Source organism: Triticum urartu, chromosome 5A (genome assembly GCF_056163025.1).
Source record: "Triticum urartu cultivar PI428250 chromosome 5A, HENAU_Tu73, whole genome shotgun sequence".
NCBI lineage: Eukaryota > Viridiplantae > Streptophyta > Magnoliopsida > Poales > Poaceae > Triticum > Triticum urartu.
This window is the reverse complement of record NC_141877.1, coordinates 45,510,119-45,654,297: the sequence shown is the minus strand read 5'-3', so window position 1 is coordinate 45,654,297 and position 144,179 is coordinate 45,510,119. Positions and strand designations below refer to the sequence as shown.

Genomic DNA, 144,179 nt, shown 5'->3' with positions numbered 1-144,179 from the left:
GAACCAGATACAAAACTAACATGGATGAACAATTGGAACGGCGTCGGGGTGGAAGATCACAGTGAAGATGAGACCAGGTTCTGCTATTTCCATCAACATTCGTGCGCCAACTTCCAGTCAGTAACACTTGAGAAAGTTTATCCAAGTTCGGCCATAAAAAAAGCAGCGATCTTCTTGGTTCATGAACCCAACTCGGAACTTATATCCATGGCTTTTATTCACTGTGACCATTAAACTAGTGTATTCTGTTATGGCAAGGCCGAGCATCTTGAGTACATGTGTTCTGGCAGAGCAAATAATACACTGCAGGAAAAATAATATGAGAACACAACATGTTCAAAAAAACCCCACCCTCCCGGATAGAAAAGAGGATTCTAGGAACATACTGTGCACGTTTCAAAATGTTGTGTTAGGATAAGAAGGAACAAGTGTGGCGTCTCGCCGAGGGCGCAGAAACCTGTAGGGTACTCGCACTTTGGGCACTGCAAATGAAGCACACTAGATTCAGTTGGAAGAAAAATGCATCAACGGCGGCGGCTGCCATCCTAGGATTACCTGCGACCAAGGGACTTGGGTTTATCGGGGATGGATGAAGAATTCGTACCTGGTTCTCCATGAGAAAACCCTATGCAATCGCCCAGAGGGGGTTTTCTCTGAAGAAGCAAACGAGGGAGAAGGGGATTCAGGCCCAGTGAAATATTGCAGCTTCGTCCGTCCAGCTTACTGCTAAAGCTGGAAAGGGGGGGTTGTGATTTGACGGCTCATTGCGCATTACTGCGGCGCTACGACCGGGGTGTGTCTACCGTGAAGTTGTGCACTCTAATTTGTGCATATGGCACGTGGACCCCGTTGCCGGTTGCCGCACATATCAGCGAAAGGAAGTAGAAAGACAGGAGTAACTAGTTACACATAAATATATTTTTTGACAGAGAGATACTCCCTCTGTAAAGAAATATACAAATCTTTTATATCACAGGCTCACCTTGTCGAGAAATATACTCACTCTACAACACACGGGCATTATGGGGGTTCAGCTAAGAATATAATACTCAGATAGGCTCACGGTTCTGGACTTTGGGCCGCAGGCTGACCCTGCATGTTTTGGGGCCCATGTGTTCTACCTCAGCGCTTTTCATATTGCAAGCGATCGGTACGGCGCTGGTTTTAGATGCTGTCGCAAGGCGAATACACAAAATTGAATAAAGCACGACAGTTGTTGGAATGAAATCGAACGATAGTTCCTAACTAGCAATCAGAGTTGCAATTCTATCAACGATATACCATGTGATAAATAATACTGCCGTACTACTTATACACATAGGACACTTGTTTCACCATGCCAGATTATTACATCAAAATCTCTCGGAGGATAGATCAGTTCGGCGGTTGCGTGCTGCTAATTTCAAAGTTGATTTGGACCAGCTCTCCTTGCCGAGAAAGTTTGATTTTGACATCATCCCCTACCGCAAGATATGATTTAGATTTGAACCTTGACCATCCTTTAGCATCAATCATCATGCGACCATCCTTTGTACTTACGGTATATTGAGCAAGTTCATTCACACCAAGGCTGCCGCATGGTAAGAGAAACTTGGCCGCGGTCGCCCAGATTGTTGAACGACTCCCTCGTTGCTCTAGGAATTCTCTGTTTGCAAACAAGAAGACATACCCAAACAGTTAGATCAACACAGTGAATAATGTGAAACAACATGGAAAGAAAAAAGAATGAAGCACTTGGGCGGCCAATGCTTACCAAGAAGGTTGACATGTCGGTTTTTGTAAGGACTTTGGTATATGAAGTGCAAACTGCAGCCCAGTCTGTTGCCGGTGCAACTGCACGGGCCGGAGCAGATGCAAGTGCAAGTGTTGGTGCAGGTGCCGAAGCCGCTACTGCTGACGGAGATGGTGCTACTTGTAGAGCTGGTGCCGGTGTTGGAGCAGGTGCCGGTGTTGATGCTCGATCCTCCAGTAGATCAGACTGATCCGCTGACGCGGTCGATGCGCAATCCTCAGCTGGATCAGACTGAGCTGCTGCCGCTGTCAGTGCTAGAGCAACTGCCGGTGCTCGATCTGTGCGAGACAACGACGATCGTGTCTGGTCTGCTATGATCAGCTTTCTAACTTGACTAGGATCCGTGACCGTGATCCAGTTTTTTTCTTCATTTCTTTTAAACGCGAGAAGGACTAATTGTGGCGTTTTTGTTAAACCAAACTGTAGTTCATCATAGGGATTCAACTTATACTCAGACAACAGACTGATCCAATTTTTTCTAGTAATATAAGTGATGGACAGTGCCTTCGTTACTGACACGACATAAGAAGTGAAACCTGCAAAAATAGCCATCGTAGAGCAAACCAAACGGTTTATTCTATGATGAATGTCACATGGCAAAACCTGCATCGTAAAATTGCAGGAAAAAAGAAAACATGACATTAAATCAATAAGATTTAGACAGTAAATCAATAAGATTTACTTGATGTGACACGAGTGAATCCTTACCAGGAAATCACTATGTTGAAGTACTAAACAGAAGATTGATCGTCCAACTATGCGTGGCATGCTGGGGCCCTGCCTACTCTCACAAGCAGGACAGTCCAAAGGTCGTGACAAATCGTATGGACCGAACATCCATGGGACTGGAAATCCTGGTGGGTGCGATAAACCCTGCAATGCATACAGATATTGGAGTGTAACCATAATTGATAAACCGTCCTCACAAAAAATATGATCTGGATACTTCAAAATATACAGACTAAATTGAGTGGACAGACATTAACATAGACCGTTCTTAGGACTGACCACACACCAAAAGCGGCAGTACTAATAAACAATACAGGGTTCACAAACACAAATCAAGTACTGAACAATAGTACTTACTACAAACAAGCAAAGTTGCACTAACTAAACTCTGCAGACTATTTCTTGCCACCGACCTACGGGATGAACCCCACATAACTGACTAGGCCATGGACTTCATGTGAGATGTCTACACGCACCATCACCATCTTGTCAACCTTGGAGAACCTAACAGAGTGGTCTTTCCACTCATAAACATGATGATGAAGACAGGCCGCATCAGATTTGTTGGGAAGCTTTACAAGAACCACACCCTTTGTAATCGAAGGCACAACCAGGAAATTGTTGTGGTCAAGTACAGCCTCAAGAACACGCCTGACAACAATGCTACAGGAAAACACTAGTTCAAGACCCGTGGCGACAAGGACACAGCAGCTGGATAGTTCAGCAGTAGAACTCATCATCAGGTCTTCCAGTTCACACGGCATGACTTTGAGAACTTCATCTCCACCGCCGACCTGGTTCTAATTCAAATAGAAACCATATTTTATTACTACCTCCATTCAGAAATATAAGATGATTTTCGATATTATACTCCATATATGACTACATATACGCATAGAAATGAGTGAACAAAGACACTAAAACATGTCTTCAAAGGCATGAGAGCAGAGGGATTACATGCAAAATCCATAACACAAGTTACTGAGGCAAATATACCCTCTTAAAAGGTAGCATTGATGTTCATAAAGTACTCCCTCCGTCCCAAAATTCTTGTCTTAGATTTGTCTAGATACGGATGTATCAAGTCACATTTTAGTATTAGATACATCCGTATCTAGACAAATCTAAGACAAGAAATTTGGGACAGAGGGAGTAGTTGAAAGTAATCTATAAGAAATCAGTGTCAACCTCTCACATGTTTTGGTCAAAAGAGGAATTTAGAACCGTCATTTGGCACACAAAAATCACATGCAAGATCACCCAGAAAGTTGTACTACTAGTACTAGTACTGCGTGTTAGATGAAAAAACACGATCAAGATCGAGAAAAAGATCGTCAAGAAGAGATATTACCTGGACTTGCTTAATGAGGGATCCCGGAGAGGGGGGCTTGGACAGGGCGATGGCTTTGAGCTTGTCTGCGGTAGTCTCGGCGGGGTGCTTGCGCTTCTTCGTACCATGAGCCTCGACGGTTTTGGCCGGAGCCATAGACATCACTTCGGCCGGTGCTCCAGCGTCCATCAAGAAACTGTCAAATAGAAATAAAAGAAAAGAAACCATAATCACAAACCCAAAAGAAGAAAAGAGAGGGAGTTATAGGATCAGTCTCGGGGTTGCAAGACCGGGCCTTGGCCAGAATCAACACCATTGATGCGCTCACCTTTCCTTCTTTGGGAGAGAAGAACAATGGCAGAAGCAGGTCGGGGTTTTCTTGAAGAAATGAGGAACAAGATGAGGCAGAAGCGAGGGTTGGGTAGAGAGGAAGCTGAGAGAGAAGAGTGAAATGATGGTTGCTTCGTCCGTCCAACTTACTGCTGGAAAGGAGGGGGTTTTGTGATTTGACGGCTCATTGGGCATTACTGCGGCGCTTCGATCGGGGTAGTCTACCGTCACTCTACTACGGAGTAATTTAGTGCATGGCTGGTGGACCCCGATGTTGGCTGTCCCACATGTCGGAGAAATTGATTAATTTAGTGCATGGCTGGAGGAGGATCCGCACGGTAGAGCGTGTCCATTGTTTTTCAAAACAAAAAATGACTACAGCAAGCGTTTCCACTCTTACGACGAAGGAGTGTGAAACACGGCAGCCACTTGAACATACATAGTGCTCCTACTACTAGGCATGTGCAGTGGTTCATACGTCAGTACTACACAATCTTGTTGCTAGTGTAGTAAGATATGACGATAACAAATGATGTCATGCGCATGTCAACTACTCCTATATGTAACAAATACACGAAGAGGAAACAACTATATTGAGATGAGAATGCAACCAAACACACCCACACGCTTTGTGCTACAGTGACTGATCTGCACCGTCTGAGTTTGATCCAACGGTCATGTTGCGCCGAGACCTGGACATGCCCATGCAGAGGGCGCCTAAACACCACCGAAGTCCCTCTGCTTCTCGAGGCGCACGACGTTGGTGATGCAGGGTGCAACCGCCCGCAGAGCCCGCTCCCGGTCGATGGGAGCCAGCTCGTCAAAGACGGCGTCCAATGGCACGAATGAATTCCGGTGACGGAGCCCTGAAAGGATTCGCCCGGCAACGGCAACGGCAACCCGCAACCCCTCCTTGTCCAGCTCAGCCCCCACCATCGCGCGGAGACGGCTCAGCTCCTCGGAGATATAGGTGAAGAAGGAGACCAGGTCAGGAAGCTGCAACTCGTTGAAGTCGACCGGGTGGTCGAACGGGTTTAGCCCGACGGCCGGCATCGTCGCGCTGGCACGATGGTAGGCATCGCGCAGCCGCAACACGTGCGTGGCAACTTGGTTCACCAAGTGGCTGAGGCGATCCTGGACCTCGTCACGATCGGCCCACTCGCGCTCCAGCCGGCTCCCCTGACGGCCTATCGTATCTCCCGCTTTCTGCAGCAACACCGCCGATGCCTCGAGCATCTTTGTGGTGGACGCCTGTCACTTTTGAAGCTCCGTGAACTCCCGGACATAACGGAGGAGCATGGCACTCCTCTCCTCCTTGAGCTCACGGAGCTCCACGTCCTTGGCCCTGAGCTCCGCATCCTTGGCATGGAGCTCCTGTGTCAGGAGCCTCACCTCGGACTCCGTGATCTACTGCGCCGCCATGGCACCAGGTACAAGAAATGGGGAGAGGAAGCAAAGGGGGCGAAATGGCTGAAAGGCAATGCAATCTACGGGAAGGCGGAGGGAGCGGGGAATCTTTTGGTTTTCACCACGGTAAAACACCAGTCGACGACTTCTCACATCAGGGACCGGTGGGTTTTTATAGGCGGAGTCATCGTGACTAATTGCTATCGCGCCTGCTCCCGTCAATCAAAAAAATAAAAATCATGCCGCACCCAAACACCAGAGCAACGCCGCGGTGGATATTTATATTTACCTGCCGGCAAGTAGATAAAAAAGGGGTGAAAAAACAAATGTGGCGGCGGCCTAGCTAATCGGTCGAACTAGCCCAACTAGCTAGCCACCATGCTTCACTGATGTACTCGGCGGGAAAGTTGGTCTTTCGTGATTTGACGACTCATTTACTTGCTTCGGCACTATGACCGAGGAGGACCTAGAAAACGCGCGGTAGGGCGTCCCACGTCAGGAAGAATATATGCGTGCACCACCCGGGAAGACCCCGAAACCGCGCGGTAGGGTGTGCCACGTCTCGGTACGGAGGAAAAATGTGCGTGTAAAAATATATTGTATCAGACGTAGTACCTATGGTTCGACCTCGGGACCCAGCCAGTCGGTCGAAAACACCCCACTAGCCACACAGCTTCATCATGCAAACGTGGCACAGAGGATAGATGTGGTTAGCTCCGTCTCGACCAGCCACAATGTCTCTTGTTCTAGGCGATTCTTCTATTTTCCAAGTTTTTTTAGTTGTAATAACACCACGGCAAGCTAGCGCCGCTCTTCGTGTGTGCCCGTGCAAAGGTTAGACGATGGAGAGAAGAGAGATTGAGATCGCAGACCTGAGACCCACCAGTAAGTGAGACAACGGTCATGCACATGTTGACGAGGCACTCCCTCTACTCTACTCAACAAAAGTTCTGTATAAATAAAATCAAGTTATGGGACAAAGCCAACAGCCGTTTATTTTTTCGGGCTATCGACTTACGCTTTGTAGTCTAGGTTGCCAGTTCGAATCTCGTCTTTCAGATTTGTTAGTTTTAGGTCCAAATTTGATTAATGACAAGTGGGACCCCCGTGTGTTGTTCCGATATTTCAGTGTAGGATGGTTTTTTTTGAACAAACACTTTGCGCGGTTAGACAAGTAACGGCACGAGTTACACGTATTTTGCAAGTTTACGAACAAAAATGACAGCGGCATAGAATATCACATCCACCCCACAGCTTAGATACTATGGTGATACGAGTTTTTACACCGTTGGAAGTGAGATCCAATGGCTTAAGAGTAGTCTTTGTAATTATGCGCAATTTCCAAACTCTCCAAAGGTTTTTTGCAAATACAACATTCAGGCCTCGTGTGTGCCGCTGCATCTTCGATCCAACGGCTCCCCGGTGCTCATATTAGGTGCTCCCCGTAGCTTAATTACCCGCTACGGTGATATGAGCATCTAGGTCGTATGATCAGTGATCAGATGGCACATGCGTAGTACTTGTACTTTCTGCGCATTTCCCAAACTCTATCAGCCGTATATTGCAAAAAACATTCAAACCTCCTATTGTGGGCCATTAGATCTCAGTGAACTCGTATCACCATAGAATCTACGGTGCGGGAGCACCTCATACTCTCCCGTGCGAGAAAACATAAGGTGCTATCGCAGCTTGGATGCTATGGTGATACGAGCTTGGAGGTCGTTTGATCTGAGATCCAATGGCATCTGAGCAGTCTTTGTGCTTGTAAGCAGTGGCCGAACTCTTTTGGGGCTTTTCTGCAAAAAACCATTCGAACCACCGAGGAGGTTTTGGGTCACAAATCCAACGCCTCCGAAGAGCTTGTATCACCAAAGCATCTAAGGTGTGGTAGCACATGATATTCTTACATACAGGAGAATATGATGTCCTCCTTCATCTTAGATGCTACGGTGATACGATCTTCGAGGTCGTTGGATATGGGATCAAAGGGCATCTAAGTAGTTTTTGTACAAATTGTGTGCAATTCTCAAACTCATCAAGGTTTCCTGCAGAAATATTAAGACACATCATGTGAGCTGCTATATCACAGATCTACAAGCTCCAAGCAACTCGTATCGGCATATAGCATCTAAGGTATGGGGGCACATGATATTCTCCCGGGGAGGAGGGGTGGGGGTGCACAACCAATCGGTGGCTGGGAGGGTGGGGACAAATATAATCTAAACAACCCTAAACAGAGCTCCACAATTTTATCTGAGGTCGAGGGGTTGACCCCCGACAATCATAGCTCCGCCTAAACAGAACATTTGCATGTACTGTAGTAATAGACTTAATATTCATGTTTCAGTTTCATGTTCATTTTAAATATTGAACTGAGGACCATGGATGTCTTAAATTTTACTCCCTTCGTTCCCAAATATTAGTCTTTTTAGAGGCTTCAAATGGACTGGCACATACGGATGTATATAAACATATTTTAGAGTCTAGATTCACTCATTTTGCTCCGTATGTAGTCACTTGTTGAACTCTCTAAAAGACTAATATTTAGGAATAGAAGGAGTATTTTTGAATTCGTGTCATACATGAATGGTTTGGAAAAATAGATGCACTATACTTATTGGATTGTTGTTGTGTTCGTGCGTGTCTCTCTCTCTCTGTGTGTGTGTGTGTGTGGTCATATGCTTGATACATGCAAAATTTTCTCACCTCCATGTTGTTCATCCTTTAAATTTGAATTTGCATTGGAAAACTTACTAGGGATACCATGAAATGTGAAATCCACGTTGAGATCACTCTATCACAAACTCACTCTAATTCAACAACTCGTCATAAATCAATTACCACATTGAGATTAGTATTTGCAAGGAAAATACGGGTATTGTAATACACATAGATTCGTTCGGCAATTTAAAAGGTTCCTTTCTTCTCGAATGGTAGGACCCAACGGCGTACCAACCAGACCTTGGCTCGTGTTGATCCTAAAAAAAGCGGGCTCGTATCCTTCGGTGGTGTGCGTGGTACGCACATTAGGCAACCCCATTACCCCAACCAATCGAGCCTCAGCGTTTCAAGTCGAAATATCTGGCGGCCAGAATTCCAGCCCTAGGAAATTCCCCTCATGTCCCTGGTCCATAATGACTACCGATGAACAACGGAGGGATGCTTTAGTAACTAGACAACGTTACCTACCGTGCTCGGCACGGTTCAATTCCCTCGGTCGCCGCTCATCAAGGTCACCCGTCAACTGCATTGCCTAGTACTACTACTACTACTACACCAGGATGAGCACAGAATTGAGCCCGTTTGTTCGTGCCTAGTACTTGAGTTAATATATCAGGAAATGCACTGGTACGGAGGGATTATCCTTTTACTCTGCATATATAACTTGTCTGAAGTCTAACTAAGCAAAATGTTTGACCAAATCCTTTCTTAAGAAATACAACAGGACAGATGTACGGCTTGAAAATTTATTGCATGATGCAGGTTATGATATTGTTTCGAATCCTGGATCTTAAATTTCTGAAAATCCAAAAGTGAGCATAAATTCTTGAAACTAAGCATGGTCACGTGATATGGCACAAATATTACTTCGTAAGTTTTTTCTTCAATTTGAGACAAGCTGCTTATGACAAGTTGCACAAATGAAGAGCCAAGGTATTTTGGGAGAAATACCTATCACGTTAAGGCGAACGCTTTCACTATTGAAACCGTGGGCGTTTACGTGCCGCCACGAGTCCCCGCTTCTCATCGGCAATCGGCAGGTGCCGTCCGAGCAAGCGTGTGAGTCGACGGGAGGCGTGCGAGCAGACTGCTGCGCCGGCTGTCAGGGAGGCATGCGAGAAGACCGCTGTGCAGGCTCACCGGGAGGCAAGCCCTTTGACCAGGCTCCGCCGCCCACCGTCGTCCCAACTGCTCCCACTTTTAATGTCGCCGGCGCCGCAGTTTAAAATCAACCCCGCACTATCCGGTACTCCCTCCTTTCCGGTTTATAGGGCTTATCTCAAAATATTAGTTTTTCCATTTTATAAGGCTCAATTTTGTTGTTTCCCATCACATGTTCAGATTCCAAGGTAAATTAAATCATTGCATGCAAGTATTAAGAGAAAATTGATCAATGCATGTAATTTATGCATGCATGCATTGCAATTAATGCATTGGTAAACATATTTTTTGAGAAAAACAAGAGCATTAATTGGGTGCTTTTGCAAACTACAAAAAGTATTCCACCACTCACCATCTACCTTGGTTGGTGAGATTTTTGAACTGAGCCTTATAAACCGGAAAGGAGGGAGTATCGCTACAATCCTCTCTCTTCCTCTCGATTCTCTTGTCGTCTACCTCCAACTAGCCTGACCTAAACATACACCATGCCGCATCACGATGGTCTGCCCTTAATGTTCCAATTTCCTGAGGAAGACACCCAGCCAGAGTCTCAAGAACATAAGGCGCTTTGGGACGAGCTTGAACTGGCCTTGCGGGAAGACGCCGCGCCTGTCCCCGCTCCCGTTCCGGCTCCTGTCGCCCCGACTGCGCCAACGCCCATCCCCGTGGCATTGATGGGCTGGGAGCCGCACATTGTCGCCGAGCTTGATCCCACGGGGTTCCACAAGGTTCCCGCTAATTTTCACGTGCCCGTGCACCTACCAGCGCATGCGCCTGCGCGTGCACTGAGGCGCACGCCCATGCGGGTGCCCGTGCACCTGCCAGCGCCTGTGCGTGCACTGACGTGCGCGCCCGTGCCGGTGCCTGTGCACACGAATGTCTCCGCCGCGCCGTTGACAGCGCCTGTCCCCGCGCGGGTGCCAGTGCCCCCCTCAGCGGCATGGATGGCCACCGTTGACCGCTTTCTTGCACCAACGCCAGTCGACTCCTCCCGCCAGTCGACTCGCTCCGAAGTCCAGAACATTTTGGCCTTCCTTGAAGCTAGGCCAACGTCCAGGAGTACGCCAACAACGGCGTAACACGCCGCCGTCGCCATCGGTCAGTGGCCCGACGACACACAGAGCACGGCAGAGGAGCCGCTTCCCACCGCGAGACGCCCCCGCCGCCGCCGCGTAATCTAAATTTGCCATGAAAAACGTTCGGATTGCCATGCTTAAAATCCGAACGTTTATCATTTCCGTTTATTTTATATCGAATGTCGTATAATTTAAAGTCGGAGTTAGACTGAACGAAATGTATGGTTTGATCGATTGAATGTTCTGCTAGAGCCGTATCAAATTAAATATAAAACGTCATCAAGCCACATGTATTCCTTGTCATCCAACGACCTAGACTGCTTCAATGTCGAGCGCTCAACACGTTTAGCGTGTAGTTAATTTCATGCCAAAAATAGTGCTAATCACATGACAACACGCAAATAATATCCTAGTAGTTAATATCCGCATGCACTTAATATACATCCAATGCATCGCACGTACACACTGACTAGTGCTGCTAGTACGTGAAACTGGTGCCGTGACTTGTGAACGCGTCCAGATATGGTCAACGGCAACATCGCCCGCGAGTTCTTCCTGTTTGCCCGTGCGTCTAAACGCAGAAGAGGAGGAGAGAGAGAGAGCACACATGGAACCCACCAGTAAGTGAAGACGTGTAGATATATTTTGTGCATGGGAGGAAGCAAGGTCAACCGATCACATAGAGTCGCGTGTGATCGAAAGAGTGAGACGGGTTGGAGAGAGTGACCTAGATAGACGATGTGCGTGAGAGAGTATACAATGTGAATAGGTCGAATTGGGCTCAAACATGGTGATATATCGTTTTTGTCCGAGAAAGAGCAAGGTCAATCAAGACATACGGAGAGAGAGAGAGAGAGTGAGCATGGCCCACCATGAGGTCGAAAGAGTGGTGGCAGCTTGGATGGACTGACCTAGATAGACAATCTGCGTGAGAGAGTATAGAGTGTGTCGATTGAGGCCCGAACAAGGAGATATATCATTTGTGTGTGAAAGAAAACGAGGTTAAACGAGACTCGGATAAAGAGAGCGAGATTGAGCGAGTGTGGCCCGCTGTGCGGAAGAAAGAGTGAGACAGTCTCGAGGGAGTGACCTAGATATACAACATGCGTGCGTGCGCATGCACGAGAGGTTGGGGGGCTAGATAGGCAATGCATGTATTTAGCGCGAGAGGGTGAGAGGGAGAGGGGGGGAGAGAGAGCTCGGCATGGGGTGCAATGGCGGGTCTGTGAGATAAATACATTTGGTAACAGAGTGGAAAAAGGGGTTGTGTAGTTGAGAGACTTAGAGATCGAAACATGGAGAGAAAGAATTAACGTGTGTTGGAAACCGATAGCTTCCTAAGGTGGTTAGGAGAGGAAGATTGACCGATACAGGAAGTACGTAGCATTTGTGCGGGGGGGGGGGGGGGCTAAAAACAACATTTGAATGTACATAGTACGAGACTTAATATCGATGTTTCAATTCGGTGTACATTGTAAGATTTGAACCGAGGAGCAGGCATACGGGTAATTATTTCGAATTCGTGCCATACTAAGTTTCGAAAAGTTGACATTGACTCAGTTTGTTGTGCTATTTTGTAGGTCATATGTTTGAATCCATCCAAAAGTTTTCTCACTACCATGGTGTTCATCATATACATATGCATTTGTATTAAAAAAAGTAGCGTGGATACAGTGAAATGCGAAATCCACGTTAGAATTGGAGATCGCTACGTGACACACACTCTAATTCAAATAACTAACTACGTGACACACACTCTAATTCAAATAACTAATTATGTGAGACACACTCTAATCCACGTTAGCGTGGGTACCGTTTTGATTTTTTTTTTCAAATAACTCCTCATTAATTAATTTATAGTACTCCCTCTATTCACTTTTATAAGACCTTGAAGACATTTCAGACAATGTGCAAAACAGTTCATTTTAAGTTGTTTGAAACGACTTGCAAAAGTGAACGGATGGAGTATCTCGTTTCGAATGACTAATTATTGCAAGGAAAACATGGGCATGGTAATACATACAGATTCATTTGCAAATGAAAGAAGATTCGTTTGCATTCTCAAATGTAGGTGCACCAGGCAAACCAGGGTCGTGTCATTCTGGACGCTGCTTTGGTGCCTTAAAGGCAACTGTCTTTGCGTCACTGACATGTGGGCCAGCCACCTGTTGGGCCCATATGTCATGACACAAAGGCAGGTGCCTTAAGGCACCGAAGCATAGTCCTGTCGGGGTGGTCGCGTGTGTCGGACGGACGCGTAGCACCCAGCCACCCACCCCCCTCCCCCCAAAAAAAAGGACGACGACAATATAAGTTCGCGCTTCCACATTTCGGATTGAAATATTTGGCGGCCCCAATTCCAGCCCTGCAAAATCTCTCTTCTCCACCGTCCCCTTCCGCGCACAGATTTCTCAAATCCCTAATTCGCCGCCAACCCTCGAATCACCCCTCGTCTTGTCTCTTTCCCCACCGTTCCCCACCTCTGTGCTGGACGACGACGAGGACGACGGTCGCGCTTCACCACCGCACTGGAGCTACCTCATCTACGCCCTCGTCCACCGCACCGGGTGGTCCACCGACAACGTCGGCCGCCGCAACCGACGTGCCTCACAGACACCGAGTTCCACCGCATCATGTGCGCTTCACCGACGTCGTCTCCCAGCTCACCGGGACTACTTCACTGAGCACATCGTCGCACCTCCGCCCCTCAAGGCCATTGGGGCTTCACCAACGGTCTCGTCCACCGCATCGTAGCGCTCCGCTGCCACTCAAGATCTGCATCTGTGCGCGGCCAGCCAGCGCATCACCCTCAACGGCTCTAAAGTGACCCGCACTCTAGCTAGGCGAGCATGCCCAAACGCCGGCCCGAACTAGGTATCCACACATCACTCCCTTGTGCACTGTTCCGACGATGTTTGGATATCCTTTCACTGCTCTCTTAGCTTACACACCTATGCAACTCTGACCTTAACTATTATTTCTTCTGGAGATATCATCTGAAACAAGCAAATCCATATTTTAGCGAAGCATGACGGCGCTACGGGATCTGGTACACATCTTGCACACCCGTATAACCTTGTAAGTATCTGTCCTCCGGTACAACATCAAGGTCGATTCCTCTTATTTGATCAACCATTCACCGTGCCAAAAATGCAGAGGGGGATGCAAGGAGCACAAGGCCTGCACATCCAAGCAAGTGGTAACATGGACTTGTACATGGAACATCCCAAGCGCAAGCAGAGTTGCAGTGAGCCTGTACAACGAGCTAGCGTAAGTCCCTGCATTTCATTTAATTCGTACTGGCATTCGTGTATGATTTGTGCGCAGTGGCTGATCCACGAATTCAAGTTACCAGGGGCGAACATTTAACTTAAAAAATACGAAGGCACTTGCACTCCGGAAATCAACATAACTTGAGAAATGTGAAGCTACATGCACTTTGAAAACCAGCTAATGATCCAAAGTAGTTCGGATTATAAACAATAAATGATGCAAGCACCAAAAAACACAAAATGCAACATGGTGTACAAGGACTACAAACATGGTCTGTACCTGCTTGAATTATTCGTTCTCTGGCTGAAAATATCAAAGTGTAATTGCATGTATAACCAGTGCGCAAACTGCATATCAATATATCTATCCTGCACAAGTATGCCAATAGTTTCAAACAACAGATTAGAAAAGTATTTATGCTATGTTGTCATGATACGGGGACTTTCTGGTAGATGGCCTCGACGTTTCCTCAAGCTATGAAAATGCACTATAATTTGCTTGTCATCAATGCCTGCAAATCTCTGTCTCTCTCAACATAGTAGATCATCATTAGACACTAAATCCTTCAATGAGCTTGCAAAATGCTTGCATTAGATCCCTCATTAGACACTATATGTTCATCACTAGGAGCATGTAAAATGTTTGCATCAAATCCTTCATTAGCAGTCTGTTCATTAGACACTTCAGGCTCAAGAACAACATGAGCTTGTATGTTTGCACCGGAAACTTTATTAGATACATCAGATTTAGTCAGTTCAGTATTGATTGGGGGAGTTATAAAATAAGTAGAAATTGGTTTCATTTTCTCATAGATTCCCTACATACAAGCAGTTTTACAACACCGCCAGGTTTAACTATTAGCCAGAAATTGAGTTGAATTAGATATAATCAGGGATGTGATGTACCTGCTCGTTGCGCATGCTACTCTTGCAATTAGCGACTGTCCGTTTGCGCAAGCTCGATGCCATGCCCGTGCTGCCGCCGCTGCCTCCCACGCAGGCTACACCCAGGGTTGGATCTTCATCTTCTTGTCCTTTCGTTTGCTTGAAGCCCAGTGACCGCCCTGCAACGAGGGCGCGAGGAAGTGCTGTGTCGGTCTGTCCAGCGGCGGCTAGGTTAGGAGCGAACCAGACTGGAGGCTGGAGCGAATGAATTGGGATTTTTCCTGTTGTCGATCGATATGGGAGGCGCTCATTTGGGCCGCGAGCCTGCTATAGGGCCTGTCTTGCACTTATGTTATTGGCCCATCCAAATTGAAACATTTTTCTTTATTTTTTACATTGCCTGCTCGTGCGTTGGGATGAACAAAACTAGCATGGGCCAACCTGGACGACTCAAACTAGGTGCAGACTTTCCAGCCACCTGAGGCGGCCGCCCATACCAGCCCCTATGGTGGCGTCGCCCCTTTTTGCGTGTATGATTGGATAGTGAAAAATATTCCAGTGGCGCTTTTGATTTACCCACAGAATGGTTGAATTGCTTGTTTCCATGAACCGCGTTCGCCAATAATGTGAAGGATGCCAGTCTTTTCATCCTATTGTAGATTGCTTAGATCTCGATATGCCAAAAGTAATCGCATGAAATATACAGTAAAAGCCAGTGTGATGTGTTTGGCTACAACTAGTCTGACTACACATCGTCATATAACATATCAAGGACGCACCATCTTACCAGATTAACCATTCGACTTACCCATGCAGTGTGGGAAGAAAGAAGTATTGGGACTGCGTATCCAAGCAATTGATGCCATGGACTCCTTCATACAACCATGTAAGCGAAAAAAAGTTGCAGTGTGCCTGTACAAAGAACTAGCGTAAGTTCAGTTACCTGCTTCTCGGAATTTTAGTTAGCCACTTATTGCAAAATTGTTCAATTACGTTGCTTGGCTTAATTTAGTTTGCTACTCATTACATAATGGCACAACCTGTTAATCATATTGTAGACTATGCCTATCTATGTGTTTGATACATACTGTTAAGAATTACTTGTTTGCCTTAACTTAAATATCTACTTGTTTGTTTAACTGCTTTGCTGCTGCAACAGCTGGTTACAATGATGTTAATAACTACTTTTCAGCATCCAATTGAAACTCTTTAATTCCTTGTTTGTTTAACTGGATTGCTGTTATAACTCCCAGTTGAGATGTTTAGCTAACTTCAACTTTTCTGAATACAATCGGAACTTTAATGGCAAAACAGGTTAGCCCAAGATCAAAGAGCGAGGTCCCCATGGACGTTGCATCATCCCACAGCAGTGGTGTAACACCCCGGATGTAATTTACCTAATATGTACTCCAACTCTTGCCGTTTCCGGCGTTAAGTTATTTTATTTTCTCGGGTTCGGGTTTTTGTCTCCGTGTGTTGTTGTTGTTGTTGTCATGCATCTCATATCATGTCATCATGTGCATTGCATTTGCATACGTGTTCGTCTCATGCATTCGAGCTTTTTCCCCGTTGTCCGTTTTGCAATCCGGCGCTCCGTTCTCCTCCGGTGGTCATTTCTACCTTCTTTTCGTGTGTGGGGGTTAAACATTTTCAGATTGGACCGAGACTTGCCAAGCGGCATTGGCTTACTACCGGTAGACCGCCTGTCAAGTTTCATACCATTTAGACTTCGTTTGATGCTCCAACGGTTAACCGAGGGACAGAGAAGGCCTCGTGTGTGTTGCAGCCCAACACCCCTCCAATTTGGCCCAAAACCCACCAAAACCCTCTCCATCATCTAGAGCATTCGATCACGATCGCGTGGCTGAAAACCGCACCTCATTTGGACACTCCTAGCTCCCTCTATGCCTATAAATATACCCCCCTCCGAAATTCTCTGTTCCCCTCTCCCGAAACCCTAAAAATCCCCTCTCTCCGCCGCCGGACGCGTCCGTTTCAGACCGGACATGGTCTGCCGCTCGCCCGGACCAACCGGGTCACGCCACGTGGCGCCCGAGCCCACATCGCCGCCTCCCTCCGCCGCCGGCCTGGGAAGCCCACCCCGGGCCCCCGAGGCCCGTGTCCACCACCACCTACCGCGAGGCGCGCCGCCCTCACCCCGCCGCCCGGCTTCGCTCCGCCGCCCCGTGCCTTTTCCTCCGCCACCGCGCCGGCTCGCCGCCGCGCCCCGGTCCGCCCCGCGCCGCCTCGTCGCCGGTGGCCGCCGCCCCGCCGATGCCGCCCTCCGCCGCCCCGCCGTCCTCCTCCCGGCCGGCAAGTTCCCCGACGACCTCCCCCCACTCCGGCGAGCTACATCTCCTGTTCCAGCGAACCTCGGTTTCCGTGCATGAACAGTACCCAGATCCGGATCTAGATCTGAGACGGTTGTTTTTCCTCCCGAAACCCTAATTATTTTGCTATGTTCATCGTGCCGTACCTTTGCATCCGTAGATCCGTTTTGCGCGTGCAGCATATCAGAATGTTTGTCTCAGAGAGCACATCATTTCATCTCATTACATCATTTTCATTTGGGTTCATCTTGATGCCCGAAATGCTGTTGGAAGAGTGCTATTTGAGTTAATTGTCAGATCTGATGCATCAAATAGCTTTTTGTCATTTTGCCATGATTATTGTGTGCATGATATGCCCCTTAGCTCTACATGAGTTTTGTTATATGCTTTGCCATCTTTACAGAGGTTCTATCCATGTATTTTTGTGATGTGTGTGGTGACTAGCACAAGCTTGCAAAGTGGTGCATTCGTTAATGCTGATTTCAGGGACTTAGCAATTCCACTAAGTCCTTGATCTATTTTTATCAATATGCCATATGTTCACGTTGTTTCCTAGTGATCCGTGCCTCTTTTGAGGATGATCAGTAAGGATGTTTTGTTAATCTTGTAGTGCTCTATCCAGCCATGTCTTTGTTTGCAATTATGGAGCGTCCTAGCTTGAGTCAATCGAGTTCTACTTTTCCTATTTCGTGAATCTGCGCAGATGGTCTACTTGTTAGCAATTTTGCCGAGGATGTTGTAGTTGATCCGTGCATGCTATGTTGTTGTTCTTGCCATGTCTAGCTTATATAATGTGTATTCTCGACGGGTGTATGCTTAGTTTGTCATGCCTTGCTCTGTAATGAGCGCATCGAGCTCGTAAACATGCCTACTTGATATCTGATTTGCATGCTACAGTTTTTCACTAAGTCTGTGATCTGATTATGTTTTTGCCATGTTCACATGCTTGCAATTGTATTTTCCGATCCCTTTTGGCTAAAGGTCACTAAGGGACTTTTGTTAAGATCTTTTAGTAGCTCCATGCCATGCCTTGCTTTGCCATGTTAAGTTCCTGTAGCATATAGTTTTCTTGCTCCAAAGTGTGCTACCTGATCTGAAATTCCAGACAAGTGTTAATTTCACTAAGTCTGAAACCTGTTTACCAATTGCACTTTTGCCATGCTTGTTTGAACCTGTTAATGGATGAATTGGCCGTAGCTCAGTGTTCATCTTTTGTCAAGAATTATGAGTGGATCCCTGCCATGTATTTTGTTGCCATGTTTGGGTGCTGTAGCATGTTTAACTTGTTGCATTTAGATGGCTACTGGCTGTCTATCGCAGACCGGTGCCATATTTGTTTTGCTTGCCATTTCCAAACCGTGTCTCCGATTCCGGTGTTCTTTATATCGATTTCAACCGAAATCACCTCATCTTTCTAGTGGCACTCTTGGATTTCCATGTTGAGGCCAGGTTCATTCATTCCTTGTCAAATCTTGCATATGCATCACATATCGCATCCCGCATAGCATACCATGTTTGCATTATGTTGTTTGAGCCTTGCACGTGGTTGATTGTGTTCCTTTTGCTTGTTTGTCTTGTTTGGGTAGATCTGGGAGATGAGTTCGCTAACGAGGAGCCCGTTGAGTTTGCTTTCGAGGATCCAGTCAACTCTGACAACTTTGCAGGCAAGATGATCATACCCTCGAAATCACTTCTATCTTTGCTTTGCTAGATGCTCGCTCTTTTGCTATGCCTATGCTACGATGCCTACCACTTGCTTATCATGCCTCCCAAATTGCCATGTCGAACCTCTAACCCACCATGTCCTAGCAAACCGTTGATTGGCTATGTTACCGCTTTGCTCAGCCCCTCTTATAGCGTTGCTAGTTGCAGGTGAAGATTGGAGACCGTTCCTTGTTGGAACATTATTTTCTTGTTGGGATATCACTATATTATCTTGTTATCTTAATGCATCTATATACTTGGTAAAGGGTGGAAGGCTCGGCCTTTTGCCTGGTGTTTGTTCCACTCTTGCCGCCCTAGTTTCCGTCATATCGGTGTTATGTTCCCGGATTTTGTGTTCCTTACGCGGTTGGGTAATAATGGGAACCCCTTGACAGTCCGCCTTGAATAAAACTCCTCCAGCAATGCCCAACCTTGGTTTTACCTTTTGCCACATAGCCTCTTTTTCCCTTGGGTTTCCGGAGCCCAAGGGTCATCTTATTTAAACCCCCCCGGGCCAGTGCTCCTCTGAGTGTTGGTTCGACCGAGCAGACTGCGGGGCCACCTCGAGGCAACTTGAGGTTTGGTTTTACTCGTAGGATGTCTCATCTGAGTGTGCCCTGAGAACGAGATATGTGCAGCTCCTATCGGGATTAGTCGGCACATACGGGCGGTGTTGCTGGATTTGTTTTAACTTGTCGGAGTTATCTTGTAGAACCGGGATGCCGAGTCTGATCGGAATGTCTTGGGAGAAGGTATATCCTTCGTTGACCGTGAGAGCTTGTCATGGGCTAAGTTGGGACTCCCCTGCAGGGATTTGAACTTTCGAAAGTCGTGCCCGCGGTTATGGGCAGATGGGAATTTTTTAATGTCCGGTTGTAGATAACGTGAACCTTAACTTAATTAAAATGTATCAACTGTGTGAGTTACCGTGATGGTCTCTTCTCGGCGGAGTCTGGGAAGTGAACACGGTGTTGGAGTAATGTTTGTCGTGGTTTGTTCTTTAGTTCGTCGTTCGCGCTTTGCCTTCTCTTCTCGCTCTCTTTTGCGAACAGGTTAGCCACCATATATGCTAGTCACTTGCTGCAGCTCCACATATTACCTTACCTTACCTATAAGCTAAAATAGTCTTGATCACGAGGGTGTGAGATTGCTGAGTCCCCGTGGCTCACAGATTACTTCCAAACCAGATGCAGGGCCTGATGACTCCGTTCCAGATGACGCGCTTGTGCTCAAGTGGGAGTTCGACGAAGACTCACGCCGTTACTATGTGTCTTTCCCTGATGATCAGTAGTGGTGCCTAGTTGGGGCGATCAGGACCGTGTCGCTTGTTGGGGTTGATCTTTTATTTTGGCACCGTAGTCGGGCCATGAGTGATTGGATGATGTAATGCTATTTATGTACTTTGTTTGACGTGGCGAGTGTAAGCCAACTATGTACCTTCCCCTTCTATTTATCTATTTACATGGGATGTTGTGAAGATTGCCTTACTTGCGACATTGCTTTCAATGCGGTTATGCCTCTATGTCGTGCATCGACACGTAGGAGATATAGCCGCATAGAGGGCCTTACAAGTTGGTATCAGAGCCTTCCTCGACCTTAGGAGCCCCATTGCTTGATCGAATTAGCAGCCGTTGTTGAGTCTAGAAAAATGTTTTGAGTCATTTAGGAATTATATATCGGAGAGTTCAGGGATTCTTTTTACTCCCCAGTCTCCTCATCGCTCTGGTAAGGCATCCTGACATAGAGTTTTGACTCTTCTCTTCTCAAATTTCACTAAAAAAATTTAGGATCACGCGGGTATCTTGGAATCGTTCTGATCGATTTGTGACGAGAACATTGTTCTTGGTGCCTCCTGTCATTTAGGGGTTGTGGCAGTGTCCCGGGGAGTTGAGCTCCGAGGTGTTGTCGTCACAATTATATCGTTGCAGTTCTGGAATACCTGAGTTTAGTTCGCCGACATGGAAAATCTCTTTTATGCAGTTGTTGGTGAGATAACCTCGACGCCACCCAGTACTGGGGCGGGAGTTCGGGAGTATTGCCATAACTTGTATAACGGATGCTTTTCGAAGGTTGAGGTAGATGGTTTCCGAAGTTTTTCTTGGTTATGTGTTGAAGGATGGATACAGCTGGATGTAGGATTTGCTAGATTTGGGTGAGATATTATGCTTCCCCTGTATCCCCAACACTTGATTGCATAACCGGAAAGGTTCGGGAGTTTCATAGGTGGGAATTCTTGTAGCTCTAGCTTTTGTTCCACGGATATTTGGTTTGAGATTGGGATTTCTTACCGAGTATTCGTTCTTGTTACGTACCTTGTTGATTTATTCCTCTACCTAAATTCTAAGTGGCTTCTCAATTTATGGATATGTGACCATTTCAAGTGGAATGCATTCGTTCTTATGTTCGGATGTGAAGACTATATGTTGCAATTTCAACCCGCTTGATTCAGCTTCAATTTTATCTGTCAATGTGCTAACAGATGTCACCCTCTTCAGGATGGCTCCCGCTAAGGGCAACAATCAGAATCAGAATCAGGATCCACCACCACCTCCCCCTCCTCCGGAGGCATGGCAAGCTGTGATGGCCGCAACCAATGCAAACACGCAGTTGATCATGCAAATTCTTCAAGAGCGCAACCAAGCGAACCAAGGCAACCAAGGCAACAATCAGAATCACTTTGCTACACTCAACCAGTTCCTTGCTAACCAGCCAAAGACCTTCAGCAATTGTGTTGAGGCAACTGATGCTGACGATTGGCTTGTGGACTTATGCAAGCATTTCGAGTGCAGTAACGTCAGGCCTGAGGACTTTGTCAAGTTCGCTTCCTTCCAACTCAAAGACCAAGCTGCAGAATGGTTCCAGCAGTACAAAGATTCCAGAGGAGGCCCTGTGATTACCTGGGATGAATTCCGTCAAGACTTCAAAGCTCATCATATCCCTCAGAGCGTGGTTGAAAGCAAGCGTGAGGAATTCCGCAACCTGAAGCAAGGCTCTTTGTCTGTCTATGACTATAACAAGTTGTTTCAGAAGCTCGCCCGCTTTGCTAAGCAAGACGTCCCTAACGAGAAGAGCATGATATACCAGTTCAGGGGTGGTCTCAGAGAAGAAATCCAGCTAGCTCTTGTTCTCTTTGAGCCCTTGAGGTACGATGAGTTCTACAACATGGCATTGAAGCAAGAGGTTGCTCAACTGAAGTGTGATGCTTCCAAAAAGCGAGTCAGAGATGCTACTCCTTCTTCCTCTACTCAAGTGGCTAAGCAGCAAAAGTATTGGCTTCCTCCTCCTCCGTTCTGTCAGCCGTATCAGAAGAGCAAAGGTGGCAGTGGATCTTCCCACCCACCCAACCCGGCTTTCAGAACAAGACTTTGTCTCAAGCTCCAAGATCGAGTGCTCCGTATCACCGTCCGCTTTCAGAGGTCACGTGCAACAAGTGCCAACAGAAGGGTCACTATGCCAACAAGTGCTTCAATCAGAGGCGTCTCCCTCCTCCTCCTCCTGTGAGATCGGCAAGTACAGCTGTGGTCAAGCATAACCCCAAGCACGCCAAGGTCAATTTGATGAATGCAGCTCAGGCAGAGGACTCGTCAGATGTCATCATGGGTAACCTTCCAGTTAACGATGTTCCTGCAAAAGTACTTTTTGATATTGGTGCATCGCATTCTTTCTTGTCATGCCCATTTGCATCGAAGCACAATGTTGATACTGAGGTCATGCCCAAAGTCATGCAAGTTGTTTCTCCCGGCAAGCTTTTGACTTCTAGTTTGGTTGCTCCCGATATCTCTATCACGTTGGGCGACTACAAGTTTCTTTCTTCTCCGGTGGTTCTTGGAAATTCGGATATTGATCTTATTCTCGGAATGGATTGGCTTTCTAAGCACAAGGCGCATCTTGATTGTGCTGCCAGGCAGATTCAATTGACTCATTCGTCTGAGGATGTAATTGTCTTTGCCGCTCGTGATGATACCATCCGTCTGTTTTCTCTCAATGAGAAGTGTTGGGGATATTACCGCTGGGCGTAAACCGGCCTATTTGGGCCGGGTCAACTTCATCAGTAGTTCAAGAGTGCTAAAGCCCAAGAAGACAGACAAGGGCCTAAGCCCCGTGGTCGGTTTTAGACTTGTAGCTGTAAACCGGCATTTGTATATAAACTTGTATTGTAAGTTAGGAATAAGGAGAGACCAACCCGGATACGAATATGGACCGGTGTTGGGACTCTGTGAACCGATGGGCGTCACCCGTGTATATAAGGGGACGACCCGGCGGCGGTTCAAGGGCAGACAACAACTCGAGACATAGGCGAAGCTTGTTTGCTCCCTAGTCATCGAAACCCCATCAATTCCATCACAACTAGACGTAGCTTTTACCTTCATCGAAGGGGCCGAACTAGTATAAACTCTCTTGCGTCCCTGTGTCCGCTTTAACCCCTTCAAGCTAACCCGTCGCGATGGCTCCACGACTAAGTCCTTTCTCTAGGACATCTGCCGTGACAAAACCACGACAGTTGGAGCCCACCGTGGGGCTATCGCACAATGGTTTCAGGCTCTTAGAGGGCCGCTTTGAAGGACTCGAGGGCTACGCTGTAGGCCGGATGACTAAGAGTCGTCGCGGCAAGCTCTACATCGACGACGCAGGCTGGGGCCCCAAGGCCGGCTCAGTTGAGTACGGGTACCGGGTCCCCTTTGGTGGCATTCACGTTTTCATTGGAAAGATCGGTGAACCGGGCCCTGAGCCGGACATCTGCACCGACCTCGTCGAGACGGCTCAGCGTGCGCGATCCGCCCGGGTTAAACCGGCCATGAAGCGTGTCTTCGTAGGAGTCATCCATTGAGGAAGTTATGAGGATGGATCGGAATCTCGCGGCGAGACCGTCGTTTGTTCCGATGACGAGTCATTGACCGGAGAAACTGAATCTCTTTATCAGCTACAAGATGGCCAGATTGGGGGCTGTTCCGATGGCGACAGTATTCCGGACCCCTCTGATCTGCCCAACCGAGTTGGAATATTCATGGCCGGCACACAAGCAACGCTTCATTCTTCGACCACTGCGGCAACAACCTCCGGTTCAGCAGCGGCGACGGCTGCCGGGGCAGGAGGCCCTGTGCGCCCGCTGGCTCAAGTTCTATCAGAGCTATTTGATGCATTGGCTGTGCTTATGGCGGAAGCTAATCCGGCGGATCAGGACGTCCACAATGCGGAGATTGCAAAGATAAAGGAACAGATCACCCAGGCCAAGGCGGATCTGGCAGCTGAGGACACCAGGATGGCCACAGAGCGGGCCGCTCTAGACGCACAAGCCTACAGGCTCATGTTGGACCAGAGCACGTCGCAGGAAGTCATGAGGAGGAAGTACCGATCCCGTTTGCCTCCGGTTTTCGAGGCCAGAGACCTTTTCAACACCCCGGGAGCAGGAAGTAGTAATCCGCTGGAGGGAAACCGGGCAGAAGCTCCTGGGACCGAAGCACCGGTTCAGCCTTGTCGGATGGACCCGCCTCGTCAAAACACCGTTATACCTCAGGTTGTTTTAACACCTCCGGGTCACTACTCCAACCCAATGGACAATCTCGTCGCCGCTGCTGCACGGCTGGAGGCCATTCCAATTGAAGGTGACTCGCCACAGGCAGTAGAGACGTGACAGGTCAAGGAGCTTCTGAGGACAGCTTTGGTCCAACAGGAAGCATACTCGTACAGCCGCGACCGGATCCACTCAACCCCCCGTCCAAGCCGGAGCTATAGCAGACATATGGATGAACCGGCAGTGTCGAGTAATGAACGACGTGGAGCACCCCGTGGCAACAACCCGGCAGGTGGTGCTGATAATGCTCAGGAAGTGGTGGACCGGGCCCGAGTGCGCAGGGAGGCCGAGTTAGCCGCACAGCATCAGGCTCGGCAGCTCATGTCGGTTCGTCCAATTATCTCGATCGAACCTGGTGTTACTTCTAGTTCTTTGGGGGTGCCTTGCCTTATCCCCGCTTTACGCAATGTGCGCCTGCCCAAGGATTTTAAAGGCCCGCGCAAAGTACCAAATTACATGGCGGATCAACCTCCAGAGACATGGGTGGAGAGCTATGAGATGGCCATGGAGATGCTTGATGCGGATGACGCGGCGTGTGCGAAATACTTCACCATGATGCTTGAAGGAACGGCCCGTACTTGGTTAAAAAGCTTGCCGGCTAATCCTATCAGTTCATGGGCCCAATTACGAGCCTGGTTTATCAGCAATTTCAAGGATACATGTAAACAGCCTATGTCGATAGTGGACTTAGCTGCCTGCGTCCAGGAGGAGGGAGAATCGACAACTCATTGGGTGCGCCGGGTTTCACAAGTGTTGCATTCATCAGACCGCATCAACGCTGACACCGCTGTATTAACCCTAGAAGGCAACTGCCGGTTTGGGCCCCTAAAGCTGAAGTTGGGACGGATGAAGCGTCATTGCACTGACATGGGGACCCTCATGGCTGCTTTGGTAAAGTATGCTGATTCTGATAGTACCAAGGATCCTGAATCTGATGATGACAAGGCAGGGAAGGGAAAGAGGAACAGCAACTCCAAAGGTCAGCAGCATCACTGGGCAGGCAATGGTGGTGGAGGCAAGCGTAAAGCGGATGGTAACATGGACTTTGTGGCTAATACCAACACGCAGGACAATGGCCAGCGACGCAAGGGTAAACCAAAAAATTGCAATGGGGCACCCAACCCTAACCCGGACCGCCTAAACTATCTACTGAGCCAGCCCTGTCCAAGACATGGGACGAAGGAGGCGCCAGCAAACCACCTTCGGAAGGATTGCTTCATTATGCAGGAGTTCAAGAATTATAATGCTTTCCGGTATGATCACGGCTCCGGCGGTGGCTCAGGGTCCGGGCCGGGTTACGGTGGAGGAAAATCCGGTTCAGGATTTAACGGTAATCCGGGCGGACATAATAATCAAAATAGTCAGAACAACCAGAGTGGCTACAACCAACAGCAGCAATAGTCAGGTTACCAGAGCAACCCAAAGCAGTTGAATAGTGGGCAGTACCATGTCTTCACCACTAGCTTGGACAAGCGAGACCGGAAGGTTCAGAGGCGGGCGGTCAACTCTGTTGAACCGGCCGTGCCCCGTTATCTACGCTGGTCTGAACAGTCAATCATATGGAGCAGAGAGGATCACCCTCCCCAGGTTGATAATCCGGGTCAGTTGGCTCTGGTGGTGGCGCCTCAGGTGGGAGGTTACAAGTTCACCAAAGTGCTCATGGATGGGGGGAGCAGCATTAATATCTTGTACTATGAAACCTTCCGTCGTATGGGACTAACAGATAAAAATCTCAAACCGTCTAATACGGTGTTCCACGGTGTAGTACCTGGCAAATCAGCATATCCAGTTGGTAAGATAGCTCTGGAAGTGGCCTTTGGGGATGATCATGATTCCAGGTCGGAGACATTGACGTTTGAAGTGGTGAAAATCCAAAGTCCATATCACGCCCTGTTTGGGCGACCGGCCTACGCCAAGTTTATGGCACGACCCTGTTATGTGTATTTGCAGCTCAAGATGCCGGGTCACAAGGGGACAATAACGGTTCACAGAAGCCGCAAAGTCGCTTTGGAGTGCGAGGAAGGAGATGCGGCCTATGCAGAGTCGGTTTGTGCCACCGAGGAGCTGAAGTATTATAAGGACAATGTTGATCCGGCAGACATGACTCCATTAAAGAAGCCAACTACGGAGCATGATCCGGCCCTAAAGTTCAAATCGGCAGAAGAAACTAAGCTTGTTGACTTCGTACCTGGTGATTCGTCCAAGCAGTTCAGCATCAGTGCCAACTTGGATCCAAAATAGGAAAGCGCGCTCATCGAGTTCATCCGTGAGAATCGGGACATTTTTGCATGGAAGCCCTCTGACATGCCAGGTGTACCGAGGCAACTCGCTGAGCACACCCTTAATGTGGATCCTAAATACAAACCAGTGAAACAGTTCCTCTGCCGGTTTAACGAAGAAAGATGCAAGGCGATTGGAGAAGAGGTAGCCAGGCTCTTAGCAGCTGGCTTTATTGTTGAAGTTTTTCGCCCTGAGTGGCTTGCCAATCCGGTGCTGGTCCTTAAGAAAAATGGCACCTGGCGCATGTGTGTGGATTACACAGATCTTAATAAGGCTTGTCCAGCAGATCCTTTTGCCCTCCCTCGTATTGATCAGATTATTGATGCTACGGCGGGTTGTGAGCGTTTAAGTTTTTTGGATGCATATTCTGGCTATCATCAGATCAAAATGGCAGTTAAGGACCAGGAGAAGACAGCATTCATAACTCCCTTTGGAGCCTTCTGCTATGTGTCTATGCCCTTTGGGCTCAAGAGTGCCCAGGCAACTTATCAACGGTGTGTGCAAAATTGTCTTCACAAACAGATTGGCCGTAATGTACATGCTTACGTGGATAATATCGTGGTTAAATCCAGGGAGAAGGAGACTCTGATTGATGATTTGAAGGAAACCTTTGATAACTTGAGGACATACAAGATGATGCTTAATCCAGACAAGTGTGTCTTTGGTGTACCGGCGGGCAAGTTATTGGGTTTTCTGGTGTCCAATAGGGGAATTGAGGCTAATCCGAAGAAGATCACAGCCATCACCTCTCTGGCTAAACCGAAGTGTATCAATGATGTTCAACGCCTAGCAGGCCGGATTGCTGCATTAAGCCGGTTTATCAGTCGTCTTGGTGAGAAAGCAATCCCTTTGTATCAGATGTTGAAGAAGACGGATCAGTTTGTCTGGAGTTCTGCTGCTGATGGAGCATTTGAGGACTTAAAGCGGCAATTGGCCAATCCTCCTGTGCTCGCCGCTCCCATTGACAAGGAGCCGTTACTGCTATATGTTGCTGCTAATGCTCGGGCGGTCAGCGTGGCTATTGTGGTGGAGCGAAAGGAGGCAGGTAAGGAGCATCCGGTTCAACGTCCAGTCTATTATATCAATGAGGTACTCATTGAGTCCAAGAAAAGGTATCCGCATTGGCAGAAGCTGGTGTATGGAGTTTTTTTGGCAAGCCGGAAGCTTAAACAATACTTCCAAGGGCACCCAATTACGGTGGTCAGTTCTGCTCCTTTGGGGGATATCATCCAGAACCAGGAAGCAACTGGCCGGATTGCCAAGTGGGCTATAGAGCTTGGGCCGCACGGTTTGAAGTATGTGCCTCGGACGGCGGTTAAGTCTCAAGCACTTGTTAATTTCATCAATGATTGGACGGAAATGCAAGCACCTGAAGAAAAGCCGGATCACACATATTGGACCATCCATTTTGACGGATCCAGGCAATTGGAAGGCTCGGGGGCTGGAGTCGTATTAACTTCCCCACGAGGTGGTAAGTTTTGTTACGTTCTCCGCTTAATGTTCCCTTGTACTAACAATGCAGCTGAGTATGAAGCCTTCCTCCATGGTCTCCGGATGGCTAAGGAGATGAATCTAAGTCGAGTTAAGTGTTTCGGTGACTCGGACCTCGTGGCTCAGCAAGTGTCTGACACTTGGGACTCCAAGGACCCACTCATGGCAGCATATCGTCGTGAGGTGGATATTGTTGCAGGTCATTTTAAAGGCTATCAGGTGGACCATGTGGACCGGCGGAAAAATGAAGCGGCGGACGCTTTAAGCCGGCTGGGCTCTCAGCGCAAACCGGTCCCGCCCAATGTTTTTCTGGATGTGTTGCACAACCCGTGGGTCAAGATCCCTGGTGAAGCAGATTTGGCTATTCCTGATCCGGAGGCTCAATTGGTGGCAGCTCTTCATGTTGTTCCAGATTGGACGCTTCCTTACCTGGCGTACAAGAACCGGGGCGAGTTACCAGAGGATGAGACTCTGGCCCGACAGATAATCCGGTGATCCAAGTCCATGACTATTATCAACGGCAAGTTGCATCATTGCAGTGTGTCAGGGGCGTTTCAACGCTGTGTGTCTCCTGAAGAAGGCCGTGAAATTTTGCGTGAGATCCACGAAGGAGATTGTGGTCACCACGCTGGTTCAAAATCTCTGGTGGCTAAAGCGTTTCGCCATGGCTTCTATTGGTTAACTGCTCATGCTGATGCGGAGGATCTGGTTAGACGATGTGATGGTTGCCAAAAGTTTTCAAGACATGCTCATGTACCGGCTCAAGAATTGAGATTGATTCCAATTACTTGGCCGTTTGCGACTTGGGGGCTGGATATGGTTGGGCCTTTCAAAAGGTCCGAAGATAAGAAGACCCACCTCCTGGTGGCGGTTGACAAGTTTACAAAGTGGGTGGAGGCAGAACCTGTTAGCAAGTGTGATGCGGCCACGGCGGTTCAGTTCATCAAAAAGGTGATTTTCCGGTTTGGCTATCCACACAGTATCATCACAGATAATGGTACCAATTTGTCCAAAGGTGCCATGAAGGAGTTCTGTGAACGGGAGCACATCCGGCTCGACGTTTCATCGGTGGCACATCCACAGTCCAATGGTCAAGTAGAAAGGGCTAATCAGGAGATCTTGAGAGGCATCAAGCCTCGGCTTATGGTTCCTTTGCAGAGAACACCGGGTTGTTGGGTAGAAGAGTTACCATCTGTGTTATGGAGCATCAATACTACACCCAAAAGATCAACAGGATACACACCGTTCTTCATGGTTTACGGAGCGGAGGCGGTTCTCCCCAGTGATATCCGTCATGATTCACCCCGTGTGGTGGCTTATGTTGAAGCGGACAATGAGACAGCACGGCAAGACGCTTTGGACCTGCTGGATGAAGAACGTGACATAGCAGCTGCCCGCTCGGCGATTTACCAACAGGATCTTCGTCGTTATCACAATCGCCGAGTCAGAACCAGAACCTTTCAGGAAGGAGATTTGGTGCTTCGGCTCATCCAAGATCAGATTGATATGCATAAGCTGTCCCCACCTTGGGAGGGGCCTTTCGTGGTCAGCAAGAATCCGCACAACGGGTCATACTATCTGATCGATATTCGAGAGCATAAGGACTCACGTACATCAGAGGAGGAGACCAACAGGCCATGGAACATAGCTCATCTTCGGCCTTACTATACCTGAGCCATTGGCTCTACTTATGTACATATTACGACGATGTATATATTATGATTAAATATAATAAACCGGAACCTCAGCTAAAGCGGGGTATCTGTTCTTTTACATCATGTGTGGTTACACGGAGTTGTTCTAAAGCGGCCTCCGGTTTACCCCTTGAGTTAGCTTTTTAAAAGCATCATGTTATATCACTTGGGGGTTTGGTCGTGTCCAAACCAATACAATACCTCTTGATAGGCAAGAGCCACCAGATCACTTGGGGACTTGGTCACGTCTGAACCAGTCATGCCTCTTGATCGGTCTAAGGCCACAGAATCACTTGGGCGCTTGGTCGAACCCGAACCATTGCCATGCCACTTGATCGGCATAAATGCCACGGTTTCATTTGGGGATCTGGCTGACTAGAACCATAGTTACACCTATCGGGAGCTTGGTTGTGTTCGGCCATGGTAACGCCATCTGATCAGCTCAAATAAACCTTTTTTTTTGCAAACGGTTTTGTCATTGCCTTTGCTTCACACTTTTCTTTGAAAGGTATTTCTTTCTTTTTATTGCGTTTTTTTAAAACCGACAAAGTTTTCAACCGGTTCACACTGTCAATTGACGGAACACGGTTCATTTCAATCTGGAGACTATTTGCCCGGTTTGATCTTTTTTGTTAACATCCTCTTATGGAGTAACACGGTGTTTATTATAACCCGGCATGGTTTACATGGTAAACCGGCGTCATATATATATGGGAGCTGCTATCTCCTCCAACAGTGTGGGTCTATAAAACTCCGCTTCAAGATTGGCCAAGCCAACTTCACGCTCAACGGTGGCAGGTATTATGTATCTCAAAAAGTTGGTCATATACTTAAAAAATCGGATGTTTTGATTTCATGTATACAGACATCATATTCCACCTGACGGTACAACCGCGGTGGCACTTGAAGATTTTTTATTGCAGAAAGTACTTTGGAAAGTTCATCACCCAAAGGAAGAGCAAGTGGCAGCGATTATGCACGAAGGCATATCAACATCAAAAGTATCAGCTAGCCTATTACAAGGCAACACGGTGCCCATAATAAGATCATTGTTTTTCGCAAAGGAGAAGCAGTTTTAAACTGGCTTCTGGTTCAAGCTTGGTCACCAGCCTGGCCTGATGGTTGTGGGTCATCCTGCGCCGATTCAGCTTCAGTTTCTCTACCCAGCGGCTGGAAATCAACAGTTGTCCAGTCGATTCCCATTAATGCTTGAAAAATAGCTTCATCATGGATCAGCAACGACGGGTCAATATCGGGAGCGTAAGTATGCTTACGGATTGGAGGGATAAGATTTTCCGCTTCATGAATTGGTGCAGCTATTCGCTTGTTTTGATTGTCATATTGAGCTTGATAGTGAGACAAGTCTGCTTCTTCAGCCAATTGACAAGCTAGCGGACGCACCTCTTGGTTTATTGCTCGCAGATCCGCTTCGCCAAACTCTGACCCATCTTCCTTCAAGCTGGGATAGCCCTGAGCCGCTTCAATAGGATCAAAATCCGGCACCCAAGCTTTTGCCCGTATTAAGGCATTGATCGCACCGGTTCGAGCAGCAGATTTCTTCAGCTCTTCAACCCGAGCAGGAAGCACCGACAGTTTCATCAGAGTGTCCTGAATCAAGGTGGGCGCCGGCTTGTTGTGGGATGCAGTACAGATGATCCGCTGTGCACTAGTGTACAGTTGTTCGACCAACGTATAGGCGGCTTTCAATTTCTTCCGCACATCTGACCCCAAGTGACCAATGCCTATCCCTGAAATATCATAAAGGGTTAACAAACCGGCAGCTCTGTAAGACGGCAGAATCAGTTCAGAAGTCAAACCGGCTTACCAAAGATAGTAGTGGTCATGGCATGCACGTGCCGCTTTATGCTGGTCAGTTCATCCGCCACCGGTTTTAGTGCAGCCTCGGCATCTTCTGCTCGTTTGATTAAAGCGGATTTTTCAGTGGCCCAATCCGCCCGCTTCTTCTTGAAGTTCTCCTTAAGCTGTTCCATGGCGCTTAAAGCGCTGGTTAATTCCTCTTTTTCTTTGGAGGTTTCAGCTTGTTGGGATTTCAGATTATCTTGGAGATCGGCGACTTGGCTTTCTTTCGTCTTCAGCTCAGCCTGCATGCAGACAGTTATATGATTCAGCAAAACGGTACAAGGATTGAAGTACCAACCACATAACAAGTTATGCACTTGGCACTTGGGGGCTAATGCATATTCGATCTTCATCTTTCAATTGCTTACAAAGTCCCAAGATCAATACAAGTATTCAACTTGGCACTTGGGGGCTAATGGCTATTTGCTCATATATATTCTGATGTGGCAATCTCAATTACTTAAAGTCCCGGTTTAACTATGCTAAGTTGAACCGGCCCTTGGGGGCTACATCAGCGAATTTCAAAGCATTAAGATTCATATTAGTAAGTCTCGGTTTGAAAGAAGATTACAAACTGGCCCTTGGGGGCTAGGAGAGTCGGCAAGAATTGAAGCATACAAGCAGGAAAGAGCATATGGAAGTTACCTCATATTTATCTTTCATCATGTTAACCAGACCGGCTTCATAGTCACGACTGGTATACAGCCGGTTCAGGTAGCCGAAATGGATATCTTGGGTGTTCAGAGCAGCGTAAGTCGCCAGATCAGCATTCCACTTGCCTTTGCCAAAGGCAGCAAATTCTTCCTTGGCAGAATTTTTGGACAAAGCGACGGGATTGCTTGGCTCTGTATGGACAATGCCAGTAATGACAACCTCATCATCCTTGGTATCGCCGGTTTGCACTGGGGCTGTTGGCTTGTCAGTAGGCTTTGTTGGACCGGTGGATTTCTCAATCCGGATGGAGCTTGTGGGCTGATTGACAGGATTTGAGGTATCAATAGGTCTCTCTTCAGCAATAAGATCGTCGTCTTGCTGCGGTGGTTCATTGGGTATATCCTCAGGAATAGTCGCTTCAAGATCTGGTGTTTTGCCCGGTTCAAGGACGGCATCCTCTTCGGCCGCTTTGTCCAAGCGAGCCTTCTTGCTTGGCCTAGGCTTGGCCCTGAAAGGAATAACAAAATCAAATACAGCATATGTTCCAAGGCGATGTGCTGCAAATAATATGATAAGTATAGCTTACCCAAGCACCGTTTTGAGCAGTGGCAGCTGAGTAGCCGATGACTCGCCAGAGGATGAGTGGGAAGTAACCTGGTAATCGGAGTCAGATGGATTAAGAGGTTGACGAAAGCATCCCGCTTTAGGAAAAGCACTGACAAGCAAATTAGAGACCTCTGAACGGCGTTTCCGAACCGGACTGTTCGGTAAACCGGCGGAGGTAACTACCTGGCCGCTGTGCCGGGTTGTGCGACGAGCTTCGTGCTGTTGGGTCTTCATAAGAAATTTGGGATCCAAATAAGCAAGAGGATGAGAAAATTTAACTTTCCGGTTTGCCTGACGGATTTTTAGTGAAGGCAAAGGTTCTGAATCGGAAGAGAGAATAATTACCTCTGCAGCATCAGCATGGCTGGCTTCGGCATCATCCTGACAAATAGCATCATCAATAAGACGCATGAAAAATAAGCCAAGTGAGTCAAGCCCTACCTCAAGGTCCGGATTATCCACATCATCATCAGGGGCCGGATTAGAGGATGCAGTGGTTCTTTTCCTGTGGGCAGTCTTCTTCACAGCTTTAGTCTTTTGCCGGGTTGCCCTTTCCGGTTTGTCTGGTTTTTCTGGTTTCTCCTGCGGCAGTTTCTTGCTCCAAAATGGATCATTGCCCTAGTTACACAGACACTGATATTAAAACAATGACAAGATATATCAACAACAGATTCAGCAAAAAGAAAAATCAAACTCTTACAGCTGGCGGTTTGTTGGTGGCACAGAAGGGAAGCAGGCCGGTTTTAGCATAGATGTGTTCTGGTTCATTCAGCATCTTATTCACAGCCTCTGTGATTTCTTCATCGGTGAGCTGGATGTTGGAATGTCGCAGTGGATCATCAACACTGCCAGTATACTCGCACATCAAACCGGAGCGCTGACTAAGGGGCAGTATGCTCCATGATATCCAACAGCGGGCGAGATCAACCCCTGTTAAACCGTTGGCCATAAAGGCTCTGAGCTTCGATAGTTGAGGAGCATATTTGCTTCTCTCTTGGGCAGTCAACCTTTGCGGAAAGGGGTGTGTATTGCTGAGTCACTCCGGACGAAAGCCAGGCAAGGGATTTTCACCAGCAGGGGAGGTGTCTTTGCAATAGAACCATGTTTGATTCCACTCTTTGGGGTGGCTGTGCAGTTTGGCGTGAGGGTATGTGACCTCTTTCCTTTTCTGAATCGCCACGCCACCTAACTCCGTATTGGAGCCGTCAGTAAACTCAGTACGGCGGTTTAGATGGAAATAGTCTCTGAACAATTCCACTGTGGGCTCCTCTTGAAAGAACGCCTCACAGAGCACTTGGAAGTGACACATGTTTGTAACAGAGTTGGGGCCAGTATCTTGTGGATGGAGTTGAAAATCGGCTAAAACGTCCCGGTAAAATTTAGAACCGGGCAGCTTAAAGCCCCGGGCTAAGTGATCTACGAAAACGACGACCTCTCCTTCTTGAGGTGTGGGAGGGCATTCTTTGCCAGGAGCCCTACAATGGATGGTATCTTTGCTGCCTAAAGCGCCGATCAGGACTAAATCGTCCAGTTGAGCCTCTGTGACGCGAGAAGGAACCCAGTTGCACTCATATACTTGCTTAGCCATGATGAAATCTACAAGGTAGATGATCCCGGTTCAAAAATGCATTGATTAAGGTACATTGGTATGTGCAATGTTAAACCGGAGACAGATCTATCTAAACCAGAGTTTTATGAAGCAACAACAACTGGCGGTTCAACAAGGGGACTAATGGTATATACCGGTTTGGCAATTTTTCTACAAAGTTAAACCGCCTGATCTAAGCATTGAAACAGCTGAGATTGCGGATGGATAAGTATGCAGAAACAGATTTCACAAGATTTCTCTACAGCGTTGGATCTGAAGGAAGTTCAGAAAATAAGAAAAATATTCAAAAGCTCAAAGCTGAACAGTATTGAATCAATGGGCAGAAATATATGTGAGATCTATGGTCTTGGGCATGAAACTAAAGGTGGATACTAAAAGCTACCGCTACACAGAGCAGGGGTTCACAGATGCATCCAGGAGCTAGTATATGAACACGAATAGGTGATGAACACTGCAAGAACATGAAACCCTAGAGTAGATATGTGTTGAGAAGAGCAGAAGGCTTACCAGAGCTGAGGAAGACGCGGAAGGTTGCCTCGGTGCTCTGGTGCGTTCAGGTTGATGCAGCGGCCAAGGTTGGTGCAGAAGTTGACGGCGGCGGCGGAGCTCCGAGGATGGTGACGCGAGGAAGACGAAGAAGAAAGGCACGAAGGGGAGAAAAGAAATGACCCTTCGGTCCTATTTATAAGGCAAAAGGACATGTGTCAGGCGCGACAGTCAAGGGCCCACGAAATGGAGCTGTCGCCTCGATTTCCGCAGATCTATTAAACAAGGAAGCATAAAGGATAAGCTTCGTTATGACAGGTGACGTCACTCCGGTTTACAGCAATCGGAGAAGATGACATCATGGCGGTTTACCAATTTATGAGAAGATGTTGAAGATGAAGTTTTTGCTAAAGGATTGACATGAACCCGTTCAAATCAATCTGGGGCCTAATGTTGGGGATATTACCGCTGGGCATAAACCGGCCTATCTGGGCCGGGTCAACTTCATCAGTAGTTCAAGAGTGCTAAAGCCCAAGAAGACAGACAAGGGCCTAAGGCCCATGGTCGGTTTTAGACTTGTAGCTGTAAACCGGCATTTGTATATAAACTTGTATTGTAAGTTAGGAATAAGGAGAGACCAACCCGGATACGAATATGGACCGGTGTTGGGACTCTGTGAACCGACGGGCGTCACCCGTGTATATAAGGGGACGACCCGGCGGCGGTTCAAGGGCAGACAACAACTCGAGACATAGGCGAAGCTTGTTTGCTCCCTAGTCATCGAAACCCCATCAATTCCATCACAACTAGACGTAGGCTTTTACCTTCATCGAAGGGGCCGAACTAGTATAAACTCTCTTGCGTCCCTGTGTCTGCTTTAACCCCTTCAAGCTAACCCGTCATGATGGCTCCACGACTAAGTCCTTTCTCTAGGACATCTGCCGTGACAAAACCACGACAAGAAGGGTGAACTAGATGCCATCTCGCAAATTCTAGTCGTTTGCGAATATCAAGACGTCTTTCCAGAAGAGCTTCCAGGAATGCCTCCGCACCGGCCAGTTGAATTCGTCATTGATCTTGAGCCTGGCACAGAACCAGTTTGCAAGCGTCCTTACAAGCTCGGACCTGAAGAGTTGAAGGAGCTGAAGAAGCAACTCGATATTCAAGAGCAAATCGGTCTCATCCGACCTAGTTCCTCTCCATGGGGTTGTGGTGTACTCTTTGTGAAGAAGGATGGAATGGACCGACTTTGTGTTGACTACCGTCCATTGAACAAGAAGACTATCAAGAACAAGTACCCACTTCCCAACATCAATGAGCTGTTCAAACAACTCAAAGGTGCCCAAGTATTCTCCAAGCTTGATCTCCGTATGGGTTATCACCAGATCCGAATCCGTGAGCAAGATATTCCCAAGACGGCCTTCAGGACAAGCTATGGTTCATATGAATACACTGTCATGTCTTTTGGCCTCGTCAACGCTCCTCCGACTTTCTCTTGCATGATGAACTTCATCTTCAACGCCTACACAAATGACTTTGTTTTGGTCTATCTCGACGACATCCTGGTCTTTTCGAAGAACAATGAAGATCATGCCAAGCACTTGCGTTTGGTGCTCGATAAGCTCAGGGAACATCAGTTCTACGCCAAGTTCTCAAAGTGCGACTTTTGGCTCGATGAGGTTCTTTATCTTGGGCATATCATCTCTGCCAAGGGCATTCCGGTGAATCCCGAGAAGGTGTCCGCAATTGTGAATTGGGAACCACCTCAGAACGTGAAGCAACTCCGTAGCTTCCTCGGTCTCGCAAGCTATTGTCGAAGGTTCGTTGAGAATTTTTCAAAGATCGCGAAGCCTCTTTCAAACCTTCTCCAAAAGCACGTCAAGTACGTTTGGTCTTCGGAATGTGACATCGCTTTCAACACTTTGAAAGAGAAATTGGTCACTGCTCCAGTTTTGACTCCTCCTGATGAATCCAAACCGTTCGAGGTCTTCTGCGATGCCTCTCTTCAAGGTCTTGGTGCAGTGTTGATGCAAGAGAAGAAAGTTGTGGCTTATACCTCTCGCCATTTGAAGCCCAACGAGAAGAACTACCCCACTCATGACCTCGAGTTGGCGGCAGTTGTGCATGCTCTTTTGACTTGGAGACATCTCTTATTGGGAAGAAAAGTGGACATCTTCACTGACCACAAGAGTCTCAAGTACATATTCACTCAGCCTAATCTCAACCTCAGGCACACTCGGTGGGTCGAAATAATTCAAGAGTATAATCCGAGTATCAAGTATACTCCAGGCAAGGCCAATGTGATTGCTGACGCTTTGAGCAGGAAGGCGTATTGCAACAGTCTGATTCTCAAGCCTTACCAACCCGAGCTTTGTGAAGCTTTCTGCAAACTCAATCTGCAAGTTGTTCCTCTAGGTTTCCTCGCCAACCTTCAAGTCTCTCCTACCTTGGAAGACCAGATTCGCGAGGCGCAACTTCTTGATGCTATGGTGAAGAAGGTGAAAATTGGGATTGCCAAGAGCCAACCCAAGTACAAGTGCTACCGCCTTGATGACAAGGATACTCTCTTCTTCGAGGACCGTATTGTTGTGCCCAAAGGTGATCTTCGTAAAGTAATCATGAACGAGGCTAACAATTCACTCCTCTCCATCCAACCTGGGAGTACGAAGATGTATCAGGACCTCAGGCAGGCTTATTGGTGGACTCGAATGAAGCGCGAGATTGCTCAGTTCGTGAATGAGTGTGATGTCTGCAGAAGAGTGAAGGCAGAACACCAAAGGCCAGCTGGTCTCCTCCAACCTCTTGCCATTCCAGAATGGAAGTTTAACCACATTGAGATGGACTTCGTGACTGGGTTTCCAAAGTCCAAGGGTGGCAATGATGCTATATTCGTTGTCATCGACAAACTCACTAAAGTAGCTCACTTTCTGCCTATCAAAGAGTCTATCACTGCAGCTCAATTGGCGGACCTCTATACCTCTTGGACTGTCTCTCTGCACGGTATTCCATAGGTGATCTCTTCAGACCGTGGCAGCATCTTTACCTCCAAGTTTTGGGAGTCTTTTCAGAAGGCCATGGGAAACAACATCCGCTTCACCACAGCTTTCCATCCTCAAACTAGCGGTCAAGTCGAGCGTGTCAATCAGATTCTTGAAGATATGTTCAGGGCTTGTGTGATCTCCTTCGGCATGAAGTGGGAAGATTGTCTTCCATATGCTGAATTCTCCTACAACAACAGTTTTCAAGCAAGTTCGGGCAAGGCCCCATTCGAAATTCTGTATGGCAGGAAGTGCCGTACCCCTCTCAACTGGTCTGAAACCGGTGAACGTCAACTTCTGGGAAATGACTTAATCACGGAGGTAGAGGAAATGTGCAAAGTCATTCGAGATAACCTCAAAGCAGCGCAATCGCGCCAGAAGAGCTACTATGATAGTAAGCACCGTGATTTGGCTTTCGAGAATGGAGATCATGTTTACCTCCGCGTCTCTCCAATGAAAGGTACTCGTCGCTTCGGTATCAAAGGGAAGCTTGCCCCTAGATACGTGGGAACTTTCAAGATCGTCAGCAAGAGAGGCGATCTCGCCTATCAACTCGAGCTTCCTTCAAACTTTGCAAATGTGCACGACGTGTTCCATGTCTCTCAGCTCCGCAAGTGCTTCAAGACTCCTGACCGCACCATCAACTTTGAAAACATTGATCTCCAAGAAGATCTCTCTTATCGTGAGCACCCCGTGGCTATTCTTGAAGAGACTGAACGCAAGACTCGCAATAAGTCAATCAAATTCCTCAAAGTCAAGTGGTCACACCATTCCGACCGTGAAGCCACCTGGGAACGCGGGGATCACCTCCGTTCTGAATACCCGGCATTCTTCCAGTCCTAGATCTTGGGATGAGATCCTTTCATAGTGGTGGAGTGTTTTAACACCCCGGATGTAATTTACCTAATATGTACTCCAACTCTTGCCGTTTCCGGCGTTAAGTTATTTTATTTTCTCGGGTTCGGGTTTTTGTGTCCGTGTGTTGTTGTTGTTGTCATGCATCTCATATCATGTCATCATGTGCATTGCATTTGCATACGTGTTTGTCTCATGCATCCGAGCTTTTTCCCCGTTGTCTGTTTTGCATTCTGGCGCTCCGTCCTCCTCCGGTGGTCATTTCTACCTTCTTTTCGTGTGTGGGGGTTAAACATTTCCGGATTGGACCGAGACTTTCCAAGCGGCCTTGGCTTACTACCGGTAGACCGCCTGTCAAGTTTCATACCATTTGGACTTCGTTTGATGCTCCAACGGTTAACCGAGGGACGGAGAAGGCCTCGTGTGTGTTGCAGCCCAACACCCCTCCAATTTGGCCCAAAACCCACCAAAACCCTCTCCATCATCTAGAGCGTTCGATCACGATCGCGTGGCCGAAAACCGCACCTCATTTGGACACTCCTAGCTCCCTCTATGCCTATAAATATACCCCCTCCAAAATTCTCGGTTCCCCTCTCCCGAAACCCTAAAAATCCCCTCTCTCCGCCGCCAGACGCATCCGTTTCGGACCGTACAGCGTCCGCCGCTCGCCCGGACCAACCGGGTCACGCCACGTGGTGCCCGAGCCCACATCGCCGCCTCCCTCCGCCGCCGGCCCGGAAAGCCCACCCCGGGCCCCCGAGGCCCGTGTCCGCCGCCACCTACCGCGAGGCGCGCCGCCCTCACCCCGCCGCCCGGCTTCGCTCCGCCGCCCTGCACCTCTTCCTCCGCCGCCGCGCCGGCTCGCCGCCGAGTTCGCTCCAGCCGCCGGCCGCCATTGCCGCCCGCGCCGGCCGCCTCCGTTGCCTGCCGCCCCGGTCCGCCCCGCGCCGCCTCGTCGCCGGTGGCCGCCGCCTCGCCATCCTCCTCCCGGCCGGCAAGTTCCCCGGCGACCTCCCCCCACTCCGGCGAGCTACATCTCCTGTTCCGGCAAACCTCAGTTTCCGCGCATGAACAGTACCCAGATCCGGATCTAGATCTGAGACGGTTGTTTTTCCTCCCGAAACCCTAATTATTTTGCTATGTTCATCGTGCCGTAACTTTGCATCCGTAGATCCGTTTTGGGCGTGCAGCATATCAAAATGTTCGCTTCAGAGAGCACATCATTTCATCTCATTGCATCATTTTCATTTGAGTTCACCTTGACGCCCGAAATGCTGTTGGAAGAGTGCTATTTGAGTTAATTGTCAGATCTGATGCATCAAATAGTTGTTTGTCATTTTTGCCATGATTATTGTGTGCATGATATGCCCCTGAGCTCTACATGAGTTTTGTTATATGCTTTGCCATCTTTACAGAGGTTCTATCTATGTATTTTAGTGATGTGTGTGGTGACTAGCACAAGCTTGCAAAGTGGTGCCTTCGTTAATGCTGATTTCAGGGACTTAGCAATTCCACTAAGTCCTTGATCTATTTTTATCAATATGCCATATGTTCACGTTGTTTCCTAGTGATCCGTGCCTCTTTTGAGGATGATCAGTAAGGATGTTTTGTTAATCTTGTAGTGCTCTATCCAGCCATGTCTTTGTTTGCAATTATGGAGCATCCTAGCTTGAGTCAATCGAGCTCTACTTTTGCTATTTCGTGAATCTGCGCAGATGGTCTACTTGTTAGCAATTTTGCCGAGGATGTTGTAGTTGATCCGTGCATGCTATGTTGTTGTTCTTGCCATGTCTAGCTTATATAATGTGTATTCTCGACGGGTGTATGCTTAGTTTGTCATGCCTTGCTCTGTAGTGAGCGCATCGAGCTCGTAAACATGCCTACTTGATATCTGATTTGCATGCTCCAGTTTTTCACTAAGTCTGTGATCTGATTATGTTTTTGCCATGTTCACATGCTTGCAATTGTATTTTCCGATCCCTTTTGGCTCTAGGTCACTAAGGGACTTTTGTTAAGCTCTTTTAGTAGCGCCATGCCATGCCTTGATTTGCCATGTTAAGTTCCTGTAGCATATAGTTTTCTTGCTCCAAAGTGTGCTACCTGATCTGAAATTACAGACAAGTCTTAATTTCACTAAGTCTAAAACCTGTTTACCAATTGCACTTTTGCCATGCTTGTTTGAACCTGTTAATGGATGAATTGGCCGTAGCTCAGTGTTCATCTTTTGTCAAGCATTATGAGTGGATCCATGCCGTGTATTTTGTTGCCATGTTTGGGTGCTGTAGCATGTTTAACTTGTTGCATTTAGATGGCTACTGGCTGTTTATCGCAGACCGGTGCCATATTTGTTTTGATTGCCATTTCCAAACCGTGTCTTTGATTCCTGTGTTGTTTATATCAATTTCAACCGAAATCACCTCATCTTTCCAGTGGCACTCTTGGATTTCCAAGTTGAGGCCAGGTTCATTCATTCCTTGTCAAATCTTGCATATGCATCACATATCGCATCCCGCATAGCATACCATGTTTGCATCATGTTGTTTGAGCCTTGCACGTGGTTGATTGTGTTCCTTTTGCTTGTTTGTCTTGTTTGGGTAGAGCCGGGAGACGAGTTCGCTAACGAGGAGCCCGTTGAGTTTGCTTTCGAGGATCCAGTCAACTCTGACAACTTTGCAGGCAAGATGATCATACCCTCGAAATCACTTCTATCTTTGCTTTGCTAGATGCTCGCTCTTTTGCTATGCCTATGCTACGATGCCTACCACTTGCTTATCATGCCTCCCAAATTGCCATGTCGAACCTCTAACCCACCATGTCCTAGCAAACCGTTGATTGGCTATGTTACCGCTTTGCTCAGCCCCTCTTATAGCGTTGCAAGTTGCAGGTGAAGATTGGAGGCCGTTCCTTGTTGGAACATTATTTTCTTGTTGGGATATCACTATATTATCTTGCTATCTTAATGCATCTATATACTTGGTAAAGGGTGGAAGGCTCAACCTTTTGCCTGGTGTTTTGTTCCACTCTTGCCTCCCTAGTTTCCGTCATATCGGTGTTATGTTCCTGGATTTTGCGTTCCTTACGCGGTTGGGTAATAATGGGAACCCCTTGACAGTCCGCCTTGAATAAAACTCCTCCAGCAATGCCCAACCTTGGTTTTAACTTTTGCCACCTAGCCTCTTTTTCCCTTGGGTTTCCGGAGCCCGAGGGTCATCTTATTTAACCCCCCCCCCCGGGCCAGTCCTCCTCTGAGTGTTGGTCCGACCGAGCAGACTGCGGGGCCACCTCGGGGCAACTTGAGGTTTGGTTTTACTCGTAGGATGTCTCATCTGAGTGTGCCCTGAGAACGAGATATGTGCAGCTCCTATCGGGATTTGTCGGCACATTCGGGCGGTGTTGCTGGATTTGTTTTAACTTGTCGGAGTTGTCTTGTAGAACCGGGATGCCGAGTCTGATCGGAATGTCTCGGGAGAAGGTATATCCTTCGTTGACCGTGAGAGCTTGTCATGGGCTAAGTTGGGACTCCCCTGCAGGGATTTAAACTTTCAAAAGCTGTGCTCGCGGTTATGGGCAGATGGGAATTTGTTAATGTCCGGTTGTAGATAACTTGAACCTTAACTTAATTAAAATGTATCAACTGTGTGAGTTACCGTGATGGTCTCTTCTCGGCGGAGTCCGGGAAGTGAACACGGTGTTCGAGTAATGTTTGTCGTGGTTTGTTCTGTAGTTCGTCGTTCGCGCTTTGCCTTCTCTTCTCGCTCTCTTTTGCGAACAGGTTAGCCACCATATATGATAGTCGCTTGCTGCAGCTCCACATATTACCTTACCTTACCTATAAGCTTAAATAGTCTTGATCGCGAGGGTGCGAGATTGCTGAGTCCCCGTGGCTCACAGATTACTTCCAAACCAGATGCAGGGCCTGATGACTCCGTTCCAGATGACGCGCTTGAGCTCAAGTGGGAGTTCGACGAAGACTCACGTCATTACTATGTGTCTTTCCCTGATGATCAGTAGTGGTGCCGAGTTGGGGCGATCGGGACCGTGTCGCTTGTTGGGGTTGATCTTTTATTTTGGCACCGTAGTCGGGCCATGAGTGATTGGATGATGTAATGCTATTTATGCACTTTGTTTGACGTGGCGAGTGTAAGCCAACTATGTACCTTCCCCTTTTATTTATCTATTTAATGGGATGTTGTGAAGATTGCCTTACTTGCGACATTGCTTTCAATGGGGTTATGCCTCTAAGTCGTGCTTCGACACGTAGGAGATATAGCCGCATCGAGGGCATTACAAGTGGCACTGGCCCAATCGTGCATTATGAATTGCCAACTGCTGATGCTCTAGAGGCTAAACTAGTGGTAGAAAGAGATTTTGCTTCTGCACTTAGAGATGAAGTTGACATGTTGAGGAAGCAAACAGCACAATTACAAGCAGTACTCAAGACAACCATTAAATATTTGGTGGATTTCAAAACGAAGCAAGCTGAGACTGACCAGATTGTTAAGGTCCTGAAGGAAAAAAGGAAATTAAATTCCTACTTGGTAAATCATAGGTGAAATGTTCTTTCCATAGTTGAATAACCTTTGTGTTGTGTGTTCATGTAATCAATCAAACCATTTGTTTTAGAGATCATGTAATAATTGTTTTTTTTGTTTTTTTGTTTGTAATTTTATTTGAGCACAAGTCTGTATTAATTGATAAGACTCGGAGACATTTCATTTGGATTGCTTTGCCAGACCTACAAATATGCCAATCGGGCTGAATGTGCATTCAGCAATACTAGTATAGATGGACCATAAGTGGCACACATCGGAAAGGGCCAAGATGCTGGCTAAAAAAAGGATGCTGTTGTAGCCAAAAAAAAGTACAGCGGCCTGGCTTATGTATGTTAGTTGATATTATTGATCCATATACTCTATAAGTGTTTATGTGTCTGTTAGTTCCGTACATTCTTGGTTGATTGACTCGGTATTTGAATCTTGATACATCGCTTGTGTACATATCTAAATGGGAGTACACATTATGCTGCGTGTGACATTTGAGTTGGACATGAAGTGTTCCAAATATTCGAATTCACCTTAAACTGGATTCTAGTTTCTGAATTTGAGTATCGGCATTTGTAAACCATATTCATATATGACAGTGGAATACATCTTTGTCGTCCTTTTGAAGATATATAAAAACACATAGAATGATTTATAAAGATTCATATAGGAATACAAAATGGATTCGAATTTAGTTGCCAGGGTAAACGTGGATGCTTATTGTCCCAAAATTCGAAAGAAACAGCAAAATGTCCACTCCCACATCGGCTGCCCGAAGCTAAGTGTTTGGGAAGATGTCTCCTCCAACTTGATCCAGCAAGGGGGAAGGAGAGGTTGATGGAGATCCAGCAGAACGACGGCGTGGTGGTGGAAGCAACGGTGATCTCGGCAGGGCTTCGCCAAGCTCAGGGAAAGGGAGAGGTGTCACGGGAGGGAGAGGGAGGCGCCAGAGGTTAGGGTGCGACTGCCCTCCCTCCCCTCCACTATATATAGGACCCCTAGGGGGGCGCCGGCCCTAGGAAATGGGATCTCCAAGGGGGGGCGACGGCCAAGGGGGTGGCTTGCCCCCCAAGCCAAGTGGGGCGCCCCCCACCCCTAGGGTTTCCAACCCTAGGCGCAGGGGAGGCCCATGGGGGGCGCACCAGCCCACCAGGGGCTGGTTCCCCTCCCACTTCAGCCCATCGGGCCCTCCGGGATAGGTGGCCCCACCCGGTGGACCCCCGGGACCCTTCCGGTGGTCCTGGTACAATACCGATTACCCCCAAAACTTTCCCGATGGCCGAAACTTGACTTCCTATATATAAATCTTCACCTCCAAACCATTCCGGAACTCCTCGTGACGTCCGAGATCTCATCCGGGACTCCGAACAACTTTCGGGTTACCATATACTACTATCTCAACAACCCTAGCATCACCGAAACTTAAGTGTGTAGACCCTACGGGTTCGGGAGACACGTAGACATGACCGAGACGACTCTCCGGTCAATAACCAACAGCAGGATCTGGATACCCATGTTGGCTCCCACGTGCTCCTCGATGATCTCATCGGATGAACCACGATGTCGAGGATTCAATCAATCCCGTATACAATTCCCTTTGTCAATCGGTACGTCACTTGCCCGAGACTCGATCGTCGGTATCCCAATACCTCGTTAAATCTTGTTACCGACAAGTCACTTTACTTGTACCATAATGCATGATCCCGTGATCAACCACTTGGTCACATTGAGCTCATTATGATGATGCATTACCGAGTGGGCCCAAGAGATACCTCTCCGTCATACAGAGTGACAAATCCCAGTCTCGATTCGTGCCAACCCAACAGACACTTTCGGAGATACCCGTAGTGCACCTTTATAGTCACCCGGTTACGTTGTGACGTTTGGTACACCCAAAGCCCTCCTACAGTATCCGGGAGTTGCACAATCTCATGGTCTAAGGAAATGATACTTGACATTTGGAAAAGCTATAGCAAACGAACTACACGATCTTTAAGCTATGCTTAGGATTGGGTCTTGTCCATCACATCATTCTCCTAATGATGTGATCCCGTTTTCAATGACATCCAATGTCCATAGTCAGGAAACCATGACTATCTTTTGATCAACGAGCTAGTCAACTAGAGGCTCACTAGGGACGTGTCGTGGTCTATGTATTCACACATGTATTACGATTTCCGGATAACACAATTATAGCATGAACAATAGACAATTATCATGAACAAGGAAATATAATAATAACCATTTTATTATTGCCTCTAGGGCATATTTCCTTAGACAAACAGTATGTCACTAGTAGGAAATATGCCCTAGAGGCAATAATAAAGTTATTATTTATTTCCTTATATCATGATAAATGTTTATTATTCATGCTAGAATTGTATTAACCGGAAACATAATACATGTGTGAATACATAGACAAACAGTATGTCACTAGTATGCCTCTACTTGACTAGCTCGTTGAATCAAAGATGGTTAAGTTTTGTAGCCATAGACATGAGTTGTCATTTGATTAACGAGATCACATCATTAGAGAATGATGTGACTGACTTGACCCATTCTGTTAGCATAGCACTTGATCGTTTAGTTTGTTTCTATTGCTTTGTTCATGACTTATACATGTTCCTATGACTAAGATTATGCAACTCCCGTTTACCAGAGGAACACATTGTGTGCTACCAAACGTCACAACGTAACTGGGTGATTATAAAGGTGCTCTACAGGTGTCTCCGAAGGTACTTGTTGGGTTGGCATATTTCGAGATTAGGATTTGTCACTCCAATTGTCGGAGAGGTATCTCTGGGCCCACTCGGTAATGCACATCACTATAAGCCTTGCAAGCATTGCAACTAATGAGTTAGTTGCGGGATGATGTGTTACGGAACGAGTAAAGAGACTTGCCGGTAATGAGATTGAACTAGGTATTGAGATACCGACGATCGAATCTCGGGCAAGTAACATACCGATGACAAAAGGAACAACGTATGTTGTTATACGGTTTGACCGATAAAGATCTTCGTAGAATATGTAGGAGCCAATATGAGCATCCAGGTTCCGTTATTGGTTATTGACCGGAGACGTGTCTCGGTCATGTCTACATAGTTCTCGAACCCGTAGGGTCCGCACGCTTAAAGTTCGATGATGGTTATATTATGAGTTTATGTGTTTTGATGTACCGAAGGAGTTTGGAGTCCCGGATGAGATCGGGGACATGACGAGGAGTCTCGAAATGGTCGAGACATAAAGATCGATATATTGGACGACTATATTCGGACATCGGAAAGGTTCCGAGTGATTCGGGTATTTTCGGGAGTACCGGGGAGTTACGGGAATTCGTATTGAGCCTTAATGGGCCATACGGGAAAGGAGAGAAAGGCCTCAAAGGGTGGCCGCACCCCTCCCCATGGGCTGGTCCGAATTGGACTAGGGAGGGGGGCGCCCCCTTCCTTCCTTCTCCTTTTCCCTTCCCTTTCCTTCCCTCCTACTCCTACTACTTGGAAGGGCTCCTAGTTCTGCTAGGAAAGGGGGAATCCTACTCCCGGTGGGAGTAGGACTCCCCTAGGGCGCGCCATAGAGAGGGACGGCCCTCCCCCTCCTCCACTCCTTTATATACAGGGGCAGGGGGCACCCCAAAGACACAACAATTGATCCCTTGGATCTCTTAGCCGTGTGCGGTGCCCCCCTCCACCATAATCCACCTCGGTCATATCGTAGCGGTGCTTAGGCGAAGCCCTGCGTCGGTAGAACATCATCATCGTCACCACGCCATTGTGCTGACGGAACTCTCCCTCAAAGCTCGGCTGGATCGGAGTTCGAGGGATGTCATCGAGTTGAACGTGTGCAGAACTCGGAGGTGCCGTGCGTTCGGTACTTGATCGGTCGGATCATGAAGACGTGCGACTACATCAACCGCGTTGTGCTAACGCTTCCGCTTTCGGTCTACGAGGGTACGTGGACAACACTCTCCCCTCTCATTGCTATGCATCACCATGATCTTGCGTGTGCGTAGGAAATTTTTAAAATTACTACGTTCCCCAACAATCACCTGACCCACAAAATACCCCAACTCTAGTAGACTCTGGCCCTACTACATTAGTCATTTCTGATGCCCCAACTCAGCAGACCCCAACTGCAGCAAACAGTATGATTATGCCAGTTGACATAGCACCAGCTGTACAACGCAAAACCCCCATTCCAGCAAAGACTACACCAAATCCAGTTGCCAAATCCCTTTTCGAACCAGAGAGAGCCCCAATTGCAGCAAATAGGACCCCTGTTCCATTTCTTCCCAGTTTAGAAGATGAAGCTTATGTTGCTGTCAGGAACTTTGTGCGCATCTTTCCTTCATGGAAAGATTATACCGCAGACACAGAACAATTTCCAGTCTTCCTCCGCAACTTACGCGTAAATAATTTACTAATGTTATTCATGGTCATTACTGCATATGTTTCTGCTGACAGAAGACACAAGATTTCATTCTTTTAAATAGGCGAGGCGCAAACTGGATTGTGATGACGAGCAAGGGTTGGTTGCGCTTTTCAAGCACTTGTTGATGAAGTATCGTTCCCACCTGAGGCAAGCGCACTTCGATGGCAAGCCTCTCAACGAAATTTCTGTAAAGTCTCCGGTGCTACATTTATCCGACGGTGACTGGAATAATCTTGTTACACATTGGTCTCGGCTGCAGCATAAGGTACTGTCTAATATCACATCACAATTTGAACTACATTTCTGCATTTGCCTTAATATCTCACTTGTACGAAAACTGTTAGCAGAAGAACATTCATTCTCAAGGGACCACAGAATCTCGCAACTATACTGCACACTGCATTGCTCTTGTGAGTACCCCTTGCCCTGTATGACCATATTTACTTTCATAGCTGTTTGATTATGTAGCATCACTGCACATGTTAGCCTCGTAATCGTCCATTTGGTGGACATTATAAGATTCATATGGACTCTTACATAAATTTAGAATCAACCCAATGCTTTTGAAGAGGTTTAGCTCTGCAGTCCTCTTGTAAGGACTGAACGTGGTCTATCACTATACTTACATTAACAGCTACTCCCTCCGTCCCATAATATAAGAACGTTTTGTACAGTACACCAGTGTTCAAAACACTCTTGTATTATGGGAAGAGGGATTGGTTCATTTTGTAGCATTCTGCATCTTATCTCCCTCGCCCACCATTTACTAAAAAGATCAGATCTATATTTAATCTTACCAACAAGTAGAATACACAGACAATGCCAGTGTAGAAGTGTAGCCCATTGCTCTTGTCAGTACATTTTGTCCTGTAACGCTTGTACTTCCAGGGATTGGTAGTTGATTATGTAGCATCAATCTGCATCTTATCTTCATTATCCTCTACCCCTTCCAGTATTATCATATCTATAATTACTCTCTACAAAATGTAGAGTACAGGCAATGCTTATGAAGAAGATTCTGTGCTGAAATTCTTGAGTTATCCTTCCCTTGACATGGAAAAGGGCATTATAAAGCCGGTGTTAACTGTTAATGTAAGTCAGTCCTTCTAAAGCCTTTATCCTCAACTGTTGTTTAATTTGCTCATACTCCCTATCGTTTACTGCTGTTTAGTTTGCTGTTTCTACCAAAATGCATGTTCGTAAGAACCGTAAGTTCTAAGTTTTACTTGTAAAACCAAATTCATTATTCATATCATGCACATTACTTAATACTCCCTATATGTATGCTTGTTTTTGTGGATCTATAATCCAGTGTGTGGTGAAGCAGCCCACGTTTGCACCTTGTCATCTCCTGTTTTATCTTACTGATGTGGCTGATGATATGAACAACATGCCATGCACATTATCCAAAATAGATACAATGATTTTCTTTGCCCTTCATCTATGCTTGTTATGTTGACATGGTAATCCAGTAGTGTGGTGAAGCTCCCCGCATTATGAACAATGCCAAATTATGCTATTGATATTTTGAACATACTCTTTATTTTCTAATTTGAAATTGGATAGAATTGACAGAACAGTTATCATGTTTGTTTATACACGTGGAAAACCTGTCATCTCTCTGCTTTGTTTCAGGGTGATATGCCTGATGGCCTACACAAGTCTGCTGAAGGCTGTGAGACAAACCCAACATATATTGCAGCAAACAAGGCAAAACATCTTGAAGATAGCGAGACAACCCCAAAGTCTTGTCTTGATACAGTGTTCAAGTTACTTGACACTAACAGTCAGACAAGCTCACAGAATTCGTTGTTTGAATCAGTTCGACTTCTTTAGTCCCAAGTTCTAGCAGAAAGGCATTCTGCAACTCAACTTCAACTTGAAGTCCTATCTCTAAGAAAGATTGCAGAGAACACCAATGAGAACCTCATCGCTAAACAGCTACACCTAGAAGCTATGACCGACATGCTAGGCCGGTCTCACAGCCTTGCTCGGCAGCTTGCGCAACAGTTCCCCCGCAAGGCTAACCTTTCTTGAACTGTCTTGGAAGTAGTCTCTGTTTAGTATTATTTTGTTACGCTGCAATGGTGCCCAGTTTTTGTAATCTGCTTCTACGTTGCGCTTTATGATCACTGGTGGCAAACTTCGATGCCCAGTGGATGTAATATACCTTAACCCTTTATTATATAGTGTAGGTTTATTCTAAGTTACTATGCCGTAATTTCTTTATTGTATAGAGTAGCTTTGTTCTTAATTCATACTAGTTACACAGCGGCATGAAATGAACCCCGGCCCATGATTGTGCGAATCAAATCACGGGCTTTTAACAGGCCAAAATTGTCTCGGTCCTTGTTTGGCCCAATCAGATATCGGCTGCGAGCAGGCCGGATGCAAACAGGGCCGTAGTTAGGCCCAACTATATGACTGGCTTTAACAGGCCGAAATTAATATAGGGCCAAAATTTTAAACGGGGCCTTAACATGCCAAAACTAATATCAGGCCGAATTACTAAGTGGGCCTTTAGCAAGTGGGCCCAAAAGCATAGTGTCCAGTTGACGGGCCGAATCTGATATGGGCCATAATTGAGCCCAAAGCCTCTTAAAGGGCCGGACCTGATCTGGGCCGTAATTTGGCCCAGAACGTGGTAGGCTTTTAACGGGCCGGATCTCATATGGGCCACTATTAGGCCCGAAGCGTGGCAGGCCATTAATGGGCCGGATCAAATATGGGCCGGCATTTGGCCCAAAACATGGCAGCCAGTTAATGGGCCGGCCTACTAGGGTCCTCAAAATCTTGTGGGCCTATAGCTGGGCCGGCCCATTAATGTCCGCGAAATCTCGTGGGCCTTTAGCTGGGTCGGCCCATTATGACCCGCAAGAATCTTGTGGGCTTTACCTAGGTCGGCCCATTATGGCACACAAAAATCTTGTGGGCCTTTACATGGGCCGGCCCATTATGGCCCACAAAATCTTGTGGGCCTTTAGCTGGGCCAGCCCATTATGGTCCGCAAAATCTCGTGGGCCTTTAGCTGGGCCGGCCCATTATGGTCCGCAAAATCTTGTGGGCCTTCAGTTGGGTCGGCACATTTAAACTTGTTGGGTCGTGCCACGTGTCAACATATCATAGGCGCCTATCTGACCCACTGACGAGCTGACACGTGTTTCGTCCGGCCAATAAGAATTTTACACGTGGAAATTTCCCATTGGTCGGGGCTGTTAACGGGTTATCGGATCCAAAACCCGACCCGATAGCTTAACGGCGTTCCGTTACGGTGGATGCCACGTGTCGGTCACCCTTGACGAGAGCACTTCTGTGACGCGCGATTTATCGTCATGGAAGTGGACACTTCCGTGATGATAATTTTGGTAATGTCATGGAACACTTCTACGACAGCACGGGTATGACTTCTTGATTCTGTCATAAATTTGTCATGGATGTACATACATGACAAAAAAAGCGACCTACTGTGACAAACACGTATCATCACGGAAGTGTATTTTTTTGTAGTGATATGCCATGCCGACATTGAGTACCAGGATTTTAAGAACTTCCTCAAGGACAAAACAGTGAAATTCGTTACTGTGGACTTTAAGAATGATAGGGATGTCCTGCGTCGGATAGGTCTCGTTGTAGGCAACCCCTTCGACCTCCAGAAAAATCGGCCGGTGTCCTCTCGTCAGCCTTCAATGCTGACCCTGGCAGGAGCCATGGTTCATCCTTCGTACGGTAAACTGGAGAAACCTCCATACACATTTCATCGTCATGCATGGCAGCGGAATGTACTAGATATAGACCACATCCACTACGCTGCAATGGATGGCTACCTTTGCTTCAATATCTACAAGGGTTGGATGAAGAGCAACAGCCAAGTGTGCAGTTCAAGCAAAGAAGTATCGACCAAGAGGAAGAGGGACAAGGACGAAGTCGAGGACGTGGACGAGGACTCCGAGTAAGGTGGCAGTGTCGTTGCTCATGGTGGTTCTAATGCAGTGTCTACTGGAATAGTTGCAAAGTTTAATTTCAGGTGTGCTTAATTTAATTTGAGGGGTGTGTTGTGCTGAGCCCCCAGCAGAACTATGTTATGTTTCTTCTCGTTACTTTAACTCTTCAGTACGTACATACTAGTATTTCTTACATTTCAGCTTTTAGTTGGTATAGTGCTACCACTCGATTCTTCACATTATATACATACAATATATATGGCCAACATCATATAGCCAGCAGTTTAGTTGTCAAAGAATTTCAGGGTGCTTAGTTTTGTCAAAGAATTACAGGATGCTTAGAGGGTGCTTGGATCCAAGGGACTTATTTTAGTCTGACTAAAAATAGTCTCTTTAAGAGGCTAAAGTTCCAAGCACCCCTGACTAAAGAGGGGCTAAAACTAGTCTTGAGACTAAAAATTTTTAGTCAGGGGTACCCCTACTAAAATGTGGATTAGTCCTCTCTCTACTCATTTAACTCGTCTCCTTTAACACAGGCGAGTTCTAGATTGGAGGGTTTGGAGGATAATAAATGCTCATTAACTTGATTTTAGCCTTTTTAGTATTTGGATCCAAGTATGGGTGAGGCTAGCATGTTTTAGTCCCACTACTTTTAGTCATGGGAGTAAAACGTATCCAAGCACCCTCTTAGTTTTATTTGAGGGGTGGGTTGTGCTGGACACCATTATTGTGACTAGCCTTTTTAATAATACTATATGCATAATTTGGCGACGAGCGCTCTCTATATGTACCAGCTTTTTTTAATTTCAATTTTTGCTCCATGGGCAATCCATCGATACTACTGCTGTACAAAAGTATACATTCTTTAAAAGGCTAGAGGGCGGAGCAGTCTAGCTTCGTCGGTTTCACGAGAGGCGAGGGACTTTGTGATTTGACGGCTCATTACTGCTGGAAGGCGAGGCCTTGTGATTTGACTGCTCATATAAATGCGCCGACGACCTGATCGAGGAGGAGCAAAGAACCGTGCGGTATACTCAAGTTTTCCACTGGAGTAGTACTACGACGGAGGAGCACGAAACACGGCAGCCCAGTGCCATATGGCGATAAAAATGATCTAATTTGCTAGTCATCTCATTGTTAGCATTGTTCTATTCATTCCCTCAAAAAAACCATTGTTCTATTCATGCCTCGCAGAGAATGTGACACGTGCGGCGAAACACCCGAAGCAAAAGATGAAACACAGGAGCAAAAGAAGAAGGAAGATTATCACCCCAAATGATCTAATTCGCCGCGGAGTCGTAACTGCTTCTTCATCTCCTCCACAACCTTGATCTCCTTGCGCGTCTCCTCCGCCATCTTCTTCATTCTGTCCATGACGTGGGATTTCTTGACGCGAGCCTTCATCATCTGTTCCACGGCCGCATTACGTACCTTGACAGCAGCCGGGTGCTCGATGCGGAGCTTCGCCAACTCCTCCTTCTGTTCCATGACGAGGGCCTGCAGCATCTTCATCGAGGAACTACTATTCTCATGCAGCTTCTTACAGCCGGCGTTCTTCTCCTTCAACAGGTCGATCTCGTGGCAGAGCTTCGCCTTGTCCTCCTGAAGTCGCAGGATTTCGCCGGTCACCTTCTTCTCCGAGGCAATGCTCTTCTTCAGCAGCATCACCAAGCCGGCAGTCAACTCCCCCTGCTGATTGAGCTCAGTGGGCATGTCGTCGAGGCTCTCCTTCAGTAACTCCATCAAGCCTTGGATGAACTCCTTCTGCTTGTTGAGGTGCTTATTGAGCTGATCGGGCATGCCGTCGAGGGATAACGACTCCAGCTCCGCCGGCTCGGCATGTTCGCCTCCGCGGCTAGGGCGCTCCTGGGAGCCTTTGCCTGCCCGTGAGAGATCTTTCGAGGTCTCTGCGTGGCGGCGAGCCCTCTCTTTTTTCCGCAGCCTTGGTTGCTGCTCCCTTGTTACGAATAGTTCTCGACCTGGAGCTCTGCTCACCGGCCATGGCAACGACGGACGAAGAAGAAGCACTTATGAGGAGGAAAGGTAGAGTAATTTTCGGTTAGGTAGTTCCCCTTTTTATAACATAAGTACTAGCACTAGTACTAATACCTGCATAATGGAAACACATTCAGGTTTGGTACGTACTAGTAGGTGTGAGCAGGCTTTCGAATGTGATGGGAACAAGGTAAATATTAATTGATGGTTTTGATTTCGAGGCCCGAAACGGCTCCCGATGAGTTTAGCGGGACATAAATTTCAAGTACTACACTGCTCAAATGCGTAAATATTATTATTACTGTCAAAAATTGGCACAAAATACGAAGGAGACCAATGGAAGTACTACTAGCAACCCACGATTTAACTACTCGCATGCGCGCAGTGGAATAATAATGTCTTTCTTCCGCCCTCACGTCCACTCAATTTGCATGCGCTGTATTAATTGACCATCAATGAAGTGAACGACTTTACACGCGTCAAATTATCACATGGGGTGGATCTTGGTACAAAATTGCGTCCGCCCGTGTACCCGCGTGTGCGTGCGAGGGAATGAGTGTGTGCGTGGCGTGCGTGCACATCTTCACTTCGTGCATGTACCGCCAGTATGGATCAGGGAGGACGAGTACATTCTTCTGGAACTAGCAGCACGTCACTGTGATCAATCCATGCAAGGAGGTCGTGACAACGCCTCCACATGTGCCACGTGGCTTCATGAACTGTAAGAGAGACACTGTGTAGCTTGCCATTGGTATTCTAATTTACGTGTTTTGCACATACTCGAAGTACTAGTAAGGTACACGTGCATTGCACGCATCAGATTTTGCAACCAAATTATGAATAAATACCACACTATAGCATGTAAGCTCTGAGTCATATATGCCTGATGTAGCCCTTCGTTTAATTCTTATAGTTCATCTCATTCAAAATCAATTAGTTTTTATAAAAAAAGCTAAGAACGCGGGAATAGTAAAAACATGGGATTAGAGTGGAATGTCGTCTTGAATCCTACAGGATTGTACGAGTGTTTGATTGTGCATAGAAAAAACGCAGAATTCTTTCAAAGAGGTTTGAGTGGATGGGATGTTTCCTATGAAATCTAGTGCAAATGAATCATATGGAAAAATTCCTATGGTTTACAATCCTACGAATCAAACAACCAAGATAGGAAAAATTCCTAATGATTAGAATCCTCCAAAATTCCTTTGAGAATCCTTTGAATCAAAGAAACCCTTAATCTATTTTATGATTCATGGAATTGTGCGTTGTAAAGCATAAAGTAAAAACAAATAACGGCAATTCAACTAGAAAAAGGTTTGGGCAGTTATGATACGGAAGATTCTAGAACAAAAGAGAACCACTGTTGTTTTGAGGTTTGTGCATTATGCTTAAGTTCAACCATGGGGTCTGCTAGCTTGTACATGTGGCAAAATCCGGTGGGGGCTAGAAGATGGTGCGAGGGGCTGAGTGGAGGGAGACTATGAAGGAATGCACAAGTGCGAGATCGATATTTAGAGAGAGGGGGCGAACACGTGCGCTATTGCGCGCAGTGGCGGAGCCATGAAAAATTAAATGAGCTAGGGGGCCAAGCATTGCTAATCCTTTATGAGGAGGGTCAATTCATGAACTTAAACCATTTTTAGCAGCAATTGTCTAATGATCACATTCTTATTAGCCTCGATACATAGTGATGTTAGGGGGGAGGGGGCAGGGCCCTTACTGCCCCCTGTCTTCGCCATTGTGCACGCGTCTGAGAGATGAAGCGGAAGGCATGGATGATGAGAGGGGGACGTTGGATATATAATTAATGTGGGTGTATTAGCTATATATGTTAATCCTATATAGAGAGGTATAGATTGATCGATGTGGACATGGGAAAGAGGGTGAGACCTCACTGGATATATCTATTGATCGGTTTGTGTGGAAAACTATGAAAGACCTAGCTATATACACACATACATAGAGGAACATCGATCGTTGCGCATGCGCGCGTGAGAGATAAAGAATGCCCGATATGATGGAGAGGGGGATGTGTGTGGGTGTGTGCCTTCATGGGAGACCGACCTGAAGAAAAAGATTGCATGCGTGCGATGGATAATGCTGACTGGTAGTGTGTGTGCATGCATGCACGAGAGAAAGTTAGTGGTACAATTATAAAGAGAAGACTACTGTGTGGGTGTAAAAGAATAGGTGAGGTCATAATCAATGTAAAGTTGAATTCAAATATTTGAATAAGAGATCCTGATGTTTGAAACCCATGCATGCATTAATATAATGGAGATCTGCGCGGTGTGGTTTGGGAACGAGCATGCTGTAATGTATACACATTGAACAAGGTCAGACTGATTTGAATTTGAGATACCGATGGCAAACATCATTTGGCCACGTCGCTTCCGTGCATGGACACACTATTCTAATTGGAGATGATGGGCGGCTTTCGCATCACATATCTATATCTATACCCCTATATATATATATATTATTTTTATATTTTTTTTATATTGTGTGCGGGTAACTTTAACTTTGAAAGATGGTCGTTGGATGAGGCAAATCCGATGGTCCAAAGATGGCAAATTTGAGCACTACTGGCCGTTGGATATCATCTAGATTCTACCAGATCTCGCCACATATATAATCTAGAAGACTCCATGGTTGAACTTAAGCATAATGCACAAACATCAAAACACAAGCACTTCTTATTTGTTCTAGAATCTTCCGTATCAGAATTGCCCAAATGTTTTTCTACATGATTTGCCATTATTTGTTTTTACTTTATGTCTTATGACGCACAATTTCATGAATCTTAAAATATATTAGCTTTCTTATAAAAACTAGATGATTTTGAATGAAATGAACTATAAGAATTAAACGAACATCTACATCATGCATATATGACTCAAAGTTTGCATGCTATAATGTAGTATTTATTCATAATTTGGTTGCCAAATCTCATGCGTGCAATGCACGTGTACCTTACTCTAGTCTAAATGGTGTTTGTGTGTGTGTGGTGCATGTTGAGGTGCAAATTGTCTATTTTTTGGGTACACGTTAAGCTTGTTCTTACGAAATTTCAAACCGCGCCTTGTTATGCCGAAAATTCAAGCTAGCGTCTCTGTCTATCGTGCTGCGAAACTCCCGCCTCTTCAACCCGCGCCTTGTTAGCCCGAAATATTTAAGATATATCTTTCTCTCGTTGTGCTTCGGCAACTCCCTCCATCTCAACCCACGCCTTGTTATTCCAAAATTACAACGCGCGCGAAAACTCCCACCTCCTGTGAAATTCCGACACGTGAAATGCCTGTGGTACCCCTGAACCAAAAGAACCGCCTCAAATCAGTGGGGGTACTTTCGTAACTTACCTCACATTTCGGACAAGCGCGTCTCTAAGCCATGGTTCCCCACTGCCATCCCATCCGCCCACCCATTCGTACACCGAGGCCGCGAAAACCTACAACGAAACCCCACACCCTGCTCCATCCGCCACCCAGCCGGAGCCTCTTCCCCGACGACGTCGTCCACAGCAACACCTCGATGTCCCTCATCCATCGTACCGGATGAGGATTCGTCGTCGATCTCATCGTCCCGCCGGTTCAGCCACCTCATCGTCCACCTCCAAGGAGCCGCCCCGACGTTCCCCTCGTCTTTCGCGCCACCTCCATTCCCACACCGCCGTCTTCACCTGCACCACCGGAAGAGCATCATCATCATCGTTTCCTCGGATGAAGCTGCGGCCTAATCGGCGCCACCAAAGAGGTTGTACACTAATCGCTGCATTTTCTTCTTGATTCGATCTCACTGTGCTGCCGGTGCTCGGTCCCGAGCCGACACGGCGCGGCTCCATCCACGGCGGTGTCGCCGGCCACTTCCTCCACGGCGTCGCTCCCTCGGCAGCGACGTCCACATCAGTAGGAGCTGCTGCTGCTTTAGCTCTCGCTCGCTGCTGCTCTGCTCTTGCTCTCGGTCCCCTTCCTCGTCTGCTCTTGCTATTGCTCTTGCTCGCGCTGCTGCTCTCGCTCTTGCTCTTGCTTACGATGCTGCTCCGATTTAGCTACACTTCAGTCGACTGAATCGACTTTTGGGTTCATCGATTTTCAGGGGGTGGGGGGCTTGCCGGGGTGAAGGAAGAACCAGCCGCAGCGGGGAGGGGGGCTCGCCGGAGAGGTACCCCACTATCTATCTTAGGGTTCAGGATGGGGGCGGTGGTCGCCGGCGGTGGCGGGACGTTGGCGTGGCGGTGGCGTGGGGATCGCCGGAGAAAAAGCTCGGCACGGGGGGCCTAGAGGGATGGCCGGGGCGGCGGCGGACAGGCGGTGGGGAGTGTTTTCGGGGCGAGCGGGGCGGCGGGGGGCTGCTGTTTGGCCGGTGGTGGCTGGCGGCTCAGGGGGTGGAGGTTAAAGATGAACCGCAGGCCCTTGATTTCGTATCCAACGGCTGCAAAATCGATGGGCCAGAGATGAAAAAGTCAGTCGACCGACGTGTAGCCTCACCTTGCTAGTGCGTTCAGTTTCCACAGAAAAATTTAGTTCCGACAGCAAAATTCAGTTTCGACAGTTAAATTCAGTTTCGACAGTTAAGTTTAGAGATGAGCGGCTGATGTATTTTACATCTAGCACTTTGTGGTTATGTATTTTACGTCATGTATTGGAGATGCTATTAGAATTCCACTCAGGTTAACGTTGTTCGTTGTCTCTCTTGTCCTGCTTCAGCCTCGGCGTCGTACAACTCACCGGAGCTGCTCCAATGACGAAACCCTCCATCACAGCGGAGCAGTACCCCAGGCTCCATCTCCAGACGCCTAAGATCTTCTTCCCCTCCTCCGACAGCCAAGTCAGCCGGAGCATCCTCACCGGCCAACCCAATCACGCTGAGATCGACATGGCTTCGCCAAAGAGGCTGTACACTTGTTGCATCTCTTTTTTACTCTACATGTTATATATATTGTCCATTGAGCACTCATAGTAACGGGAAGTACGATTATTTTATCCTACTATATGACAAGCAGTGAGGTACCAGGCAACTTAGCTATCCGTGATGGACTCTCTTGAACGCCATCATTATTTATCTCTGCGCGTTTGAGCTGTGCATTTGTCGATGGGCCTGGGAGTTGAGCTAGTATGGCAGTGGCCTGGGTCCAAAGTAATAGAAGTAGCACAAAAACATTTTTTTAGTGTAGGATTTTCCTTGCTCAAGCCTGCCTACTAGAATTGCCAGTGCTTGAAAGGAAAAGTGAATGAAAAACATCGGAATTGGAAAGTTTCCTATGGTACTACTTTTCATGAATTTGGTGCAAAGGAATGGAGCAAAGGAAAACTGTAGGATTTGTTCCTTTAGTGTCTCCCTGAAATAAAACCCGTAGGAATTCTAATTTCCACTTCTCCTCCTTTTCATATTCCTATTCATCAAGCACAAGACTAAGAGATAGTAGCATAATAGAATTATAACCATACATTTTCTTGTGGTTTGACTTAATCTCACCATGCTTTTTTGCATCCTGTGATCTTCCAATTGTTGTGAATCAAACACCCAGATTGGCAGAAATCCTGTGTTTTGAAATTCTCTGTTTTGCACGTGCATTCCTATCATATTCCTATCTATTTCCTATCCCTGCATTGTTAGAATCCACAAATTCAAACAAGCCCTTACTCAATTACTTCTGTTACAGACATGTGTCAAAGAAAACCTTGTGTGGTTTGTCCTGCTCCTGCGGCGCTGTGTTCCACCCCAGCTCAGCTACTCCAACGACGGAAGGGTTCACCACAGCAGGGATCCGCTCTCCAGACTGTCTTTCGCCGCCTCAGATCTTCTTCCCCGCCGCCGGTAGCCGCGGCAACTGCATTACCATCATCAACTGAGCAGTCCTATCCCTGCATTACCATGAGGTCTTCGCTCTAACTTGGCATGCTGATGTTGGTAATATCATGCATATGGTGCCTTGCATTGCTTACTGTATACATTAAAGATGTCATCTGCTTAGTTTAGACATGCTTTGTGTCAATGCCATCTGTTTAGTTTCTTTATCATATATGTGAATCATGCAATGCCATCTTGTATAGCCAGGCATCATATATGTGAATTTTGCAATGCCACCCTGGGTAGCCCGTCATCTTATATGTGAATTATATCATGCCATCATTTTTATTACGTGTTAAATTTGTCAACAATTTTAGTACATTCAATTACTCTTCCTGTGTATCAGCCATTCGGCACGGTCATGGAAAAATCTGGAGTGGAAACAAGGTCTTCAGAGCAGACAATGCTATCTGACAAAGCGCATGTCTTGCTGGTTACCGATAGCTCCTCAGAGGAGGATTCAGAGATAGATGACCAGTCATATCCCCCCCCCCGAGGTGCATGCCCTAACTTGGCAGGGTTATGTTGCTCATGTCGTGCATATGGTATCTTGCATTGCTATGTCATTTGCTTAGTTTAGACATGCTTTGTGTGAATGCCACCTGTTTAGTGTCTAATTACCATATATGTGAATTATGCAATGCAATCTTGTTGCAAGACATTATATATGTGAATTATGCAATGTTATCTTGTTGTAAGGCACTATGTATGTGAATTATGCAATGCCATGCTGTTTAGGCAAGCGTCATATATGTGAATTATATCATGCCATCCTTTTTTTGTATTTCTCATTGCTTTTGTCGACAATGTTTGTATATTCAACTGCTCTTCCTATGCATCAGCCATTTGAATTGGTGATGGAGAAATCTGGAGTGAAAACAAGGTCTTCGGAGCAGACAATGCTACCTGCTGAAGCAGATATCTTACTGGTTACAGATAGCTCTTCAGAGGAGGATTCAGAGGCAGATGACCAGTCCTATTATCCCCCTGAGGTGTATGCTCAAACTTGGCAGGGTTATATTACTAATATAATGCATATGTTGTATTGCAATGCTTAGTTTTTACATAATATACACAATATTGAATGCCATCTCCTTAGTTGACACATCATATATTCGATTGCCCTCTACTCACTTCCTTAGTATATAAATCATATATTTGAATTATGTCATGCCATGATGTTTACATAGACAGCATGTATCTAAATTATGGCATGCCAACCCATTTTCTAAAGACATGATATAGTTATATCATCTCATCATGTTTACATAGTCATCATATTTTAAATTATGTCATTCTATCCATGAATTATATCATGCCACCATGTTTCCATCGACGGCATGTTTGTGATTTATGGCATGCCAACCACTTTAATAGACACATCGTATAGTTATATCATGTCATCCTGTTTACATAGTCATCATATTTTGAAGTATCTCATTCTATCATGTTTAGTTAGCCATCATACATGTGAAATTGTGTCATGCTATCATGTTTAATTAGCCATCATATATGTGAAATTATGTCATGCTATTCTGTTTGCTTAGACAACATAAATGTGAATTATTTCATGCCCTGTTTTCTTCCCTACTATCCATTGCACCTGTCTATCTTACAATGTCTGTACATTCAATTACTTTTCTTGTTTATCAGCCATTTCAATTGGAGGGAGTGATGGCAGTATCTGTGGGAGTAAAAACACGGTCTTCAGAAAAGATCGTGCTACATGTCGATGCAGATAGAACCACGGTTGTACTTGCCCAAGAACCAGCCCCACCACACATAACCCACACTCATGCAGATTGTACCCCTACCTAGTTGGACAGAGAACCAGCTACACCCCTTCTAACCCCAACCCCAGCAGATAGACACCCAGTTCCCGTTGACACAGCACCGTCTCCACCACAGAGCACCTAAACACGAGCAGTTAGTAAGGCAACTGCTGCAGTGCCCAAATCACGAGAACCACCACTCCGAACCCGAAGTCAACGCTTAAAGTAGAAGAAGCATTGTTCTCAGGTCAGGTTCCATAGCTATGGTTCATACTACTTTGCTCTTGCATCACTATATTTACTAATACCAACTAATTTCAAATTTGAAGGATGCAATTGAAACTCCAATGGCACAACAGGTATGTTTTAAACCTGTTTCTTCAACGTGTTTGGCTGTTTGCTGTTGTAACTTGCTCTATGTTGATTTCAGTTTCAATTGAATAAACAGTTATGTTCTCATGCCATGCACATTACAAGTGTTGTTATTGTTGTGTAGTTTCCCACACTTATATTTTGTCTATGCTGCTTTGTCTTAAATAGATATGATTCGAACTGTATCTATCTTGATTTGGCAACATAAACTAGAATGATATAGACCATACAGTGACCATACTACATAGATATATGTTTGTTTCATGTTGTTATCCTGTCCACCTTACTACTGAACTAGTTTACCAAAATGAGTTTCATATACTACATTGTAAACCTGAGATGTGTTTGTTTGTTTCTCTTTTAGAACGCGGATAAAATATTGGGGAAGAGTACCCTATTATGCAATAGTAAAGGAAGTAATGTAGATAAGGTTCAAGATAGTGAGACATCCCTGTTGGTATCCAAGAAAGCTGATAAAAACTATATTGAAGACACTGAGACAACCCCAAAGTCCTGTCTTGATGTAGTGTTCGAGTTACTGGCTACCACTGCTGGCACAAGCTCTTCGAACTCGTTGCCTGAATCAGTTCGGCTTCTTGAGTCTCAACTTCAAGTTGAAAGACATCAATCAGATGTTATGCGATAGGAAGCCGAAGGACTGAGGAAGTCCCTGCAGAATTCAGATGCATACTTCCTGGTGCAATAGCAAGCGCTAGAGGACTTAAGCGCCAAACAAGAGAAAGTTAATAAGCTTGCTAAGCATCTTGCCAGCATTATGGGTACCCAGGATATTGTTTCTTGAGCTCTTCTGAAGTGGTTTCAGTTCTGGACTTGTTTTGTTGCGGCATTTATATGATGATGTGTTCCCTATATTTGCACTGGTGGCGAACTTTGATGCCTAGTGGATGTAATATGTGTAATAGTCGTGATAGCCTAGTGTAAGTTGCTTGCTTATTTATTTTCTTGTTGTCTTGTTTATTTGTTTGCTTGTAATCAGTGCAGTTCTTTTTCTACGTTTTGCTAGTGGCTACAATAACCTATTTTTTAAAACTAGGCCACAATAACCATGGGCTAATATTTACTGTAGTGACACTAGGCCTCCTACGGGCCGTAGAAACAGTGGGCCTTCTATGGGCCGTATAAATAGTGGGCCTTCTACGGGCCATAGAAATAGTGGGCCTTCTACGGGTCGTAGAAACAATGGGCCTTCTACGGGCTGTATCATCAATGGGCCTTATACGGGCCGTATGATCGATTGGCCAAACATGGGCCAAACAGACCGCATTCTGGCCATAAACGGGCTAGAGTTGGAATCGTCCGTTCATGGGCCGACCATAATGGGCCATCATTAATAGGCCGTATTTGATGACGCTATGAAAACGGCCCAACATATTAACGGACCACAAATGGGCCGACTGTAACCACGGGCTGAATTTGGTCCACAAGCAGAAAATGACAGTAACGGGCCGTAAGTAAAAGAATGCTGGAAAATAGCCCAAGAATAAATGGGCACTGAGAAGGCCGAAAGATAACATGGGCTGGAAACGGCCCAACGGAATAATGGGCCGTTAATGGGTATAAAGTGATACACTGTTCTTTATGGGCCAGTTTCACCACGGGCCGTTAATGGGTGTAAAGTGATACACTGTTCATTACGAGCCAGTTTCACCACGGGCCGTTAATAGGCCAAGAGTTACATAGGGCCTCATACGGGCCGAAGGACGTCATGGGCCATACATGGGCCAGAAGTGAAAATAGGCTGGAATCATATTGGATGGCCCAGATGACGCTATTGGGCCTAATTCGAATAGGGCGTAACGGGCCTTGGGTTAGCGGGCTGTAAATGGGCTATATGCGAACAGGCCATTAACAAGCTTTCCATGGGCCGGCGCGCCACCTTTTGACGAAGTCAAACGGGCCGACCTTTTCACAGGAATGGGCCTCTGTTGGGCCGTGCCATGTGTCGACGTATCATAGGCGCCTTCTGTCCAATGAGTGGATGACACCTGTCCCAGCGATGAGCCGCCACGTGTTTCCTCCAACCAATGATGATTTTACACGTGGAAAATCCCCATTGGTCGGGGCTGTTAATGGGTTATCGGATCCAAAACCCGACCTGATAGCTTAACGGCGTTCCGTTACGGTGGATGCCACGTGTCGGTCACCCTTGATGAAAGCACTTCTGTGACGCGCGATTTATCGTCATGGAAGTGGACACTTCCGTGATGATAATTTTGGTAATGTCATGGAACACTTCTACTACAGCACAGGTATGACTATCTTGATTCTGTCACAAATTTGGCATGGATGTACATGCATGACAAAAAACGGGACCTACTGTGACAAACACGTATCATCACGGAAGTGTATTTTTTTGTAGTGATACATGATCATACCTAGATATTCTCACAACTATGCTCAATTTTGTCAATTGCTCAACAGTAATTCGTTCACCCACCATAAAATACCTATGCTCTTGAGAGAAGCCAGTAGTGAAACCTATGGCCCCGGGTCTATCTTCATCATATTAATCTTCCAATACTTAGTTATTTTCATTGCCTTTTACTTTAGTTTGCATCTTTATCATAAAAATACCAAAATATTATCTTATCATATCTATCAGATCTCACTCTCGTAAGTGACTGTGAAGGGATTGACAACCCCTTATCGCGTTGGTTGCGAGGAGTTATTTGCTTTGTGCAGGTACGAGGGACTCGCGCGTAGCCTCCTACTGGATTGATACCTTGGTTCTCAAAAACTGAGGGAAATACCTACGCTACTTTGCTGCATCATCCCTTCCTCTTCGGGGAAAACCAACGCAGTGCTCAAGAGGTAGCAGTGTATGTCAAGCAACCCCCCGGGTTCGAGGATCCCTACTTCCCCGATCATGTGTATCAACTCGATAAGGCACTCTATGGCCTTAAACAAGCCCCACATGCGTGGTATGACCACCTTACCGAGTTGTTGCAAGATCGTGGTTTTGAAGTTTGGAAAATTGACCCCACTCTTTTTACTAAGAAGGTCAAAGGGGAGTTGTTTGTGTGCCAATTATATGTTGATGATATCATCTTTGGTTCTCCTAACAAAGCTTTCAATGAGGAATTTGCTGCTCTCATGACCTCGGAGTTCAAGATGTCTTCGATGGGAGAGTTGAAGTTCCTTCTAGGATTCGAAGTCAAACAAAGAAGAGAAGGAAACTTCATCAACCAAGCCAAATACACTCAAGACATGCTAAAGAGATTCAAGCTAAGTGATGTCAAGCCGGCTTCCACTCCAATGCCCACCAAGTGCCAACCTGACATTGATCCCAATGGTAAAGCGGTGGATCAAAAGGTATATCGCTCCATGATTGGCTCCTTGCTTTACCTTTGTGCATCTAGACTAGATATCATGTTGAGTGTGGGAATTTGTGCACGGTTTCAAGCCTCACCTAAGGAAAGCCACTGTGTGGCGGTCAAACGAATCTTTTGATATTTGGCTCATACCCCAAACTTTGGCTTATGGTACACAGGAGGAGCAAACTTCAAGCTTGCAGGATACTCGGACTCGGATTGGGCGGGAGACAAAGTGGATAGGAAGTCCACTTCCGGAGGGTGCCAATTCCTTGGTTGCTCTTTGGTAAGTTGGTCTTCTAAGAAGCAAAGTTGTGTGTCTCTCTTGTCCATCGAAGCGGGGTATGTGGCAGCCGGTAATTGTTGTGCACAACTTCTTTAGATGAGGCAAACTTTAAAGGATTACGGTGTCATTTGTGACAAAGTGCCTCTTTGGTGTGACAATGAAAGTGCCATCAAGATTTCTCTCAACCCAGTTCAACACTTTAAGATGAAGCATATTGAGATTCGGTATCACTTCATCCGGGATCACATTAGGTGAGGGGAGATCGAGCTCAACTACATCAACACTCATGATAACCTTGCAGATATTTTCACGAAGCCCTTGGATGAAGCAAGATGTCACGAGTTAAGGCATGAGCTAAATATCATTGATTAGAGCAATGTTGCTTGAACCCTTGCACACCCCACCATACTCAACTTCTTATCTTGTTTAGGTGTAGGCATGGACATAGGGGGAGTGTTGTTCTCTCAATGAACTCTCGCTCCCCCCATTATGCATAAATTGATCAACTCTTTCACATTAGCCATTTTTTATGGTACTTGTGCTTCAAAGATGAGTTTTGGTTATGGGCCCAAGGATAATTCTTCGCGGTGCCATACCAATTGACTCAAACATAGGTGGCTCCGGCCACCACCCTCCCTTTGGAGAGGTTGTGTTGAGTGTTTTAGTCCTTGTTGTCTCTTGTCTTCCTTTCATCGTGTCGAACTTGTGTGTGTTGTCTTGTGTGTCAGCGTTTTGGTGTGTCTGTTCATTTGAAGGTTGCTTTGCAAAGGCCTTTTGTTTCCCTTGTTCTTGAAACTTGCATCTTCTTGAGCACACGGTACTACCGCGGCCTGCCACGGTACTACCGCGTGAGCAGCGCACGGTACTTCCGCACCCAGCGCGGCAGTAATTTTTTACTGCCGCCTGGGGGAGCGGTACTACCGCCCACGGTGCGGTACTTCCGCCCGGACGGTACTACCGCGATGACACGCGATACTACCGCACTGTCGAGGGCGCGTGGGGGTTAAGAGCGGGCAGGGGGAGTTCCAACTCCTCCATACCCATTCTTCTGTTTCTCTCAATGCCGTCTCTCTCTCTCTCTCTCGCTCAAGAACGGCGCCGGAGACCCTCGCCGGATCTCCGTCTCTGGCCGCTCTCCTCGGATTTCGACCGGTGGGATCGTTCCCCACCACTTCCTCTTGCCATGGAACACGGTTTCTCCCCAAATCTTGGTTCGTTTGTTTGCTTCTAGGTTTTTGGGGAGATGCATGTTGTTCTTGAGATTTTAGACCAAATCTATGCAAGAGTAGGATGTAGGAGAGTAGTAATGTGTAGAGATTGTACTTGCTATGTTGCCCCGTGGTAGATTTGATCAACCATAGTACAGCGTCATTGTCACGGTTGTGCTCAGATCCAATTGTGGATTCGGATCTGCCGCCGTGCGGTACTACCGCATCTCTGGTGCGGTACTACCGCGCGAGGCGCGGCACTAAAATTTTACTACCGCTCCGAGACACGGTACTACCGTGACTAGGAGCAGCACTAAAATTTTAGTACCGCGCAGCCATGCGGTACTACCGTTTTTGTCAAATCTCTCTTGTGGCAATTCTCAAGTGCGAGTTCTACTTGTTTCACCCGCTTTGCTGTGGTCTTTGCATTGATCCTTCTCGCTTCTCGTGCGTGTTTTTTGTGTGTTTTGTGTCTTAGGTGGTGGCTCCAGTGCACCTGCTCGTCGTTCCAATCCCAGCCGTGACACGGGTTCCAAGCATCTGCGCAACCAAGATGAAGCTCCAGAGGGCTCCAATGCCCCCCAACGCAGGACCAAGACCACCGCCACCAAGCACAAGGAGCCCTCCATGGGCATGGATGAGATACCACTGGCTGAGTTCATCTCTTGAAGGAAGATCAACCCCTATGTGAACCTGCGTGCCAACTTCAGAGGGAATGACATGTTCTGGACCAAGCAGCAGAATCTCATTTATCTGGATATGATCAAGGGCAAGCAGAACATATATGTGGATGTGCACTGGATTGACATGAATCACATGAGGGATGATAAGCACCGTGCCTACTTTGGTGAAGCCTTGGATCTCGTGGAGCAGTTTGCTATTGTGGATGTGATCTCTTTTCACCTGGACTTTGACCCCGAGCTTGTGGCCCAGTTCTTTGCGTCGGTTCACTTTCATTCTGATGAGGATTGGAGGATGACCAATGGACGTCAGTTGACTGCTACATGGAAGGACTTCATGGATTTGCTCCACGTTCTTGATGAGGGGCTCAACACACCCGTTGGTGTTCGCCCTCATGCCAACTCCGAGTCAGCTAACAAGAACAAGCTACAACGGTATTTTGTTGAGAAGTTGCTTCCCAGTGGCAAGAAGGCATGGGTGCTGAACTCATTTATGGACATCATGTATCGCATCTTCCGCAACTCCTTCTTTCCCCGCATTGGTGACAAGGACAAGGTGCATGCCTATCTTGTCGATATGATGCTCCTATGTGAGGAGGCACGCGTTTCTCAGACGCAACCACTTGATGTCTCTCATATCATGTGGTGTGAGCTTCGGTTCGCGGTGGTCAACTGTAAGATACCCATCTATCGACCTTACATGTTTCTGTTGATCTTGAATACTTGGGAGAAGCTGTTTCCCGGTGATGAGTTTCTTGCTCCTGACTAGACTCGTCATGAGCCCATCAAGCTCCGTGTCAAGACCTAGTGGGCCAACACTACTACTCGCGCTGAGGCTGAGGCTGCTAGGATGGATGTTGATGAGGAGGAGATTGAGGAGGAGGACGCAGATGAGGACAGCTCTGCTGGGTATGCCCCTCCCTCCACTGAGCCCTCATGGGCTAAGAAGCTAAAGGCCAAGTTGATGGCTTTGTTCTGCATGCAAGCCCAGGGGCAATACAAGGCTCATGTTACTTCCAAGGAGAGTCGTCGCCGCGACAAGAAGATCTTCAAGATATTTGGTGAGGAGGTATCAAGTAGGTCTGAGAAGCACATCACTCCAGAGGCCGAATGGATGGCGAAGCAAGGATATCAGTGGACTGAGTCTGAGGAGGAGCCCATCCCCGCCACCGAGTCTGACGAGGAGCGTGTGAGTGATTACTTCCCTTGAGCCACCCCTTGCGTTGTAGGTGTCCTCTCTGCCTTTTTGGCGTCTCGATGCCAAAGGGGGAGAGAGTGTAGGATTTGTGAGTCGTTTTATCGTGTTTGTTTCGTTTGCTTTTCTTCCATTGAACCTCGTTTTCTTTGGCTTGGTTTGCGCTTGTGAGACTTATCTATCATATGGTGTAAGACATATGCACTCTATCGTATCTTATTGAGCTTATGCTATCTTGTGCTATTTATATTATGCTCATATTTACTATATTGCTTAGTGTTAGCCTTGTTGTTGCAAGATATGCCTTGTCTATAAAATATAGGGGGAGTGTTGATCCTAGTATGTGTGTCGTGCAGTCCAAAACACTTATCTAGATAGCACACATCTAGGGGGAGCTCGTCGATATTTTATAGATGTGGGGTTTGCCCATGTTCATTTTATCTCCTTTTGTGCAAATCTCGTATTGTCATCAATCCACCAAAAAGGGGGAGATTGCAAGGGCATATTTATCCCTTAGTTGTTTTGGTGATTGATGACAATGCTTTTGCGGACTAATCGTGTGCGTTGAGTATTCCAGACATCCCATCACTACGCACAAGACGATTTAGTGCCCCTCGAAGACTATTGAAGACGACGTTTCTTTTTGGTGGATTTGAGTCGTAGGAAAGCCGTACTATTAAAAGGGGCTCCGCTTTGGAAAGGTTTGGGTGGAATCATCACGTACATGTCTACTCCTTTTGCACCTCCTTTCCTCTGGCTCTTTGGCGCATCCTCCGTCTTTTCTCGTCTATGCAAATTGTCGTGTTTGCGGAGCTTGGGCATGCGGTAGTACTGCTCCTAGGAGCGGTAGTACCGCAGGCCCTTGCGGTAGTACCGGGCCCAGGCGCGGTAGCACCGCAAGCGCCCACGGTAGTACCACTCCTTTGGAGCTGTAGTACCGTGGCCCCAGGCCAGGCGCTGCTATGGCTGCAGTAGTAGGGGTGGATGTAATTTTTTACATCCGCGCCCTACGCGGTAGTACCGTGTGTTCTAGCCTAGCTCAGCAGCTTGCGCGGCAGTAGGAGCGGATGTAATTTTTTACATCCGCACCCCGCGCGGTAGTACCGCTCCTGGCTTACGGTACTATCAGGTTGGATTTTTGCATTGACTCCAACTCAGCGAAGTTGCCACGGATGTATTTTTATATGTCAGTGCCTTCCCGTAATCTGGAACATCCCTGTCTTGCGGTAGTACCTCAAGGGGGAGCGGTAGTACCGCGCCAGCGGTTCTACCGCCCTCTGCTTCAGTGCATTTGGGTTGTCCTGGTTTGTGCTGCTCGGGCGGTAGTACCGCGGGGCCCCGCGGTAGTACCGCATGCCCTTGCAGTAGTACCGCGGCCCTGACGCGGTAGTACCGTGCTTCGCAGGCTAGGTTGGTGGATAACGGTTGGATTTGTTCTTCCACTATATAAGGGGTGTCTTCTCCTCCGAGTTGACTACCTCTTCCATTTCTAAGCTCCATTTTCGCCTGATCTCTCTCCCTAGCCAATCAAACTTGTTGATTTTCTAGGGATTGGTTGAGAAGGCCCCGCGATCTACACTTCCACCAAGATAAATTTGATTCCCCCCACTAATCCCTCGCGGATCTTGTTACTCTTGGGTGTTTGAGCACCCTAGACGGTTGAGGTCACCGTGGAGCCATAGTCCATTGTGGTGAAGCTTCGTGGTGTCGTTGGGAGCCTCCAATTAAGTTGTGGAGATTGCCCCAACCTTGTTTGTAAAGGTCCGGTCGCCGCCTCCAAGGGCACCAATAGTGGAATCATGGCATCTCGCATTGTGTGAGGGCGTGAGGAGAATACGGTGGCCCTAGTGGCTTCTTGGGGAGCATTGTGCCTCCACACCGCTCCAACGGAGACGTACTTCCCCTCAAAAGGAAGGAACTTCGGTAACACATGCTCATCTTCACCGGCTCCACTCTTGGTTATCTCGTGCCTTTACTTGTGCAAGCTTATTTGTGTTATCCCTTGCTTGCTTGTGTGCTTATTGTTGTTGCATCATATAGGTTGCTCACCTAGTTGCATATCTAGATAACCTACTTTGATGCAAAGTTTAAATTGGTAAAGAAAAGCTAAAAATTGTTAGTTGCCTATTCACCCCCCCCCCTCTAGTCAACTATATCGATCCTTTCAATGTTGCTAATGGAGATAGAAGAAAATTTGGAGAAGGAAGAGATCTATTGGGTACAACATAGCCGTGCAAACTGGCTATAATTCGGTGATCGGAACACTAGTTTCTTTCATAATTTTGCATTGGCTAGGAAGAAAACAATTTACATTAAACGCTTGCTTGATGACTCGGGTGTATGGAGAGAGAACAATGAAGCTATGTGAAGTTCGATTACTGAGTACTTTCAGCATCTCTTCTCTGCTGAAGTTAATGTACCAGCGATGAATGTTATAAATAAAGTTAAGAGGCGTGTTACGGATTATATGAATGAGTCACTTATGGCTCCATACACAGAGGAGGAGGTCAGGAAAGCTTTATTCAATATTGGTGATTTGAAAGCACCGGGACCGGACGGATTACATGCTATCTTTTATAAAAAGTTTTGGCACCTGCTCGGAGGAGATCTAACGAAGGAGGTTCTTGCGGCTGTCAATACAGGTACGATCCCAGAAGGTTGGAACTCTACTACTATAGTGTTGATTCCCAAAGTGGACAACGCAGAGAAGATCACCCAATTTAGGCCTATCAGTTTATGTAATGTGGTTTATAAGGTGATCTAAAAAATGCCCGCAGCACGCCTGAAGGTTTTTCTTCCAGATATAATTAGTGAGACACAAAGTGCATTTGTGCCAGGGTGCATCATTACTGATAACGTCATAGTGGCATATGAGTGCTTACATACGATGAAGAAGAGAAAGAAGGGAAAGTTTGGAACATGTGCAATCAAGTTAGATATGCACAAGGCATATGACAAAGTTGAGTGGGTATTCTTGGAGGCCATGCTCACCAAATTGGGATTTCATGCTCACTGGATTCAAATGGTGATGACTTGCATAAGGTCGGTTGAGTATAAGGTTCGGTTCAACTCAAATGAAATGTTGCCTTTTTCACCAACGAGAGGTTTGAGACAGGGGGATCCCCTCTCCCCATATCTGTTTCTCTTATGTGCTGAAGGACTGTCGGCCCTTATTGCTCATGAGGAGGAGGCTGGTAACTTGAATGGTGTGCAGGTGTGTAGAGATTCGCCAATGATTTCTCATTTACTTTTTGCTGATGATTCTCTTATTCTCATGAGAGCAGACGCCCACAATGCAAACACCTTGCATGGGATTTTAGATGAGTACTGTGCAGCCTTAGGTCAATTGGTGAGTGAATCAAAATGCTCTATATTTTTCAGTCCTAACACAAATGTGGAGGTGAAGGCAGAAGTATATCAAATTCTGAATATTATGACGGAGTCTATTTCAGACAAATATTTCGGTCTACCATCCATGATAGGGGTGGACCGTGTTGATTGTTTTAAACACATAATAGAAAGAATTCAAGCAATGGTGAATGGATGGAAAGAGAGAACTCTCTCATTCGGAGGCAAAGAGGCCTCGCTGAAAGCAGTGGCCCAAGCCATCCCAACTTATGCGATGGGCGTATTTAAATTCCCGAAGAAAAATTGCAAGGGAATCATTGATGCAATGTGGCAATACTGGTGGGGTGATGAGGAGGACCAACGAAGGATGCATTGCTTTGCATGGTGGAAGATGTGTATTCCGAAGGAGAGAGGAGGTATGGGATTCCGGGATATTCATAGCTTTAACTTGGCAATGTTGGCAAAATATTGTTGAAGACTAATTGAGAACTTTGGTTCATTATGTGCACGAGTTCTGAGAGCCAAGTACTACCCTACAGGAGATATTCTGAATTGTCAACTGAAGAAGGGGTCGTCCTGTTGGGGAACGTAGTAATTTCAAAAAAATTCCTACGCACACGCAGGATCATGGTGATGCATAGCAACGAGAGGGGAGAGTGTTGTCTATGTACCCTCGTAGACCGTTCGCGGAAGCGTTATATCAACGCGGTTGATGTAGTCGTACGTCTTCACGATCTGACCGATCCAAGTACCGAAAGCACGGTACCTCCGAGTTCTGCACACGTTCGGCTCGATGACGTCCTCGCCTTCTCAATCCAGCAAGAGGGGCGAAGTAGTAGATGAGTTCCGGTAGCATGACGGCATGGCGACGGTGTTGGTGAAGAACAATCTCCGCAGGGCTTCGCCTAAGCACTACGAAAACTATGACGGAGGATAAACTAGAGGGGACGGGGTAGCCGGCACACGGCTTGGTGTTTCTTGATCTGTCTTGGGCGCTAGCCCTGCCCCTCTATTTATATGTTGAGCCTTGGGGTCGAAACTTGGAGTAAAAGCCTCCACAAAGTCGGTTTCACCCGAAAGGCAAGAGTCCTACTCGGACTCCAGGGCCAAACGCCAGGGTTCCCGGCGTCTGGACCCAGACGCCGGGGACCCTGGAGTCTGGCCCCTGGACTCCGCAAAACTTCCTTTTGCGCTTTCCAAAAACCTCGTGGGCTTTCCCCTTTGGCCCAGATAAAGTGTTCTCGTGTCCAAACATTTCGGGAAACATCCAGAACCCTTCCGGAGATCAAACACTACTATCCACATATCAATCTTTACTTCCGAACCATTCCGGAGTTCCTCGTCATGTCTGTGATCTTATGCGAAACTCCAAACATTTGGTTACCAACATACATAACTCATAAATACTATATCGTCAACGAACGTTAAGTGTGCGGACCCTACGGGTTCGAGAACTATGCAGACATGACCGAGACACCTCTCTGGTTAATAACCAATAGCGGGACCTGGATGCCCATATTGGCTCCTACATATTCTACGAAGATCTTTATCGGTCAGACCGCATAACAACATACGTTGTTCCCTTTGTCATCGATATGTTACTTGCCCGAGATTCGATCGTCGGTATCTCAATACCTAGTTCAATCTCGTTACCGGCAAGTCTCTTTACTCGTTCCGTAATACATCATCCCGCAACTAACTCATTAGTTGCAATGCTTGCAAGGCTTATAGTGATGTGCATTACCGAGTGGGCCCAGAGATACCTCTCCGACAATCGGAGTGACAAATCCTAATCTCGAAATACGCCAACCCAACAAGTACCTTCGGAGACACCTGTAGAGCACCTTTATAATCACCCAGTTACGTTGTGACGTTTGGTGGCACACAAAGTGTTCCTCCGATAAACGGGAGTTGCATAATCTCATAGTCATAGGAACATGTATAAGTCATGAAGAAAGCAATAGCAACAAACTAAACAATCAAGTGCTAAGCTAACGGAATGGGTCAAGCCAATCACAGCATTCTCCTAATGATGTGATCCCATTAATCAAATGACAACTCATGTCTATGGTTAGGAAACTTAACCATCTTTGATCAACGAGCTAGTCAAGTAGAGGCATACTAGTGACACTCTGTTTGTCTATGTATTCACACATGTATTATGTTTCCAGTTAATACAATTCTAGCATGAATAATAAACATTTATCATGAAATAAGGAAATAAATAATAACTTTATTATTGCCTCTAGGGCATATTTCCTTCACGTCCTATGTGTGGCAAAGCATTTGGTCTGGAATTCAAAAGTTCAAAAAGGGTTACATTTGAAGAGTAGGCAGCGGAGAAAAGATTAATATATGGGATGACTGTTGGATCCCGAACAGTGCCTCCAAAAAAGTTTTAACAGTAAGGGGGAACCAAGTACTTACTAAAGTGAATGAGTTAATTGATCTAATCATGGGAGAATGGGATGAGATGTTAATCCGGGAGAATTTCTGGCACATTGATGCTGAACGCATACTACAAATCCCATTATTCCATGTGGAGATAGAGGACTATGTTGCATGGCATCTCACGAGGAGCGCGTTTTTTCAGTACGTTCTGCCTATTATAAGCAATGGGAAGTGAATTATGATACAGATGACAGCGGTCTAGCCCGCTTCTCCATGGCGCCCCATCCAGTTTGGAAGAAGTTGTGGAGTTTGAGAGTGCCAGCGAAAGTTAAAATTTATATCTGGAGATGCTTGCACAATGCCATCCCATGCCGGAGTATCCTTATGAATCGCCATGTTGGAAACTTGTCCCAATGTCCATACTGTACAGATGGTGCGAAAGACTTAGCCCATATGCTGTTTAAGTGTGCAAGGGCGCAAGCAATTTGGGAAGCTTTGGGAATCGCAGCAGATATTAACTTTGCTTCATTGGCTGATCGAGCAGGTTCAGCAGTCTTGGAGTTCATTTTATATGATGATTCTTATCGGCGACAATATTCTGGATTGGTCAAGCTTCCAGAGCTCATATCAACAGTTTGTTGGTTCCTGTGGTGGCAAAGAAGACAGTTCGTGCGAGGGGAAGAAATATTGACTCCAGAACGAACAGCGCCGGCGGTGGTTGCCCTAGCGATTAATTATGTGCGCGGAGCACAAGCTAAATCTACACCCAAGATCAATAGGTGGCCGACGTTCCGAGCAGGACAACTTGTCCTTAATGTCGATGCTTCATTCACAGAGGGCGATTATGCTGGGTCTTGTGATGCTGTCATCCGTGATCACCAGGGCTTTCATATCGGCATCCACGGCAAGATTAGAACATGTAGCTGATGTGTTCATGGCAGAAGCGGTAGCTCTGCTTGAAGGACTGAAGCTAGCAAGAGATACGGGATGCAATAACTTGATGGTCAGATCGGATAATATCACGGTGGTGGATGCACTTAGATTCAATGAAAGTTATTCTATGGTAGTAGCGCCGGTTCTTGATGAATGTCGTAGTTATCTAGTAGATTTCGGGAGGTTTACTATTGAGTATTGTATTAGAGAGTCAAATTATATAGCTCATGAGCTGGCTAGATGGGGACATGCTAATAATCCATCTCGTTGGATTGATGCCCCGCCTGATTTCATTGTGAGTCTGCTGGCAGACGATATATCCGTCCTTTGATTAATAAAGTAAGCTTTCCCGTCAAAAAAGAAAAAGAAATTGTATGCAGCTTGTCGGAGTAAAAGTTGCATTTGAATTTGAACCAACGGTAAATAAAAGGGTCACCTTTAAACACTATGTCGTACCAGGCTTTAAAAATCACACTAGTCACTCACCTCTTGAAGCAAGATCTATAAAATCGCTGAATAAATATTGCCTGAAACATCGTCCCACATAGCACAAGCTTGCAATCAAAGATATTTGATGGGCTAAGATTTGACATGAGAACCGTCTTCCTTCCCCTTCTCTTTGTTTGCTCTCACGAGTCACGACAGGCGAAAGGGAGGCGACTCGTGTGCCATCGCTCTCTGTCAGCCGCTCCGGCAGCGGGGCGACGGGGGAACCTTCTCATCTTATTCATCGCGTGTGGATAGGTTAGGGCTAGGTTTTCTGTGGTATGTTGTTTTGGTTTCAACGGTTATGGCGGCGACGCTGAATAAAGGTGCTCCGAATCTCTTCCCTGTGGCTTGGGTGCGGAAGTCGTTGGTGGATCTGGAAACAGGTTTTCCAATCGAGGCAGGCATGGCGGCGACCGCTGCCTTGTGGTTCGTTTTCTACTCTAGCTTCGCTGCCGCGGTGATGCGTGCTCCGGCGTCCCTGTGGAGCCTTGGAGCTTTTACAGGAGCATTGCGCCGGCGGTGCTGCGACTGCAGATATTCGTCGATGGCCAGGTCCACGCCAGATTTTCCTCTCTCGATCGCCGGCAAGAGAGGTGATGTTTTCATACCGGTGGTGCCCTGATACAATGCTTCTTCGGCGTGTTGGTTCGTGTGGACTGAAGCTGTCAACTTCCCGCTCACGAAGATTGTCTTTTGCTTTGGACTCCTTTGGTGAATCTGCCGGCATTTCTTCATACGAACTCAATTTTTGACGTTCTCGGGCTTATTGGATTTGTATGAACGATGCCGATGCACCTGTAGTGTTGGATATTCAAATTGAGCACTTTGCAAAATGTCATACTTGACACTCCAAAATGTGCAAGTCTGGTACCTGAAGGTCCTCCTTTTTTTTAATCTCAATCTTGACCTTTTCATCGTCCTTCGTCCATGATTTCTCACCTATAAACACAATAAACAAAGAAAACTATAAAAACCACAAATTATGTAATGGACATGTAATTGGCTTGGTAGGACATGATATACGGAGACAATATGCAACAAAAATGAGCTCCCAAAATGCGTACAAAATAGAGCCATCAACATGGAAATATAATAATGACTATATTATTGCCTCTAGGTCATATTTCCAACAATAATACCATCATAATATTGCAGAGGTAGCGCCTTAAAATCATACTGGAATTCATGATCATTTGAGCGCAGTCCATTTACAGCGAGGAATAACTTGAGTGAAAGTAGATGCCCACCACCAGCTATACGGACCTTTTGCATCTTAGGTAGTGGTTCTTGTCCTACTAGTTGTGTTGCCAAGCGAGCACTGACCAAGGAATGAGAACTGCCAGAGTCCACTATATGCTCAGCTATCTGACAATCTACGCGAATGGCACCATTTGTTGTTTCCGCCTCTGCTGACAAAACCTAAGTTCAATATTGCTGCCCTCACAATCAGCGTTGTCAACTGAATTTCTTGGACAATATGCAACTGAACAGTAGTACTGCACTTCGCCACAGATGAAGCAAATCCCTTTGCTCTTCGGTAAGCCTTCAATGTTGCCAGCTTGTCATCTCCAACAGGGCTGCTCTTGAAATTGTCATTTCTCTTTGGCTATCCAGGAATTCGAGTGCTGGCTTTCTTGCTCTGACAATAAGATGAAGAAGTAACACTGGACCGACGATTGGGCGAATAAAAGTCAGCATCAAACTCCTCCATCTCCTCTTGCACAACAGCAATAGGATACGCAGCATCTGAATCGGCGGGCCTTTGAACAACAACAATCACACGAACATTGTATTTTAAACCATTTAAAAATCTAGTCATACAATGAAGCATATCAGGATCAGGATCATAGGCTGTCAACTGGTCCATAAGTTCAGAAAACTGTCCAATGTATTCTTCGACAGATCCAGTCTACTGAAGACGATGTTGATTTCGCCCAAAGCGATGAAGCACAGGAGGACAGAAATCCTCCCGTGATGCTCTAACGAACTTATGTTGAACAGAGGAAAGCCAGCGTGATGCTGCTCCCGCAAACTACATCACCGCTACCGCGATCCATAGATACGGATCAGTGTCGAACATTTCAAAGTAGTCGACACACCTAGTTTGCCCAGGCAATGTGTTCAAATGTTGGTTCAGCTTGTTCAAACACACTCCATCCTCCGGAAACATTCTATACCTAAATTACATTACAAGGTAACAGCCATAATTTACAAAGCTGTCAAAATCTGGCGGTTTATAATCAAAAGCTGCTAACTAACAGGCTGTACTCTACTTCTACATTTCTCAGACCAATATTCAAACTTCTTTGACTAAACAGGCAATGGAACTTGGGATAACTCGTATATATCAAGCACAATGTAGGATTTCCATGTTTTCAGTTAGATTGGAGTTCTATGATTATATCATTATGTAGTCACTTCGGATCAAGGGCCGTAAGGTGCAGCTCGACAAATTAACCGCAATATAACTAGGGATCAACATTATATATGTTCCAGCAATCGAGTATCCATGGTGGAGCCATTGAATCATCCATGGTGCGCATCCCAACGGCCAGGTCCACTCATACCTCAAACCCAATGACGCCGTGCCTTGAACTGGATGATAAAAACAATAAGGGCAAAACATCATTAGAGATTTAGAGATAACTGCACTTGGCACAGGTATACAGCAACATGGAACCAATCGCGATAGTTCATCATTGCTGCAATGCATGTAAGATGCGTATAAATATTTATGGCATGGTTTGCTGTTGCTGTTCCTAAAGGGGTCCTGTAGATTCCTTGCATATTTTTTTCCTGGGAAGGTTTGCATTTGATTGTATCCTGTCAAGAGAACACGGATGAGAATATACTAGTATGAAACTAAGTTCGTTCCACATGAACATTGCAAATGGAGGCGCAAAACCAAGTTGTTCCAAATGAACATTGTAAATAGAGGTGCGACTGATCAGCGAACCGGGGAACTAGACTCAAATGTCCTTGCAATACTGCAAACTAAGCAGAGAACAGCAGTTGAAAGTAACATGGACCAGTTGGTGAGCTACTGAACAACAGGTGCATGCACAACTATAATTTCTTCTTCATATCGAACTGCAGTGCGGTATCGTTTTGTTCTTCAGAAAAGGATGGTGCTCTGGTTGAGCCTTTGTGAAGCTGTGGTTTACCATTCAGCAATGCATCTTTTTTTTTTTTGGTAGCGTAGCTGCACTGAGTTAGCATATCTATTGTTTTTTCTTGAAAAATAATGTCATTTTGTTCACTTGGTAGACGATTAGTGGTTCAGGGGTGAATTTGCCCTGTGCCTAAATTGAGTTACAAGGTAACAGTATTGAGCAAGAAAGAGTAACTTTTTCTCTTCAGCAACTAATTATTACGAATGCGCTATGCATTGAGAAGGTAAGCCATACCAAGCAAAGCAGTCAATCGCCCAGGCAATGTGTTCAAATGTTGGTTCAGCTTGTTCAAACACACTCCATCCTCCGGAAACATTCTATACCTAAATTACATTACAAGGTAACAGCCACAATTTACAAGCTGTCAAAATCTGGCGGTTTATGAGCAAAAGCTGCTAACTAACAGGCTGTACTCTACTTCTACATTTCTCAGACCAATGTTTCTTTGACTAAACAGGCAATGAAACTTGGGATAACTCGTATATATACGAGCACGATGTAGGATTTCCATGTTTTCAATTAGATTGGAGTTCTACGATTATATCATTATGTAGTCACTTCGGATCAAGGGCCGTAAAGTGCAGCTCGACAAATTAACCGCAATATAACTAGGGTCGGCATTATATATGTTCCAGCAATCGAGCATCCATGTACTGAGCAACAATGAGTAACTTTTTCTCTTAGCCAAGTCATTATTCAAAATGCATGGTTATGTAAAGGTTAAATGGAGAGCTTCTTTCGGATCTTTCAGAAGACAAGAGCAGTATGTATTTTAATACCAATAACACTTATGCCGAGTATTCATTTGAAAGAATGTAATTCCAGTAAATGAAGGTCATTAGTTAATGCAGAACTAGTAAACATTTAGTCTGCCAGCACTGGTATTAAGACTTCATCTGCCTAAGTTTGTTATGTGTGCTCCTGCCAAAAAACGTAACTAGGTCCTCTATCAGAAGAGCCCCAGGGTTACAACTATTTCGAAATCATCAACGCGTCTTTAAAAAAAAACAGGTAAATCTTGGCATTCCCAAGTATCAATGCAACTCCTTCTGCAGACATATCTTGTACTACGAAGTAAGAAGGCAACTTGCCATCATTCAGACTTCACACATGATGAACTCATCATTTAAATGGTTCCAAAACTTCTCCAGTACCAACTCATGGTGTTTACGGAACTTTCCAGTACTAACTCAGATGTTCTATGCATTCTTCAGATATTACAGAATATTGCCGCAACTTACCCAGATGTATTCCTTACACTTCATCAAGTTCATTTAGTATGGATAAGCATTTATTAAACCAAGGAACATGCCAGTAACTTGCACAGTCCGGCAGTTGTGAACGCAGTCTTGGGAATGTCTTTTCATCAGATCTTCAATTGGCACCACCAACTTCATAGAAAAGGACATTCTAAAACACATATCATAAGTAGACCCATATCCTTGAAAACTTTCAACAGCTAGAATATCACAAGAAAAAGCTAGTAACTCTGCAACAACTTCTTGGTCAAAGGTGGAGGTCTGGCTCAGCTCAGTGAGTAACTTTGCGAGCTTCCTTGGTCGTATCTCAGTGTCAAAATCTCTTCACCAGCTGCTTCTCGGCGTGATTGAATATGTAACGGCGTGTATAGTGTGTGGCACTGTTTGCTTTACCGACAGCTCTCGGCGTGGCAGTCTTAACGCTTCTGAGGGCAATTCTTGGCTATGTGGCCTTCTTCATTGCATCTGAAGCATGTAAACACTCGTGTTGGACACCTCTTGGCCATGTGCCCTTCCTGACCACAACTAACACAGTAGACATTCGATTTAGGCTTCATTTCTGATGATTGGTTCTGAGGGCAATTCTTGGCTGAGTGGCCTTCTTCATTGCATTTGTAGCATGTAAACACCACTGTTGGACATCTTTTGGCCCTGTGCCCTTCCTGACCACAGCTAACACATCGAACAACTGATGCCGGCTTCATTTCTGATGATTGGTTCTGACAGCAATCATTGGCTGTGTGGCCTTCTTCATTGCATTTGTAGCATGTAAACACCACTGTTGGACAGCTCCTGGCCCTGTGCCCTTCCTGACCACAGCTAACACATTGAACAATCGATGCCGGCTTCATTTCTGATGACTGTTTAGCAGTACCAGGGTCCTGTTCTTCCAATACTTTGGACATGTTTGAGGATGTAGGTATAGTGCTGCTCTCTTCTAGTTCTTTTGACGTGTTGCCAGATATAGCTCCGAACCTCTGCGGACACATACGGGCATAGTGGCCTTCTTCCCGGCATGTATAGCACATCTTTTTCTTCCCTTTTGTTTTTGTTTTACATGTTCTAACCATTGGACTAGACTTGTTGGGGGGCAGTACTTTTGCTTTTGAGGGGCAACATCGATCGTACAATATCGGCTTCATTTCTGATGATTGTTTAGCAGTACCAGTATCAGGGTCCCATTCTTCTAATTTTTTGGACAGGTTGGCGGATGTAGCTATAGTGCCGCTCTCTTCAAATACTATGCACAGGCCGGGGCTGTTCTGAGGACACTGAAAAGCAAAGTGACCTTCTTCACGGCATGTAAAGCATATTGTTGTGCTTGCGTTGTATGCGGTGACTATTGGACTAGAGTTGTTGGCGGTCAGTACTTTTCCTTCTGATTTTGCAGAACACTTGGCAGGTGTAGATGCTGGGTTGCCTTGTTTTGATAGTGCAAGCCGCAGAGCAGCTTGAAAGTTGTCTCTCTGACCCTTAACTGCCTCAGTCAATACTGAATTCAAGGGGCACTGAGCAAGATAATGATCCTGACATTCACAAATAAAGCATTTAACTTCGCTCAATCGGCACTCTCCATCGTCATGATGCTCGTCGCAGCTTGAGCAACTGAGACCATGTGTACTGGTACTATGCCCTATCTCTCCACAGCGGGTGCAAGCTCGATTCTCCGACTTGTTCTGCTGGCAACACCACATGCTACAGTGGCCATTTTTGCCACAGACTGTGCAAATGATTCTGTGCTCTTGATCCTTGAAACGGCACTTACTACTGTAATGTCCTTCCTTGCCGCAGACCAAACAAGTGATTACCCCGTTCTTTTTGTCCTGAAGGTACCTACTTTCTACATCTTGTTCGTATGGGTTGAATGTCAGAAAGAACTGACCTCCTGAAACATGGAAATCATTCCTCTCTGGTGAGGGGGTGAGTGAACCACCATTCCGTGTAGGCCACTCTTGTGAAGAGTGGCCTTGGTACCAAGAGGGATGGCATGCGATGTGCTCTGTTGTGCCGCCTTCCCATGGACTTGTATGTTGGTTACTGCAAAAGCGGAAATCATTTTGCCTCCCTAGCGAGGGGGTGAGTGAAGCACCATTCCGTGTAGGCCACTCTTGTGAAGAGTGGCCTCGGTACCAAGAGGAATGCCATGCGATGTGCTCTGTTGTGCCGCCTTCCCATGGACTTTTATGTTGGTTACTGCAAAAGCGGAAATCTTTTTGCTTCCCTGGCGAGGTAGTGAGCGAACCATAATTCCATGGTGGACACTCTTGCGAAGACTGGCCTTGGTACTCAGAGGAATGGCATGTGATGTGCTTCGCTGCACCGCCTTCCCATGGACTTTCATGTTGGCTAGTGCAAAAGCGGCGGCTGAGGTCTGCATTAGTCTCCCACTTTCTTTTTGACCCGGTTTCCTGACTCTTGATAGATAACCCATTGGTTTCCATTTGAATTGTCTCTGACCAGGGATAACAGATAAGAGGGGAAAACATGAGACAAGGAAAAATCTAGTTTGAGTAGTAGGATAAAAATGATGTTGTAGAAGTCACTGTGTAGATGCACCAGAATATAGCCCAAACAGCTAAACAGCATCCACTGATGTACATGCATACAAGGCCTCAACAATACAGGTGCAAACAATGCCTCAACTGTCGATGTGAAAATCCAACATATCAAGAGAGGGGCTAATCATCAGGTTGCGTGTGTTGGATATTACTGCTAAGAGAGAGATTGTAAGAAGATAACTTTGTGATGTACAAAGCTCCCTCCTTCCAAAAGAAAGAAAAGACTAAACAGCGCAGTGCTTGAGCTGCAGCCAATTGCTTAATGAGCAGTGTGATATATGCTCCCTCCGTTCCTAAATATAAGACCTTTTAGAGATTCCAAATATGGACTACATACGGAGCAACATGAGTTAATCTACGCTCCAAAATATGTCTATATACATCTGTATGTAGTCCGTATTGAAATCTCTAAGAGGGCTTATATTTAGAAATGGAGGCAGTATTTGATAAGATATGGATAAGAAGAAGAAGAAGAAGAAAAGTGGCTGATAAACACATGGTAGGATTGAAGGCCTGCCTAATCACGAGGCAGAAGAAAGAGGGTTCAGTGGGACTGCTCTGCTATGAACTCTTGGAACTCACTCTCTGTTTCCACCCAACGCGCGCACCAAATCAGCTACCTATTCCGAGGATCTAAACGGAAGGGGATTGGATCAACGGAAGATGAGTGAGATCCACGGTGGGATACCTGAGGGGCGTGAGCAGCGGTGAGCAGGACAAGGGAGACCGGCGGCGGCGGCGGCGGCGGCGGCGATGGCTGTGCAGCAGCAAGCTCGGGCGGCGGGGTCAACAACCGGAGTGCCGTCTTGCGTTTCGATTCTCAACCTTTGTTGGGGATGGGAAAATAGAAGCAGCAACGAGTAGGGATGACGGATTGAGGAAAGGGTAAACAAGAACACTGTTGGAGCATCTCCGGCCAAACGCCCTCTGTCACGCCTCAAATTAGCTAGTCTGCATTCAAGCCTTATAGCTAGTCTGCATTAGAGTCTTTCATATTTTAACCTTTATATCAAAAAAATCGTACGTACTACATACTACGTGCTATCCTAGCTAATCTTCATCATCGGAGATGTCCACGACAACGGTGTCGGACGCCGGCTGGACGAGCGGGTAGGACGGCTCCGGCTCATCCTTCTCCTGCTCGACCTCATCCATGTAGGAGAGCATCTCTGCCTCCTTCGCGGCCTGCTGCGCCTCCATCTCCTGCCGGTGACGTCTGGCCTCCGCAGCTGACTTCGAGCGGAGGGAATCGAGGATATGAGGGGTGCCGGAGCTAGTGTAAGAGGTTCGGATCCGACCTCTCGATGATAAAGTATATTTGATTTGTCTCGAACGTATCTATAATTTTTTATTATTTCATGCTATTATAATATCACTTTTGAATACTTTTTATAGCAATTTTTTTGGACTAACCCGTTAATTTAGTGCTCAAAGCGTATTGTTGTTTTCTACATATTTTTGACTTTTCAAAAAACCCATATCTACAGAGGTCAAAATATACCGGGGATTTAATATGATTTTTCCAAGTTGTGAAGATTCTAGAAAAATGCCGGGAGAGGCCAGGGGGTCATCCCAGGCCCCCACGTGGCCAAGCCAGGCGACCAAGGGCCCACCCACATGGAGAGGCCCTGTGGGGTCAATGGGCCCCTCGGTCCGAACAATTGCTGGCGTTTTGAGGGTCCGCACTGAAGATGCCCTTAGCGGGGTTTTCCTTGAAAAATTGAACAATAAAAAAAAGAGGCCAAAGATATTTACACATGAATTTGTTTTTTGTTGTTGTGGAGCTCAACTCTTCAAGTATCTCATCATGAAACTTTACACACATGTAGAATACAGCCTTAAGTACTTGTGTATGCTTTCATATATTTTGTAAACTTTAAAAATATGATTTGTAATTCAAAGATGAGCCCTCAAGAGCGCACAGTTTCACACGGCGAGTTCCCACTTTCCATCCTCTGTGCTATCTACTGATGCCCTGTTACAGACACATATCTAATAATCATAAGTAGAACTCCGAAATATTCAAGCAAATGAAAGCAGCTCCTTCTTTCTGAAGATAATAGAAGTGACACGATAACTATATCGTTCATCTTCAATGATAACTTGAAAGCAAGCCTTAGCAAGCAAAAGCAGTGAATCGCCCCAGGCGATGGACTAGTGCTCAAATGTTGGTTCTATACCTAATTTTACGCTACTGTACAAGGTAATCTGCTAAGTGCTAATCTGGCGCTTTATAAGCAACTTACAAGCTGTGATAATCTGGCGCTTTATAAGCAAAAGCTGCTAAGTGCTAACTAACAGACTGTACCCTACATTAGCATTTTTCAGTTCAAAGCAACAAAACTTGGGGCATACTCATGTACAAGCACAATGTAGGGTTTCCACATTATGTTGTCACTGATAATCAATGATCCTAAAGTGCGGTTCTACAAATTAACCACAGCATAACTTAGGGATCAACATTATACATGTTCCAGCAATCGCCCCCCCCCCCCCCCTCCCCCCCTGTGTATTGAGCAAAAGGATGAGTAACCTTTTTTCTCTTCGGCAAATCGTTATACTGAATGCATGTTATGAAATGGTTAAGTGGAGAGCTTATTGTCTTATTGTGAATCTTTGAGAACACAACAGCAGTACGTATTTCAATAAAAATAACACTTATACAGAGGATTCGTTTGAAAGAAAGTAATTGCAGTATTCTGAAGTTTATTGGTTTTTTTTTGGAGGGACTGAAGTTTATTAGTTAGTGACAGACTAGTGAACATTCAGTCTGCCAACACTGGTCTTTTTAAGCCTTCATCTGCCTAAGTTTGTTATGTGTGCTCCTGCCAAAAAACCTCACTAGGCCCTCTACCAGAAACAAAACAAAAAGGTTCTTACCCAGATGTATCCCGTACACTTGTTCATCAAGCACATGAAGTATGGAGAAGCATTTACTACCAAGGAATATGCCAGTAAACTTGCACAATGCAACTGGTTGTGAATCCCATCTTGGGAATGCCTTCTCGTCAGATCGTCAATTGGCACCAACATCATCTCAGAGAAAGACATTCCAAAAACACATGATATAAAATGCCCTTCATTGAAAACTTTTCAACCGCTAGAGTATCTAAAGAAAAAGACGGTAACTGTGCAGTAACTTTTTAGTCAAGGGAGGAGGTCTGGCTCAGCTCAGTGAGTATTTTTCCCCTTGGTTGTATCTTTAGTGCCAAGATCTCTTCCCAAGCTGCTTATCGGCGTGATTGAAAATGTAATGCCATGTATAGTCATTATGAGTACTACTGTTTGCTTTACCGATAGCTCTTGGTGGAACAGTCTTAACGCTTCTGGTGCTTCTGAGGGCATCGATTGGCGCAGTGGCCTTCTTCCTTGCAACGGAAGCATGTAACCACTCGTGTTGATGTGTTGTCTACTGTAACCAAAGGACTAGACTTGTGGACGGTCTATGATTGATGTTTCAACGGACACTTCTTGCGCTTGTGCCCTTCCTCACCACACCTTACACATCGGACATTTGATTTACGCTTCATTTCTGATGATTTCTGGCCCTTCTGAGGGCATTTCTTGGCTTTGTGGCCTTCTTCATTGCATAAGGAGCATATAAACACTCGTGTTGGACAGCTCTTGGCCCTGTGCCCTTCCTGACCACAGCCAACACATCCAAGAACCCACTTCATTTCTGATGAATGTTTAGCGGTACCAGGGTCCTGTTCTTCCAATACTTTGGACATGTTGGAGGATGTACCTATAGTGCTGCTCTCTTCTAATTCTTTTGATGTGTTGCCAGATATAGCTCCGAACTTCTGCGGACACATATGGGCATTGTGACCTTCTTCACGGCATGTAAAGCACATACTTTTCTTCCCTTTTGTTTTTGTTTTACATGTTCTAACCATTGGACTAGGCTTGTTGGGGGTCAGTACTTTTGCCTTTGAGGGGCAACACTGATCGTACAATATCGGCTTCCTTTCTGATGATTGTTTAGCAGTACCTGTATCAGGGTCCCGTTCTTCTAATTCTTTGGACAGGTTGGCGGATGTAGCTATAGTGTTGCTCTCTTCAAATTCTTCGGACTGGCCGGGGCTGTTCTGAGGACACTGAAAGGCAAAGTGACCTTCTTCACTGCATGTAAAGCAAATTGGACTAGACTTGTTGGCGGTCAGTACTTTTCCTTCTGATTTTGCATAACACTTGGGAGGTGTAGATGATGGGTTGCGTTGTTTTGATAGTGCAAGCCGCAGAGCGGCTTGGAAGTTGTCTCTCTGACCCTGAAATGCCTCAGTCAATACTGAATTCAAGGGGCACTGAGCAAGATAATGATCCTGACATTCACAGATGAAGCATTTAACCTCGCTTAAACGGCACTCTCCGTCGTCATGATACTCGTCACAGCTTGAGCAACCGAGACCATGTGTACTGGTAGTATGCCCTATCTCTCCACAGCGGGTGCAAGCGCGATTCTCCGACTTGTTCTGCTGGCAACACCACATGCTACAGTGGTCATTTTTGCGACAGACTGCGCAAATGATTTTGTGCTCTTGGTCCTTGAAACGGCAGTCACAACTGTAATGTCCTTGGTTGCCACAGACCAAACAAGTGATTGTCCCGTTCATTTTGTCCTGGAGGTACCTACTTTCTACATCTTTCTGGTATGGGCTGGACGTCAGAAAGAATCGGTCTCCTGAAACATGGAAATTATTTTGCGTCCCTGGCGAGGGGGTGAGTGAAGCACCATCCCGTGCAGGCCTCTGTTGGGGATGGTGGCCTTGGTACCCAAAGGAATGCCATGCGATGTGCTTCGCTGTATGTTCATGTTGGTTCTTCCACTTTCTTTTTGACCCGATCTCCTGACTCTTGGCAGATGACCCATTGGTTTCCATCCGAATTAACTGTTTCTGAACAAGGGTAGTAACAGATAAGAGGGGAAAACATGAGACAAGGAAGAAAATGTAGTCTGAGGAGCATGATAAAATGAATGATATTCAAGACGCTGCTGTGTAGATGCAACAGAATATAGCCCATCAGTGGCGGAGCCAAGGAGGGACGAGCAGGGGCCAGCGCCCCCCCCCCCCCCCCCCCCACCACCGGTACTCTTGGAGCTGGTGTACGCTACCAGCAAAATCACACGTACAAGCATAGGCAGCTGCGGCGCCGTGTGCCCTTTCCGCCGCCGCCGCCGCCCATCAGCTTCTGATCTCCCCGCTTTGCCGCTCACGATCTGATTTGTACGACGACTCAGCGACGCAACCTACTTCATAGCTTCAGCCAACGAACTAGCAGGTTCACACATCACACTATATTAATCTCTCTCACTTCTCATCTCGTATCAGTGTTGAAACTATATATATCAGATTTTATCATTTGCGATTGTATCAAGAATTCATACCTTGTACGTGTCCTAAAATTACCGTGATGCAAATTATCTTGTATGAGTTTATATTTATTGATGCAAAAGAATTCTATGGGGACCTTACACAGTAGCTAATTCTGAAATTGAAATTCTTCAACTACGAGGAGAAAAATGCAGCCAAACACCATTAATATTAATTCAATTTTCAAGCTAGTTATTTCTAAAATTGAAATTCCTCAACCATGGAGAGAGATAACGCTGCCAAACCGCATTAAGATTAATTTGTTTTCGAAGCCAGTTGCTTCAAATTCTTGACATACTGAACAAATAGGATTCAAGACCTAATCATGGGGAAGAAGAAGAGGGTTCAGTGGGAGGGACTGCTCTGCTCGGTAGGCTAGGAATTCAATCGCTGTTTCAACCTACCGCATGCACCAAATCAGCAACCGAATTAGTAGATGCAGGCGGGATAACAATCGATCTAAATGGAAGGGGAATGGATCAAGAAAAGACGGGGGAGACACACGAGGAGCGTAAGGCCTACTACCTGAGGGCAGGGGAGTGGGTAGCGGGGAGCAGGAGAAGAGAGCCCCGACGGCGACGACGGCGACGGCGGTGGCGAATTGGTGGCGGCGGGGTCAACAGCCGGCGGCGGCTGCTCTGCTGTTTTGGTTGGGAATTGAAGCAAGCAGGCCGTGGTGGGGATGACGAACAGGGTAAACAAGCCTTTTTTTCTTTTTTTTTTCTTCTCGTCTACGGACCACAATAGCGGGCCTGCCCATTTTAGAGCGGGTGCTCGCTACGTTTTTTCTTTTTCTATTTTGGTTCCTTTTATTATTCTTTCTTCGATTTGTTTTGTTTTTCTCTGGTTTTCTTTGGGTTTTTTATTATTTTTTCTTTGCTTTACTTTGGTTTCTTTGTTTTCTCATTGATTTTATTTTGGTTTACTCTTTCTTTCGCTATGCTTTGGTTTCTTTGTTTTCTCAATACAATAGGTTTTCTTTTTCTTTTTAGTCGGGTTTGAAAATTTTCAAATATATTTTGAAAATCATGAACAATTTTGAAAAATCAAACATTTTTTAAACTCCAATTTTTTTGATATGTACTCTTTCTGTAAACTAATATAAGAGTGTTTAGATAACTAAAATAGTAATCTAAACGCTTTTATATTAGTTTACGGAGGGAGTATAATACAAAAGACTATAAGGGCATCTCCAACGTTGTCCCCTAGAACGGACATAATATTTGTCCATGATGAGTCCGCCGACAGTGGTACAAGAGTCGGCCATCCAACACTTGTCGTAAACGTCTGCCACAATACAAATAAATTTGGACGAAATTCATGCAAACATGACAGAATTCATTCAAACATGACGGTATTCATTCAAAATGACATTAGTTCAGACATAATTTACATAAACCAAGCAATATTTGAGGCAGGCAAGTCCTCCTTGACACGGGCTCGCGGCGACGAGGGCGGTGCCGGACCATGATCCCAGAGCGAGTGCTCGATGAAGAGCTCAATGTGTTGCTGGTAACTCCACATCCATGACCGCCGCCTCCGAGAAGATGTGTGGCTCCTTCTCGTGGGAGCCGGCCGCCATGGAGGTCAAAGGTTCTAGAGAGCAACACGCGGCGGCGCCAAAGATCCGTGTCTGGAGCCATTTGTTTGCCGGTGCGGAGAAGCATGATTTCTGCATGGTGCGATGTGGACATCGTCGGAGCAGAGATGATTGGAGAGCTTGTGAGCGGAGAGGTTTGGACGGCGGCGGAGTCATGCTTAAAAAGCGAACTGATGGGAAGCCGACTTTAATGCGGCGGCGGAGTAGGCCTCTCGGACACCGCATCAACATTGAAATGGTGCGCCTGCTTGTTCGTTCACATCGCTCTGACCGACATTAACGCCCGAAAAGTTGTGTCCGCTATGGAGCGGGCCTGACCAGCATGAATGTGCGGCAACCACTTAGTGCGGAGAGGGTCTTTTTAGGGGGAGAGAGTTTTCGGGTGAGACGTGGCAGTCAGACACGTACATATTGTCGGTCCGGGCGAATATGACTGTGCAGGAGGTCTCTCGAAAATCAGGCGAAAAGGGCTGTGTTTGTCAGAGCTGAAAAAGAAGTCCCACGTCGCTTGTGTTGTGTGCCCGATTCTGAAATTGTTAAGAAGAGGAGCGAATGACCGAAACGCCCTTCCTACCCGACCAAAATCAATGCAGACACCATATCATATCAGATCCATCCATCTGGAATTCTGGATTGGTTGGACTCTTCTCTGGCCGCCGTCCGCCGTCCGCCTCCGCCCGTTTGATTGAGCTTCCCCCGTCCCTCCTCCTCCTCCTCCTCTTTGCTCCATTCAAATGTTCAAATACTCCCAGCATTGCTGAGCTGAAATTCCCCATCTTGAATCGCTCGCCGCAGCACCAGTGCGCATTGCATCTAGCTCGAATCGAGCTCATGGCGAGGCTCGAGGCGGCGGCGCTGCTGCTGGCCGCGGCGGCGGCTGCGCTGTTGGTCACGGCGGCGGAGGGGCTGGGCGTGAACTGGGGCACGCAGGCGTCGCACCCGCTGCCGCCCAAGGTGGTGGTGCAGCTGCTCAAGGACAACGGCATCAACAAGGTGAAGCTCTTCGAGACCAACCCGGAGGCCATGAAGGCGCTCGCCGGCAGCGGGGTCGAGGTCATGCTCGCCATCCCCAACGACATGCTCCACCGCATCGCCGGAGACTCGGCCGCCGCCAGGGACTGGGTCAAGCGCAACGTCAAGCGCTTCGACTTCGACGGCGGCGTCGTCATCAAGTAACCCCCGTCGCCATGGTTCTGCTTAGTTTTCTACTACCTTATCTTAGTACTGTGGTACATATGCAAATATTCACCGTGATACTGTCACCAACCATTTCCATTTGGGTGTAGGCGCGTAGCGATAGCGATACGTTTGCGTGCTTCAGTTTCCTCTTCTTCCTGCACAAAATTGTACTGTAATCCGGTGAAGATCTGCAGAACATCAATGTGCTTGCTTATAGAATGAGTGAGGGTTGGAGGGGGACAGTGGTCAGTGGAGGAGGTTGTTGGGACGATTTGGTTGGTCCTGGTGTGGTGTGCAACCCAAGCGATCATATTCTTTCTCTCGGTGGACCATCGTACAGCATGGATAATTCAGTGGGGTGGCTGTCAATTGTCATATTCTTTCTGTGGAGTTATGCCAGCAATTTACTATAGCCAGTAATTGGGTGTTGAATTTTGGACATTTTCAGGATATACTGGGATGCAGGATAAAGGAGATGTGTGAGTGTTGTCTGAGAAAACAGAGTGAGAAAACCATAGCATGTCTAACAGCAACTCTTGCCATATCGGGGCCGGTCGGCACAATAACCGTCGATATGGCAATTTTGATCGAAAATGCCACTCTAGGACGATTTATAAATGCTTCGTTGACAGTGGTAGCTTTAGGACATACAGTACTGGAATTCAGGATAGAGGAGATGCGTGGAGTTATGCCAGCAATTTGCTGTAGCCAATAATTCAGTGTAGAGTTTTGGACATTTTCAGGCGCCTACTGAACCTGCAACATGAAAGAGCTGAGTTTTTCTCTTCACGATGCAGCACTACTGAACCACAATGCCAAACTTGAACAGTAGACAAATTCAGTTTTGTTCTGATCCTTGTCATGGTGTGCTGCAATGCAATGCAGGTACGTGGCTGTGGGCAACGAGCCATTCTTGGCAGCGTACAAGGGGTCGTTCATGAAGGTCACCTTGCCGGCGCTGGAGAACATCCAGAACGCGCTCAACGACGCCGGCGTCGGCGACCGGATCAAGGCGACGGTCCCTCTCAACGCCGACGTGTACAACTCCCCGGCCAGGAACCCCGTGCCGTCGGCGGGCCGGTTCCGCGCCGAGATCTCCGGCGTCATGACGGACATGGTCAAGTTCCTGGCCAAGAACAAGGCGCCCTTCACCGTCAACATCTACCCCTTCCTCAGCCTCTACCTCGACGACAACTTCCCCCTGGACTTCGCCTTCTTCGACGGCGGGGCGACGCCGGTGAACGACAACGGTGTGATGTACACCAACGTGTACGACGCCAACTTCGACACGCTGGTCGCGGCGCTGGCGGCGGTGGGGCACGGCGACATGCCGATCATTGTCGGCGAGGTGGGGTGGCCCACGGACGGCGACAGGCACGCCAAGGCGTCCTATGCGCGGCGCTTCTATGACGGGCTGTTGAAGCGGCTGGCGGCGAACCGCGGCACGCCGGCGAGGCCGAACCGGCACATCGAGACGTACCTGTTCGGGGTGGTGGACGAGGACCGGAAGAGCGTGCAGCCAGGCAGCTTCGAGCGGCACTGGGGCATCTTCCGGTACGACGGGCAGCCCAAGTTCGCCATGGACCTCAGCGGGCAGGGCCGAAACACAATGCTGGTGCCGGCCAAGGGCGTGCAGTACCTGTCCAGAACGTGGTGCGCGCTCAACCCCAAGGCCAGCAGGGACGATCTCAACAAGCTCCTCGGCGCCAAGATCGACTACGCGTGCAGCAACGCGGACTGCACGACGCTGGGGTACGGCTCGTCGTGCAACGGCATGGACGCCAGGGGCAACGCCTCCTACGCCTTCAACGCCTACTACCAGACGCAGAGCCAGGAGGACGAGGCCTGTGACTTCCAGGGCCTCGCGCTGCCCACCCAGACGGATCCCTCCACGGCGACGTGCAACTTCACCATCCAGATAGCCACCTCGGGGGCGGCGGCAGCAACGCAGCTCGGCGTGGCGCCGGCGGCTGCCGCCCTGCTGGTGGCGTTGCTCCAGCTCTCACTGTTGTAGTGGTAGTGTTTGGCATTCCCGCGGTTGATTTGTTCATAAGATCAATTGCCACTGTTGATTTGTTGCAGTTCTTTTCAGCGCATTAGGCTTTCTTTTGTACTACTGGATTACAGAAGTAAAGATCAAGGTGCGATTTAGGACAGCCCTAGGCGCCGGGCCGACTGGCCCAATTGTCAGCGCATCGCCTTCCGCTCGCCCCGCGTGTTGTCGCCGCCCGCCGTCTCCCCATGCACTGTCGCCGTCGGCATAGGCGCTCTGCCGTGACCCGTGAGTCGCCAACGTCGTCACAGGAGCTTGGCAGTCATGGTTCCACAGCATCTAGCAACCATGGTTGCAGCACCCCGCCGTGTGGTCACCACCGTTCTGGAGTGTGAGATGACTGGTCCTAAGGTGCCGCGTTTTGTCAGTGAAGAAATGTTTTGCAAAAATCAGTAATTTGAGGAAAGCTATCTAATTTGCTTTTCAAGCTGCAGAAAACAACAGTCCGGCACAATTGGAGCAGAAAACAACAGTCCGGTGTTTTATGCAACTTACTCAAGAGTATGAACAAATGCATCTTGAAGTATGATGGTGCAATGTAAGGAAATAGAGTCTGGGATTTAGTGATGTACTACACATAAATCACCAGACTCAGGTTCTTCTCCTTGAGACCTTGAGTTCCAGTTCATCACCTTGAATAGGAGCATGTGGTCGTTTCTTTTCATCACCTAAGAGCTGAATAGACAGAAACAATGTACAGATTAGAAGCATGTGTCAGTCCAAGACTGAAGAGCCAAATTCAGCCCACACAAAATTAGACAGTTTGATATACTAATTTGAACTAAAACCACGACGAGTAAATTGGAACGGAGGGAGTATATATGTGGATCGAACGAATTTTGTTAGCACCTTCCCTACATTTCCATCCGCATCGTCCTCGTCCTCGTCCTCGCTCTCGCTCTCGTACACGATCTCGTGGAATATGTGATCATGAGCACGTTTGAAAGCATCAATCTCCTGAATATATGTTGAGTCAACACGCACGGGATTAATAGAGGTTTACATATCCAACACGCACGGGATGAAGAGTTAAAGCGATCTTGAGACAAAAGGGGAGGCCTCAAATCTGAATGGGAGAAGAACTAGGCGAGAGAAGGGATCGAGCTAGCGCACCTCGCGTAAGCGGTCCATCTTTTGCTAGAACGTCTTACCATCAGAGCTGTTCATGATATCCTGGACCTTGTTCATGTCGAAGTGTCGGAACAGGTAGATCAGGCGAGGAGGAAGAGGCGGCAACGGCGCATGGGATGCACGAAAGAGACGAGGTCTGCCTTCGCCGCCGGGTGGTCTGCCAGTCATGATTGCCGGAGGGGACGGCGGCGTTGGCGTGGCTAGGGTTTTGACTGGGGATGGCTTCTTTATTCGGGGAGGGGGAGACGTACATGCATATTTGGGATATCTGATATTCCCTCCGTTAAGATCATTTTGACACCCAAGGGAGTACATCGTATTATCTATCTATTGTTTCATAGTGCAACTTCGGATCTCGAACTGGTTAGATGGTTTTCCGTAGGGTGAAACTAATAAAATGTTACACGGTATATGCAGAGCGAACTAAATATATATATTCTACAATAGTGATACAAGACTAGAGCAAAAGTTTGGGACGTGGATTTGCTGAACATGGATGCGCGCGCACCCTTTATAAATATGGTTAATTATCCTTTTGCCCTCAGTGGTGTCCATGTACTCAGTTTTGCCCTCAGATGTGAATTGTGCTCAGTTTTGCCCCTAGTCCGTGCGCACCGACTCGTTCCGTAAACTCTGCCGTCTCCGTCAGGTCAACCTTTTGACTCACCCCTTACAGGTGGGACCAGGCGGCAGAGACGGCCAATTTTATTCAGACCGTTGCACGCGTGGCTTGTGGGACCCAGCAGAGTGTTGGAAATATGCCCTAGAGGCAATAATAAATTAGTTATTATTATATTCCTTGTTCATGATAATCGTTTATTATCCATGCTAGAATTGTATTGATAGGAAACTCAGATACATGTGTGGATACATAGACAACACCATGTCCCTAGTAAGCCTCTAGTTGACTAGCTCGTTGATCAATAGATGGTTATGGTTTCCTGACCATGGACATTGGATGTCGTTGATAACGGGATCACATCATTGGAAGAATGATGTGATGGACAAGACCCAATCCTAAGCCTAGCACAAGATCGTGTAGTTCGCATGCTAAAGCTTTTCTAATGTTAAGTATCATTTCCATAGACCATGAGATTGTGCAACTCCCGGATACCGTAGGAATACTTTGGGTGTACCAAACGTCACAACGTAACTAGGTGGCTATAAAGGTACACTACAGGTATCTTCGAAAGTGTCTGTTGGGTTGGCACAAATCGAGACTGGGATTTGTCACTCCGTGTGACGGAGAGGTATCTCTGGGCCCACTCGGTAGGACATCGTCATAATATGCACAATGTGATCAAGGAGTTGATCACGGGATGATGTGTTACGGAACGAGTAAAGAGACTTGCCGGTAACGAGATTGAACAAGGTATCGGGATACCGACGATCGAATCTCGGGCAAGTATCGTACCGCTAGACAAAGGGAATTGTATACGGGATTGATCGAATCCTCGACATCGTGGTTCATCCGATGAGATCATCGTGGAACATGTGGGAACCAACATGGGTATCCAGATCCCGCTGTTGGTTATTGACCGGAGAACATGTCGGTCATGTCTGCACGGTTCCCGAACCCATAGGGTCTACACACTTAAGGTTCGATGACGCTAGGGTTATAAGGAATAGATATACGTGGTTACCGAATGTTGTTCGGAGTCCCGGATGAGATCCCGGATGTCACGAGGAGTTCCGGAATGGTCCGGAGGTAAAGATTTATACATGGGAAGTCCTGTTTTGGTCACCGGAAAAGTTTCAGGTTTTATCGGTAACGTACGGGGACCACCGGGAGGATCCCGGGGGTCCACCAAGTGGGGCCACCAGCCCCAGAAGGTTGCGTGGGCCAAGTGTGGGAAGGGACCAGCCCCAGGTGGGCTGGTGCGCCCCCCCACCAAGGCCCAAGGCACAGGGAGAGTGGGAGGGGGCAAACCCTAGGTCTAGATGGGCCTTAAGGCCCACCCTAGGTGCGCCCCCCTCTCTTCCCCCTTGGCCGCACCCTAGATGGGTTTTGGGGGCTGCCTCCCCCCTAGGGAGGGAACCCTAGATGGGGGCGCAGCCCCTCCCCTTCCCCTATATATACTTGAGGTTAGGGGGCTGCAACACACACGATTTGATCTCTCCCTGGCGCAGCCCTACCCCTCTCTCCTCCTCGTCTCTTGCGGTGCTTGGCGAAGCCCTGCTGGAGTACCACGCTCCTCCACCACCACCACGCCGTTGTGCTGCTGCTGGATGGAGTCTTCCTCAACCTCTCCCTCTCTCCTTGCTGGATCAAGGCATGGGAGACGTCACCGGGCTGTACGTGTGTTGAACGCGGAGGTGCCGTCCGTTCGGCACTAGGATCTCCGGTGATTTGGATCACAACGAGTACGACTCCTTCAACCCCGTTCTCTTGAACGCTTCCGCATAGTGATCTACAAGGGTATGTAGATGCTCTCTCCTTCCCCTCGTTGCTGGTTTCTCCATAGATAGATCTTGGTGACACGTAGGAAAATTTTGAATTTCTGCTACGTTCCCCAACAGTGGTATCAGAGCCAGGTTTATGCGTAGTTTCTATGCACGAGTAAAACACAAAGTAGTTGTGGGCGTTGATTTTGTTCAATATGCTTACCGTTACTAGTCCAATATTGATTCGGTGGCATTGTGGGATGAAGCGGCCCGGACCGACCTTACACGTACTCTTACGTGAGACTGGTTCCACCGACTGACATGCACTAGTTGCATAAGGTGGCTAGCGGGTGTCTGTCTCTCCCACTTTAGTCGGATCGGATTCGATGAAAAGGGTCCTTATGAAGGGTAAATAGCAATTGGCATATCATGTTGTGGTTTTTGCGTAGGTAAGAAACGTTCTTGCTAGAAACCCATAGCAGCCACGTAAAACATGCAAACAACAATCAGAGGACGTCTAACTTGTTTTTGCAGGGTATGCTATGTGATGTGATATGGCCAAAAGGATGTGATGAATGATATATGTGATGTATGAGATTGATCATGTTCTTGTAATAGGAATCACGACTTGCATGTCGATGAGTATGACAACTGGCAGGAGCTATAGGAGTTGTCTTAATTTATTTATGACCTGCGTGTCAACATAAACGTCATGTAATTACTTTACTTTATTGCTAACCGTTAGCTATAGTATTAGAAGTAATAGTTGGCGAGCAACTTCATGGAGACACGATAATGGAGATCATGATGATGGAGATCATGGTGTCATGCCAGTGACAAGATGATCATGGAGCCCCAAGATGGAGATCAAAGGAGCTATATGATATTGGCCATATCATGTCACTATTATTTGATTGCATGTGATGTTTATCATGTTTTTGCATCTTGTTTACTTAGAACGACGGTAGTAAATAAGATGATCCCTCATTAAAATTTCAAGAAAGTGTTCCCCCTAACTGTGCACCGTTGCGAAGGTTCGTTATTTCGAAGCACCACGTGATGATCGGGTGTGATAGATTCTAACGTTCGAATACAACGGGTGTTGACGAGCCTAGCATGTACAGACATGGCCTCGGAACACATGCAAAACACTTAGGTTGACTTGACGAGCCTAGCATGTACAGACATGGCCTCGGAACACAAGAGACTGAAAGGTCGAGCATGAGTCGTATGGTAGATACGATCAACATGAAGATGTTCACCGATGTTGACTAGTCCGTCTCACGTGATGATCGGACACGGCCTAGTTGACTCGGATCATGTAATCACTTAGATGACTAGAGGGATGTCTATCTGAGTGGGAGTTCATAAGATGAACTTAATTATCCTGAATATAGTCAAAAGGTCTTCGCAAATTATGTCGTAGCTCGCGCTTTAGTTCTACTGTTTAGATATGTTCCTAGAGAAAATTTAGTTGAAAGTTGATAGTAGCAATTATACGGACTAGGTCCGTAAACTGAGGATTGTCCGCATTGCTTCATAGAAGGCTTATGTCCTTAATGCACCGCTCAGTGTGCTGAACCTCGAACGTCGTCTGTGGATGTTGCGAACATCTAACATACACATTTTGATAACTACGTGATAGTTCAGTTAAACGGTTTAGAGTTGAGGCACCGAAGACGTTTTGAAACGTCGCAAAACATATGAGATGTTTCGAGGGCTGAAATTGGGATTTCAGGCTCGTGCCCACGTCAAGAGGTATAAGACCTCCGACGATTTCTTAGCCTGCAAACTAAGGGAGAAAAGCTCAATTGTTGAGCTTGTGCTCAGATTGTCTGAGTACAAAAATCATTTGAATCGAGTGGGAGTTGATCTTCCAGATGAGATAGTGATGTTTCTCCGAAGTCATTACCACCAAGCTGCTAGAGCTTCGTGATGAACTATAATATATCGGGGACATATATGATGATCCTTGAGATATTCGCGATGTTTGACACCACAAAAGTAGAAATCAAGAAGGAGCATCAATTGTTGATGGTTGGTGAAACCACTAGTTTCAAGAAGGGCAAGGGCAAGAAGGGATACTTCATGAAACGGCAAATCAGCTGCTGCTCTAGTGAAGAAACCCAAAGTTGAACCCAAACCCGAGACTAAGTGCTTCTGTAATAAGGGGAACAGCCACTGGAGCAGAATTACCCTAGATACTTGGTAGATGAGAAGGCTGGTAAGGTCGGTAGAAGTATATTGGATATACATTATGTTAATGTGTACTTTACTAGTACTCCGAGTAGCACCAGGGTATTAGATACCGATTCGGTTGCTAAGTGTTAGTAACTCGAAATAAATGCTACGGAATAAACGGAGACTAGCTAAAGGTGAGATGACGATATGTGTTGGAAGTATTTCCAAGGTTGATCAAATATCGTACGCTCCCTCTACCATCAAGATTGGTGTTTGCGTTGAGCATAGACATGATTGGGTTATGTCTATCGCAATACGGTTATTCATTTAAGGAGAATAATGGTTACTCTGTTTATTTGAATAATACCTTCAATGGTCTTGCACCTAAAATGAATGGTTTATTGAATCTCGATCATGGTGATACACATGTTCATGCCAAAAGATATAAGATAGTAATGATAGTACCACCTACTTGTGGCACTGCCACGTAAGTCATATCGGTATAAAACACATGAAGAAGCTCCATGTTGATGGATCTTTGGGCTCACTCGTTTTTGAAAAGTTTGAGACATGCGAACCATGTCTATTGGTGTATATGCATGAAGAAACTCCATGCAAATGGACCGTTTGGACTCACTTGATTTTGAATCACTTGAGACATGCAAATAATACCACATGGGCAAGATGACTGAAAGCCTCATTTTCAGTAAAATGGAACTAGAAAGCAACTTGTTGGAAGTAATACATTTTGATGTGTGCAGTCCAATGAGTGCTGAGGCGTGTAGTGGATATCGTTATGTTCTTACTTCACAGATGATTTGAGTAGATGTTGAGTATATTTACTTGATGAATCACGAGTCTGAATTATTGAAAGGTTCAAGTAATTTTAGGGTGAAGGTGAGAGATCGTCGTGACAAGAGGATAAAATATCTATGATATGATCATAGAGATGAATATCTGAATTACGAGTTTGGCACAGAATTAAGACATTGTGGAAATTGTTTCTCAACCAATACAGCCTGGAACACCATAGTGTGATGGTGTGTCCAAACATCATAACTGCACCCTATTGGATATGATGCATACCATGATGTCTCTTATCGAATTACCACGATGGTTTATGGGTTAGGCATTAGAGACAACCACATTCACTTTAAATAGGGAACCACGTAATTCCGGTGAGATGACACCGTATGAACTATGGTTTAGAGAAACCTAAGCTGTCATTTCTTAAAAGTTTGGGGCTGCAACGCTTATGTGAAAAAGTTTCAAGCTGATAAGCTCGAACCCAAAGCGGATAAATGCATCTTCATAGGACACCCAAAACCAGTTGGGTATACCTCCTGTCTCAGATCCAAAAGCAATAAGGGATTGTTTTTAGAATCGGGTCCTTTCTCGAGGAAAAGTTTCTCTCGAAGGAATTGAGTGGGAGGATGGTGGAGACTTGATGAGGTTATTGAACCGTCTCTTCAACTAGTGTGTGGCAGGGCACAGGAAGTTGTTCCTGTGGGACCTACACTAATTGAAGTGGAAGCTTATGATAGTGATCATGAAACTTCAGATCAAGTCACTACCAAACCTCGTGGGATGACAAGGATGCGTACTACTTCAGAGTGGTACGTAATCCTATCTTGGAAGTCATGTTGCTAGACAACAATGAACCTACGAGCTATGGAGAAGCGATGGTGGGCCCAGATTCTGATAAATGGCTCGAGGCCATAAAATCCGAGAGAGGATCCATGTATGAAAACAAAGTGTAGACTTCGGCAGAACGGCTCGATGGTCGTAAGGCTGTTGAGTACAGATGGATTTTAAAAGGAAGACGGACAATGATGGTAAGTATCACCATTAAGAAAGCTCGACTTGTCGTTAAGATGTTTTCCGACAAGTTCAAGGAGTTGACTACGATGAGACTTTCTCATTCGTAGCGATGCTAAGAGTCTGTTGGAATTATATTAGCGATTACTGCATTATTTATGAAATCTTGCAGATAGGATGTCAAAACATTGTTTCCTCGACGATTTTCTTGAGGAAAGGTTGTATGTGATACAACCGGAAGGTTTCGTCAATCCTGAAAGATGCTAATAAGTATGCAAAGCTCTAGCAATCCTTCTAAGGACTGGAGTAAGCATCTCGGAGTTGGAATGTATGCTTTGATGAGATGATCAAAGATTTTGGGTGTATACAAAGTTTATGAGAAACTTGTATTTCCAAAGAAGTGAGTGGGAGCACTATAGAATTTCTGATGAGTATATGTTGTTGACATATTGTGGATCAGAAATGATGTAGAATTTCTGGAAAGCATATAGGGTTATTTGGAAAGTGTTTTTCAATGGAAAGCCTGGATTAAGCTACTTGAACATTAAGCATCAAGATCTATAAGGATAGATCAAAACGCTTAATGGTACTTTCAAATGAGCACATACCTTGACATGATCTTAAAGGTGTTCAAGATGGATCAGTCAAAGAAGGAGTTCTTGCTTGAGTTGTAAGGTATGAAGTTAAGACTTAAAGCTCGACCACGGCAGAAGAAAGAGAAAGGACGAATGTCGTCCCCTATGCTTTTGTCATAGGCTCTATACGGTATGCCATGCTGAGTACGCACCTGATGTGTGCCTTGCCACATGTCTGGCAAGAGGGTACAAAGGTGATCGAGGAGTGGATCACTAGATAGCGGTCAAAATTGTCCTTCGAGTAATAAGGACATGTTTCTCGATTATGGAGGTGATAAAGAGTTCGGCGTAAAGGGTTACATCGATGCAAGCTTTAACACCTATCCGAATGACTCTGAGTAGCAAACCGGATACGTATAATGGAGCAACCATTTGGAATAGCTCCAAGTGGAGCGTGGAAGCAACATTTATAATATGACCTAGAGATTTGCGAAGTACATACGGATCTGAATGTTGCAGACCCGTTGACTAAAACCTCTCTCACAAGCAAAACATGATCAAACCCTAGAACTCATTGAGTCTTAATCACATGATGATGTGAACTAGTTTAGAGACACTAGTAAACTCTTTGGATGTTGGTCACATGGTGATGTGACCTGTGAGTGTTAATCACATGGCGATGTGAACTAGATTATTGACTCTAGTGCAAGTGGGAGACTGTTGGAAATATGCCCTAGAGGCAATAATAAATTAGTCATTATTATATTTCCTTGTTCATGATAATCGTTTATTATCCATGCTAGAATTGTATTGATAGGAAACTCAGATACATGTGTGGATACATAGACAACACCATGTCCCTAGTAAGCCTCTAGTTGACTAGCTCGTTGATCAATAGATGGTTATGGTTTCCTGACCATGGACATTGGATGTCGTTGATAACGGGATCACATCATTGGGAGAATGATGTGATGGACAAGACCCAATCCTAAGCCTAGCACAAAATCGTGTAGTTCGCATGCTAAAGCTTTTCTAATGTCAAGTATCATTTCCTTAGACCATGAGATTGTGCAACTCCCGGATACCGTAGGAATACTTTGGGTGTACCAAACGTCACAACGTAACTGTGTGGCTATAAAGGTACACTACAGGTATCTCCGAAAGTGTCTGTTGGGTTGGCACGAATCGAGACTGGGATTTGTCACTCCGTGTGACGGAGAGGTATCTCTGGGCCCACTCGGTAGGACATCGTCATAATGTGCACAATGTGATCAAGGAGTTGATCACGGGATGATGTGTTACGGAACGAGTAAAGAGACTTGCCGGTAACGAGATTGAACAAGGTATCGGGATACCGACGATCGAATCTCGGGCAAGTATCGTACCGCTAGACAAAGGGAATTGTATACGGGATTGATCGAATCCTCGACATCGTGGTTCATCCGATGAGATCATCGTGGAACATGTGGGAACCAACATGGGTATCCGGATCCCGCTGTTGGTTATTGACCGGAGAACGTGTCGGTCATGTCTGCATGGTTCCCGAACCCGTAGGGTCTACACACTTAAGGTTCGATGACGCTAGGGTTATAAGGAATAGATATACGTGGTTACCGAATGTTGTTCGGAGTCCCGGATGAGATCCCGGACGTCACGAGGAGTTCCGGAATGGTCCAGAGGTAAAGATTTATATATGGGAAGTCCTGTTTTGGTCACCGGAAAAGTTTTGGGTTTTATCGGTAACGTACCGGGACCACCGGGAGGGTCCCGGGGGTCCACCAAGTGGGGCCACCAGCCCCAGAAGGTTGCGTGGGCCAAGTGTGGGAAGGGACCAGCCCCAGGTGGGCTGGTGCGCCCCCCCCACCAAGGCCCAAGGCGCAGGGAGAGTGGGAGGGGGCAAACCCTAGGTCTAGATGGGCCTTAAGGCCCACCCTAGGTGCGCCCCCCTCTCTTCCCCCTTGGCCGCACCCTAGATGGGTTTTGGGGGCTGCCGCCCCCCTAGGGAGGGAACCCTAGATGGGGGCGCAGCCCCTCCCCTTCCCCTATATATACTTGAGGTTAGGGGGCTGCAACACACACGATTTGATCTCTCCCTGGCGCAGCCCTACCCCTCTCTCCTCCTCGTCTCTTGCGGTGCTTGGCGAAGCCCTGCTGGAGTACCACGCTCCTCCACCACCACCACGCCGTTGTGCTGCTGCTGGATGGAGTCTTCCTCAACCTCTCCCTCTCTCCTTGCTGGATCAAGGCATGGGAGACGTCACCGGGCTGTACGTGTGTTGAACGCGGAGGTGCCGTCCGTTCGGCACTAGGATCTCCGGTGATTTGGATCACGACGAGTACGACTCCTTCAACCCCGTTCTCTTGAACGCTTCCGCATAGCGATCTACAAGTGTATGTAGATGCTCTCTCCTTCCCCTTGTTGCTGGTTTCTCCATAGATAGATCTTGGTGACACGTAGGAAAATTTTGAATTTCTGCTACGTTCCCCAACACACAGAGCCGTTGAGCAGAGCCGCTGGCGGGTGTGCTATATAAGAGGGCAACAGCGGCGGTGACCATGGCGACAGAGAGCACGACAGTGACCACGGCGAGAAAGAGAGAGAGCAAGGCGGCGGGAAGCTAGCTGTGGAGGGCGCGGCGGTGGGAAGCTAGTAGTGGAGGGCGCGGCGGCGTTGAGATCCCCTTCGGCTCCAAGCTCCATGTCTTCCTCAAGCTCTCGCGCCATCTCGCGGATGCAGAGCCGGGCGCGTGTGGACATGCATGTCTTCGTCTGTCCGCGGTGCCGGGCAGGCGTTGATCGGAGGGTTTCTCAGACATCGAGAAACCAGAATCGTCCGTTCTACGTGTGCAGCGAGAATGGGGTAAGAATCGGGGCAATTGCACCATTTTCGTGGTCGGGATCTTTGAGCAATGGGTTGATCTGTTTGGTGTTCATGCAGGTGACATGCTTCTTTCTTTGGGTCGATGCTCTGGCCAAGACTCTGATGAATGAACTGCAAGAAGAGCATGAAGAATGGTTGCGCATGCTGCCACGAACGGCAATGGCCGCACCATGAGCTCCGGAAGAAGAGATGGAGGGCGAAGCACGCACTGACAGAGAGCTAGCTATTGAGCTTAGGATGTTGAAGAACAAGGTTAGGAAGCTTGAAGATCAAACACTACCAATACCCATTTGCAAATACTTTTGGGCATTTGTAGGTATGGTAATCGCACTGGTTCTAATGTTGAAAATGTATGGAAAGGCATGAATTATGGAGGAATTTGTAATCTTGAAATTGTTTGAGAAATTCACCTAGTTTAAATGTTGGTTAAAGTTGTTTAAATGTTGAAACAAAAAGAGAAGAAGTGACCAACATTTAAATATGTTGAAAAAAGAGAAGAAATTAGGAATTCAGAAACTTTTGATCAATGAAATGCAGCTCTCTGCTCTGCCTTTCTGTCCAAAAAAAGGTTGCTCTTGGGCCAAATTCAGAGCGTAGAGCCAAGTGCAGGCTAGACTAATGGGCCAACTGCATCCAATTAGGCCCATTCGGGGGTTCTTTTGTGTATTTTTCTGTTTTCTATTTTGATTTAATTTAGGTAGTAAATCATAATGCTGAAACTTTTTGTGGAAGCTAATTGAATTATTCCGGAGCCAAACAATTAAGGTTAGAAATATTTTGGAGCGGTTAATTACTCCAATTCAAATACACCATGATTTAAATCAAAGACCAAAATGTCATGGAAAATGTGTCTCAGCTCTGGTAGAGGTTTACGCCAAGTGTCAAAATAAATGAACATTTTTAAGGGCATTACATTGAGAAAAACATAATTTGTCTAAAAAATGAAGGGTGAAAAATGCACAAAAAATTGGTGCGGCTGGGGACTCGAACCCATGACCACGTGGGTTTGTGGTGTTTAGGGCTACGCTAGTAACCGCTAGGACAGATGGCAAGACTTTGACATGGGTAGGGAAGGAAGGTATACATAGTGAGACTGTGAATTTTTTTTTAAAAAAAATAGTGAGACCGTGAATGTTTGCACACGCGTGAGAGTGGTTTTACTTTGTTTTGCACTTAAATTTTAGAGGGTTGGAAGGTTGAAAATGTATGTTGCACTACCACATGATTTTGGTCAGAGTGGCACTTAGTTTAGGGTTAGAGTGGCACTTGGTTTAGGATTTAAAGGGAATAAATTTGCATGTTAGTTCATGACTTTTTGTTTGAATGAAACAGAGGGCTTCTCACCCCCCCCCCCCCGATTTTCATTAATGAAAACCACAAGTTCTCGAACTTCATGACTTGTTTAGGGAAGAAATGATATGTTTGGGCACGGACATTTTTTAACACACATAATAAACCTTAATAACTTAGATAAGATGGAACACACCGTACCATTACAATAATAAGTTCACGGACAGTTCACGAACACATGACAAAACATGACACGACATGACATAGAAAAGCAACAAAATAAAAAACGAAACATGACGAGCTTGACTCCGGGCTTGAACATCTTCATCTTGACCTCCTTCTTCCACTTTGGCCACGCGCGCCCCTTCAACACCGTCTTCATCTTCACACCTCCTCCTACTCGTCGTAGGGAAAGAGAGTGCATCTGGCCTGGAGCGGGGAAGATGCGCTCGTAGTTGGTGTAGATGTTGTAGATGGTGAAGAAGATGGCCTCGCAGCCGCACCAAAAGACTTGGCCGAGGAGCTCGCGCGCGTCAAACGGGTTGGTGAAGGTGACCGTGAGCAGTAGGAGGATGCCGCCGCGGTCACGAACCTCGTTGAGGGTGAACATCCTCGGCGAGCCCCGTGGGAGGTGGGCATAGCCGGCTCTGAGGAAGGCGCGGGTGAGTTCGACGGAACCCCTCCACCTTGAAATAGCCCACACACGGAGCTCCCTCTCCACGAGCACGCCCGGTGGGTAGCGCAGCTCCGGCACGACAGGCGGACGGTTGAATGTCGGCCCGTTGAACTGCATCTTCACTTGGTCTCTCTTGGGGAGGGCTCAGTCGCTTGGGTGTTTGAAGTTGGAGAGGATCGGATCTGGCTTGTGGGTGGGAGAGGAAGAGAGGCACCCCATTTATAGGCCTGTGGGTGGGAGAGGAAGAGAGAAAGGATGAGAACGGTGCGTGTGTGAATCCGGACGCGTGTGTGTATCCGTTACGTTTTGCACACTTAAATTTTTGCACGAAAAGGATGCATGGGGCGCGTGCGTGCATCTGAATCACTACATAGCTCTTTGACCGGGCGATGCATGTGAATCGCTGCCCTGAACCACTGCCCTGAACCACCTAGCTCGCCTCGCTCGCCTCGCTCGCATGCATGCACGTCGCCGCCTCCCGCACATGCAAACCCATGTCGCCGCCTCCATGCATGCAAGGCCTGGAAAGGCTGAGACGGGCTATTTACTGCGGTCTCAGGCCCAGACAACGAGACGGCCCAATGGTCCATCCAGCGTGCCCGGTATTTGTTAAAAAGACAATCTCTCAGCCAATCAGATTGCATCTCACGGATCGCCCCCCTCCTTCCCGCAAATTCCTTCTAGAAGGGTTAGATCGACGACCCTTGATCGCCGCTAGGGTTAGATGAACGGTCCTTGTTCAGCGCTAGGGGTAGCGGGGTTTGGGAGGGGTTTGAAGCAGTCAAAGCTATGTTTGACCAGATTTCAAATGAGCATAATAAATTAAATTAAAATCAGAAAAATAAAAAACCTGCGGACATAGTCTTTTTATGTCATATACTAACGATTTAAGTTGATAAACAAGCTTTACATACATTTAAATGATAAGTTCATGTGTATTGTATGATATCTCGAGTATCTCAAACTCTCTTGTATGAAGTGAAGAGAAGTGTTTTGGGGAAATGAACATGAAAATTTCAAAAAACTCACCACATCTTCATTTTGGAGTGACTAAGAAGGATCCAGGCTTACTTTTTCATTTTGATGTTTTACACTTGTTTAAATCTTGGTCAAAGTTAAGTTTGACCCGAATTCAAATGAGAAAAACAAATTAATAAAAGCAAAAAATGGAAAAACCAGCGCACATAGTGTGTACATATAGAATATATGTGTAGGAAAGTTATTTGGCTGATTTAGACAAGGTCGAAAAAAACCTTGCTTAGAAATGAGGCCGTTTACCTTACCTTTGGACCCCACTTTTTAGCACATTTTTCATGAAAATTTCAAAAACCTCACCACAACTTTATTTTGGATTGACTAAGAAGTATCCAGGCTTAGTTTTTCATTTTGATGTTTTAGACTTGTTTAAATCTTGGTCAAATTTAGATTTGACCAGAATTTAAATGAGCAAAACAAAATTCAAAAAAATCAAAAAAGGAAAAACCATGTGCTCATTCAAACATCATCCAACAGATATTTAAACATCATGTCAAACATACTTCTAACATAGGTCCAACATCATCCAACAGAAATACAACATGTCAAGTGATAAATGTTTCATAATACAACATCATCCCTTATTCATAATGTTTCATAATTATTCATAGATAGCGTTGGGGCTTCTGTCTGTTCCTTAAGCTTCTTGCCATCACTTTGCTCCTCGTGCACCTTGTGCTCATTGTTTCTTCTCTTCTTCTCTTGGTTGTCGGTACCTTGCGCGTCTTCTTCAAACCTACCATAGAGCTGTGCAAAACATAAACGATAATGAGATCATGTCAAGTGATAGATGTACAGTAGTATTTGACCCTTGTAAGATTTACATACCCAGCAGAACTCACAACAACAGAAAGTTGGTCACCATTTGGAGCCTCACTTGGATCATCATTTGGAGCCTCACTTGGATCACCGTGATCACCATTTAGAGCCTCACTTGGATCACCATTTGGAGCCTCACTTGAATCATTATTTGGAGGATATTTCGGATCATCGTCAAAATCATGCGGCTGTTGACCATCATCATTTGGAACCTCGTCAAAATCCTCATCTGATGCAACCGACTGTTGACCATAATTTTCATTATCTGTTGAGGCAACCGGCTGCTGACCAACATTTTCATCGAAGCCTTCATCGAAATTCTCTCCGAACGCTGGATCTACTGTGTTATCACAATACTTACCAAAATGACCAGACCCACCACACCTTGTGCACTTACGCTTCCTCGCTCCAAGTGCAGCTGCAAGGTCTGATTCGACTCTTCCTTGGTCTACCTGCTGCTCTCTTCAGAACTGGAGCGCAAAGCTTGAATCCAGGGTCCACCATGTCCCATTGTTGTTTTCCCTCCATAGCAGGCAAGGCATAAGCATATGTGGCTTTGAACCTTGCAACAGAGTAGTAATCATGCACATACTGTTGTATGTTCCCTGCTAGACCTGGGAGAGAAGTGATGAAAAACAAGGCATGAATGCATGGCAACCCAGTTATCTGCCATTGCCTACAACTGCAAGTTCTAGCTTCTAAATCCAATGGATATCTCCATTCCCTCTTCTCTTTATCCAAATATGATATCTCTGCTGTGGTACCCGAGCAAAGAGTCATGTTCATTTCCAAGCCTGTTGTCTTCTGCTTCAGTTCATTCATCACGACAGGGATGATAATGTGGCCCATGAATTTTGCCTCGGCTATTCCTGCACGATAATGAAATTTCTGCATGTATTCTATCCTTATCCTGTCAAGCAAATCCACCACATAATGACCCTTTAGTTTTCGGATCGTTGAGTTGAAAGACTCTGCTAGATTATTGTGCACATAGTCAACTTTGCTCACTTCACTTAATTGGCTTCTGGCCCATAACTTGGAGTGGTGTGTTTCCAAGTATTCTTTCACTTTGGGATTCATGTATAACTGCCTCAAGTGGTAGTTGTGCTTCTTCACACTGCATGACAAAGATGCTGGCCATAAATTTTCGGTATACACCTTTCCTTTGAATTTCTTCATGAAATTTGCAGCAAGGTGACGCATGCATTCCCTATGCTCTACTCCAGGAAACACATTGTCCACGACCACTTCTAAACCTTTGCAGGCATCTGTATGAATGACCAACCCATTGGGATGTGCAATAGCCCGGCGGAGATTATGCAAAACCAAGTCCAGCTCTCCTCAGACTCTGTCTCTAGCACACCATAGGCAACTGGAAATACAAAACTATGTGCATCAACTGCACAAGCTGCTACTAACTGTCCTTTAAACCTCCCTGTGAGAAAAGTGGCATCAATAGCCAAATAAGGCATGCAGCCTGCCAAAAAACCCTGGCGACAAGCCTCAAAGCAGACAAAAACCCTCCTAAAGCATTCCTTGGTCTTTGTCACTCCCCTGAATGTGTACTCCACGGTGTGGTGATCAATATCTGCAATACTACCTGGCTTGTCCTCTCCACTTCACCTTTGAATGAATACAACAATTGAAAACTTTCCTGCCAGTTACCATAAATAGAATCCATAGCATGTTGTTTACCATTGAACAACCTCATGTATGGTAAATCTATCTTGAACTTATCTTTGATGTTCTTCTGCAATTCCTTTGGACCCACTTGCTGGTTTTCTTTCACCCACTTCTTTACTTCTTCTGCCACCCATCTTGACTTGGCTCTACTGATTGTATCCTTCCTAAGGGTTGATTCCTGGCATGTGTGCTTAAAAGGGTTCACTTTGACCTGAACATTAGTGTTATTCCGCATTTTAGATGCAAGCAGCCTCCATGGACAACCCTCAGTCGGACAGTGCACTCTGTAACGTACTTGATCGCTCTTGTCAACTTTGAAAGTACGTTCTACCTTGATGCAGTATGTCACAAGTGCATTTCTACACTTATTTATGGATGCAAAAACTGTACCTTCTTCCATATGAGGGTTCAAAGGGTCCCATTCAACAGCTGCAAGGTCTTCGTCCTCACCCATCGCGTCATCATCCACACGGACTGCATTGTGAGCCTCATCTTGGTTTTCAGTCAGAATATAGCTTCTCTTCTGTGACACCCCGAGACCGATGTGCCAGGTCTCCTCCAGTTATTCGCTGTTGGTGCGTTGTCATTTGCTTGCGTGTTGCATCTTGTCATGTCATCATGTGCTTTGCATCATCATGTTTTAAAAACTTGCATCCGTCCCGGTCTCCTCGTTCCGTCCGTTGTCCGTTCTGAGCCCAGACACACTTGCACGCGCCCGCGGCATGTTCGAAATATTATTTTATAAGTGGCCGCAAAATGTTCTCGGAATGGGATGAGAGTTGCCGTGTGGTCTTATTTTAGTGTAGCTAGACCGCCTGTCAAGTTTCATCGCATTCGGAGTTCGTTTGATGCCCCAACGGTTAACTATAGAGACATTATAGTCGGTCATACGTCGGACATTTTCGGTCTCCGAAAACTGTTGCCGGGTTTTCCCTCTCTTTCCACTCTAGCCCTTGTTGGTCATGCATTTAATATCTCACAAACCATGCATCGGGTTAAAACAATCTTAATATGAAACTTGCTTAGAAATTCATCTAGTTTAATAATATCCAACTTTCATCTATGTTTAAAATGTTGTTTGATTAATTTTTGCTCTATGTCATGTTAAAATGCTTTAATTCATAACTAAATAACCGTAGCTCTGATTTTAATGATCTTTATATGTAAATGGGGTAGAAAAATGCCTAGTTTAACATGGTGGCCTTACTTCGCTTGTTTAATAACTCTAAAATTATGATTAGGGTAGAACAGTACCAAACCAATATATGCATATGGGGATTTACCGAAATTGTTGTTCGTTGTTTCCGGCCTCATTTAAACTTTACTAGATGGGTAGTTTTCATTTGCTTCACCCTCTTGCCATGTTTAACAACATTTAATATTGTTGGGTACATAAACAAGATCGAACTAAATAACTTGTTGTGGTGTTTCGTCAATATGCAACTCGTTGCATATTGAGCTCCACTTAACTTGTAGTATTGTTTGTTGCACTTTGCCATGCATATTTAAACCGGACATGCATCATACTTGATTGTGCATCATGACATGTTTATGTGATGGTTGTTTACTATGTTGTTTGATCTTTTCCGGTGTTGTTTCTTCGGGTTGGTTCCGGTAACGTTGCGTGTGTGAGGATCCGTTGGCTACGTCCGTTTGTCTTCTTCATTGGACTCGTTCTTCTTCCTTGCGGGATTTCAGGCAAGATGACCATACCCTCGAAATCACTTCTATCTTTGCTTACTAGATGCTCGCTCTTTTGCTATGCCTATGCTACGATACCTACCACTTGCTTATCATGCCTCCCATACTGTTGAACCAAGCCTCTAACCCACCTTGTCCTAGCAAACCGTTGTTTGGCTATGTTACCGCTTTGCTCAGCCCCTCTTATAGCGTTGTTAGTTGCAGGTGAAGATTGAAGTTTGTTCCTTATTGGACCATGGAGATTGTTCCTTGTCGGAACATTGTTTACTTGTTGGGATATCACAATATATCTTATTTAATTAATGCATCTATATACTTGGTAAAGGGTGGAAGGCTCGGCCTTATGCCTGGTGTTTTGTTCCACTCTTGCCGCCCTAGTTTCCGTCATATCGGTGTTATGTTCCCGGATTTTGCATTCCTTATGCGGTTGGGTAATAATGGGAACCCCTTGACAGTTCGCCTTGAATAAAACTCCTCCAGCAATGCCTAACCTTGGTTTTACCATTTGCACTAACAACCTACCACCTTCCCTTGGGTTCTGCAGACTCAAGGGTCATCTTTATTCTAACCCCCCCGGGTCAGTGCTCCTCTGAGTGTTGGTCCGAACTAGAGTCCTGTGCAGCGCCCCCTCGGGGAAACTCGAGGTTTGGTTTTAGTTGTATGGAGAGCTCATCTGAGTGTGCCCTGAGAACGAGATATGTGCAGCTCCTATCGGGATTTGTCGGCACATTCGGGCGGTGTTGCTGGATTAGTTTTACCCTGTCGAAATGTCTTGTAACCGGGATTCCGAGTCTGATCGGGTCTTCCCGCTAGAAGGAATATCCTTCGTTGACCGTGAGAGCTTGTTATGGGCTAAGTTGGGACACCCCTGCAGGGATTTGAACTTTCGAAAGCCATGCCCGCGGTTATGGGCAGATGGGAATTTGTTAATGTCCGGTTGTAGAAAACCTGAAGTTGACCTTAATTAAAAATACATCAACCGCGTGTGTTACCATGATGGTCTCTTTCCGGCGGAGTCCGGGAAGTGAACACGGTGTTGGAGTTATGTTTGACGTAGGTTGTTCTAGGATCACTTCTTGATCATAGTTTCTCGATCGTGCTTTGCCTTCTCTTCTCGCTCTCATTTGCGTATGTTAGCCACCATATGTGCTAGTCGCGTGCTGCAGCTCCACCTCATACCTTTACCTTACCCATAAGCTTAAATAGTCTTGATCGCGAGGGTGTGAGATTGCTGAGTCCCCGTGGCTCACATATACTTCCAAAACCAACTTGCAGGTGCCGATGAGTCCGTGCAGATGACGCAACCAAGCTCAGGAGGAGCTCGATGAAGATCTTGTCCTTTGTGTTGTTTCGTTCTAGTTGATCAGTAGTGGAGCCCAGTTGGGGTCGATCGGGGGGACCTTGTCGCATTTGGGGTTCTTCTTTTATTTTGGTTCCGTAGTCGGACCTTGATTGTATTTGGATGATGTAATGCTTTATTCATGTATTGTGTGAAGTGGCGATTGTAAGCCAACTATGTATCTCTTTCCCTTATGTATTACATGGGTTGTGTGAAGATTACCTCACTTGCGACATTGCTTTCAATGTGGTTATGCCTCTAAGTCGTGCTTCGACACGTGGGAGATATAGCCGCATCGAGGGCGTTACATCTTCATCAACCCTAGAATTGTAGCCATCAGGCTCCACTTCAAGGGGGACCCTACAGCTGTTGCCCACACTTGTCGAGCCACCACGTCGCCGTGCACCAACTGAACTGTTCTGGCTAGAGATGCCATTACGACGACTTGGTTCTCCCCGAGATGTTGCACCCGCCATCCTAGGTCCAAATGCCTGCTCAAGCACATCAACTTGCAGCCTCACATGAAAATTATCTTTCTCTTTATGCCTAACAAACATGGTAGCTAGCTCTTCATCATTACTAACTGTCACCCAATTCTTTTCCTCATCATAGTATTTGTATACCACTTCATCAAGCAAACCCCAAGGATATTGGCTACAAATTACCTCCCCAAATTGTCTGAAACTCCAATTACTAGCCATTGGCAACCGATAATCAAAACCTCCTTGGTATTTCTTCTTATCCTTTGCATCGAACATGTACCGGTCCCTTCTAATGTGCACCATGAAAGCAAACCGCAACTCCATCCTAACCGGCGAAAAACAGAGACGCAATCAGCACACTAATTGGGCAAACCTACTCGAATCGAGTGTTCAAATGCACAACTAAGCTCAATCTAAACAAGAGGCGAGACTTACCCCTCGGGAACCCAGTCGTGGACGCGGCGGATCTTCGGCCCGATGCCTGCCTCGCCAAATACTCCGAGGTCGCCGTTGCTCACCATTTCGCCCTAGGGTTCTTCCTCCTAGTTCAAATAGCTCCAGCAACCCCCCACCTTTGAGCGCTCCGGCCAGGCGCACGAAAGGAGGCCGCGCCGCGGATCGAGCAGGTGGCGGGCGCCCCACCCGTGGCATCGCAGGAAGGTGGTGGGCGTCACAGGTAGCCGTGGAGCATAGGCGCAGGGAGGTAGCGGCGGAGCAGGACGTGCAGCTGGTGGCGGGGCAGGTGCTGGCCGCGGCGCAGGTGGCGGCGGCGACGACGCAGGACAGCCGGCCGGGCGGATGGGTGTGAGCTAGAATGATTTGGGGATTTAGTTGCACGGGCCTACATGTCAGCTCCGGATCCACGTCCACACGGTCCCACGTGTAAGCTCCGGACCCACAACCACTAACGCCGGCAGACGGAATGGACTCAAATATGTCCGTTTAGCCTCGTCATAGTTGTTGTGCTCGGACTAGGGGCAAAACTGAGCACATGGACACCACTGAGGGCAAAAGGATAATTAATCCTTATAAATAGTAAATTTAAAAAATGCTATAAAAATTAAAAAATCTGAATTTATTTTTGTAATATACTCTCTTCGTTCTTAAATATTTGTCTTTCTAGAGATTTCAACAATTGACTACATATGAAGCAAAATGAGTGAATCTACACTCTAACATATGTTTATATACATCCGTATGTGGTAGTCCATTTAAGATCTCTAAAAAGACAAATTTTTAGAAACAGAGGGAGTACATAGTCAGGCGGTATACTCGCATATGGAGTTTCACAAAGAAATCACATCCATGGTAATCTGGGCAAAAATGACAAAATCGAAGCTATATTAAAAAACACTGTTTAATGAATAGTATGATCGCATTTGTATTTTCTTCACTAAGAATACCATGGGTGTCAATACATCATGAAACTTCACACGTGAGTAGAATGATTGACTAAGTTTCATACCGTGAAATTTCAGATTTTTTTATTTTTCTAGTATTTTTTATGAATTTACTATTCACATGGGTGCGCGCGCATCCATGTTCACCTTTGTATGTTCAAAAAGTTCATAGGAACTTTTCAAAATTGGAAAAGGGAAAAATGCTATCCAATAATAAGGCATGCCTATTTTGTATGGAGACATCTCGTGAATATTCGGTATCCAAAGCAAAACAAAACAAGTAGTCGCTATAATTAAAATAGTATACATAGTCAAATTTACCGTTCATGCATGAATAGATGGCTTAGATTAAACATTTCTCTTGCCTCCTAGAAGGTAAGAGGATATAATCTTAAAAGAGCTCATATTGAAAATCTACCATAGTGGTTACTCAACACATGATTTTCTACATACATGCGATGGTAGCATGCACCGATGGTAACGTGTGCTGCTAACTTAGTGGTAGATCTATCGGCAACGTGGCCATGCTTGTCGCTACCATGTGTCACATCACATAACACGAGCGTTACTAGTTCATAGATGATGACAGCATTGCTTCCCTTTTGGGACCCCCTTTATATCTATATCTCTCGTAGGCACAACACAATAGAACACAAGCACACCAGTCCCCTTTCCCTTGTTCCTTGCTCCCACATCATCTATCTCTTCCTCTCGCATCCCTCACCAGGTCTGTGACCAAGATCTCATGGCCGCCAGCGCCAACTGCATGCCCACGAACCGACATGCTGATGACCAGCCTTCGCTACCACCAGCGATCTCGCTAGCATCCTCCACACACCACCCTAACCGCGGACTCAGCTCCGAGGAGGAGAACCTCGCCTTCTCTCTGATGATGCTGGCTAGTGGCATCCGTGACGAGCATCCTGCATCCCTCGACCATGTTACAACGCCGTCATCGCCTCTGCCACCACACATGGCAGATGTTCCAGCGGGCGTATCCCAGGGTGCACCGGCGGCCGAGGCGACCAGCCAAACACCCGCTTCGGTGGTTGTGGTCGCTTCAAGGCAAGTTCCCACACATGTGCCTTCACTGTCGCCGGCAATCGCTGTCAGGCCAAATATGGTGCTGGAGCAGGTGGTTCCACCGACCCAAGCGCCACACCCGGCGATTGTGACTCAAGCGGCCCCTGCTCTGGCATTGGCATCCACCCAAGCGCGACAAGTCGTCGCGACGAACAAAGTGCCATTCAACAAGCCCAACAAAGCGTCCACACAACCAATCAAGCCATGTAAATCGCTGAAGACCGTGGCCGCGATGGCGGAGAGCCAGACGCCACAACAGGAGAGCCAACAGCTGTTGCACGAGTGCCCGTTGTGTCTCAAGAGGTTCAAGAAGTCTCGGGGCCTTATTGTGCACATGAAAATCCATCCAGATGGGAGGATGCACCCGTGTGTGTGGTGCACGAGCACTTTCCCAACCTCCTCCGCGCTTCGCTCACACGTCAGGCGCAGCAACACCTGCGGCGGAAACAGGCCGAGAAGGCTTGCACCCGTAGCCGCGGCGGCGATCGCATGGCACACCATCGACCTGAACATGCCGGAGATTTAATTAGTTCCGCGATGGAGAAGGGGGAGGACATCCACAAAGAACTTGCGGTTGGTGTGTTAATGCGGCAATAAATGTCAGTTTCTAGTCCTCATATTAGAGTCCGGCAGTTTCAGGTTGATGAACAGCTGTAGTACTTAATTTCGGTGGCTAGCTTTGGCTTTTATTGTCAGTCCGTGTTTTTATCTTGTGCTTGTTGATTGGTTCACCATGGTCCGATCTTTCTTTCTTGTATGTCCTTTGTCTTGGTCATGTATTTGCGTTTACATGATTGAATAAACTTTATTCGCTTTTACTAATTCTTAGCCGCCTAAAACTTTCCTAACTCTTGGTTAATGTTGCATATTAGTTTATTCTAAATTTGGCCTATTCAAATCGTGCAGTTTTGTGTACCCATGTTAGATCAGGTTTCAATATTTAGTTTGCGTATGTATGAAGTGAGTGATATGCTAATGGTTGGATGCGGATCCAGAAACATAGGGAAAAGACTTGAGCTATAATTATTATATTGGACAGCTTCTGAATAGATACTCCCATTATTGCAAGTGAGCTACGTCTATAGAGTTTTCTCATGGAGGAAATTTACAGACTGAGGTGGAGGACTTGATGAAATTTAGAGGGGGAGGGGAGTAGAGTGAAATTCAGAGGGAGAAGTCCTTGTTTGGATCATTGGATGGCAGACGGGACTTGCCTTACCAAATTGTTGGTATTAACCAACAGGGAAGGCATGCGTTTGGATAGCTCCCAAATTTTCGTATCCGAGTCAAAAATTGGACATCCCTTCTGATTATGTGTCGGAGATCCTGATGGCGGTGAAATTCTTCGCCAATTAATCAATTGACACCCCCGCTTGAATGGGCGAGTGAGGGCACAATACAAACAAGCCCTTACAGACTGCATACCCCGCGTCTTGGACTCAGATGCAGACTACAGAGGTGTGTCTGACTTCAAATGTTCGCAACTTTCTCATCAGGACTTCAAATCGGGTGATCTTGGTATTTCCGGAAAGATTATCTCATGCATTTTCCAATGCATCCAGTCACACCTTCAAATTTCTTGGGCTTTTCGGAAACCAAGGGGAAAACAGTAGATGCTGCGGAATATCCATCACTATAAAATCTCAGATTCAGGAATGATCCAGCACAAGCCAGTGCGAGGCATCTTATAGCCAGTGCGAGTGCATTAAGCGGCGGGGAGCGAAGAGAGCCGTTGGACCCTTCTCGCCAGCATTCACATGATCACATCAAAGGCGTTCGCTAACTGAACCTCGTCTACTTATAACTGAAGAAAGAAAGACTGCAGGCCATAGTCCTGATTCTCCTGAAACTCCAAATCCCATTAGCATGGTTATCACTTTTGTCCACACTGTCTAGTGGCACTACTGGTATCGGCACTGTGTGTGCCACGAGGGTGGCCTTCAACAAGGTGCAGCAGATCCTCCTTAAGCCGTACATTTTCTTTATGCAGGACCCTCAACCTCAAGCCATATACTTCAAACAACATAGCCCAACATAGGCTTCAAACAACATAGCCCATAAACCATATGCTTAAATTGAATCCCAGACCGAACGCGTCGATGTCGGCCGCCATTTTGATGCTGGTACGCTATCATCATATAAATTATTCTGCTAAGTTTTTAGGCTTCCATATAACCAGAGTTCAGACAACGTATAAAGCTACCTGAGTATGTTGAACTAGGTGTCATTTTAACAGCCATCTACTGTTAATACTTCAGCAGTAAAAGTAATGTTAATGACTGCAGTCCTAATTAGCCGCGTTTTGTCCATGAAGAAATGCATTGGAATAATTAGTACTCCTCCCGTAAAGAAATATAAGAGCGTTTAGATCACTGACTATTTCTTTACAGAGGGAGTACTGAGTAAACTACAGACCCAACTGCAGCTTACTCTGAAGTATAAACAAGTGCAACTCTAAACATTTTAGATTGTCCAAACCGCAGCTTCCTCAAGAGTATAAACAAGTGCATCTTGAAATATGTTGGTGCAATGTAAACTAAGTAAACATAGGCTGTGTGCTTCATACAGCACACGTAAATCACTAACTACCGCGAGGAATTCTCTGTCCCTCCAGACTCAGGTTCTTCTCATAATCGGCACCTCAAGTCTTGTGCTATCTGTGGCTTCTTGCATTCCAGTTCGCCTTCAATAGGAGCATGTGGCCGTTTCACGATATCTGGTTTTTCTTCATCTTCATCTTCATCACCTAAGAGCTGAATTAATAGACAGAAATAATGTATGTACATATTAGAAGCAGGTATTAGCAGCTAAAAAAAAGAGAAGCAGGTATATGTCCAAGACTGAAGAGGCAAATTCGCCCAACACAAAATTATATATTTTATGGATCGACTGAAGTTTGTTATCATCTGTCCTACATTTTCATCCTCCTCGTCCTCGTCCTCGTCCTCATCCTCGTCGCCGCCCTCGTCGACCTCGACCACGTGGAATATGTCACGAGCACGTTCGAAAGCATCTAGTGCCTGAATGCAGTAGAAGTTAAGGAGAATATATCTTACAAGATTGATGAATTATAACGATCTTGAGAAAAATGGGAGACCTGAAATCTGAATGGAAGAAAATCTAGATGAGAGAAGGGATGGATGGAGCGCGCGCACCTCTCGTAGGTGGACGATCCGCTGCTCGAACGTCTTGCCATCGGGACGGTTCATGATATCGCCGATCTTGTCCAGGCCGAAGTGTTGGAACAGGTAGGTCAGGCAAGGAGCAAGAGGCGGCGACTGCGGATAGGGTGAATAAATCACACTGCAGTTGCCATCGCCGCCGGGTGGCCTGCCACTGCCAGCGCCAGCCATGGTTGCCACGAGGGAACGGCGGCGGCGGCGCGCGTGGCCGAGGGTTGAAGCGTGGATGGTTTCTTTATTCGGGAATCGGGAAGGAGACAGGCAGTATATATTTGGGATTTAGTCATTAGGCCCAAATAAGTATGCAAAGCGAATTTTAAGGATAGGCCCAATTAATATGAACCGTCCATTTTGCAGCATCCGATCGATGGCTAGTATATCACCTCTTGAAAATTTTCCCTTTTTGCAAGTAAGAAAAGAAACTATTATGTCATTAAAATATGATGTTAAATTAGGAAATATAGCATGTAGTGCTCAAATTTCCATGTCACTTTTCTACATGCCACGTCTCTATCTTTTTTTTAGGGCTCCACGTCTCTATCATTACATTCTTTTTTAGCTAGTTTTTTTTAACACCTTTTTAGCTAGGTTAATAGGTAGCCAACTTGGATAGTGAATATACGTGTCACTTTCACCACACAAAGTCCATAAATTGCATATTCATGTAGTGAGTAAAACGCAGCTAATTCTTGGTATCCTTTTTTTTAGGAAAAATTCTTGGTAACTTTTGAACCTTTAATTAAAATCTAAGTACTCACTTTAATACCATAAGAGAAACAAAATAATTCGGAAGTGACAAATAATTCAGTTGATGTGAAACAAATTCCAACATAGAAAAAAAATCGCCCACGATCAATTTTTTGATATGGTTTAACTTATGTCGATGTACTGTTTCATGCTGAAATTTTGGATCAACAACTGATTAGATAGTTTTCCGTAACTAACAGTGAAACTAATAAAATGTTACAAGGTATATTTAGTATGAATATTCTACAATGGTAATACAAGATTAGAGCAAAAGTTCGTATTTCTTAAAAAAATGATGAATAGAGAAACTAAAAATGTGTTATCCAATAATAAGGCAGGCATATTATGTATGTATGCATTCCATGAATATTTGATATCAAAAGCAAAATAAAAAAAGTAGTAGTTGCAATAATTAGAACAGTATTCATGGTCCTCTTGTCGAGGAAATAAATGAGATGCTGACAAGCGGTCACCGAGTATTGAGTGGCTTGGGCCAGGCGAACAACGAACAAAGCTGCTCATAACTTAGCTATGGAGGGTTGCCTTTTAAATTTATGCAAAACTTGGTTTAGTGTTTCTCCAGTTTGTATCGAGATGTTTTACTGGCTGATGGTGCCATGTACTAAGTAATAATAAGGTGATTGTTTCCTCTAAAAAAAAGTATTGTTGATGAATGGACAGTTGAGATTAAACATTTCCCTTACCTCATACTCCGTTGATGAATGATCAAATGTACCGTTGATGAATGGTCTCGGAGTAGAAGATAAGAGGGGTCATCTTAAAATACTCCCTCTGTCCGAAATTACTTGTCGCAAAAATGAATAAAAACAGATGTATCTAGAACTAAAGTATATCTAGATACATCCATGTCTCTGACAAGTATTTGCGGACGGAGGGAGTAGCTCGGTAGAAAAAATCAACCACAGTAATTAGTCAACACATGATTTTCCAACGTGTGCTGCTAACTCTAGTGATAGATCTATTGGCAATGTGGCCATGCTTATCGCTACCATGTGTCACGTCACATAGCTCAAGCGTTACTAGTTGGTAGATGATGACAACATTGCTCCCCTTTCAGGACCCCCTCTATATCTATCTCGCAAGCACAATACAACACAAACACACTAGTCCCCTTTCCCTTGTTCCTTGCTCCCACATCATCTATCTCTTCTGCTCTCGTCCCTCATAAGGTCGGTGCCAAGATCTCATGGCCGCCAGCGCAGGCCGCATGCCCACGCATGAAAATCCATCCAGATGGGAGATTGCCCCCGTGTGTGTGGTGCATGAGCACTTTCCCAACCTCCTCCGTGCTTTGCTCACACGTCAGGCGCAGCAATACCTGCGGTGGAAACAAGCCGAGAAGGCTTGCACCCGTAGCCGCGGCGGCGATCGCATGGCACACCATCAACCTGAACATGCCGGATATCTAATTATGCCGGCGATGGAGAAGGAGGAGGAGGACACGGGCAAAGAACATGTTGTTGGTGTGTTTTTTCGCGAATACGCAAAGCTTGCGTATCATTGCATTGATAGAAGAAAAGCAGAATGAGTACATAAGAGGGTACAACACAGATCAAACGCATACATGAGAAGGCGTGGACATGGGACCCAGAGCAGAGAGACGGAATGCTCAACCCGGACAAAGAGAAAACACAGCTAAATCACCAAGCCAAGCCTAGCTAGAGGGGCAAGCCGAACCGGCTAGGCGACGATCATCTCTAACACCAATATCGGGGACGCCGCGAGCAAACAAGATGACGCCTTCAAGAAGGGGCACGACATCGTGACGCCGCCGCCATCCGGTCCGAAGAACCGGACCAAGGGTTTCCCCCGATGCTCAAAGAGGGGCACGGGTAGAGGCCATGGCAGCGCCTCCAAGAAGGAAAACGACACCCACAGGTGCCGTTGTTGCCAGCGTGGGCGAGCCGAGCAGGGATTTCGCCCTGGCCTGAGTCCGAGCAATCCCATTGCCACGGACCAGGGGCCGAAGATGAGGAAGTAGCTTCGCTAGTCGAGATCACCACCTCAGGACGGGGTTGGGTGGGGTTGCGCCTGCCGTTGGTGGGTGGCATCGGGCGACGCCGAAAAAAATGCAAGCTTTGAGATTGGCTCGCCATGGAGGTGGATGGGGTCAAAGGGCGGCAGGGCCGAAAAAGCCGACGCGGAGGAAGGAAGGCAACTGACGCCATCGACAAGCTAGGAGCCGGAAAGGGGCGCAGATCCAAGCTGCCGAGGACGAAGTCGCCGGGACGCCGGCGAGCCAAAGGCCGGAGAGACGCAGCAATAGGAGCGCCGGCGCCGGAACCGCAGCGACAAAGGACGCAGGCAGGCTATGGACACTTGAGGGGAGAACGCAAGTCTAAAACCGCCAGGACCGGAGCGGTGCCGACAAAGGGTCCACCAGAGGCCTCAACCGCATGCCAAGGAAGACCACCATAGCACACAAATCGAACGAAATCAACACCGAAGCTTGGAGGAGGCGTCGTCGGAGACGAGGAATAGCCTGCAGCAAGGCAGGGCCAGAGCCTCGGCTCGCCTGGCCGCACCACCCAAATCAAGCCCAACCACCACCACCACCACCAGCAATGAAGGGTGTGCTGCCGAGGGAGGATGTGGCCACTGAAGGTGCAGACCAAGCCTGCACTGCCGAGGGAGGAGGCGGCCACACCGGCCGGAGGACACAACAGTCGGACAGGAGGGGGGGGGTGTGACTTCGCCAGATCGGATATGGGCTGGCCGGGCCACGCGCGCAGGGGAGTCACCAGGGCGCAGTCGTCGCAGAACGGGGACAAGCTACATCTCCGGAGACGAGGAAGGCCACGCGGGAGGGGCGGGGACGGTGGTGGAGGGGCTCCCGGCCAGATCGTGGTTTGGTGGGGTGGGGGCTCTGGCACGGGGGAGGGGGACGGAACCGCCCCGCCACCGCCATCCCTGGGCGCGGCGCGGCTTCGCCGGCCGGCCCTCCGGCAGCGGCACTGTGGGAGCGGTGGTGGCGGAGGTAACCTCGGCGGCGGCGCGGGTTTCCCCGTGTCGCCAGACGCGGGCGACGCGGGGGCGGCTCTTGCAAGTTAGTTAAATCGAAACTCGTTGTTGGTGTGTTAAGACTAGGCACAGTGGAGAGTAACATACAGTAGTAACATACACATATTTCTAGACTATATTGCTACCTTCATAGTAGGTAGTAACATAGGTGTGGTGTCATGCAAAGCTCCATTTATTAGGTTATAGGCTCATATTGCATTGGGACATGTGATGTTACAGTAACTAGCTAAGTTACTAGAACTACCTCTCTCTTCATTAACTCATTACCACATAGACAAATTTGCTGAGTTAGACTTGAAGCTGAAGTTACTCCCACCGTGGCTAGTCTAATACGACAGCAGATGTCAGTTTCTAGTCCTCATATCAGAGTCCCGCAGTTTCAAGTTGATGAGCAGCTGTAGCTTTTAATTTCGGTGGCTAGCTTAATAAGCTTTTAAGTTTATTTGCATGCTTGTTAATTAGTTCAGCATCGTTCAATCTTTATCTCTTTTCTGTCCTTTGTCTTGGATAAGTAGCAGCCTTTACATGCTTGAATAAACTTTATTTCGCTTTTACTAATTCGTAGTCGCCTAAAGTTTTCCTTACTCTCCATAAGAGGTTGTATATTAGTTAGTCTACTAAATTTGTGATGATCTTCCGTCCTAGACGATCCCCTCTGGCTGGTGCCAAGAGCTCGATGCCGCGAGAGTAGTTCTTGTATTTGTTCATGCGCTGACCTTGCTTTTCTGGCTAGCTTCCTAACATTGCCCCTTCTATTAATCTTAGGAGCAGCTCACCTGCCAATTCCTCAAAAATAATGATTTCTTCGCAGAGTTCGTTGCATTATCTGAACATCTTGTCCCAGGGTTGGCACTGAGATCTTCAGGCAGGATACATCTCATAGACGGTCTGAACTTATTTTCCTTTTCCATCAGTGAAACCGGCTGCAGCACCGGAAGCGGGACAGCAGGACAGCACACATCCAGTCTCCAAGCTGCTCTGCCTGCTGCGCGCCAACCGAGCATGCCCACCGGTTCCTCCTCGCCTGCTTGCCCTCCACCTTGTGACTCAGGGTAGATTAGATGGCGTCTTTGTCAGACTAATCTTCGCCTGGGCCTTTATTTGGTCAACCTGCACCTGACATGAACTTTGCACAATTACATTCTGCAAAAAGATACATACTACAATGAACAATGAAGGCAGAAGCGCGGATAAGAGTTTTCTAAACATATTTAGAGGGAAATGTCTTTGCATCATGAACAGGTAATATTAAAATGCAATTTTTCGAAGAACAGATATACAGAAAAAAGAACAAGAAGGGTATGTTCAAAAAAATAAGAAGAGAAAATTCTTTCATGCCTTGATACAAGTTGACACTGTCCATGCCACCGGTCATGCTTTGAACTCCTCTTCTGAGCTTCGTCTTTACTGGCATTGGTGCTCTTCCCCGGTGAGGCGTGGACGAGATCATCCCTGTTGGAGGATTCAATGCTCATGTGCCCCAACTGCAGCCCGAGTGTGTCAATCTCCCGGCGGATGCTGAGCTGCAGCTCAGGGGAGACCAGCACTGAGCAGACTAAGTTGAGGAACGGCGTGGCGGCACTGACAAGGTGCTGCTCCTCAACCGCTTCAGGCTGGCGACCGCTGTGTTATCCCCGTGCCGACGTCCCTTGTGGACACCGAAAACTTTGATTGTGTAGCTCATGTTTCAAGTAGCTCACATGGGTATGAAATTCAGTTACTATCCAGTATCCAAAACTTTGATTGTGCTGCTACCGGCAGGATCAACCAATGTCTCGGTAGGCACATGTGTAAACTTTGGGGACCTACTATTGCTCATAGTGGTGTACGTTATGAGCATTAAGAACTCGAGAAACATACACTTGCCAATATCAGCAATGCTATCCTGGGGGTTATACTCCATCTCCTTGTACGCCCAGTCAAGTATATTCAGTGTAGCGTCATCAAGAGCAACACAATCTTCCCCGAGCTTCTCAGCCCACACAAGGACCCACCTTCCAAGACCTTGCTTACAGAAATGAGAAAAGAAAACATTAACTGTGATGGTGTTGGGCTGAAAAGCCATCTTAATCAGTTTATCAGTGAGAATCATAGCTCGATCAAGGCCATCACTGCAAATGCCGTCCATCAGTGTGTTATATGTAACTTAATTAGGTGAACAACCAACAGCAACAAGTTCATCCAACACTCTCATTGCTCGATTCATCGAATGGTTGTTGCAAAGGCTACGGATCCAAATATTATATGTTAAAATATCTGGATCACAGCCATCTGCAGGCATCTTGTTCATGAAAATCATGGCACCGTTCTTAGCCTGGGCCCGGCAATATCCAATAACAATTGTATTGTACGTCACTACATCAGGAGTTAAGCCACTACTACGCATGTCCAAGAAATGGTTATTCACCATATCCAACCTTCCTTTCTATGCAAAAACCATCAATCAGAATGTTGCTTGTGAAAACATTAGGAACAAGACCACTCTGCCTCATCTTCTGCTCTAGTTTCAGTCAGCCACATGTCCGAGCCTACAAAAGGCAGATATGAGAGAGTTGTAAGTAATATTGTTCGAACAAAACCTCTTCTTGTCATCTACTCATCTCTACAAATGCCCGATATGCCTCGTTTACATGATCTGATCTGCAAAGTCCACTGGTATATGCAGAGAAGGCGATAAAACCTGGCTGCACACCAACTTTCACCATATCATCCCAGCATTTCAAGGCACCTTTTACATTACCAGACCTGAAGCATGAATCCATGTAAACGGTAAATGAGGTACCAACAGAATATCCCTTACTAATCATATGGTCTAGCAACAGTTGTGCATCATCTAGTCTTCCTTGATTGCATGGACCCAGGATCAAGTAATTCAAAGTGGATGATAAGGGTGAAAGGCCTATCTCTTTCATAAGTCAATACAACTCAAGAGCTTCTTCTTCAAATCTCACCTTGCTATATGCAGCAATCAAAGCATTAAAGCCTGCAACACTCACTGGAACACCCTGCTCAACTGCACCACACACAAGCTGCCGGGCATCATCCAATCGTCCATACTAACTGTTAGCACCCCTGGCGACCCGGCCCCACCTGCACAGGAGAGGATGGTGCGACCCAACCGCACACGACGCGCCAACACTCGCTTCTGCGGCCCAGAGTGGCACAACGGACCCGGCCCAGCGACGACTACTACTTAAGGACATCGACAGCACCTCCTGCCTCATCCAGTGGATCACCGAACGGCGGCGGCAGTACGAACCCTAGTTCCTCTTTCGATCGATCGATTCTTGTAATCCCACTTGTATCAGACTGATTGCCACCGTGAGATAATAGATCGATCCCTACCCCTACTCTGTCCCTAACATCTGGTATCAGACGCCAGAAATCCACCACTCTTCCACCGATCTGGCTCACCTCATCGAGACAAGAGGGACTCGCCACGGCCGCCTCACCATCGAAGCCATGGATCCAGCAGCGAAGGCCTACCTCGACAAGCTCACGGTGACGATGGAGGCCAACACCGCGGCCCTCACCGCGGTCACCTCGCGCCTCGACGATTTGGTCGCCTGGAGGCCAGACCTGGAGCGCCGCGTCTCCGATCTGGGCGACGCGGTCACTGCTCTGCAGCAAGCGCGGCCAAACCCCATCATCGACACCAACGGGGGCGCACCGCCGCTTTGATCTACGGCGCCACCGCCCGAGCTGCCCACCGACAAGTTGGGCCTGGCGGGAGGCGATGAGGACGCCCCTCAAGGGTCTAAGGACCACGGCGAGTTCCATCTGCAACGGGGGGCCGGCGGTGTCGTTCCAGACGCCGCCGCCACTCCCGGCCAACGGTTAGATCGAATTCCTGTCTTCCCCTTTCACACATGCTAGTCAAATGCTCGCTGGCTTGGGACAAGCCCATCCTTCCATCTCATTTCCGCAATTCGCGGGCGAGAACCCGAACATGTGGAAGACGATGTGCGAGCAATATTTTTCCATGTTTGGCATCCACAAAACTTTCTGGGTTCCCATGGCCGCCCTCAATTTCTCTGGGACTGCGGCCATTTGGTTGCAATCGATCCAAAAGAAACTCAATAGTTTCGATTGGGAGTCCTTTACTGCCCTGTTAACCACCCGATTCGGTCGCGATCGCCACCAGCTGCTGATCCGTCAGTTTTACACTGTTAAACAGACATCTACAGTAGCGGATTTTATTGAACGCTTTGAATTAATCATTAATCATCTCAGTTCTTACTCAGATTCAATTCACCCATTTTATTTCCTCACTCGGTTTGTGGAAGGACTGCGGGCGGATATTCGAGCGGTGGTCATGGTCCAGCGACCACCGGACTTGGACACGGCGTGTGCTCTGGCGCTGCTACAAGAAGAGGTGGCAGACAACGCTCACGCCGAGGCGCAGCGCCCTACTCCAGCGCGTCCGCCCGACACGTCACAGCGGCTAAGCGTGCCGCTACCCCTACCTCCGCCGCCAGCACGCGCGACACCGCCAGCATCAGCCGCGGATCGACGCGGCACGGACGCCGCACGAGCAGAAGCTTCCAAGATCAAGGCCCTACGCGACTACCGCAGGGCGCGCAGCCTCTGCTTCAAGTGCGGCGAGCGCTGGGGCCCCGACCATGTGTGCCCAACGTCGGTCCAACTCCACATCGTCGAGGAGCTGCTGGAGCTCTTCGGCGTCGACTCCACCACTGAACCAATTCAACCAGAGGCTGTCCAGGACGCGGTAGTGATGGCCATATCCAAGACCGCTCTGACGAGAGGCGTATCACCCAAGGCATTTCAGCTTCGCGCATGGATTCAAGGACGTGAAGTTCTGATGCTCGTGGACTCCGGCAGCACCACTTCATTCATCAATGAGCAGCTCGCCGCGTCCATCCAGGGCGTCCAACCTCTTCCGCGAGCGTATCAAGTGCGAGTGGCGGACGGAGGAACCCTCACCTGCTCAGCCAGCGTACCACAATGCCAATGGTGCTCGCAAGGCCAACAGTTCACGACGGACATGAAAGTGCTGGCGCTGGGCACCTACGACGCGATCTTGGGCATGGACTGGCTCGAGGAGCACAGCCCCATGACCGTGGACTGGCGCGCCAAGCTCATCGAAATTCCCTCGCCGGTGGGGCCAATCCGTCTCCGCGGGCACGAAGCCACATCTTCTACGTGCGTCGTCATCAACGCGCTACAGCTTCAGCAACTCTGCAATACAGGCGCCATCACCCATATGGCGCTGATCTACGCGACAGCGGGGGAGGACAGCAGTGACACACCAGTCCCACCGGACATCCAAGCTGTCCTGGAGGAATTTGAGGATGTGTTCAAGGAACCAGATGGCTTACCACCTCGCCGTGACTGTGACCACAAGATTCCTCTCATTCCAGGAGCTCAACCTGTCAACATCCGACCATACAGGCACAAACCCGAACACAAGAAAGAGATAGATGCACAAGTGGAAGAACTGCTTCGCAAAGGGATTATCCAGAAAAGCAGCAGCCCCTTCTGTTCGCCAGCCATTTTAGTCAAGAAGAAAGATGGGACTTGGCGACTTTGCATCGACTACAGACATCTGAATGCCATCACCTACATCGCCAAGTACCCAGTGCCAATCATTGAAGAACTGCTCGACGAGTTACACGGGGCAGCTTGGTTCTCCAAGCTCGACCTCCGATCTGGCTACCATCAGATTCGTCTCGCAGAAGGTGAAGAGTACAAGACGGCCTTCCAGACGCATTCAGGCCACTATGAGTTCCTGGTGGTGTCATTTGGATTAGCAGGCGGACCAGCCACGTTCAACGGTGCCCTGACGACCACTCTGAAGCCTGTTGATCGCAAGTGCGTGCTCCTTTTCTTCGACGACATCTTAGTTTTCAGCAAGACACTGCGAGACCACATCAACCATCTCCGTCAGGTGCTGCAGCTGTTGCGCCGCGATCAATGGCGCGTGAAGATGTCCAAGTGCGAGTTCGGTCAGCACAAACTATCTTACTTGGGCCATGTAATCAGCAGTCAGGGGGTGTCTACGGAACCAGCCAAGATACGTGTGGTGGCCAACTGGTCAACACCATCTGACGTCAAGACAGTACGCAGTTTTTTGGGGCTGGCAGGGTATTACAGACGCTTCGTCAGAAACTTTGGCATCATTGCGCGGCCTCTGTTCAATCTGCTGAAGAAAGGCGCGCCGTTTGTTTGGACACCTGCTACCAACACAGCCTTCCAGCTCCTCAAACAGCACCTGATTGAAGCCCCAGTTCTTGCTCTGCCCAACTTCGCCAAGCCGTTCATAATTGAAACTGACGCCAGTGACAAGGGAATAGGCGCAATTCTTCAGCAAGAGGGGCACCCCATTGCGTATATGAGCAAGGCCCTGAGCCCCCGTTACCAAGGCCTCTCAACATATGAGAAGGAGTATCTGGCAGTCATCGTGGCCGTAGATCGATGGCGCCCCTACCTGCAACACGCGGAATTCACTATTCTCACTGATCAGCGCAGTTTGACACACCTTACAGAGCAGCGACTTTCAACACCATGGCAACAGCGAGCTTTCACCAAGCTCCTGGGACTCCGGTACAGCATCAAGTACAAAAAAGGGACAGAGAACACTGCTGCTAACGCTCTGTCTCGGGCGAACACGGACGAGGTGCTGCACACCCTCAGCGTTTGTCAACCCGCGTGGCTCGAAGATATCATCAACAGTTACAACACCAACCCGCAGGCACAACGACTTCTTGAGCAGCTAGCCATACGGGACGATCCCAAGGGGCGATTCCAACTCCAGAATGGTCTCCTACGATTCCGAGGCCGCATCTGGCTCGGAGGGACCACGGCTATGCAACAGCACATCATCGCAGCTTTCCACGACAGCCCCATGGGAGGTCACTCCGGATTCCCAGTGACATACCGCAGAGTTCACAGGCTGTTTGCTTGGCCGAAAATGAAAGCACACATTCAGCAGTACGTTCGATGCTGCACGGTCTGCCAACAAGCCAAGCCAGATCGCACAACGTCGCCAGGCCTGCTTATGCCATTGCCTATACCAAAGGAGTCCTGGGATCTGATTACCATGGACTTTGTGGATGGACTACCACAATCAGGACAGTATAATTGCTTGCTGGTGGTTGTCGACAAAAGAACCTGCTTCGATCCCCACCGTCACCATCTCATCGAACAGCCTCCTTGCCTCCACCATTTTCCCATCACGGCATAATACATTCAACAAAATGTTATACGTCACAACAGTGGCCTCGCACCCTGGTTTGTGTATTTTGTCAAACAGCTGGAAAGCATCCCCTGCCCGCCTAAACATGCAGTAATTCTTGATCAGGATGTCATAGCTGCACGCATCAGGGATAACATGGAGCCTGCACATGACACCTGGCAATCCCGCAGCTACAGGGACGAACCCCTTGTGTCATAAGCCTAGGATCATGACGTTGAAGACGGCGAGGCTCGACCGTGGCCCCATCGCGGTCATTTCCACGAACACCTTCCACGCGGCCTGGACGTTGCCCTCGCGGAACAGCAGGCCCAGCAGCGTCGCGAGCGGGGAGAGGCTTGCGTTGTCCCGCCACTGCGGACACGCGCGAGAACGACGAGCGCCTCGGACGCCATGCCGGCGGCGAGGAAGGCGCCGGGGTGGGTTCCCCGCCGCGGCGAGGTGGCGCATCGGGCGCCGGCAGCGAGGGAGAGTGGGAGAGGGAAACTGAGGTATACTGGTTGACTGATGCCAACTCACTCACTGACTACCGTCGGATTCAGGACGGAGCGACCAGATCGAACCGAGTGGTCGGACTATGCATTCTACACACAAGCCAAAGATTAGTCCTGCCGTAGATTTGACCTGCCAATTAATTTGCCTAGTTGACTAGTAGTTCTATATATAGTTATCAAAAAAGACTAAGAGTTCTATATCACTGGCCATGATTCACGGCCGAGGTTAATTTGCTAAGCATGTTAGGCCGAATCATCATGATTCTACGTGCCAAAGTGCAGGTTATAGGCGTTAACAACTTTTAAGGGTCATTGTGCTCCTATGATTAGTCCAAGATAGGCATATGGCGTAGTAAGGTTGGTAATGGGAATTATCATGCATATGATAGTGTATGATACTATCTCCGTAGCATAGTATTATAGCTTAGTATTATAGATGATCTTATTAATTGTAATGAATGACACATGGTAGCATATCATTTATTATGATACGGTATCATAATGTGATACTCAATCATCTCTTTCTTCATTTAATTCAATGTCATCTCATCAAAATTGTTTAGTTGACATGCATGATACTACCTATGATACTCCCATTACGAGCAGCCTAATAACGTTGACGCTTCATGCCTACTTTTTCTTAAAAAGGTAATATCATCGGTAGTCATAAAACTTACACTTGATATTCAGTTTGGTGCTTTTTTGATGCTAAAACTTCGAAAATACGAATTTGTGGTTATCCAACTTGCATTCTCGTGCAAATATGATGCTTCCTCTTATACCCAGGCATATGGCTTGTCAGTGGTTGGGAGTGCACAAGACGTTGGGCGACCCTTGCACACTTTTTTTGCAGAAAACACGCTCACAATTTATTTAACTATGCACAAAAGATATCAAATGTAACCAAAAAAGGGCTTAGGCAGGTGGGGTTTGAACACTCAAACGTACACCCATCCCATCAGTGCAAGTTGACGCTGAAATATGCAACTAAAATTTGTTTATTTATTTACGCTGAAGTTTGTCCAGGCCCACATGTCTACCAGGGTAATTTAGGGGTAGGACACTAGTCAGTGAGATACTAACAACGGGTTAGCCTAATCTAGGCAGTTCCTACCTGTCAGTGGATTAACCATCGGGCGTATAGATAATTTTGCAGAAAAAAAAGATGCAAATAGATTCGACCTTTCAACCTCAGGAATGGAATGGCAGGTGCTAACCACTACACCAAGTACTATCTCTCTAAAGAGAAACACTGAATTTTACCCTAAAAATACTGAATTTTATATTTTGGCCACGACAACTACTTGTATTCAGTTTTTTTTGCCGGACCAAATTTCTGATAACCAGTCGGTCACCTACAATTTTGGTGGTCCCCTGAAAATTTGTGATCGCCCAATTTTTTTGAACTCAAACGATAGAAACCATGTCAAAGATAATATCTTTCGTCTGCATACAATATCAGAACGACGCAGTTAGCTTAGTGGTAGGGTCTATGGTTCTATTCTTGTATTGTGAAATACTATATGTTTGTAAGTTGTTCATGCTCATTTAGAAAAAATGGTCTTGGTGCTGCAACAATGAATTGAACTTGCAATCTTCTATAAGAGAGTAGTCGAGCGGAGCACTGTAATGGGAAGCACTTACTTAAATTGTTTGTTAAAATAAATATATTTAGACATTAAAAATATTTGAATTCAAAATTCGTTTCAAAATTTTGAACGAAAAAACTGGAATTGCCGAGATATTTTGAAACCCGAATTTTCCGGTCCCTTCGAGAAGAAAAAGGGAATTAAGAAAATCTTGCTCGTGGAAAAGTTTCATACATTATGGGTTGAACATTATACATTTTGACGCGATCTTTTATTTAGAAATTCATTTGAAAAAATTTGGCGATAAAAGGCGAAATTTTTCAAAAAATGGTTTTATGCCGAACCCGGGAAAAAAGGAATATGGAAAAAACCTACATCAAATATATAATCAAGTGTATCTCTCTATAGGCATGAATCTGTAGTTGGTGCAGTGGTTGGCTAGCGCATGCGTGTATATGATGTTAGGAGTTTGAATCCTTGTGCACTTTTTTTATTCTCATTTCTCCTGCCGCCTTATGCCTGACAAGTGGAACCCACACATGTTATTGATCAGCTTTTGCTTAATTAAATATAGAATGAGTAGTGCTTATGCAAAAAAAAACACGCTGCCCGATCTGTTCGGGTCACTGACAATGAGTCGTAGCCATGCTGGCATGCCACAGAAGTGCGGGATTCATCTGAATACGAGCGAAGTGACCGTATTTGCACTAGAACGCAAGTTGAATGACCATAAATCCGTATTTTAAAAAATTTAGCACTAAACTGAACATTGAGCGTAAGTTCTATGACTCGCGGTGATATTATCTCTTTTTTTAATATACTCCGGGGCTACCAAGGTTTTGAATTTTTCACTCTATTTTAAACTGATAGCACCCCCGAACTTAACATCGATTGATGCACGCAGTCTTCTATGATTGCATAGTTATTAAGAATCTAATATCACCAAAGGTGTGCAAGTTGCAAGAAAAAGGCCATAATTAAGCTGAAACAACCAAAAAGAAGAAGAAGATTACATCAAGGTGAGATTCAGACCTAGTTCAGAATACGGAAAACTTCGCAATAATTTGGAAACAGTTAAGGTACCGTGAGACATCCTGGAACTAGGAAAGATCTTAATTTCCAAAATAGGCCTTAAGTCCAGATATTTTCTTGTGAGTTTTGCCTTTGGCCATCTGAACTTTATGTATCCGTCACGGTTTAGAGTCCCAGACCAAGATGACTTGTGGCAAAACAGCAAGCAAGCAAGCCAGATTTCATCGTGTGTGCAAGTCAAAGATTTTGTCCACTTTGTAGGGTTTGACCTTTCAATTTGTAGGTGGATAATGTTGTTCATGTAAAAGCATGTAATAATATTGTGGAGGGGCTCTTTACCTCACTTCTTTCTTTATAATATAGTACGCACACTCGTCCGTATTCAAGAAAACCTGTTAATTTCCCTACTTCTATGTCAGCTAGCATGATTTATGGAGCACTCGCAAAAAAAAAGCATGATTCATGGATGAGGTTAATTTTGCAAGTATTGTAGACCAACCAATCATGATTCTGGCATGCCTATGTCCCAGAATCCCTATGCCTTTGGTGGTAATAATACTGTTGTGACTCCTGCTTAGCTTAGGGCATGTACAATGTTGGCATATGGATGCATATGCCTCATGACAAAAAGTAATTTGAGGCATCTACATTAAATTTTCTCTCCAATACAAACTATCATTAATGGGCCTCATTAAGAAATAGAAAATAAAGACTCTAGTACACATGCATTTCTACTTTTCACTCCAACCTTTTCAGCTTTTGTCACCGGACCATATTTTTTCTTTTCAAGTACCCGCCTCCTGGAGAGGATCCCGCTTCCCTATTCGAACCTACTTTACGTCATATCCGATCATACATGGCATACGAGGCATCATCTTGAGGCTATGCATTGTACATGCCCTTATATGCCTATTCACCATTATCATCTCAAAAAGAAAATTCATCACTGTCATTTTTTTTTGCTGCCACTATCATTTTTTAACTACAGTACTACCTTTCTTTTGACAGTAACCAAAATACTACTCTAGACTTGTTTTCAAAAAAAAATACCACTCTAGAGTAGAGCGAGCATCTTTTGGTACTTTAGTCAAGATTCAGGGCGGAGCCCTCTCGCAAAGAAAAGAAAATAGATCCAGAACAGGGCACGGCCCAGCTTTCCGAAATGGAGCCCAGCTATACACTTCGGCGTCGAAATTCAGAGCGAGGTGACTGTCATTCGTCCATGCGTGGTTCATTCGTTCATTTAGTCCCGTATCGGAAATCCGATCACACACTCTCCTCCTTAAATATGGTCAGAGAGCAAGCAGGGCGTGCCAAATGGAAGCACACCCCGAGCACGAGGTCGATGAGACCCGTGCGCCGGTGGCCACGTGCGCGGTATGCGCACTTAGCAAACCAAACGTTGTCAATCGACATCCAAGTGCGAGGCTGATCATCAGCAGCACGGCCATCAAGACCAGATGGAGCGCATGACAAATGCGCTTGGCAATATATAATATACAACATTTTTTTTAGTTTCGTTAACTTTTTTATTACTTTCTTGGTTGAGCAAATCAGAAACTGCTGAAAGCGTCGGGGAGGACGATCCCTTTTATGTTTCTTTTTTCGCATTTTTTCTTCTTCTGGTTTTTTAGATGAATTTTGTTTCTGTTGTTACTGACCATCATTTCACGTTTATGTGACCCACACATATTTGTAGTCCAATTTTGATTCCCCAAAAAACCGAGTTGTATGTTGGAACAAAAACACGTCATCGGTCTGCATTCAAAAGAGTATTCAGTACTATACTATTTTATGGTGTAGTATAATTTTGTAGGTCTAATTGATGGTCAAACTAAATCTCAAAATATGTGTGGATCTTGGAGCATCTCTAGCAGACTCCATATATCGCCGACCCGCAAAACTCGTTTACAATTCGCGGAAAAAAGGATATTCTGTTTTACAATTTCGCTATGCGGGGTCTACTCAGCCAGTGCCCGCGCCGGCCCGCAAATCAGATGGGTTTTATATAAAGTTGACATGTATGCCACATATTCAAAATTATTAATTCAATAGAAGATAAAATATCAATATTACAGTACAACAATCATCCAAATTACAATAATTATTGAAATCACCAAAGCAAACTAAATAATTCAATACAAAACTTGTCCCGAATACAAATCACGCATGAATTAAATGAAATAAATGCAAAAATGGAATGTGTTACTGCTCAGCCCTTTGCCAATGGTGCTCAATGAGATCCTCCTGAAGCTGAAAGTGGGTGTTTGCATTTCCAATCTCCCGGTAGATCTGAAGAAATGCTCTAATGCGGTTAGGATCTCTAGCTGGTTTGACACGACTACCCACATTGTCATAGAAGAACTTCAAGTTCATGCCTCTCTCATCTTTGAGAATCATATTGTGAAGAATAACATAGCATGTCATGATGTTTTTTAAGGATTGTTTGTCCCAAAAACGAGCAGGACCACGAACAATGGCAAACCTAGATTGCAAAACCCTAAAAGCTCTTTCAATATCTTTTCGGGCTGCCTCTTGTACCCTTGCAAATTCATTTTATTTCTTAGTTTTGGGGTCTTTGATACTCTTGACAAATGTGCACCAAGAAGGGTAGGTACCATCTGCAAGATAGTATCCCTTTGTGTACTCATGCTCATTGATAGTGTAGTTACAAGCAGGAACATCACCACTAGCAAGCCTAGCAAACAAAGGAGATCGTTGCAACACATTCATATCATTGAGAGTACACGGCATACCAAAAAAGCAATGCCAAATCCATAAATCCTCTGATGCTACGGCCTCTAGCACAATTATTGCATCACGAGACTTGCCACAATACATTCCATGCCATGCCTTCGGGTAGTTTTTCCAAGTCCAATGCATACAATCAATGCTTCCTAGCATGCCAGGCCAACCTCTTCTCTCACTTAATGCCATCAACTTTTTTGTGTCTTCCTCGTTGGGTGCCCGAAGATATTCAGGACCAAAGACACGGATGATCACTTTGGCAAACCTACGCACTGACTTAATTACAGTATCTTCACCAATGCGAAGGTACTCATCGGCATAGTCAGCCGGAATGTTGTATGCAATTACCCGCATAGCTGCCGAGATTTTTTGATATGCACTAAATCTCTTCAAGCCCGCGACATTTCTTCTTTGTGTAAAATACCGACTATTGGCCTCGCGAGCTTGCACTATTTTTACAAAGAGGGATCAATGCATTCGGTACCTTCTACGGGTGCGGCGGATATGCTGGATTGTCCGCGAAGTAGTCTTGCATCAACATCTCGTTCCCGAGATGGCAATTTCAAGGAATGCAAAGACGGCTGACGGTCGATCCTCGCCATCTCTTTCGGTTCTCATCTTCGTGCTCCTTCACGATGAGGGCCATCACCAACATCTGCTGCCGATGGTTCTCAAGCAATGTCTCAACATCCGAGTCATCCGAATCGGACGAATCCTCGAGCAAAAACCTCTCACGAGGGCTCAATTCCATCTAAATTCACAAATACGAACGCTGCATGGACCAACTATGCATATCGCATCCCAAAGCACAAGCACAAGTACTCACCGGCGGCTCGAGGCGGTGGCTCTGCGGCGGTCGATCCCCCGGGGGGGCAACTAGGGGCAGCTCGGCTCGGCGGATCCGGGGAGCCGGTGAAGTGGCTAGGTGGAACAGGGTGAGGGGCGCCCCAGCGGCGTGATTCCGTCCGCATATATGGCCGGAATCGCCGGCGACGGACGGGTGGAACCAATGGCGGCCGACTGTGGAAGGGGGTGGGGAATGGGCGCGGGCTAAAACGTCCCTCCCGCCAACCACTTTTCTAGGATACAGGGCACTGTCGGGTCGAGGGGGAAACCTGCGTTTTCGCGGGTTGAGATGGGATTTTACCGCGCCTCTCAAAAAAAATTTACGGGTCCGACGCGTTTATAGTGTCTGATTGGACAATATTTTTCATGCGGATCCATATTTTGATGGTTATTTTACGGGTCGGGCATTATACGGGGTCTCTAGAGATGCTCTTAGGATGGAAAATAATTAGGTGCTGCAATTCCAGTGGTGTTTTTTTTTCTTTGAGCTGCAATTCCAATGGTGTTGACAATTTGAGACGCCTTCTTGTGATCTAATTCAGCCTTTGTTAATAGAAAAAACGAGCTATGTTTTTCAAGATCTTAAATCGATGTTCGAGTCTTAAGGGTCTTTTTCCACCGGTAATGTTTTTTGGGATGAGAATATGTGGCACGCATGTCTCGTGGCACTGAGTTTTTTGCGGACAAAGATCAGATGACATACAAACGACATATCACCGTGTGCCTCGCGGCCTTCCATTCACCGCCCAGCCTGCATCTAAAGGACAGCAGCTTTCCAAGGCAAAAACAGCAGCTTCCCAAGACAGCAGCTTCCCGTGTCACCTGTCCGTCTCTTGCACATGCTTTTATTTTTGGTTTCCAATTTTCAAACTTTTATACCTTTTGAACAAAAATTCCAAATTAAGTTTTGTTTTCAAATTCGTGCTTCTCGTGATGAGGGCTTTCGAATAAGATTCATTTTGAATATGTTGATGAATTTAAAAAATAAATATTAAGTTTTAATTCTTGAAACTTAGTACGAGAGACTGATAAAAATAGATTTTTGTGCCTACAACTGACAAAAGGTGGCTAATTTTTTATGTATGAAACTTGGTAAGAGCGAGGGAGAAAATCGCAAGTTCATATAGACTGACACTTAAAACTTATTATGCCCTCGTGCGGGATCCAACTACTTCACGAATCGCGAGGCAATCGAACGTTCGGACAGGGCTTGACAGGTGCGTGCCCCTGTGAATTTTCGATGCTTCTTGTGGGCACTAGGACTCCTCGGGCTATCTCAGTAATGGATGAAAGGGGTCCATCACAATTTTGATGAAAAACCACGGGTTCAAATCATGTGCACATCTCATTTTCTATAGTAAGAAGTTGGTAGGTAGGTCCAAATCCGCGTGAATCATCAGCTGATATACTGATGGTCTGTCAAGTTTCATCCTTGACAAATTCACATAATTAAGAAAAACAAGCCACCTATACGTCAGGCGAGTGTTTTTTTAACAAATTTTAATATGATTCCTTTTACCTTCTCTTTTTACATGTGCGATAAGAAGGTAAGAGTTAATCAGATCATAACTAATAAGATCAACGGCTCAGATCTATTATATACTCTTACCTCTTGTGTGAAAAAAAGAGGTAAGAAAGACCATGTTAAAACTTATTTTTTTTTAGTTTTAGTGGAACGGTCAAAGCATCCTTCAAATTGTCTTCTACCCCTCCGCCAATCGAATCATCTCATGCCTCGCCTCCAGTTGTCGCTAAACCTCGCTGGTAACGTCGTGGCAGGCTGCGGCATCCCCGTCTTTAGCCTGGCTCCGTCGAATTCGATAGGGGGAAGTACAGAAAGACCCTCACCCGGACCTATCAAGTTTAGGACTCGCCTCTGCCTATGTGATGTAGACTCGACTAGATGGCGAGTCGTTCGTCGGTCCGATCTTTCACGATACTAGCAGCAACAAGAAATTCCGATCGAGCAAAGATGCAAGACCGTAAGAACGAAAACTTGCGTCAAGTAGATTGAATCGACTCCACGCACAGCAGCAACAAAATCCTCACGGATCAGCAACGAAGACGATATTTGGTGTCCCTCGACATGGAACGTTTTCTGTAACTTTATTGACTCACGATTAAAGAAAAACCAATCTGCGTTACATGGCCGAAGCCAGCCATATTTATAGGCGACCCTGAGCTCACAAACCGACCTGGACTCTATCCTAACGTGCAAAACACTCACGTGCAAAACAAAGAGAAGGAAAACTAGGACTCTCTCTCTCAACCATATAACTAGGACTTTCCTAATAAAATAATCCGGCAACGTTGTTAATCATGCAGGATCACGCCTAACCAAAATAGATCACGCAGGATCTAACCAACCAAAACAAGACCGTACAATAGCGGTTTCTATTCGGATGAAACTTACTAAAAAAAACTAAAAAAATTAGGCTACTTGAATTGGAATAGCACCGACCAATGTCCAACTTGGAGTACGAAAATTTGGCGTGACTTCTTCAGCTGGTGGTTCTGATAATGGTACTTTCATTGTAATTTGGCCAATGGTCAAACTATTTGATTTGATAACTTGATCTCTTTTTGCACCTCTGGTCACATCATCCCCTCCTCCTTGAAACAAAACCGTCCTCGGTTTTGCGGGAGATTTCATTGACTTCTTCAGTGAAGCAGTTGTGTCCACCATGATTTCTCCCATAAACATAGAACGCAGAACATGTCGTTTCCGGCTTTCCAAAAAGAGTATGTATTGGACCGTCCCTCATGTGTGGCATGACGGTCATATTGCCACGGTCTCCCCAACAATAAGTGACATGCATCCATCGGCAATACATCACAAATCACTGTATCAGTATAGTCACCAACCGAAAAATTGAGACGCACCTTGTGAGTAACTTTCAGTTTCCCCGACTGATATAACCATTCGACGCAGTGGGGTTGTGGGTGCTTCCAGGTAGGCAAAGCTAAAGCATCCACCAAGTCCTTGCTAACCGCGTTGGTGTAGCTTCCTCCATCTATGATCAACTTACAATTAGTGTTGTCGATTTTGCTTTGAGTTTGAAAAATATTCCATCGCTGCCCCTTATCCTCAATGCGATCTTCTTGCACCCGTTGCACCATCAAATACGGATATGATTCAGCAGCTTCGAAACTCGCAACCACATTTTCAACATCTTCAGATTTTTCACCAGAAGTGTCAGAAACTGCCTCTTCATCACTAGCGGATGCATAGCCATCTCTCGTGAGCAACATTCTTTTCTCATTAGGACATTCACGCTTCATATGTCCCCTTCCTCCACACTTGAAACACTCTATGTCACTAGTGCGTCCGGTCGACTGTGCACTAGAATCAACCATCAACAGTCCTGATTTTGAAGCATCCTTTTGCACGGAACTATGAGAGCGATTTGATGATGTTGCCCTGGAGTTAGGACCGACATCCTCACTCTTATACTGCGAGCGTCGCCATGTGTTCAAAGTGGTACTGGGAACAATGTTGACTTGGCGTCGCTTAATCTGTTGTTCCGCACGCACAGCTTGGTGCACAAGATCTTGTATGTTGTAGTAGACCACCATCTCAACACGATCCTGCACCTCGATATTTAGCCCGTTAAAGAAACGAGCCATAGTCGCCTCCGGATCCTCCGTTGTCCCTGTACGTATCATAAGCAATTCCATCTCCTTGTAATATTCATCAACACTCATATTACCTTGAGAGAGCCGCTGCAACTTGTTGTACATGTCTCTTTTATAGTGCTCAGGAACAAAACGTCGCCTCATGAATTCTTTCATACCTCGCCAAGTCGTCGGCCGATGTCTTGAACGACAAATTTGATTCCACCAAATTAGCACGTATCCGGTGAATTCAATTCCAGCAAGTTGAACTTTCTTCTCCTCGCTATAATGATGGGCATAAAAAATTTGATCAACACGCATCTCCCACTCCAAATAGCCTTCTGGTTCGCACTTGCCGGAGAACGAAGGGATTGAAATTTTTATGCGCCCAATTCCATCATCCAAAGGCACACGCACAGCTTGACCAACTCGGTCATGCACTCCACCACGAACGGATGTTTCGGGAAGAGGCTCATAGTGTCGTGGTCGTGGCGCGTACCCCGCATGGTCAACGCCATCATTGAAACCATCATCTCCAGCATGAGGGTGTGCCGCCAAACGGCGATCATGCACGCCGGCATGTCCTTCGCGAGCTGGTGGTGCATAATGCAGTGGAGCAGCCGGAGCAGTCTGTGGTGGGGCAAAATTCGTCGCCGGCATATTGATGATGTCCGCCAAACCATCAAACCGAGTGATGAAGACATCTATTCTTCTGCCGAGCGCATCATGACATTGCTTGATGTAGTTGCATGTGTGGTCAAAACCATCCCGAATATTTTGCGGAATATCATCCGCATACACTGGACGTACTATTTCCTCAGAATCAGCAGCAACCTCATCACCCTTGTTGACCGAGGTTGACGTCTTGATCAACACAGTACCGTGAACAACCTTAGCTCTGAATACCACTTGATGTAGACTCGACTAGATGGCGAGTCGTTCGTCGGCCCGATCTTTCACGATACTAGCAGCAACAAGAAATTCCGGTCGAGCAAAGATGCAAGACCGTAAGAACGAAAACTTGCGTCAAGTAGATTGAATCGACTCCACGCACAGCAGCAACAAAATCCTCACGGATCAGCAATGAAGACGATATTTGGTGTCCCTCGACATGGAACGTTTTCTGTAACTTTATTGACTCACGATTAAAGAAAAACCAATCTGCGTTACATGGCCGAAGCCAGCCATATTTATAGGCGACCCTGAGCTCACAAACCGACCTGGACTCTATCCTAACGTGCAAAACACTCACGTGCAAAACAAAGAGAAGGAAAACTAGGACTCTCTCTCTCAACCATATAACTAGGACTTTCCTAATAAAATAATCCGGCAATGTTGTTAATCATGCAGGATCACGCCTAACCAAAATAGATCACGCAGGATCTAACCAACCAAAACAAGACCGTACAATAGCGGTTTCTATTCGGATGAAACTTACTAAAAAAAACTAAAAAAAATTAGGCTACTTGAATTGGAATAGCACCGACCAATGTCCAACTTGGAGTACGAAAATTTGGCGTGACTTCTTCAGCTGGTGGTTCTAATAATGGTACTTTCATTGTAATTTGGCCAATGGTCAAACTATTTGATTTGATAACTTGATCTCTTTTTGCACCTCTGGTCACATCACTATGACAACACAGCCAGCAGCTTCATCGCCGACTCTGACTCGGCCTTGCCGGTGTTCATGCGCCTTGCTGCAGCTCACTATGGCGCCCCCGTCTCACCCTAGGCACCACCTTCTCTCCCATCCAAAATCTCGCACAAATAATATTTTCACTGTTTTTTCAGCTATAGTAATCTGGAGAGAAATTGGTTTAGAATCCGGAAGTTTAATAAGAACACCAAAATTTCTCAACAATTTAGAAACAGCTAAGTTGTTGTGAGAAATCCTTACTAGAAAACCAATTAAGCCACAGCCAAAGATGAGTAATGGCTAAACATCAAGCTAGCAAAGCCAGATTCCACAATGAACTGGTCGCTGTTTTTCTCTTGGTGGCATGCGGTGCCTTAATTTCGTTGTGAGCTTTGCACTAAGAAAGAGAATCAGTATTGCACAGTCTCAATCGACAGTGGATTGCGTAGTCTTTTAATCTTCGTGCAGAGATTTGTGCTAGACTGAGCACTGTCCAACAGCTCTTGCAACAGGTTGTCCCATCGCTCACTGCGTCCGTCATCGCCGGCTATTGTATGCCGTCTCACCGGTCACAGCATCCACCCTCATTGCTCGCAGCACATCGTCCCAACGCAATTGCCTCTTGCAGCATGTAATCTCATCGGTTGCAACATCCGTCATCGTTTCTCACATCATGTCTAATAGTATCTGCAATATAATTGCCGTCTGCAACATGTTGTCCCATCGATCGCAACGGCCAACCATGCCGCTCATAGCACCACAACTACGTTGACATCACTCAAGTGAGACTTTGTTAAATCTTTGTAGACTGAGTACTATATAGACCCCAAAAAATACACCCTAGATGAACAGGACACAACGAAGACCCTATGGTTCAGGCGATGATTCACAGTTGTTATCAGGCAGGTGGGATATGTTTCACAGGTTTTATCATCACCCTGTAGTTGAGAATTTCAGATGAAATTGAGCAATTGTGAGTAAGCTGACCTCGGCATGTCTTCTCTTGGCTTAGAAGAAACAAAATTCGAGGGTTGATCTTGGATTCAAATGTGGATTTCTCGCCTATTTGTTGCCCGCTACAAATCCCTCATATCCTTTTTTAGCATGTTAGAGAAAGCAGGAATTGGATAAGTGATGTGTTTTTCTATTTTAGCTTTTATTCTTTTTGTACATATAATTTAATTTAATAAAAATATACGGTTTCAGGGTCAAAAAAAGTTGGGTTCATCATGTATGAGGCACTAGCTACTCCTCACCACGACAGCGGTGAATGCAGTGCACGTTGCGCTTGCATCCAAAATGTGGCCATCAGCGGGAAATGGGTACGCGTCCGGCCATCATTAATTGGCTCGCTTCCCGATGCAACAACGTCTTCTGCTGTTTGCGCCATTGACTGGGTTAGGAAATGGGCCGCGCGGGAGGATGAGGAGGGAGCTGAAACTTCCATCCGGCCGAGACGGTTGGCTGATGGCGCTCCATATTGAGGCCCCCAACCTCCAAATATAGTCTAGGAGGCCATATATGAAGTGTGGTCCATAAATTATGGCGATCGAGGGTTGGATGATGACTCTGCTAGAGTGACATTTTTAATCAAAATCGTCACATTAACGGTTATTATGTCGGTCGGGACGATATGACGACTCTGTTAGAGATGCTCTAATATGTTAGCTTTTCGACAAAGGGTGGATTATATCCGCTTAAATGGAGCATCAAGAGGATACAAAACACTATGAGTGCACACCCGCCCTCTACATAGTTAGGCCAACTCCACCGCACGACCCTATCCTGTCCGCCCCCATCCGTTTGGGGTAAAACGGACAAAGCAGGCGGTCCAGCGCGTGACGGCCCGGACCCATCTTGTCTGTTTTGTGTCCGGGCCGACCCATTTCGAGCGCAAACTTGCGCCGGGTTTGGGTCGCGACGGACACCAAACGGACGTGGGCCTCGTCCGCGTCGGGGCCGCGTGGCAGGCGGCCACCTACCTCCCACCCGCCCACATCAATGCGCACGAGCGGACGGCCCCACCTGTCATCCGCATGTCCAACGGTCGCCGTCCTTCTTTAAGTGGGAAGCGTGGACGGGTCGTCGTCCACACTGCCCCACGCCACCCCGCAGCCTCCTCGAAATCCGACAGCGCCGAATCCAAAACCCTAGCCAAGAACTCGCCGGCCGGCCGCCCGCAACCATGGGCCTCTGAAACTACAGACGCAAAGGCAAGCACGACCGCGAGGCTGGTTCCTCGTCGGGACGTCGCCGCGGCTCGGTGAAGAAAGAGGAGCCCGCGTCGCCATCGCCACCACGTCGGGCCCCCGCGCCGTCCACCTTCTCCATCGCGCCCGCCGCCGGCTCGCGCGACCGGCACTACATCGAGGCGGCCGTCTGCCGCCGTTATTGGGAGACGAGGACGCCACTGCCCTGGAGCGACATCCACCTCCCCAATAAATGGCATCTGTCGGCCAACCGCGTGCCGATCCCGCCCGTCCCGCAGAGCGGCCGTGCGCGCCGCCAGGAGATCGAGTGCCGCCGCCGCCTTCTCCCGGATGACCTCTACCACGACGAGAGGTACGTGATGGGGAACGTAGCAGAAATTCAAAAATTTCCTACATGTCACCAAGATCTATCTATGGAGAAACCAGCAACGAGGGGAAGGAGAGTGCATCTACATACCCTTGTAGATCGCTACGCGGAAGCGTTCAAGAGAACGGGGTTGATGGAGTCG

The 144,179-nt window shown here is 46.6% G+C and overlaps 4 protein-coding genes and 1 pseudogene across 8 annotated transcripts; 2 read left to right on the top strand and 3 right to left on the bottom strand.

Annotated features, from left to right (window-relative positions):
• Positions 1 to 75,502: 75,502 nt before the first annotated feature.
• LOC125529032 (uncharacterized) lies at positions 75,503 to 88,719 on the bottom strand. 5 transcript variants are annotated; one of them, XR_015603904.1, is made up of 4 exons: positions 88,531 to 88,719; positions 76,907 to 78,238; positions 76,515 to 76,582; positions 75,503 to 76,438 (listed from the first exon to the last, which is right to left on the bottom strand). XR_015603904.1 is itself a non-coding variant. In XM_048693441.2 (3 exons), exons 2-3 carry the CDS (start codon positions 87,768 to 87,770, stop codon positions 86,077 to 86,079), a joined length of 1,458 nt encoding a protein of 485 aa, XP_048549398.2. In that variant the 5' UTR covers positions 87,771 to 87,906; positions 88,531 to 88,719; the 3' UTR covers positions 85,697 to 86,076. The 5 variants fall into 5 exon arrangements, 1 of the variants encoding a protein (XP_048549398.2); XR_015603902.1 differs by lacking the exons at positions 75,503 to 76,438; positions 76,515 to 76,582 and adding exons at positions 79,051 to 82,527; positions 83,322 to 84,608 and having other exon boundaries at positions 77,419 to 78,238; XR_015603901.1 differs by lacking the exons at positions 75,503 to 76,438; positions 76,515 to 76,582; positions 88,531 to 88,719 and adding exons at positions 79,051 to 82,527; positions 83,322 to 84,608; positions 85,514 to 86,078 and having other exon boundaries at positions 77,419 to 78,238.
• Positions 88,720 to 90,122: 1,403 nt separating this feature from the next.
• Positions 90,123 to 92,940, top strand: LOC125507765 (glucan endo-1,3-beta-glucosidase 8). Its single transcript, XM_048672256.2, has 2 exons — positions 90,123 to 90,777; positions 91,670 to 92,940. The coding sequence occupies exons 1-2, from the start codon at positions 90,158 to 90,160 to the stop codon at positions 92,796 to 92,798; spliced, it is 1,749 nt and encodes a 582-aa protein (XP_048528213.2). The 5' UTR covers positions 90,123 to 90,157; the 3' UTR covers positions 92,799 to 92,940.
• Positions 92,941 to 114,884: 21,944 nt separating this feature from the next.
• Positions 114,885 to 116,143, top strand: LOC125555580 (uncharacterized). Its single transcript, XM_048718486.2, has one exon. It carries the CDS (start codon positions 114,979 to 114,981, stop codon positions 115,840 to 115,842), a length of 864 nt encoding a protein of 287 aa, XP_048574443.2. The 5' UTR covers positions 114,885 to 114,978; the 3' UTR covers positions 115,843 to 116,143.
• Positions 116,144 to 117,626: 1,483 nt separating this feature from the next.
• LOC125507766 (uncharacterized) lies at positions 117,627 to 123,147 on the bottom strand. The gene is made up of 3 exons (XM_087525421.1): positions 118,472 to 123,147; positions 118,232 to 118,336; positions 117,627 to 118,069 (listed from the first exon to the last, which is right to left on the bottom strand). Exons 1-3 carry the CDS (start codon positions 118,667 to 118,669, stop codon positions 117,944 to 117,946), a joined length of 429 nt encoding a protein of 142 aa, XP_087381547.1. The 5' UTR covers positions 118,670 to 123,147; the 3' UTR covers positions 117,627 to 117,943.
• A 4-nt stretch (positions 123,148 to 123,151) lies between these two features.
• LOC147967891 (uncharacterized) lies at positions 123,152 to 125,751 on the bottom strand (annotated as a pseudogene).
• Between the last annotated feature and the right edge of the window lie 18,428 nt (positions 125,752 to 144,179).

Bases quoted from the DNA above. Each gene is read 5' to 3' on its own strand.
- LOC125507766 (XM_087525421.1), bottom strand. From the start codon at position 118,669: ATGGCTGGCGCTGGCAGTGGCAGGCCACCCGGCGGCGATGGCAACTGC. The intron at 118,337-118,471 runs GTGCGCGCGCTC...TACTGCATTCAG, and splicing joins GGATCGTCCACCTACGAGAG to GCACTAGATGCTTTCGAACG. The intron at 118,070-118,231 runs GTAGGACAGATG...CTATTAATTCAG, and splicing joins AGGACGAGGAGGATGAAAAT to CTCTTAGGTGATGAAGATGA.
- LOC125507765 (XM_048672256.2), top strand. From the start codon at position 90,158: ATGACCGAAACGCCCTTCCTACCCGACCAAAATCAATGCAGACACCAT. The intron at 90,778-91,669 runs GTAACCCCCGTC...AATGCAATGCAG, and splicing joins GACGGCGGCGTCGTCATCAA to GTACGTGGCTGTGGGCAACG.
- LOC125555580 (XM_048718486.2), top strand. From the start codon at position 114,979: ATGGCCGCCAGCGCCAACTGCATGCCCACGAACCGACATGCTGATGAC.